Source organism: Cavia porcellus, unplaced genomic scaffold (genome assembly GCF_034190915.1).
Source record: "Cavia porcellus strain 051 isolate PalLab524CR breed Dunkin Hartley unplaced genomic scaffold, mCavPor4.1 scaffold_8, whole genome shotgun sequence".
Lineage (NCBI taxonomy): Eukaryota > Metazoa > Chordata > Mammalia > Rodentia > Caviidae > Cavia > Cavia porcellus.
In genome coordinates, this window is record NW_026947491.1 from 18981559 (window position 1) to 19125737 (window position 144179).

A 144179-nucleotide genomic window follows, 5' to 3' on the forward strand; every position below is an offset into this window, starting at 1 on the left:
TTAACAGGCTACACATTATCTTCCCAGAAACACTTGTCCATATCACTAAATTAAAGCATATAAAATGAACATTCATACAGTGGAATTGGAGACAGTTCCATTCAATGATCAAACAAAAGCTCAGTTATATGGTTTTCCATCCTACACTCTCGAACATACCTGCAGTTATATCCCTTAGTCCACCTTACTTTTCTCTCTTTTTTTACAGTAACAATTATACTTTTAGGGTTTTATTACTCTCGCAGTTCTTATTACTTTTTTGAAGAGAATAAACACAAACATGGCTAAGAGTCAGTTAGAACAGAAGGGTGGGCATAGCACGTGATGCAAAAATAGAATACCAGGTGATCAAAAGTGGTTACCATTGTGCCTCTTGCTATTTTCAAATTGAGTTGTCTATATCATCAGGTATAATAGAATGCATCAAAACAATACAGAACAAAACCAATAAAATCTACACTGAGGACCTTACAGGACTTAAAAAAAAAAAAAAGGATGATAGTCAATCCACATTGTCTATGACCATTTTCTGCAGCTAGGATGGTGCTCTCTGAATTCCTAAAGGAATCAACATTCCAAAGAAAATATCAACTTACCCGGTGCAAACTCAAAATGGGTCAGAAGGGAGGTAATCATTTGTCAAGTGATGTTCTTCATATTATCAGGAACACCATTCCGGGTGAGGTATTTGAAGGCTTGATTTTACAGTCTATGCCATTACCATGGGCACTAACTGATTTATAGAAGAAATCCATGGATCTTAGAAACCTCCCAAGGTCTTGAAATTTTTTTTCTGTTTGAGATAGGGTTTCACTGTGCAGTTTAGGTTGGCCTTGAACTTACTTTTAGCACAGGATGGTCTCGAACTTGCAAGGATCTTCTTTCCACAGTCTCCTAATGCTTGGATTAGACTTGTGCACTGCCACATGTAGCTTATTACAATTTTTAACAGTTGTTCATTTCACTTTGCTTATGTTGTTCATTCCACCTTCATGTACCATTTTTACTGATGGCTCTGGCCACACTAAAAGGTTTCATAGTAACACAATCACTTTGCCAAGGAGGCAATGATTTTCTTACACCAAAGGCATACTTAGGTACTAACATCTCAGTTTTATCAACATGTGATGGTTGAGGAGCTCAATTTAAAACAATTGTTGTGCATTGTAAATTATTAAACTACTGTCTTGAACATTTGTCTGAACTATGCTTGTATTAATCTAAGAGCATTGATTCAAGCTTACTTAAATGTCTGCTACTTAGGTATTACTTAGATGTCTTACTTAGATATTGGCAAGCAGTCAAATAAAAAATGTACTAACCAACTGGGCTTAGCCATGTTTTTCAGAAAAAGTTTATAGTAAGTGTGATGGAGAAAAATATACAAAGAAGGATTTAAGTACAAGACAAAGACTTTTAAGATAAGAGGATTTTCTATGATTAAAAATGTGCACGCTTCAGGTCTAGAAATTTGTTTCATTATAAAAATGTGAGCTTTCAGGGTCATGGATGCAGGAGGAAGGGCAGAATATCTGCATGCCCTGAGGAGTTCCAGAATTTCCAGATAGCAGTAGAGACTACTGATTTTACAAACTCAAGAATTGGCTAAGGTGGTGATTCATGGACTCCCTTAGACTTCCACAGATCAGGATACCATGCAGATCTACAAAACAAGGCCCTGATATTGTCCTTGAAGATCACATACAAGAATGAAACAGTAATTTTTCAAAAGGCAGTCGTGCAGAGAAGCACAGTGTTTCACCAAGAAGAAAATTTATTTTTTGAATCACTTTTCTCCATCTCCAATAAGAACCCTACAGACACACAGTGCTCTGCCCTTGTACAAACCCCCAATGGAAAGGGCAACATTAGTGAATTCAGTTAGCAGGTCAGAAAATGTCCAGGACATAAATATTCTAATGATAAAGATCCTCACATAAACTGCTCACAATCAGCAAATTCTTCCCAGTGTTTAATTTCACTTTGTGTGTAAATGTGAAGGCTACAGAAGACGTGCTGTTGGATTTCAATGTCAGGAGTCATCTCGGACCATCCTGTGAAAATCTCTCTCCCCGGGAAGCACTAAAAGACCCTGCCCTGGGTGCCACTCACAGGGCCTCCCTCATGCAAAGCAGCAGCAGGCTAAGTATGAAAAGCCAGTTCTGGCTGAGAAGCCCCAGTCTCCTCCCACAGGAGCCTTCACTGATCATGGAGTTCTTGGTTCTGCTCTTATGCCTGGTGGTGACTCCCTGCAGTGAGCATCTCTCACGTTCAGGAGAGGGACCTTGGCACAGGGAGCTGGGTGGGCTTGACTGAAAGTTATGCTCCTTGTCCTCAGGTGCCCTGTCCCAGGAGCAGCTGCAGGAGTCAGGACCTGGCCTGTTGAAGCCTTCAGAGACCCTGTCCCTCACCTGCACAGTCTCTGGATTCTCTGTAACCAGCTATGATGTCAGTTGGGTCCCTCAACCTCCCGCGAAGGTGCTGGAGTGGATTGGTGCTCTATGGGCAAATGGAGGCACAAGTTATAACTCAGCCCTTCAATCTCGAGTGGGAATCAGTAGGAACACTTCCAAGAGCCAACTCTCACTCACACCGCGTAGCCTGATCCCCAAGGACACGGCCATGAATTACTGTGCAGGAGACTCAGTGAGGGGACATCAGTGGGAGCTGACAAATTCCTCCCTTCGTGAGCACTAAGGACAGCAGGTGTCGCACAAGACACACTGAGCTCTTTTGAGGCTCCTGACCAGTTGCAAGTTCCTGGGGCTGCTTTGATGTTAGAGTCTGTGGTTTTCCCTTCCTTTCCTGGCTTTGCTAAAGACACTCTACAGTGATAGCTTCTAAATTTTTTAATTTTATTTCTTTTTGTTAGTACATATATGCAGTGCAGGCAGTTTACAATCATTTTGTGAAGTGTGTACAAGTGTGTAACACAGCTTGATTCTCTTCTAAATCCCCTTCCTCTTCTTTTCTGCCTCTCTCCCCTCTGAATCTCCTTTTCCCCATTTTATTGATGTGATGATATTGGTGTTGTCTAACATGTGTGATGCATAAGGCTTACACTCATTTAGGTTATTAGACTGAAGGGAAGTTATATTTGTGTTCTACATCAGTCCTTTCTCTTCTCGTTTTCTCATATAGGTTGTGTCAGACTTCTCCCCATTTGCAAAAGATATGCTCATGTGTCTTCTTCTAGCCTTTCTTTTCCATGCTCTGTTTGCACTTTTTCTTACTCAAATAAAAAGTCCTATATTGTATTTAAGGTTCTGAGTCTGATTTAGTTCTCTCAACATTGTATTTTCAAGTTGCACACATTTTCCTATGAATATCTTAAATTTGTCCTCCTTTGTAAGTGAGTAGAATTCCATTAAGTATAGATAGCATATTTACCATCTGTTTCTGGATACACAGCATTGCAAGCCAGGAGCAAACCTTCCTTCAGAGGCATCCATGACCAGCAGAGGTAGAGGAGGATCCACAGAGCACAGGACAGGTCCCAAGAGCAGGTGCAGAGAAGGAAGCTGGGCAGCAAGTGCTTCCTGTCAGCCTCTGTGCTCCCTCTGTGTCCTAAACCACATTTCCTGAGGGACCCTACAGCACATAAGCTGTGAATGACTGATGAAGTAAACAAGTTACAAGTATACAGTAAACGAGATTGATAAAAATTAATAAAAATAAAAAATAGAAAAATGAAGGTAGAAAAAATGGAACAGAGGAAGATAATGACAGGGGAATTGAGAAACTCATTAGCAGGCTCCTCAAGAAGGCGGGTGCTCTTTCCTTTCAGAAAAGAGCAAAATATATTACAGTCACTCACCGTCTCACCACAGGGAGAGGGGTCTGAACACTGCAACAGGTGAGTCCAGGACGTGGATTTGGAATCAGTCTGCTCACAGATCAGGAGAGCAGGGCCCACGACAATGGGGTGACATTCACATGGCATCATATCCTATGTGGAGAAAACAGCTGCTCACAGCACTCAACATTTCACATGTTTACAAAGCAAGCATCATTAATATAGAAAGCATGACCCGTGTATATGGATAAAAATCAAAGTTGATGAACAGTTGAGAATACAACTGAACACTATTATTCGAATTACCATTTTTTTTGTATTAGGAATCCAGCTCTCAACCTACCACCAGACATCATGCAGGCAAAGTGTCACTGAGCTATATCCCCAGCCCTTTGAATTATCATGTTCTCTTGAAATCATCTTTGCTCCCAAACTCATCCAGTGCAGTCACATCTGGTGTGGACACTGGCTTCTCTGAATGTCCTACCACAGCACATTTTATATAGTAGGAGTCCATGAAAATAGGGTCTCTTTGTGCCGATGAAAAGCAACCCAGCCCTGACCCCACAGCTCTGCATTGGAGCCCAGCCCTGGATGCCCAGTTGTTTCTCACTTGGTGATTAGGACACAACACAGATGTTCACTATTGATTTGGGTTTTCCAGGTTGCACTTATGAGAGGTAAATTATTGATAAAAAAGTATACGGGATGGGGAAGTGGACTTGAATGGAATAAACAGTGGACATATGTGACAGTTTCCTGAGCAGAATGCCCCTTTGTTTGTGGGTGTCCAGGCTGAAGTGCAGCTGGTTGAGGCCTTTGGACGCCTGATTCAGCCTGGGGCCTCCTTGAAACTCTCATGAAGAACTTTAGGATTCACCTTCAGTGACTACTGGAGGAGCAGGATCTGTCAAGCCTCAGGAAAGCAGCTGGAGTGCATCTCTGAAATAAAATCTGAAAGCAGTGAAATACGTTATGCTGACTGTGAGGATCCCATTGACCATATTCTGACAGAATGACAAGAGCACACTGTATCTACAAATGAACAGCATGACACCTAAAGACATGGCCCTGTATTACCATGCCAGACTCACAGAGAGGGGACATCAGTGCGAGCTCAGACACAAACGTCCCTGCTCTGATCCACAGAAAAACACTCAGGTGCAGGAAAGGAAGCTGGCAATCGAGTGCTTCCTGGTAGCCTCTAGGGTTTCCTCTCTGCTTTAAAATCCTGTGATCCGAGGAGACCCCAAAATTCAGAGGCTTCAGATGGCATATAATGTGTCCAAGTCCAAGTAAACATTTTCTGTTAAGTCTAATGGCATAAGTGTATATTTATGTTTCAGCTTTCTTCATCTCCTTTGTATATCACTCGATGGGAAAACAAGACTTGTATCTATCTTGAAAAAACTTATGAATTTGTCAGAATTATGTTTCTTTTTAATGTTAAATCATCATCATCTAAAAATTCATCTAATTTTTCCCAATGACAAGGAGTAGTCTCATGTAGAAATAAATGCTCTGCATTAAGAAATTAAATCCTTCCCATCTCTGTGTAGAGGGTCTGAGAACATACAGCCCTCTCCCCTGCTTGGCCATCACAGGAAGTCTGATCACCAAGATCAGCCCCAGCACTCTGTGAAAGGAAGAGGGACAGCCTGACTGGACTCTGGGCAGTATCCCCAGGTTTCTGTTTTCCCATTCTGTCAAAGGACAGTGAATTGACCTTGGACCATGTTTGTTTTGGATCTTAGAAATTATGGAATCATAAAATATAGCCTAATTCAGTGTAATATCTGTCTGTGTCTCTGTCTCTGTCTGACTCTATCTCTATCTCTCTGTCCATTTCTGTCTCTCTCTGTCTCTGTTTCTCTCTTATCTTTTCTGATTTCAAAGTATGAAATAATTAGAATACGTAAAATCAAAAAATGTAGTTTCATAATACTCACTAATTTTTTTCCTAAATAGGTTTTCATATTTCTTCCTTTACACTTCTTCTTTGCTTTATCTCAGCATTTTACTTCAGTTAGTTCTATAATTGTCAGTCACATATATCTTAGTTGTCCTAACATAATTGAAAGATCTGTATATTTACTATTACTCTTTTAGTTATGGTCTTTTCAATATATTTTTGTTTGGTCATGGTCTTCTTTGAAACAGGAACATACACTATGGAAAGAAAAAATCATTTGAACACTGAACCAACACAGATGCCTGCTTCCTGAAGACAGAGCTGAGGTCAGGTTCTCACACTCAGGCCACTGTCCCTCAGATATGACCATAGACCTCACACTCACACTACTCTTGGGGAGTCAGATGCACCTCCATCTCCTCCCCCTGCTCTGTACCTGTGATCGACCAGCATCAACCCTGAGATATACTGAGGTTAAGGACTAGGGATTTCCTCTTCTTGATGTAATGTCCCATGTCTCTCTGTTGTTTCAAAGATAAAACGAGGATACCTTCCAGAACACATCACCACCTGAGAGGTAGATATATCTCCTCTGTTGGACCTTTTCAATTCTGCCCACCAGAAAACCAGAAATCTCTCAATTCTTTCTTCTCTTTTGTTTAGTGTTCAGTCCTGATTATGGAAATGTGATTTTTCAATTACTGATCATAGAACCCTGACTCATGTAAGAGTTTAAATTTTGCCACTGAAATTGAGTCTCCCTTTCACTTGAAACTGTAAGGCATACAAAAATCATTACCCACACATTCAAATCTACAACATTATGGATAAAATAACCAACATGATTTTCATGAGTCCATGAAATACATAAAATTACAGATTGAATGATCACAAAGAAAGTACAGTAATGGGGCCTTGGTCTAAACCAAAATCTCCTAAAAATAAATGCACCCTGAAGGCTTAAGCAGAGAAAAATAATATGGTTTTAGGGAATCCTAGAAGGTCAGAACTCTCTCAGGGGTAAAGACCAAAGGTTTCCTTGACAACTTGTATTTATTCCAAAGATTCAGGTGTGAGTAAAAAACAGTGAAAGAAGTTTGAATAAAGGCGGTCAATTTTCTGCCTAAGAGAACTCTCTGGTCTCTGTGATTGACAGTGTTGTTACTCAGTAATACTTGGTGTGACATTCAGCCCCCTGGGCAGCTGCAGCATTATCTTTAGAGGCTGTGTCTCTGAGCTTTCCTGGACATCCAGAAAGCACTGTGCTCAGCAATTTAACCCTCACACAGCCTGCTCTCCTACAAGTCAGGACATCCAGAGTCACAGCAGAGCCCTACGTCCTGCTGCACAAGAAGCTGGAGGTACAGAGCACAGAGAACATGTAAGGGGGATGGTGGATGGCTGGAGAACAGCAGTCATCCAGGATGAGGTCACATCATTCTCGTCCAGAGGCCCCTGAAATCTCAAGGGAGAAAAGTAAAAAAAGATCACATAAGGATCTTACAAGCCAAAGGCAGGTCTGGTCACAGAGAAATGGTTACAGGCCCTGGTCCAGACAGAAGAAACTGAGGGGGTCGACATTTTCAGAAACTTATGCTACTTGAAGAAGCCTATTTTAATTATAGAATGACAACCAAACCCTCAAGTATGATGCCAATGAGACACAATAGTTTATAAGAGAAATATGTGAAGGAAATGGGCTGTCTCATACAAAGGAACAGAGGACCAGGAATACATCTCAGTGGCACAGCATCTGCCTGAGTTAGGTACCTGAATTAGGACCTATTCTTGTATCAGGAACAGCACATTATCTCTTTCAGGATGTAGAGACACTGGAGAGCAAGTCAGGAGGAATCTTCCAAAAACTTATATCTGATTATGATGGACTATGACAGTCACTCAGTGCTTCCAGATTTGTAGGTCAAGGTAGAGTCAGAAGCATGACCAAGAGTGTTTCCATGAAGGGACTCTCCAAAAATTAAAATTACACTCATAATATGATGATCTCATAGTAAAGAAAAATTTTCAACATTTTGTTTACATGGTCATAGCCTGCAGCAGCAACCCATGAAGTCAGAGGAACAGAAAACACTCAGCCAGGACTGAAACTCAGAGCAACACTGCCAGACTCAGGATGGCCCAGTGCATAGAGCCAGCTCTCACTCTGGCTCTCCTGTTCTCCATCCCAGTCTCACATACAAACTACTTTGGATGCTGACAGGAGAAATCTGCTCACAGGCCAAGGTAGTGTGCGGGTCTTGACTCTGCAGGCACCATGTAGATGTTGTGGGTCCTTGTGTATCTGATAGCAGCTTCCCTCAGAGACGGTCCTGGTGTTCCTACTTCTTTGCAGTTGCCTGGGTGTGGGATGGGAAAGACTCAGTATTACTTCTTTGTCCCTGAGAATCCTGTGTGATCTGACCCTTTAGTAGTCCATGGAAGGTCACACTAAAGAGAGTTACCCACAGGAAACTGAGAGTTAAGAAACAAGTGAGATTTCTTTGAAAAGCTGAGGTGGCCAGGCAGCTGAGGCCATCTGAGCAGCACAGCCTGAGCACTTCATTTCCTTTGTTCTCCTTCCTTATTTAGCCCTCTATGAGTTCACAAGGCCATGGGCTTACCTGGATATAATCTTTTTGCAGCAATATCATTGATTTGGAATTTTACAAGGTTTCTTACACATTTGGTTAATTGATACAGGAAATGTGGGCACTGAGCAGTATGGTTGGCTTAAGATAAACCTGTTTGCTCCATTTTTTATTGTTTTTATGGCAAAATAAGTGTGGGGAGACTTCCTTTTGTGAATATGCTCAAAATTCACTCATTTAAAATCAAATTGCTAGATAAGAGTCTCAGGTGCTACTCATAAAATAAAGTCTTTGAAGACTCATAAAATAAAGTCTTCAAAACTCATGTTTAGGGGGTCTTAGAAGAAAAAATTTAAAAACCCAAGTGGTGGAGGTTATGAATCCTTCACAACACAGCCTAGCTTGGTGAAGCCCCCCCCCACACTCTTCCTCACCTGCACTCTTACATGGGTTTCATAAGTACCTTGGTCACGACGTGCATTTGGCTGACTCCTGGGAAAGCTCCACAGTGGATGGAGTGCTTGATCGGGAGCACAGGCCAATTCCCAGATTTCCAGGACTGCACCTTCATCCCTGCTGACACAGGCAAGAACTAGTTCTTCCTGCAGCTCAACTCTCTGGCCATTGAGGACATGGCCATGTATTATGTACAAGACACAGTAAGAGGGTATCACTGTATGAAAAAAAAAAAAAAAAACCCTTTCATGCGCAGTGTAATCTTCTATTTACTTGCATTTTTTTTCATTCAGCTCCATGAGTCTGGAATGCATATCTTATACTGGTAAATTAAATGATGAGACTGTCATTTTGGATCAGGGTTTCAGATTAGCTTTTCCTTGCCTGTGCAGGCCTGATACCTCAGAGCTGGGGTCCTTACATCTCCTGTGAAAGCATTTGGTCAGAGACCTAAATTCCTGCCTCTGGACCCCACTCCTGGAGGAGTCACTATGTCTTTGTAGTGCCATAAGTAAGGGACAAAATTTCCAAATAGAACTGTGGGACACTGAAGTCCAGAATCAGAGCACAAATTGAAGTCATACACACAAGTCAGATGCTTGACATAAACATAATAAAAACTATAGTTCTTAAAAATAAATGAATAAATAATTTTAAAAAGGAAAATTTTTAAGAAGACACAACACTAAAACAAAAATGCTGTACGTATCCACAATAAACTATAAAAATAATTTATAAACAGTTCCCAGACTTATTAGAAAACATTAATAACATGCATATGTGAGAGTTGGATTTCTTCAAAATGTACAGAGAATATCATATAGTCTACAAAAGAAAGCTACAAATGCAATGATAAGTGAGTAAAAAATATCAACACAGTCTTCAGAAAATAAAAGATAGGGAAATAAGCATTGAAAATCATGTACTATTATTGTCATTAAGAAAGAAAGCAACTTAAAAGAAGGATGCAAGTCACAGAAAAGTGGGGCAGGGAACAGCTAAGGAGAATAAATGTATTCTCAGTAGGTTTATGCATGTTTAATGATGCAAAATGAGGCTCACTTTCTGTACATATACATCAAACTCTAATAACAAATTAAACATGTTTAACTAACAACTCCCACATGTTACAATGGATGAAACAAACAAACAAACAAACAAACAAACAAAAAACAATTTAAATGTTAGTGAAGATACCAAGCACCACGTGTCTTACTTAGGCATGAGAAAATGTAAGCAGTGTGACAATTCTGAACCTAATTTTGCCTGTTGTTTTACAGTAAAAATGATCCTCAGTGTACACTCCCAGCACAGTTGCAGAGTGAAGGCAGGTGACAGAAGGAAAGTGTCAGGGATAACCTGTGAACTGCTTCCAGTTTAATTTTATAGTGACATATCACAGTGGGACCTCTTTCCTAAGTGGTTTAAGCTCATCTCTGTTTTTAGGACACAGGCTTCCAGCTCTAGAGTTTATATTTTTATTCACTTTTTATAAATTCAGTTGTTTGATGGAGTCAGGAAACAATTAATTTGCAATTAGTTTGGGTTTGCTGTTCCATTCTTCTCTTTGTTTTAAAAAATATAAAAATATGAGATCATGTAGTTACATTTGCAAGATTGCATGCAACATTTCTTGCAGTAATTTGAAACTTACAACATTTAATTACCTATTAACAAATCCCACTGAATAAGTTAAGCTGAAATATATTTTCTTGTGTATTTATTTTATGGCCTCAGGAACCAAAATCAGGGCCACACACAGGATAGGAAAACACTTCTACCAATGAGCTATGGCCCCACTCTTATTTTAATGTATTGGGGTACTGCTGGATGTTCAGCTGTTGTCCCACGTAGAGTCAGGACAGCTTTGCTCATGTGTTCAATCCTGCACAGCAGGTCCATGTGCACTCTTTTAATCTATTTGTCCTTACTAATACTGTAATAAATGTTACCTGCAATCAGGCCACCTCATTATCCTTAGATCTTTGGAGGGCAGGAAACAGGAATAAAACACCAAGGTGTGTTATGCACATATATTAATTACCAATGAGGAAAGCAATTGGTATTTGCAGCAAATATGTGTCAAAAAATAAAAATTTGAAATAAAAATAATAATGTGAACCAAGTGTAATATGTGGGATGATTCTTTATGAGAAGCTATGAAGAAGAGAGTTTCAGGAACATGGATACACAGCAGTCCTTGAAATGCCGAGGACAGAGACCTGTTCTAAACACAGGTGTGGCTCATTAGCACAACAGAACAGGCATCTTGTGGGATCACAGCTGCCAGTTCCAAAGGCCCCTTTTGTTTTCAAGGTAGTGAAACAACACTAATGACCATGAAGATGACATTGGATGCTTGTGCCTCCCTGCTGAAGAGGGAACATACATAGGGAACTTTGCATCCAGCATATGTGCTTCTTCATCCTGGAGGTCAGCATGCACAGTACCCATGTTCTGGGTCTCCCAGTGAGAAGGGATGGAGCTAGTCTCTGCTCTCCATCATGACTCACTCAGGAATTCTCAGCCTTACTTTCCTGACTCAGGGAAGAATTGATAAGGATGTCAGTTAACACAGGAATTCTTTAGGGAGATTTAATGAAAGGCATTGGTAGAGTCAATCTCTCTGTGCTGACCTTAGGAAACTTGTGAAGCACTTGATGTGGGACTCAGTAGCAAGGATTCATGAGGGCCTTTACTGCTTCATTACTGGAACGTCTTTCAATGACCAATAGTAAACAAGAATAGGATACCTGTGACTGAGACAGAGTTACCTGAATACCAGTGCTTTCCCTATCATTGAGATGAGAACCTTACAGTGGCAGGCACCATGCTCAGTTGTGATTGTCATGGGCAGCATTGTTCTCCATCAAGTGGGAACATGACAGCTTCAGGTGTCCTCACAACAATGCACCTTGCTACAGAGAAAGTGCATCACTAAAAACTACAATGTATTTAAACAGGCTGCAAAATACCCTACACTAGTGTAAATGTCTACTGTGAGCCAGAAAAAAAGTGTAAGGAGCTTTGGGGTGAAAATAAATGTATCTTAACATAAACCATTGAATATACATTACTGTGAGTACATGTCACCTGCACAAAGATAAATATAATCAGATGAGTGTAAGACTCTAAAATTTATGAGGTCTTCTGGTTTTTAAGCCCTCAGCTACATTTCAAGGGATGACAGAATTTAGCTGAGCACTTTTAAACCTTGGAATATGGAATTGAGAGTATGAACAAAAACAGAATGGAAAATCACATTGGATATTTCCCAGGACTTGAAAATGAATGTGTATATATGCACACAGAACGTGAATTGATTTTATGTGTTATGCACATGCATCTATACACGAGTTTTGTATGAGCCTCACAGTCCTGTTATCCCTGGGACCTGTGTTCAAGTTTTCATATTCACAAAGCCATCCCTCATCTGTAAGCATACACAGATCTCTGACCAGCTCTTCCATTGCATGCCCTGTATGGTCTAGGAAGATTGGGCCTGGAGCAATGGACACCAGGGACATGAGTGAGTTCTCTGAGGACTCAGTCATCATGTTTCATACCGAGGCAGTCTCAAAAAGGTTCATATCCTCTGTCTCCTTATGACCTTCGTGTACAAGAATGCACCACCCATGCAAATGTTTTGGGAGCTAAAAGATAAACTCATACTGCATGATGGCTTGATTTTTTTTTTGTATCTCAATATTTAACATATTCTCAGAAATGTCTAAACCTGTTCTTCAGGAACCTGGAAAAATGCGGGCTCCCTCTTTTTCTGGTGCTGCCTCCCAGATGTGTGCTCTGGATAATTCAGACAGGATGATTTGGAGACGCTGCATCTGATCTCAGGTCTCACTGTGTTCTCCCACTTTCCTGTCTCTGCTGCTGAAAGAGAGAGAACTGACATGGCCAGGTGAAGCCCTCACAGTCCCTCTCTCCCAGATGCACGTTCTCTGGTTTCTCCAACTCTGGGTCGCTGCCACTGCAGCTGGATGCCTCAGCCACCAGAAAGGAAACCAAGTGAATGTATCAAGATAATTGATAGCAGAAACAGCTTGTGAATCATCCTTGACAAGTCAGGATGTCTAAAGACACAGCCAAGAACTGGTTTTCCGTGCAACTGACCTCAGTATCCATGGAAAATACGACGGTGCAGTGCTGTTAAAGACAGTTTCTGAGGGAGATGAATGGGATTCCAGACACAAAGCTAGGAACAGATTAGTGTGGACCAGTACAGGGCACTCAGGACACACTGCAGGTGCTCAGGGCCAAGAAGAGGGGCCTGCCTGAGGTTTTGGTGGGTGCATTTCCCTGGTGGGAAATCTCTGGAAAAGTTAGGGGATCAGCTGAGAACTGGGAGTGGGTCCAGGAGGAGGTGCAGAGAAGGTAGTTATGACTGCATGCTTCCTTTTAGTGTCTGCATGTCCCCTCTGTGTTAGCATCACATACACTGTAGAGAATGTACAGTGTGTCCCCCACCTCACATAATAATTCCCCAGAGCCCAAGCAGAGAAAGGGGTTTCCTGGTGACAGATTACATTTACACCTGCATTATTTTCATCTCCTTCACATGAATATCTGTGCGCTGGCAATAAGAACTTGAGTAAAATGGAAAGAAAATGAGAATATTAATAATTTAGATATTGTGGCATACAGAATACTCAGGGTCATCGTCTCGGAAAACTGGACTTCTAAGTTTGTCAAGAAGAGAAATAGACAGGGCCATATTGTAATAAAAGTTTCAGCTGATGAAATTCTACGATAAAAGAAGAGACATTATGGAATACAACAGGAGAATTTACGAGTACTGATCCATAGCATATCTTCATAATGGGCATGATTTTGTTAATATTATCAGGTTGTATATTTGTTTCATAATGCAATGCATTTATCCATCATTAATATTAATACATATAGGTGTAATAAGTAATTTACTGTGGAAATTTTAATGTAGACTTATGAAAATGTGTTGCCAGATTCTTGAACAGGTGTTTGCAAAGATAATCCCTATCTAGTCATTTGTGAATATAATGTCATTGAGAAAAATCCTGTCATGTTCTCTGGGAAGAAAAGATCTTGGGCAAACATCATGAAGCTGACCAGTCTGTCTTGGAACTGCTTCATTCCACAATTGAAAACTGTGCTAAGGAGTGTAGGATAAAATGTATGGGAAATTTTATAAAATGTGCCTCACAACTCATAGGTCATTACTCTTATCACACTATTTTCTCAACAGTAAACAAATGAAATTGTCAAATCAATTAATTAGGTATAGAAAAGGGAAAATAGGTGAGGCTATGTGTTTATCATCCCACAGACACAGAGGAAGAAACCAAGTGTTCTATAATGTTAGGGCTCTTCCCAACACCTCTCAAAGCATTCTCATATGCTTTGCACCCTTCACTCTCTGAGTCTTCCTCAATCTAACTGCTGATAGAGCAGGAGGCAATGCAAATAGGACCTGCCAGTGCTGATGACAACCAGCCCATCCCTGACCCTGCATCTCTGCAGAGGAGCCCAACCCTGGAACTCTAGGTGTTTGCACTCGGTGATCAGCCCTGTGAACACCACGGAGTTTGCAATTAGCTACATTTTCCTCCTTTTCATTTTCAAAGGTAATTAAGAAAAACAAGTGATAGTGCGTGTGCTAATAGACATGAGTGTGATAAATAGAGGACATCTGCAATATTTTTCTGAACAAAGTATCCCTGTGTTTGCAGGTGTGCTTTGTAAGGAGCAGCTGGTGGAGTTCGGGGGAGGCTTGGTGCAGCAGGGGGTGCTTTGATACTCTCTTGCGTGACCTCGAGGTTCACCTTCAGTGATTACTACATGCACTGGATCCACCAGGCTCCACGGAAGGGGCTGGAGTGTTTCGCATACATCACTGATGATAGTAGTGACAGAAGATACACAAACTCGTTGACGGGTGGACTCACCATTTCCTGAGAGAACGGCAAGAACACACTGAATCTGCAAGCCAAGAACACTGTGTATTACTATTCCAGAGACACAGTGAGAGAATGTCACACCCCAGTTACAAGACTCCCTGCAGGGGCGCTCACGACCAGCAGAGGGTGATGGAGATCCACTGAGGGAAACCTGGCCAGGACCGCAGGAGCAGGTGCAGCATAATACTGATGGTTTCCTCTAGGCCTCTGGGGTTTCCTCTCTCTCTTCACATCGCAGGAAGAGACGGGAGATACCCAGTCTTCAGATGATTTAGGGGGTATTCAAGATACAAGCACAGTTTTTGTTATTTATAGATATTATTTTCCTGGTCCCTTTCATATGATTTTTCTAAAAAGGATGATAAAACTCAAAATATATTTTGAGAGGTTACGTTCCTTTTGAATGTCACACCATTATTATCTAAAAATGACATTCGTAGTTTTATCCTCATAATGAGCCATTGTCTATTGCAAGAGTGAATGTTTTAGGTTAGAAAATTAAATTATTCCTATCCCTCTGCACAGGGTCTGAGAACTTGCAGCTCTCTCCTCTCCTGTGAACCTCAGGAAACCTGGTCCCCAGATAAGCCCAGCACCATGAGGAGCTCTGGGCTCGGGAGGAGGAAGAGAGGCAGTAGGCTAAACTCAGAGCAGTGTCCAGAGACCTTGCTGAGCTCTTTCGGTTCGTGTCATGTGTCTGGAATTAATTTATGTAGTTTTGAATTAAGAATTTATAAAATAACCTTCACTGTTTGTTTCTTTAGTCTGTCTCTGTCTCTGTCTCTGTATCTCTCTCTCTGTTTCTCTAATACAAAGTGTGTTTCAACCTATATATCAGTATAATAAAGGATAATATTTAAGATAAAAATGTTCCTGTTTCATAATATTCATTTTTCCTAAACTTGTTCTCTGATTCCTGTCTTTATACATTTAAAATTTTATATCTGTTTATTCTGAATTCATTGGTCACATATCTTTTAATAATTTTTATAAAATAGTCAAATATATGTCTATTCTAATTAATATTATTCTTTTTATTATTGCACTCCATGTAGCAAAATTGTTTGAAATATCCAATCTGCACACATGCATGCTACTAGAAGGCAGAGCTGAGGGCAGAACTCTTCAAACACAGAGTTCACACATTTCCCTCAGTCCTTTCCATGGAAATCATGGTCACTGTCTCCAAAATCACCTCTCCCTCCTAACCCAGCTTTGCATCTCACCTGAGCCATCATCATCACTGCTGTTTCCTGGCTTCAGGAATGATGGCTGCATGTGCTCCAGGTGTACCTGTTGTTTTCAGCCCAGGGTGAGGTCACCTTCCAGAACATGCCATCTCATGAGATGTAGCTGGACCCACACTACTGAATGTCCTGAACTCCATTTCCCTGGAGATCATTAAAATATCTAAATTTTGTCTTTAGGTTTTTTGGAGACAATTTGATCAACTGCCCTTGAATGCAGAACAGTTGCTGAAGAATTGATTATATTGAGGCTCTTTCCACATACTGATATGCACAGAGCTGACAATGGTATTTGTTTCTCTCTTCACTTGACACTACCATTGCAAATAAGGCCAATAGAGGTACTAGTATGTAATCTCTAAAGCCATCAAACCATCTCCTGTTTCCTCATACAGTGCTCTCTGTAAAAGATATGAACACAACAGGATGGCAGAGACAGTCAGTTCCAGGAATGCCAACTGGGTATGAGCTTCAAAATAAATAGACTATGAGTCCCCAAGGCACAAAAGTTTACAGATCACAAACTGAAGTAACAGCCTCCAAAAATAATTACATTGCTACCTTAATTGAATTATGTAGACTGATATTTCTTTGTCATTCTCCTTGCAATTTGCAAAGATGCTTTTCTCCCTACCTAGCTAGCTAGCTTAAGTTACTTATTTCCTTCCATCCTCATCTTCATTCATGCTCAAGATACCCCTTCTTTTGTTGTCTTTTTCCTTTTTATTGGTACCAGGGATCGAACTCACGACCGCCTGCTTGCAAGGCAGGCACTTATGCTACTGAGCTAAATCCCCAGCCCCAAGATAACCCCTTGTTAACAAGATAAATTCTCTGACAGACTTAGGATCAAGACCTTTGTTCATACATCCTCAAAAGTATTGGACTTAGGACCCTTTGACTGCCCTTAACTTTGAATATGTCATTATTCTCACTGTGGGCTGCATTGGAGGTGATAGTTTGTAATTAATGTGCTAGGATTCCAATAACATCTTAGTGGGATTACAAATATAACTTTGGATTGTGAGGAAGACTGAAAAAGGGATTGCAATACTTAGATGACAATATTAAATATTTTGGGTTACAATATTTGTAGCTCAATGTGGTGAGAATACACATCCTTCTCATCAAAACTACTGTCCTTCACCCAGGAGGCAAACCACTGGACATTGCATGGTGAATTTCCTTAAAAACAATTTCTAATCTGACCTGTAAACTCTAATGCTCCTGTTTTGCTTATAAAGGCTTTGATTAAACTTGCTTTTTTTGCCTAAAGGAATACAAACCCTAAGATGCCATTCCTATAAACAAAAATAATAATAATGTTAGATTCCTTTTAGTGAGATCGAACAGACCCAGCCTATAGAAAAGGTTATATGATGCATATCAAGCCCTTAACTATATCCAATGAACCTTAAATGACACTGCAGCTGTTCTCTGTCTCCTAAATAAAAAAGCTAAAATTAGTAAAACATGCCATCCTCCAAACTTGAAAGCCGTGAGTCAAGGGGTACTTAGCACAGGAGGTACTCATGTAATTGTAAAATCTTAACTCATACATTCCTGATCATTCTTCTAATGTCTCAGTAGCTGTTCAAGATATTAGAGTAAAAATCCAGGGGCTGAAGATTTAGCTCAGTGAGATAAGCGCCGGTCTTACAAGTGTGGAATCCTGAGCTCTATCCCTGGTACAAAAAATAAATAAATAAATAAATAAATAACGAAAGAAAAATCAGTGACATGTCAGATTCTAAAATTCCCTGGGCTTTGTTCTTATAGGAAGTCATTAGTAGCTCTTTTGATGAAAATCCTTGTTCACTGTACTCATAATTATCATAATAATTGCATTATTTGCCCCATACATACATAATTGTTTCTTTTTTTTTTTTATCTACTCCAGACTTAAAGTAGTACACATAACCAAGATAGAAATGCCTGGTGTCTATCGATGTCATTAGATACAATCTTTGTAGAATATCCCTGGCTGCTGATCAACAACTACAACCCCTTCTGCCTGAATAAGCCAGATCAGTCTTTGCCCATTACTCCCTCCCACATTTTAGGTTACTTCTTCAGAGGGGGGATTGTTACAGGCAGCTGAATTAGATGCAAATATTATAGACAGTCAGACAGGGATAGGTACTCAAAGGAGCTAGTGCAGCAGCCCAGATATCTTGCAACTGCGGGGAAGAGAAACACCTCCCACTGTGAGTCAGGCATAAGACAAAATATCAAACAAATATGCCCGCATCCTAAAGACTGATATTCTACATAGGTGTCTATCACCCTGAGAAAGCCAAAAGTCACTAACCCATCCCCCTACTGGGAGAGTCACTTCTCTGTATGTAACTCTGCTTGCTATGTGACTTGCTTATCCATTTGTTCCCACTTAACCAATTTTACCTGAGCAGTTAATCTTATTGATTGCCCATAGTTCTGTTCCACCTCATGCCCACCTTGTGAGTTCCCGTGTTTTCCCCACATTAAACCTGCCTCACTTTGTTCTTTTGCTTTATAAAATCCCTAGAAAAGACAGAGTGTTTGGCAACCCATTTGGGACCCCTTCTGTCTCTCAGATTGAAGCTTTATTTCTTTCAATAAATATATTCTGCTCTTAACCTCCATTGCTGTTAAAATTCATTCATCAATTTTAGAGAACATGAACTCAAACTGTACTTCTAGTAGGCTGGGAATTTTGTTACCATATATCCAAATGGTGTGGGTAAAATAGTTAAAAGATCATGGATTCACATTTCTCAATCAATTGAGTGAGCACCGAGCTCAAGTGCAAGAAGCTGTCCCAGTCCCAGATAGGAAACAGTAACAGAGCAGAATATCTATCTTGTGTGGTCACATGTAAGGGTTCCCATGGCCTTAATCTGTCTCCAAAGTAGACAAATGTCACTCATGGCAGTGATGATGACATTGATTGCTTGTGCCTCCCTTTTGAAGAGATCACATACGGAGTGACTACTGTATCCACTATTTGCACCTCTTCACACTGGAGCTCAGAATGCACAGTCCCTATGCTCAGAGACTCCCAGTGAGGAGGGATGGGACTGGGCTCTATTGTCCATCATATTCACTCAGGAATCCTCAGCTCCATTTTCCTGACTCAAGATGAAATGATAAGGATGTCAGCTCACACAGGAATTATTTAAGGACATGCAATGAAAAGTATTGGCAGTGTCCATCTCTCTGTGCTGATATTTGTTAACTCGTGAAGCATTTGCCATGGAACTGAGTTAAAAGGAATAATTAGGATTCTTCCTGCATCTTACTGAAAAGCCTGTCAGTACACCAGTAGTAAACAAGAACTGAAACACTCTGGTTGAATGATCATCCTCTAAAACCAATGCGGGCCTCAAAGCTGAAAGCCTTTCAACTGCAGGCTCTGTGCTCTGCTCTGAGTTTCATGTGTAGCATTGCTCTCCACCATGCAGAGTGGATGTGAATATATGCACATGGAATGTGAATTGATGCTGTGTGTTATGCACATGTGCTGTGTGCACCTCACAGTCCTGTTATCTTTGGCAACTGTGTGCTGATTTTCGTATTCCTAAATTTTCTTTCATCTGCAGATACAGCCAGCTCCCTGACCAGCTAGCTCTGCATCTACACATCCGTCCTGAAGTAGGAGGATTGGACATGGAGCAAAGGACTCCAGAAACATCACTGAATTCTTAGAGCACTCATTCAGCATCCTTCACACAGAGGCAAAGACAAAAGTTGGTCCATCCCTGTCTCCTTCTGATCTTCAAGTAGGAGACTGAATCTCAGATGCAAATGTTTTTTTTTGAGCTACCAGATAAGTTTCATATTAGCTTCATTTGTCTTGTATCTCAATATTTAAAATGTTCTCAGAAATTTGTAAATTAAGCTTTCAAGAACATAGAACAATGCTACTTCCTTCTCTTTCTGGTAGTGGCTCCTATATACAAGTGCAGGAAAGTTGAGACAGTATAATACGGAGGTTAGGTCTCTGATCTCAGGACTCGTCCTGTTCTCCCACTGTCCTGTCTCAGCTGCTGCTGCAAGAGACTAGACCTGAGCCCATGAAGCGCTCTCAGTCTGTGACTCTCAGCCTCACATTCTCTGGTTAGCTCAGCTATGGTACATTGACCCTCGATCTGGTTCCCTCATCTACCAGGGAGAAAACTAAGTGAATATGGCACGATGGTAATAGTGGATACACAACTGGTCATTCACCACTGACAAGTCAGCATCTCTGAATACACAACCAAGAACTAGTTCTCTGAGTAACTGTCCTCAGCAACAACTTGAGTACTCTGGAAAAAAGACTGCAAATCTTACTAACAAAGATAATTTGGAATACACAGTTCTCATAATTATCATGCAAAAGTAGTCAGATTTTTGTCACATTGAGAGAGAACTGTCACATACAGTAATAGGTGTTTCAGGTTAGGAAAGAATAGAATGAAATAATTAAAATAAGGGAGTTTTATGGAAAATGACAGGAGAATCTATGAGTACACACATTAGATATCTTGATAATGGGCATGGTTTTGTGGATATTTAAATATGTGTATAATTGTCTCAAAAAGTATATCACTTATTTATCATTAAAACAAACATCTAATGCATTTTGCATAATCTATGTAATAAGTGCATTTTTAAAATAATATATTTCTTCCCCAGTGGTAAGAAGACATGTCAGATCATTCAATATATTCTTGAAAAAGATGCCACGTATCTATTTATCTGTGAATATAATAGAATACACAATAATACTTTCACATTCTCTCATTAGAAGAAGACATGACAGTCATCATAAAGCATGACCAATCTGTCTTGGAACTGCTCAGAAAGCCATTGAGCTCTGTGAGAATATTGTAGGACCTCACAGAGAGCATGATTTTAAAGCCTATGATGTCATATCTCATAGGATATTATGCTTCTCATTCTATGCACATATATGCATTCCAGTGAAGTTACCTGCTGTGACCCAATGCAGCTCCTGAGGTTCTTGGGGTTAAGGACTGGTGAGAGGATGAGAAAAATAAAGAAAAGACAAAATTAGAGGCAGTTGGAGCCCTTTATCCTCCTGATGGGTGGAAAGGAATTGCTCAACCAATGCGGCATGTTTATTTATACTCTCCAAAGACGAATGTCAATTTTAACCTCACTGCCTAGCAACTTGTTTGCCTGGCAGGCCTGGGTCCCTTGTCTTCTTGGTGTGGAAACAGCTTGTTTATATAGGTGTATTGGTCTCTTTATTTTTTCTGGGCTGGCCTTGCATTAGCCTCACACATGTCATGAATCTCCAGCTTTCAGGGCTCCGCTCTTTTTGGTTTTGTGGTTGCCCAAGATGGGTGATCAGTTGAAGCTGGAGGAGCTGTGTTGGAGAGCTCTGTAAATCTTTTTAAGTGCAGTTCAAAGATTTTAAGTCCCTGCATTCTGCAGCTGAAACCCTGTGCAGTCCATTAATCTGTGACAGTAGTCAGACACCTGTGCTGCTGTCAATTGTCAAATTGTATTATTGATTTGAGTTTCTTTTTTTGGTACATGAGATTGAACTCACAACCTTTCACTTGACAGGCAGGAGCTTATGCCACTGAGCCAAATACTCAGCCCTTGAGAATCTTTTATAACATATTGCATTAACATTGGTGTATATACCTCTAGAAGTTGTACATTTTCTCCAGGATGTTCAAGACCAAGTTAAGGTGAGAGTTGTTTTAAAAACAATCAATTTTTGTTATCTATCAAGGTCAGTTAGGTCTCCTCAGGAATACCTAGGAACCAGCTTAGCATCTCTTAGTTCTTTTGTCAGTTTCAGTCATTCAGATGAGTCTGGCCCATTGCTTGACCAAGTTGCTTTCTGTGAAAGCTTGGGAGATTTTTGCTCCTGGTCACTCTCCTTAGGCACACCACACACAGATAATCACTTTCTTCAATGTTTTCAGAGTATTTTTGATCAGAAAACCAGGGACTCACTGAGTATAGGATGATGCAGCAGAGGTTCTCTTATGTCCTGGGTCCTCACTGACCTTGGGGGACTAGGGATAAAATATTGGCTGTCCTCTTAGCCCATCTGTCTCACCAAAGCTTCAGTTTTTGAACACCCAGAAGAAAAGATTAATAGCAGTGCAACATAGTTACAGGCATTATCTTCTTACCTAGATATCAAACATTTTACCATACAAAATAGAAACATTATTTTTCAACAACAATGACTGTTTTAACATTTGAATACCTATAGAATATTAACAAGCAGTTAAATATTTTACACAGAAAATTAGAAATCAAGCCATATAAAACATTGTAGCATAAAACCCATGATGACATTTTGTAACACACTTGAATTTTCATTTTGACATGAAATTCCAACCTTTTGGTTTATCATCCCTATCAAATACATAAAAGGTTTTTAGGGGCTGGGGGTTTAGCTCAGCGGCATAAGCACCTGCCTTGCAAGCAGGCAGTCATGAGTTCGATCCCCGGTACCAATAAAAAGGAAAAAGAAAAAAAAAAAGATTTTTACCTTATTTGTTGATCTTTAGTGAGATGTAAATTTCATAAACATGTGTTCAAGGCAGAGGTCTGAATCTTAACCAAAATTTGTCACCATAAACAATCTGATTTTACATTTTTAAAGGCCTGTACATCTGGCCTCATGAATACAGGAATATACCATGATCATTTGACATAACCATATGAAAACCTCTGTATGGGAATTTTTAAATCAAAAACAATTTGTATTATTTCTTTTAATAATGACCAATGTGAAAATATTACAATAATATTTATATAATTTTAGTTGGAGTGTCTCCCCTAAGCTATGGAGATCACAGGGGCCTCCAGCCAATGAACAAGAGTTGGTAAATGTTACCAGGTGGACACTTTCTTATTCATCAGTTGAAGTCCTGTCTAACAATCTCAATCCCAAGGGATTTTTGTTTAATCATTTTTATAATTTTTTTGAAGCTCCAGTCAAAACTTTAACATATTTCGGAACAATGAGAGACTCTCAAGTTATGATAATCAACAATGTACATTACATTTATACAACTGACTTGAGCATCATTTTGATTAACTGGGAACCCCAGTGGAAATATGATTTGTAATTCTATAACTCAAATAAACCTTGATCAAATGATTTGTAAATGTAAAAAAGCAAAATTGCTGAGCTCAAAATTTGAACAGCTGATCCCAAACAGACAAAAAGACAAAAGGGCAAACATGGACAGATAATCAGTACAGATTCAAACAGACCTAGAAACGAATACAGAGTTGTCAGTGTCCACAAGAGCTCTCCAATTTCCTATGGGCTATTTTATGCCTTTTGCTGAACTACTGCAATTTTACACCCTATGTCCTCAGAGTTGAAAGATCTGTCTCTACCAGCACCCGATGCCCTCAGGGCATTTTCAGACACCTCATGCCGCTTGAACACTCCTGCAGAGCACTTGTGTTATTGGCTCCACATGTATGAGTGGTCACTAGGTCAGCAACTTCCAGCAATAGCTTGACAGATGGACAAACAGAGAAACAGATTCACCGGCAGACTAATGAATATCTTACACAATCAGAGTGCACTCAAATATATTTTAGCGAAATTGAATTACACAAAATTTTTACAATTGTAGAATTTGTCATTTTTAAATAAACTAGTCACATTTTTGTAGATATTTTGTAGATAGTCACATTTTGTAGATACATTTAGCAGATACCTCTTATCAAAGAATTTGAAAAAAAACAAAATCTTATGTATAATTAATATATTTTTGTCATAGGACTTAGTATGTACTTCTATCATCTGTTTATTTTTTAATTTTGGTTCCATTTCCTGGGCATTGTGGGTCAATCAAGGTAGTTTCTAGCTTTATACTTTTTCTTGGGTTGTGGCATGGGATCCAAGGCATCACTGTCACAGGACTGAGCATCAGCTTGTTGAGAGGTAGAATCAACTCCTTTCCTGGGTTTAGGCCCATGATACAGCCAGACAGTATACACTGGCACCCAAATAGGCTATTTAGCTTTTCCTGGAAAAAACATAACCATACCATGAACCCCACATAGTATTGGACTAGGTGCTTCTCTTGTCCAGTATGAAGATCCTTCCAACAGACTCTTTTTAGATTTGATTTATTTGATTACATTATCTATCTGCTGAGACAGTTACACTTTTATTAGAATTTAAATATTTTAAATGGTATATACTTTCAAGTGAAACCTATTATGAGGTGAACTCTCTCTTTCATTTTGTTTTTGAAATGTAAATTGTGAACACATTTAGCTTACTTTTAGACCTGAAGATTATAAAGAATTTTTGTGGTAAGGTATAAAGAAAACAGAAACTGCATTTTGTATTTAGGTACCTTGGGCTCTGTCATGACATGCAAGTGGTGCTCCTGTTCTGGGCACAGGCCCTGCTATTGTTTGGGATCTTAACACCAGTGCTGTGTAAATTTTTGACTCATAAAGCATGTGCACAGGTGATAGGTAAAAGCAGGGTGGCCTGGGCAGGCCAGAGCCATGTCCTACCTCTCTAATATGTATCAGAATATCCAAAATCCTTAGGTGCTCTTTCTTTATTTGTAGATTTTTTTCAATTTTTATCGAGGGAAGAATAACCAATTCAGCAATGCAATGATCTAGGGAGATTTTAACTGTGTTTTGAGTAGATTGAACCATAAACCTGATTTACGCTTGCAGTTGAAAAAAACAATAGTTTCAGTGGAGGCTTTGGTGCACTCCCCTGACTGGAGGCCTGTGAGAAGTAGTAGAGGAGCAACTGCAGTTCCATTAAATACCCCTTTAAAACCTGTAGAGGGCCAGATGATTTGTGTTTGTGTGTTTTTTCCTGAGTCTTGCTCTAAGCTGTTTTTCAGTTTTCTCCCAAGTTTGTAAATTTACAATTTCTTCTTCTTGGAGACAAACTCAATAAATTTTGCAAGCTGTGTAGTTTCAGTCTATTGACAACTAAAATTGACATAAGAAACGACAAGGGACCTAAATAAATAAACGTAGAGTTACATTAATCACGAATTTGAAACAAGTACCTCTGTAGTACAATGGCGTTGAGAATTTATGTTACCAGATATCAAGAGCCACTGCAAAACCATAGTGAGGCAGGGATATGTTGGAATCAGCCTGTTATCATCTAGTGAAAGTCAAATGTTGAATTTTTAGAAGTTTTAAAGGTTAGGGCTGGTCATACTGGCTATTTAAAATTATCATTTGTAAGATTATTTTGTAAACAGGAATCAGCGAACCACAAATCAAGACCATATTGCCCCTCAACCATTAAGAGCCTGCCAGGCCATGGAGGGCCATGCCATATCAGGGAGCCATCACACCTCTACACTTTGGCAGGGCTGCTGGAAATTTTGAATTTACATTGAGTGTCCCAAGGATATAGTCCTCTACACTTTGTACAGACAGATGAAGGTTTTGCTGAATGGATAGTTAGTGGCTCAGTTAAGGTTATCAGGGTGTATGGGGTCATGCTGCCAACATTTTTCTGCTCAGGACCTGATTCTGGAAGAGTGCCTGTAGCCTGTTCCCTTGTAACTGTCTCAAGAAGTTTAAGGTTATTAGGATCCTGTATAATCCACATGCACATAAGAAATGTAAATACTAGAATGAAGTATACAACAAACAGTGTCTTATACAGTTATAATTATTTTGGATAAAGTTTGTCCATATAGTTCGACAGCTGATATGTTCAATATCTTTTTTTTTTTTCTTTTTCTTTTCAGGGGAAAGGGTTACTCTGATGCCTGTTTATTACTGGCCCTGAGAATAAGGGAGTTTCAATGCCCCACTCTTACACACCTGATGAAGCCAATATCAATACACTCCAGTGATGACTATTGACCTATACCATTGCACTTCTCCCCCTAGTTGCCGCACATGAGAAGAGTCCCTTTGCCCTCAATCTCTTACCCTATCCATGTTTGGGCAACATATGCTATGACCCAGTGTTTTGAGGTTCTTAGGGTTAAGGACTTGTGAGAGGATGAGAAAAACAAAGAAAAGACAAAGCCGGGGTCAGGTGGAGCTCTTATTATCCTCCTGATGGAAGAAAAGGAACTGCTCAACCAATACAGCATGTTTATTTAAACTCTTCAAAGAATAACATTAATTTCAATCCCACTGCCTTGCAACTTGTTTGCCTGTCAGGCCTGGGCCTCTTGTCTTCTTGGTGCTGGAAAAGCTTGTTTACATAGCTCTGTTTTTTTCTTGGCTGGCCTTGCTTTAGTCCCACACGTGTGATCAAACTCCAGCTTCTGTGGCCCCAAAGAGTTACCAAATACATTAATTTCATAATGGTAAGTATGAGAAAAATAGACGAGGTTACATATAGGAAGGAACCATGTGTGCTATATGTTACAGATATTACAAAACAAATCTCAAAACTCTCTCATATACTTTGAATCTTTCCTTCTCTGAAGCTTGCAGAATAGAACTGGCCATATATACAGGAGACTATGCAAATAGTGCCTCCCTGTAGTGATGAAAACCAGCCCAACCCTCAACCTGAAGCTCTGCAGAGGGACCCAGCCCTGAATGCCCAGCTGTTCTCATTTGGTAATCAGGATGGGGCACAGATGGCTCACGATGGAGCTTATACTAAGCTGGGTTTTCTTCTTGCTATTTTAAAATTCACAGAAAATAATAAATTCTGAGCGAGTGAGTGCAACGAGTGGAATAAAAATTGGACATGTGTGAGCAGGATATCTCTGTATTTGTTTGCAGGTGTCCTTTGTAAGAAGCTGGTAGAGTCCAGGGGAGGCTAGTTGCAGCCTGGTGGGTCCCTGAGACTGTCCTGTGTAGCTTCGGGATTCACCTTCAATAGCCATCACATGGACTGGATTCCGCAGGCTCCAAAGAAGGGGCTGGAGTGCATCACATGGATTAGCAGGGATGATGGTAGCACAAACTACGCAGACTCAGTTAAGGGCTGATTCACCATCTCCAGAGATAAGTGCAAGAACACACTGTATCTGCTCAGGAGCTGCCTGAAACCCAAAGTAACGGCCGTGTTTACTGTGCCAGCAACGTGGTGAGGGATCATCAGTGTGAGCCCAGACACAAACCTACGTGCAGGGGCTCTTAGGAGCAGCAGGGGGCGCTCGGGACACGTGGAGCACAGAGTCTGTCCCAAGAGCACAGTTGTTGAAGCATTGTATTTTCAGGTGTTTTATATTTAAAATAAAAATAGTACGGGGTAATGGAAAGAGCAAAGAAACAAAAGGTTAAAAATACTATGTAAAATGGCAACTAAACCCCAAAATAATTAATTCATTGTCTAATTGAAAATCCATGGAGAGCAGATACTACAATAAAATATTATAATACAACTAGTAAATGGATCATGGAAACTGTAAATTTTGCGTTTTACTACCCTTGCATAGTGAAGAAAATAATTTAAATGTTTTATAACATATATGATCAATTTAGAAAAATATAGTGTAAAGATGTAAGAAAGTCTTAAAATACAGGTTCTTACATGTGTCTCATAAGCAATCAGTTGGCATTGGTATGTACATAATATGAATCATCTAGAGTAACAAGAAATAAACAAAAACTACCGATCAGTTATATGACAACATGCACGTGACATTACTATCTACCCACAGTGAAAAATTACATCATTTAAGAATTTTAAAACTATGCATTTTAGTGAGAAATTAATTCAATAAATTTGATGATACTGAGTAAGGCATTCAAAGATTTGAAGAGTTGTGAATTTTTGAATTGATCCTAAAAGTTCAAAGTTTGTTCTGGGCCAACATCACTGATAAAATTCACATATTTATTATTTCATACACTTACTTTGTCCATAAAAAATTGTTACTAAGTACCTGAAATATTCAGGTATAATAGGGGTGAGATGACATAGGATTAAATCTTCATGTATTTTTTAACTGTCACCACAAGTGTTTCAATGTGGTAAATTTATTTGAACATACAAATACCATAAAAATTAAAATGGCGCCTTGCGGGGCTGGGGATTTAGCTCAGCGGCATAAGCACCTGCCTTGCAAGCAGGCAGTCGTGAGTTCGATCCCTGGTACCGATAAAAAGGAAAAAGACAAAAAAAAAAAAAAAATGGCGCCTTGCAAGCAAGTGGTCGTGAGTTTGATCCCGGTAATGATTTAAAAAATCAAAATGGCACAGCATGCACTGTAAATAAATCACAAGAACTGTATGCATAAGGGAAAGAGAAAGCAGCAGCCCCTTAAATCAAGGCTGGCTGAGTACACAGAACTGACTGTCCCCTGCACAGCAAATCAACTGACAATGCTTCTGGGTGAGACAAGACAGTGGAAAGGACGCTGTGAGGGCCCCTGAGCTTCATGCTGACCTTCACTAACCTTGACTGTGGGGCTGTGAAACTAGGGGGAGGGAACAAGTTGACTAGTGGGAAGGCCACTGTCCCCTGATTTGCCATGTCTGGCACTGGTGGTTAAATCTGATTTCCTCAGGTGTTAAGTAAGGATTTTACACACACATTGTTTCAAGTACAAGCTGATTGAATTTCATGAGAAACTGGAAGCTTAAACTGAAATATATTTGAGTGTTTACATAATTGGTGATGCTAGATTTTCATACTGTTTTGAAATTAAAATATGGAACGAAAGTTGTGTATGGAAGGAGGGCCAGTTACTAAGGTCTGTAGAGATACAGATCATACAGATATCTGGTATGATATCAAGAAGTTTCATTAAATTTGGTTCATTAAAAATAAGGATTTTCATCATGAAAATCACAAAGATTTACTATGTGGAAAATTTGGCTAGTTGTATTATTATCTCCAAGTCAGCAAACAGCAAAACGCACCCTACTTTTGCAAAGAGACTCAAACTCAAATTTTGTGTAGTATTTATTGCTACATTCAGACCTCACATACCTTTTACTTCAGAATCCTTTGGACTAATGTTAAAGATTGTAATAAACCAAAGTATTCAATTATGGTGTTCAAGCATACGATGTTTTAAAGCCAACCACTTACACATTAGAAAAGCAGTCAAATTTTTCACAATATCAGGAAGAATGTCAGCTCACACAGGAATAATTTAAGGAGATCTATCTATTGTTAGGCACTGGTAGATTGCATCTTTCCATGCTGACATTAGGTAACTCGTGAAGCTTTTGCTATGGATCTCAATAAATCATGAGGGCCCTTGCTGCTTCACACTGGGAAGCCTTTCAATTCACCAGTGATAAGTAAGAAGTGAATCTCTCTCTTAGTGAAAGTCATCTGAGGACCAATACCACCTACATCACTAAGCTGAGAGGCATTCAGTGGCAGGTTCTGTGCTTACTTGTGAGTTTCATGTGCAGCATTGTGCTCCACCAAGTAGCAAGTTGAAAGCCCTAAGTGTCCTAACATCAATGCACTTTGCTATAGAAAAAAACGTATCCCTAAAAAACTAACTTGTGTTCCTCAAGGTCAGAGATTACACTACACAAGAGTAAATATCTACTGTGAGATAGAAAAAAGAGTAAGGAATGAGGCAAAAATAAATATATCTTAGCACAAACCCATAAATATACATTATTATGACAACACTTCACACACACAAAGAGAAATATAATCAGATGAGTGTCTAATAGTCTACAAATTTTATGTCAACTTTTGTGTATGAGACAAAATTTTTTCCAATTCAGTGAGAAGAGTACATGTAGCTGAGCGCCGCAACACCCCAAATATATAAATGATGATATGAGCAAATACAATGGAAAATGGCAGCATATTTCAGCCAGGATACTACACAGATATGTACATATGCACATAGAATGTGCATTGATTTTATGTGTTGTGTGCACACACTCTATACACATGTGCTGTATGTACTTCATAGCCCTGTTATCCCTTGGTCCTGTGTTCTAGTTTTCATATCCAAAAACTCATCCTTCATGTGTGAACATTTCTCCCTGACCAGCTTTCCCATTATATGTCTTGTAGGAGTAGGTGGTTGGAATAGGAGAAATGGACCACAGGACATCGGTGAGTTCTTCAAGAGCTCAGTCAGCATTTTTCACACTGAGGCAATCCTAAAAATTTGAATATCCTATGTCTCCTTGCAACATCATGTACAAGAAGACTCCGCAAATGCAAATACTTTAGGAGCTAACGGATAAACTTATGTAGCATATTCAGTTAATTTGTTTGTATCTAAACATTTTTAAAATGTTCTCAAATATTTGTAAAGAGAGTCTTCAAGAACCCCACAGCACTGGTTTGTTCTCTGTCTGCTGCTGGATCCCAGACTTGTGCTCTGAAAAATTCAGACAGGATGTTGTGGAGATGCTGCATCTGATCTCAGGAGTCACTGTGTTCTCCCACAGTTCTGTCTCAGCTGCTGCTGCAAGAGGCCTGATATGGTCTGGTGAAGTCCTCACAGTCCCCCATCCCAATTGCACCTTCTCTGGTTTCTTCAGCTCTGAGATGCTGCCTTGTAGCTGCATGCTTCAGCCACTAGGAAATAAAGAGAATCAAGGTGTCAAGGTAATTGATAGAGGAAACACAGCTTATAATTCATCCATGAGAACTCAGCATGTCTAAAGACACAAGCAAGAACCAGTTCTCCTTGCAGCTGACCTCAGTATCTCTGGAAAACACCGTGCAGTACTGTGCAAGACCATTTCTGAGGGGAGATAAATGGGATCCCAGACATAAATCTATGTACAGTTTAGCATGGGCCAGTAAGGGGCGCTCAGCACAAATGGCAGGTGCAGAACACCAAGAAAGGAGGCTCTCTGAGTTCCGGAGGGGATGCCTAGGACCAGCTGGGAAAATTCTGGACTAGTGAAAGAACCCTGGGAATCTGTGGAGAAACAGGGGTGGCCCAGGAGGAGGTACAGATCAGGAGGCTAAGGGTAGAAGGCTGCCCTTCTGAGTCTGAACATCCCCTTTCTGTTAACACCATACACATGGCGGAGAACATACAGTGTGTCCTCTCCACCTAACATAAGAATTCTTCAGAGCCCAAGCAATGAAAGGGACATGGTGGAGACAGATTACATTTACACCTGCAATTTTCAAAATCTTCATGTGAATTTCTGTGTCACAGCAATAAGAACTTGGATATACTGAAAAGTAGACTGAGAATGTTAAGACATTAGATTGTTTGGAGTACACAATACTCATGTTTATCATCGTTGAATATTAGAGTGCTAATTTTGTCACCAACGGAAATGGAAAGTCTCTTGCAGTAATAAATGTTTCAGTTGAGGAAAATCTACAATAAATAGGGAGACTTTGTGAAATACAACAGGAGAATTTAGAAGCATTGATCCATTGCATATCTTGACAATGGGCATCATTTGTAAGTATTATCATGTTGGCAGTTTGTGTCAAAATGCATCTCATTTATCCATCATTAAAATTAATAAATGTATTTGTAATTAGTACCTTACAGTGGAAAGCTTTATGCAGAGATAAGAAAATGAGACACCAGATTTTTGCGCACAAGCTTGAAAAAGATACTTCTTGCCTATTCAGTTCTGAGTGTAATGCAATATAGAAAATACTGCCAAGTTCTCTAATTAAAAGATCTTTGCCAAATGTCATGAAGCATGACTATTCTGTCTTGAATCTGCTCCACCAGCAGTTAAGAACTGTGGTATGGCTTGTTGGATTAAATGCATAGAAAGATTTATAAAATACAGTTCACAAATCATAGGCCATTATGCTCCTCAATCTATGCACATATGTGAAAACGTGAAATTACTAAATCCATTAATTATATCTATGTAAGAATAAGTAAAACAGATGAGGTTATATGTATATCACTGCACAGGCATAGGAAGAAATTGTGTGTTCTATAGAATTTAGGCTTTTCTAACCACCACTCAAAACTCTTTCATGTGCTTTGGACCCTTCCCACTATGAGGCTTCCTCTGAACTGACTATATAGCAAGAGGCTATGCAAATAGGGTCCCCCTGTTCTGATGAAAACCAGCCCAGACGTGATCCTGCAGCTCTGCAGAGGAGCACAGACCTGGAAGTCCAGGTGTTTCCACTCAGTGATCAGCACTGAGCACAGACAGCTCACCATGGAGTTTAAAATGTGCTGGATTTTCCTCCTTTTCATTTTAAAGGGTAATTGATGAAAAACAACTAATAATGTATGTGTGAATAGCCACGAGTGTGATAAAAAGAGGATATATGTAATTTTTCCTGAGCAGCATGTCTCTGTTTGCAGGTGTCCAAGCTGAGGTACAGCTCGTGGAATCTGGGGGAGGCTTGGTGCAGCCTGGAGGTTCCCTGAGACTCTCTTGCCTGGCCTCGGGATTCACCTTCAGTAACTCCTGGATGAGCTGGGTCCGCCAGGTTCCAGGGAAGGCCCTGGAGTGGCTCGCAAACATCAATGGTGATAGTAGTAATATAAAGTACGCAGACTCCGTGAAGGGCCGATTCACCATCTCCAGGGACAACGGCAAGAACACGCTGTATCTGCAGATGAGCGGCCTGAGAACTGAGGACACGGCCCTGTATTACTGTGCTGCAGACACAGTGAGAGAATGTCACTGTCAGCCCAGACACAAACCTCCTTGCAGGGGCACTTAAGTCAAGGAGGCGGAGCCGGGGATTTACCAACTGAGACCAGGCCTTGTCTCCTGAAACAGAGCAGAACAGGAAGCAGGGGATTGAGGGCTTCCTGTAGGCCTCTGGGGTTTCCTCTCAGCCTTAACTTCAGAAGGAGAGACTAGAGATACCCAGACTTCAGATGACTTAGGGGTATTCAAGAGACAACTATAATTTTTATTATTTATACATATTATTTTCTTGGTCTGTTTCATATGATTTTTCTAACAAGGGCAATAAAACCCAAAATATATTTTGAGAAGTTAAGTTTGTTTTGAATGTCACATAATGATTATCTAAAAATAAAATGTTTAGTTTTCCCCTCATAAAGAGCCATTGTCTATTGTAGTAGTAAATGTTTCACATTAGAAAATTAAATTATTCCAATATCTCTACACATGGTCTGAGACCTTGCAGGTCTTTCCTCTCTTTGGCACCTAAGGAGACTTGGTTGCCAGGCTCAGCCCAATCATGAGGAGCTCTGAGCTCAAGAGGAGGAAGAGGGGCAGCTGGAGTTTGCCATGAGCAGTGTTCTAAGACCTTGCTGAGCTTTTTCTGTTCATGTAAACTGCTCAGAATTTATTTAGGTTGCTTTGAAATTTGAAATTTTTAGGGCAAATTTCACCATTCTTTTACTTTAGTCTCTGTGTCTCTCTCTCTCTCTCTGCCTTTCTAATACAACTGCACACATTTCAAGCTATATATCAGTATATTAATAAATAATGTGTAAAATAAAATGCTTCTGTTTCATAACATCCATTTCTCTTTCCTTACCAGATTCTCCAGTTTCTACTTTATTCATTTTAAATTTATGTAATTTCATTCTTCATTCATTAGTCACATAACTTTTCATAAATTTTTATATCATAGCCAGATACAGCTCTATACTTAATAATATAATTATTGTTGTGACACTCTGTGAAACAAGTGTACACTGAAGAGAAGGAAGTTATTTGAAATCTGCACACATGCACCATTGTAGAAGGCAGAGCTGAGGTGATATCTGCACACATAGATGCCGCACATGTCCTTTGAACATGTCCATGGAAATCATCGTCGCTGTCACACTGGAAAACTAAATCAACTGCTCCTCCACACCCAGCTCTGCACCTCACCTGAGCAGTCATCATCCCTCCTATGTCCTGGTTTCACAAATGCGAGTTCCTCTCTCCTGTGTTGTCCCACGTGTATCTGTTGTTTTCAGGCCTGTTGAGATCACCTTCCAGAACATTACATATCCTGAGATGTAGCTGGGTCCACACTTTTGAACCTCCTGACTTTCATTTTCCTGGAGATCCCTGAATTCTCTAAAATTTGTGTTGTTTCACTCTGTTTCTTGTACTCTGTGTCACTGAGTCCCACTGTCATTTTCAAGTAAGGACAGTAGGACAGTGACTCAAGGAAGAGGTGAATATGTCCAATGAAGTTGCATCTCTATTTTGTTCCAATAGGGAAAGTCATGGGAAGCCATTCTTTCTATTTGCAAATATACAGAATTTTGTCCTGAAATTTCATTTTCTTATCATGGACCAATGAAAGAAATTAAATTGCAAGTTGAACAGTCACAAAGAAATTTAGTAATACAGTCAGATATGGAATCACTGATTGAGTCTTGTTTCAAGCAGAGGAGTTGGAAGCCCAGAGAAGAGAAATACTGAGGGAGAGATGATGACACTTGGAGAGTAGCAAGGTGAAAATGAGAGTTCCTTGGTGTCACACACCAACATAACACATCAAGAAGCTTCTGAAATATCAAGTTGAGGTACTAATATGATTCCTTAGAGCTGTGCACAAAGGAAAAAGTTATCAGTGATATATAGACATAGAGCCTTTCGTAGTGAGGAACTCAGGAAAGAACTTCTCCAGGAACCTATCTAACTTGTTGGAAATGAATTTCCCTAACTATGAACAACCACTAATTCACCAAGTGTGACTATAAGGAGTCAAAGTAGTCTACATGCGAAATAAACCAGAAGAATGCAAAGATCCCCAGAGAGGAGAACATGTCAGTGGGGAATTAACCACACATCCAGAAATTCCATGTGCAGGTTGTTGGGCCAGGATGATAAAGATCTAACCATGAGCACAGGGAATCTCCATAGTCAGGCACAGCAGTGTGATGAGCACAGATTATGGCTGATGGAGATCCAGGACCAGGTGCACCTGGAGCAGAACTCAGTGAAGCTATAGACAGCAGAGAAATCAGAGAAGAGGAAAGGGGATCCCTGTGCATCTTCTTCCTCCACTGCCTACCAGACTCTGTTCGGGGACCCAGAGCTTCAGGATCATCACCATCTTTATTCTTGGTGTACTTTGCAAATCTGTCTCCTCTTGGGGCTATTGGAACTTCCAGATGAACTTATGAGGGAGAGCAGAGTATACAACCAGGACACCCACATTCCCACACACATGGGAAAGACTGTGCACAGGTGAGACTCAGGTTTGGCTTTGTGTCCATGCCTGATCTCAGTCCTGGAGGCAGAATGGAAAGGGACATGTAGATGAAGACTGCCAGGATGTCACTCAGTTGTTCTTGGTGACAGGGTCCTGAAGAACCCAGGTGTCTATCATGGAGATGAACCAGAGCATCAGGCAGCTGCTTGCTGGAAAACCATATGATCAGACACCCCATCACCAGCATCAGTGGGGAATGCTACTGTCTGCCCATGTGTCCCTTCCAGGAATGCATTATACAGGTGGAGCTTCAGGCAATCATGAGTAGACACACAGCCTCTGGGCTCTGTCCTCTGCTGCATCCATTGCTATCATTCCTAGTAGTATCTGTAGCATGGGTCCTGATTTCTAGGCATGTGAATCTGCTGGACGCTAATCCCTAGGTTCAGGCAGGGTGTGGGGACTTACAGACTCCATCTCTTGCATATGAACTGGAGGCTACACTAAAGAGCCCATCTCCAGTGTATAAAATTAGGGTCCCCCTTGAGGTTCTCAGAACCCATGAAGCCCATGTTAGAACTGGATGACCTGGAGAGCCTTCCATGTAACACACCAAGAATGCTGCAGCTGCACTTCCCTGACCTGGAAGCTCTGTGTCCTGGAACCTTGATAGTGTATATAAGCAGTGGTTATAGCCATGGAGTCCATGCAATGACTCATGTGCTGGGTGTGATGATTCTCTGGGCTGCCTGTCCTCAAAATCTGCAGGTCCACGGTGGTCCAAGGACAAACACCTGAAATGTAGATCCTGCCTGCATCCATTCATTGCATCTGATCTTTACTAAGGGTAAAGTGAGTCTGAGGCCCAGGGTCAGAGAGATGCCTGAGTGCAGTTGAAGGAAAGGGGCAGAGGCATCATCCTCACACTACAGATATCATCTGTGCTACAGCCTTAAGGACAGGGTGATGGGTGGGAACTGAACCACTCTTGTTAGCAACAGCTGTCCCCTGGCTGGGGTCTCACAGATGGATCTAGAAGACCGGCTGCTCCTCACCCAGAGAATCTAGCCTTCCAGACACGGTCGCTGTACAGCCTCTGCAGATCTCTGTCAGGGAAGCTTCTGCTGAGGTTCACCCTCTCTCTTCAGGTATCCCTGCATGTAAGAGTGCTCCAAATGGGATTCCTACTCCAGGGGCATTCTGATGAGTTTTCAAGAGTGAAAAATGTTTAAATACCATTACAGCATTTTTGTAACTCATGCTTATAAAATTGTAGAAATATTTATGTTTTCACTTTGTGTTTGACATCTTCAGAAATCTAAATGCATTTTGTGGCAAAATACTCAATTATGAATTATATAATAATAATTGTTTCTGTATGAAATGACAAATTTGTAAATTCTGTTTATGCAGATAGGCCAGATTTGATGGGAATGTATATGAGGATATAAGCACACTTGAATAAAAACATTTCTTTGTTTAAATTGAGTCATTAAATTTCATATCTAACATACTCAGAAATCACTTTTCTTTGATTACAGTCACATCATGTGTTTTCATTCACTGTAGATAGTAGCTGGGGGTATTAAACTTATTGTAATCTTTTTTTCTTTGTCCTCTCTTCCACTGTCTGGTTCACTCCATGTATAGATCCCAATCTCTTTTGCAAAAGACTCATCTACCTGTTTGGATGATCTGTGTTTTATTTTTTAAATTATTTATATTTCGGTATTCCAGTGTAAGAGAAATTATGTGACATTTAAGTTCTTTTGTGGTTTATTTCCCCTAGTATTATGGTGTCACAGTGCATTCATTTTCCTTGAAATGTATTGATTTTCTCCTTATTAGCACAGTGATACTACATTGTATATAAATACTGTGTTAACTTTACCTACTCATTTTAGTGGTGTCTGGCCACTTCCAGCATGTAGCCAATCCAAATTGTGCTGCTGCACGGGTATGCATGCATCACGGGGGTGTTACCGCTTTCACTATTGGAGGAAAATGAGTAAAAGGGGAATGATTTGATCAAATCTAATGTTTAGTTTCACAATTTTAGGTGTCTTCATACTGATTTGCACAGGAGTTGCACTAGTTACATTTCTCTTGACAATGTAGAAGATGTCTTTTGACCCAAAGCCTCACCACCATTTTTTCTTTAATTCCTGATGTTAACTGTCCCTTCTGCAGAAATATGAAACCTCAGAGTTGTTTGAATTTGAATTTATCTAATGGCATAGATATTGAACATTTTTTTCATGTCCTGATTGGTTATTTGTTTCATTTTGGAAGAGTTAAAGCCAGTATACCGAAATATCATAGTTGGGACTCATGCTAACAACTTTGGTATGTTAATGTTCTCATCTAAGTGAAAAGGTGATTAAAGGAAAAAATAGTAAAACAAACTTTTAGAAGAACATGAATTTCAAGTGTGTTCTATACTCCAAAAGGGTAGAATGTAATAGAATAAGATAATCATGCTACCTTCAACCTAAAAGTTTTTCAGTCTTTTTGAGACAGGGCATCACTCTCCATCACTCTCTGGTTTAGGTGGTCTTGGGCCCACTTTGTAGCCTAGGCTAATCTTGATTTTCCAAGAATCCTTGCACCTCAGCCTTCTGAATGAAGAATCTCTCTTGGAATTGCTCAGTAAGCCATTAAGTTATGTGAGGAGGATTGTAGGGCCTCACAGACAGGCTGATTTTATAGCCTATGATGTCACATCTTATAGGATATTGTTTCTCATTCTATGTACACATCTGAAATCCTGTGAAGTTACCAAATTCACTAATTTCATTTTGTTAAGAATAAAAATACAGATGAGGTTACACATAGGAATGAACCATGTGTTCTGTATATGAGGGATATTACAAATTTCAAAACACTCTCATGTGCTTTGAACCTTTCCTTCTCTTAGGCTTCCAGAATAGAAGTGGCCATATGTACAGTGGGCCAGGCAAATAGGGCCTCCCTGTGCTGATGTAAACCAGCCCAGCCCTTACCGTGCAGCTCTGCAGAGGAGCTCAGCCCTGCATGCCAAGCTGTTCCCACTTGGTTTTTAACACTGAGCTTAGATGGCTCACCATGGAGCTGGCATTCAGTTGGGTTTTGTTTCTTGCTATTTTAAAATTTAATTCATGAAAAATAATAAATACTGAATGAGTGAGTGTCATGAGTGGAATATACAGTGGACAGGTGTGACAGTCTCCTGAGCAGGTTGTCTCTGTGTTTGCAGGTGTCCAGGGTGAGGCGCAGCTGGTAGAGGTGGGGGAGCTTGGTGTGGCCTAGAGGGTCTCTGGGACTCTTGTGCATGGCCCTGGGATTCACTTTCAGTAACTGGATGGACTCGCTCCAGGGAAGGGCTGGATTGGATTTCAAGGATTAGCTATGATGGTTGTAGCACAAGCTACACAGATGCCATGAAGGGGCAATTTACTGTCTCTAGGGACAGTGGCAAGAATATGCTATATCTGCAAAAGAGCAGCCTGAGACCCAAGGCCTCGGTTGTGTATTACTCTGCTCAGTGAGGGAAGCCATGGTGGGAGTCATAAACTTCTCTAGAGGGGCGCTTAGGACCCGCAGGGGGCACGCAAGACACACAGCACAGAATCTACCTCAAGAGGACATTTATTTTACCATTTTACTATTTTAGATTGGCATTATGATATTTTTAAAAATGATACTATGGGATAATAGAAACAGCAAAAAAGCAAATTTTAAAAACCCATGCCACATAAAATGCCAATTAAATCCCAGAATATTTGATTCATTTTCTAACTAAATCCTGGAAAAGACAAGAAATCCAGTTTATCAAAATAGTGTACTACAGTTTGCTATTGTCCATTATTCAAACTCTGTATTTTAAATATAGTATGTTTTCCTCAAAGAGGAGAAAATATTTTTCACTGTTTTGTAATACACCATAAAACAAGATAGTAAAACACAGTATAAACTTGTAAAAATGCCTATAAATACATCATCTTATATGTTTTTCCCAGATAATATGTTGGACAAATGGACAAAAATATTTGCCAGATATATTATGTACAAGATACTTTTCCTCTTACAATGAAAAATCACGTAATGCTGTCTGAAAAGGGTCTTAAAATTACTCTAATAAAAATTTAATTCAATAAAAACCATGATATTAAGTAACACGGCATTAGGAGATTTCAATAATTATCAGTTTTCCAGTTGATCCAAACTTCTGTCAAATAATTGTTCTAAAGAATGTTCTAAATATGATAAATGTCACTCATTAATATTTTATTTTCTTTCCCATAAAATGTCATTTACAAACATCTAAAATGTCTGTGTATAACAAAGTTGAGATTACACTGAATCATATGTTTGTATCATTTTTATCACCTCAAATGTTTCAATTCTGCTGATTTATTCAATGAAACACATAGCATAAAAATCAAAATATTCCTGTGTTTTCAGCTGTCCAGTGTGAGGTGCAGCTGGTTCAGTCAGGAGGGCAGGCTTGGTGTAGCTGGGGGCTACTCTGAGACTCCCATTAGTCTCTGGACTAACCTTCTGTGACTGCTGCAATGAACTTGGCCTCCAAGTTCCAGGGAAGGGGCTACCAGCACTCACTGTGATGGTGACACACACTGTGACACCCTGTAAAGGGCTGATTCACCATCACCAGAGACAGTGCCAAGGGCCCACTGCATCTACAGATGAGCAGCCACAGGTCCCAGAACACAGCCATATGTTACCATGCAAAAGACACAGTGAGCCCGGACACAAATCTTCCTACAGGATACCCGCACCTTTGTCATTTTGAGATAGGGTTTCAGGCTGGTCTTGAACTCACTTGGTAGACCAGGCTGGCCTTAAACTCACAGCAATCCTATCACCTCAGGCTGCTGAGTGCTGACCTTACAAGCTCATGGAAACATTCCAATTTCTTGATCGCTTTTCTAGGGGTACACACCACATACTCAGTTTGATCAAGGATGTGTTTACCACCAGTGTCCCAAATCCATAAAATCCATTCCCATACTTGCTCATCAGGCCTTTGCTTATAAGAAATAGGAAACTAAGATGCTCTTTGGGAGAATAGTAGACCTCTTCATGGCTCACACTGCACCACTGCCCTTTCCAAGTCTTTTGGGATTCGAAACTGGTTATAGGCCTAAATGCCCAAGTGGATGTTGAGTGGGGCACCTGAGGAGTATCATCATTATATTCTTGGTAACAGAGCATTAGTTTCCTCAGATAAAAGAGGGAAGGCCAACATCACACAGCATTTGTGTGGAAATAACTTGGGCCCTGTGAGGAGGGAAATTTCTTCACATGGCCAGAAAATCTCACTAGAGTTCAAGAGTTTAGTATCCTCCACTTCATCAGGGTACTCACAAATATCTCCATCCCAGTATGCAGAATCTCTTTATTTCCCTTTCAGCATCTTCACTTTTACTTGAAATGTTTTTTAAGGCTGAGCATTAGAGTGATAGTTTATGGTACAGTCACAATTTATAAGGAAATAAATTTAATATAGGACACATAATTTATAGGATTACTTTATATTATTCACCCAACGAGTAAAATTCAGAAGTGAGGAGGAGATCTTTCCACACACCAGAGACCCAAGGAATACAGCTGAGGACCAGGAACTCATGGCAATGTCCACCACAACACAGCTGGAGGTTAGGTGCCCATGACAATGTCTCATGCAATTCTGTGTCAAGGACCTGCACCAGGAAGGCCCAACGGTCAGTGGTGGAAGCTAGAAGACTGCACCAGCAGGATGAGGGATCTGAGCTAGCAGGCTGGGGCACCTGGCCTGGATCCAAGAAGCCATGCTCAAAATAACTGTTTGAGCTCCAACCAAGAAGAGCAACAGCCGTCCTCTGTGACCAACAGGACCCAGTCTCTTCTGACAACAGAATAGCTTAGATTCTTTCAGAAAAACCACCATGACAACCTCCTCCAAGAGAATTAGTAACAAACCAGCTTTCCCTCCACTTCAGCTTTTATGCTGCTGGCAACAATCCTCAGGTGGGACTTAACACCCAAGCCATTCCAAGTTCAGCCAGATGTCACAGCTGACAACAGTTAATTCACTGCTATGTATACTAGGGAATAAAATTATCATGACTATTATGGTTTGAAAGGACAAATAAAAGCTATTAGAAGTGCCTTTGGACAAATAGTAAACCCAAACTAGTATTGCATTCCTGTTGGGATTAAGGGATTGACATGCCTCCATCCAACTTTTAAAAGATGCAGCACTGCTGGGTCCCACCACATCTCTATTTCAATCTATTTGGCCTGTGCAGAGGTTTGATTGGTCTTGGGGAATGGCAGTTTTCTTAGTTACTTTATGCTCATTGCTGAGACAAAATACCTGAAGTCCAAAGTTGGGAAAGGAAAGGTTGATTTCTTACCATTTTTGGAGGTTTCAGTCCACACTCAGTTGACTCTAAGGCAGGCAGGCATGGCTGGGCTACATGGTGGCTGCAAATAGCAAACAGGAACTGCAAATAGCAAAGAGCAAGACACACTTTCTTCCTGCCATTACATCACATCCTGGCTCCACCCCTATGTAGGTGGAGCACTGACACCATTAATCTTAGCACTAGACAATGAACTAATCACAAAGGCACAATTCAAACTCATGAGGCCTGGGGAAACAGACATAAACCATGACATTTAACCCCTGGACCCCAGGACTCATGTGCATCCTTTATATAAAAGACATTTAGTCGACCTCCAAGAGTTGCCAAAGTCTTAACAGCTTCAGCATTGCTAAAAAGTCCAAGTCCAAAGTCTCCTCTAAGATCTATGGCAAATTCTTAAATATAACCCCCAGTACAAACGAAACAAGGTAAACATTGCTGAAATGCAAAGGCACAAGATAAAGATTACCATTCCAAAAGTTACAAACAGGCGAATATAAAGTATTGGAAACAAAGCAAGTCCAACATCCAGCAGGGCAAACATTAAGTCCTCCAGTTCTACACTCAGCATCTGAAGCAATCTGGTTGCAAGCTCCAAAAGGCTTGGGTGATTTCACCCTCAGGGCACATCTGGCAATTTCAACTCACACAGTTTTTTTCTTAAATCTGTCTGCTTGCTTTTTGCAGCTTCCCTTGGATCATCCACATTCCTGGGTTTTCTAAACTTCTGGGGTCTCCACTGCACCTTTGCCTTCACACTTACATCTTCACAAATTGCCCACTCAGAGGCAAACTGCTTGGCCTCCCAGGTCCTTTGCAATCGACGTGGAAGCCATATTGCCCTCAGAATTCATGCATTTTCCTTGCACCTAAAATCAGCACCTTGTAGATGCCACCAAGGGTTGCTGCTAGCTGAAGCAGTATCCAGGCTTTTCTCTCTCTTGGCTGTCAGGGTCAGTTGCCTGGATCGCAGGGCTCTGTTTGCCTCATTGTGAGAAAAGCTTCTCTACATTGTCACCATTCTGGAACCTCACATGGCCTCTGTCACCATTCTGGAGCATGGCACTCTGTAGCTATTTTATCTGAGCAAATTATTTTACCTTTGCCCTGAGGCTGAAAAGTGTGGGGACCCACCTCCTGGGATGCCCTGGGGCCATCTTTCTTATCTCTGTGTTTCTCTTCAGGAATCAAAATCTCAACTCTGTCTTTACAATCCACAGCCTTCCTGGAATTTTCCTTCTGGTCAAACTCACAGTGTTGTGAATTATCTTGCTGGGCTCTTTGCTCTTGATTTGAAACATATAGCTGGCTGAAAGTCCCCAACAATAGCCATGCCAAAGCCTCAAAGTTTGATTGCTTTTTAATTTCTTTTTCAAGATTAATCACTTCATTGCCCTTTGTCTCATTCTCAGTCAAAGTCTCTGGGCAGGAGAGAAATGCAGAAAAACTTTCTGCGAAGCCATAACACACATCATGTGGAGTCCAACAACCAATGCAGTCCTTTGCAGCAGAAACCTCCCAAGCCTGGTCTTTACCATTAGGCTCTCTATCATCAGCCTTCTGGTCTCCTGACCTCTGACCAGAATCTCCTCTACAGAACAGCCTAAGCTGCTCCAGCTCAATGCATCCAGGTGACATGTCCGAAATTTTCCAAGTTCTGTCCACAAGCCATTTCCAAAGCCTCTCAAAAAACATGGTCAGATATAGTCACAGCAAATGACTCCACTCCTCGGTACCAAATTTCTGTCTCAGTTACTTTATGCTCATTGCTGAGACAAAATACCTGAAGCCTAAAGTTGGGAAAGGGAAGGTTTATTTCTTACAGTTTTTGGAGATTTCAGTCCTCACTCAGTTGACTCCAAGGCAGGCGGGCATGGCTGGGCTTCATGGCAGCTGCAAACAGCAAACAAGAACTGGCAAAGAGCAAGACACATCTTCTTCCTGCCATTACATCACATCCTGGCTCCACCCTTACGGAGCACTGACACCATTAATCTAAGCACTAGACAATGAACAAATCACAAATGCACAATTAAAATTCATGGGACCTGGGGGACACAGACATAAACCATGACAGTAGTGAATGATCATGAATTCAATCAAGTAGCCACTCCAATTTCACTAGTGAGCTGTCATGGTTTATGTAAGAAATCAACCTTTCCTTTCCCAAGCTGGGCTTCAGGTATTTTGTCTCAGCAATGAGTAAAAAGTAACTAAGGCATGAGCAGATGTGGTTTCTTTGATGATGAGGTTTGTTATGGTTTTTTGATCTCTTCACAAGTGGGATGGAGCCATTGGGGTGACACATGTGTTCCTCACCATAGGCACAGGAAAAATATCAGCTTTCAGATGGCAAGATCAGCAGTCTAAGACCTGCAGTGTCCTGCCTCAGTGCTATATTAAATCACCATTCCTGGATTACAAGTGACTCCCCAGGGATCTTGCTCACCTTTCTCACCCACAAGGTGTCTCTCTGGTCTCTTTCACTGATAATATCATGTCCTTTGCACAAAAGGAGCCAGATTTGGGAACCACTCTGGGCTTGGCAGTAGAGCTTGTGCAAGCCAGATTATGGAACATGAATCCAACTAAAATTCAAGGTCACTGCAACTCATAGCAAAAACAGATACATACCACCGAGTGGGCCTATTTGGACTCTGGCACCAACACAACCTCACTTAATGGTTTTGGTCTAGCAGTTTACTAAATGATTCAGAAATGTGCTGCTTTGAATGCAAAGAGACCTTGGAGGAGAACAAGCTCTGCAAGAGCTCCACACTTCTACGTAAAGTGTCCTGCCACTGGATCATATAATCTGGCAGACGGAATGTAATTTGGGGTGTCAGTGACAGATAGGATGTTGTTTCATTTCTCAGGCAGGGTACCATGAGTAATTACCTGGATGTCACTAATGCACTAAGTCATATACATGGAAATGCACAGAAACAGCTCATCATTGTCATACTGTAACTATAAAGCACCGCCATACTGTTCTGTATGTGCTTTCACCCTGGTAACCTCTTTGCTGTGTTAACCTTTGTTCCCCTTGCAAAGGAGAATGGTCAGTCAACCTTGAGTTATCCATATTCCTTTTGACCTTTGTCCCACTTTTTTGAAAGATAGTTGATCCTAAAATTAGTAGACAAAGGGCTTTAAATTCTTATAAAGAAGAAAATGGCTGACCACCAACTGTGAAACTTCTCTGCCATCAAGCAAAGGGAAACAAGGTTTTCATCATTCCTTATCTGACCAAGGACTGTATATTCCTGCAAAACTTCTCTGTCTTCAAGCAAAGGAAATCAAAGGTCTTCTTCATTGTTCTTTCTATGGAAGTATGTCAAAATTTTAAGCCAGTAACAAAGCTTTGCAAACTCCAGCTGGACTGTGTTGCTGGTGCCAGGATAAATAAAAGCACTCCTTTTACTTTAAAAAGAAGTCTTGCCTCATTTTTTGAACAACATTTTGGGGTCTCATTTCGGGGATACAACAATAATGAAATGGAAGTGGTACACACATGATCAAGATAGGGCAGGACCACTGCGCATATGCAAGGTATGTGAAGAAGCTGCCCAAATCTCCGGGGGTTCCTAGACCTACTATGCAGCCTTTAGTTTAGCACCATGCTCCTATGGCCTCCTGGAAGGTAACTTATGGTCAGCTGCAGAGTAAGAGAAAATTGTGACCTGGCTTATAGGGAATTCTGTGCATATTTCACGAACCACATACACACAGAGACAGCTGCAGAATTTCAGCTCCCTTTCATGATGTCTTTGATGTTCTGTAGTGAAGAGAAAGTATCACAATGGACAGAACTTTGGGCAGTGAACTTGGTTATACATTTGGCCTAGAATAAACATGGCCAGATTTGTGGCCCTATGCTGATTTCTGGGCTGCAGTCAATAGTTTCTATAGTGAGTTCAAGGACATTCTAAACTGCATAGTGATACCCGTCTCACAAATTAAATCAACCTTCTGTCCTCCTCCTCCTTCTCTTCATTATCATCATCATGCGGATAGGATGACTTATTCTTTGGACAGCAGTTAATTTTATTAGTCCCCCCTCTCAGTGCCTGATTGCCTCATGAAAAAAATGTCTATGGTGGCAGGGATGGAGTTCATGAGTATTAGACACATTTTGGAAATACTGCCTTGAAAAAATTTTTCATTTGTTTCATGGTCAGCTTTAATTCAGCTAAATTTTCTGGATGCTGAAAATTCCTGAAGCATTTCTATTGCTTTTGTGAGCAGTTACAGTTTTTGACTGGGTTTTGGTGTTTGTTTTGTTTTGTTTTAGCTTCCTTCTTCAAAGACCTGGGCAGCCTTGATCCCCATAGTCAGGAGTGCTAAGGTCATTGGAAGGGTGGACCAACAGATGTTTTGTGACATTGCTTTTTCTACTGTCTGTGAATAGCAAATAAAGATTTTTAAACCTCTATAATGTGAAATTGTTTCTTACAACTTTTAAACTCTAAACTTCTGTAGTTATTTATTTCCCCTTCTCGTTGGAGTCAAAGACAAAGTATTCACGTTAATTACAGGTATAGCTGGCTGTCTCAAATCTGGTGGCTCAAGTTTTATTTTCTGATTGTAAATATGCAAAGTCTCCTCTGTACAACCTGAAGGTACAGAATGTTCAGAATCTGAACATGAGTGATGGCCACTTCTGCCTGTGAGTCTTCCTCCAACCCATCAGGGTCTCCTGACAATGACCTCCAACAAACTCTGCAAATTTTAGTAGGGTTCTCCTTGCTTGATTCAGCTGGTGTTGGCCGATCAGGGCACACATGGCATCACAGCACAGTTCCTGGGTCCCTTCTGGGAAGCCCAATATCTCTGGAGCCTCTTTTCCCCAACTGTTATTAGGTGAAACAACTACAGAAAGGTTTTTTTCCCCTCCTCACACAGTCTTATTGGGAGCCTCAGAAGAGATTTCTGAACACTGCTGAGCATGCATCATAGCATTCCAAATGTTATAGAATTCCTGTTTTATTTAAACATGGCGAAGTTTCAGATATATCAGAGGAGGGAAATATCTGGAAGGGTTGGCAAAGTAATTGGGCTGAGAGCAAGTCTGGGTCAGGTAAAACTGGATTAAAGATTAAAAATAAAGATACACTCAGGAGAGGAGGAGTCTGGTGTAAAGAGGAGCAATGCCTATTCAAGCTGTTCTTGTTTTAAAGTGTGTTTTAGAACACTTTAATACGGGTTGATGTAGGCTGCACTGAGGAGCAGAGTGTGCCTACTCAAAACAATGAGGCCAAGAGTGGTCTTTTGCAGATGCAATGACAGCACCTGTTACATGAAAATACTTTACAGGTCTGGTTTGATTCTTCCCAAGTCTGTATGTGTCTTTACCCAGGGTGTGCTCCATGGTAATTTGTCTCTGCTAGCCTTGAATCCCGGGCCCAGGAATCCAGTGGTGGAACTTGGAAAGGTACCAATTACAGCTACTGTTAGTGACCTACAAGCAAATTTTCTTCTCTCTGTTCCTACAAATGTGTGTGTAAGAGTTTTGCCCCAGACAGGACACTGTAGCTAGTGAACCCTGGAAGGTGGAACCAAGGAGCTCTTATCTCCCCCATCCCTAAAAATTTACCTGTGACTCCATCTTCCCAGCCCATAGAAATTTATCTATGGCACCAAACAAAGACCAATGGGCTACTCATGCATCCCTAATGCCCCCCTTAGTTTCCACCCAAAACCGAGGCTACTTATATACCCCTCATGACATGTGTTCACGAGAGAAAGCCAGACTCCAGCAGTCTGGGTGGGGGTGTTTTGGTTTTCTCTCACCATCTTTTCATAATAAAGGCCCTTTTGTTTTATACTTCTCATCTTTTGTATATAAACTTATCAGTGTGCACTTCTGGCCTAGATATCTTAGTTTCAAAGGAGTGGGGAGGCTGGTACCATGCAACACAATGATGATTTAACAGGTCCAGAAGCTGGGGATTTGCCTTGGTTGTTTTGAGCCCCTCCTGCCTCATTCCTCTTAAGCTTAAAAGGGACCTGTAGTGGGTCACGGGAGATTGATTTAAGCTATCTAAGGGAAATTGGACTGTTACTCCATAGTGTAGCCAAACAAAAATATATGTGGAGCACAAACATTTCTTAGGACATTTCCTTAACATACCCTTATATTGAGGTCAATGACAAAAGACAATCAGAGGGTGATGGGTCCTACGGAGCACAGACCAGGGCCTAGGAGCAGGTACAGAGCAGCAAGCAGAGGACTGAATGTTTTCTGTTGGCCTCTGGGGTTTCCTCAGTGTGTCAACATCACATAACAGGAAGGGACTTGAAATACGCAGGCTTTAGATGACTTACGAAGTATTCATGATACAAGTACTTAAGAAAAGTCATATGAAAGAGATTAAAAATATATGTGTGTTTGTATACATATTTTTAATGTGTTTCATATGATTTTTCTTAAGTTGCCAGTAAAACACAAAGTACATTTTGAGAATCTAAGTTTTTTTGAATGTCACATGATCGTTAACTAAATCTACACACTAGGGTATAGTGAGGTATCAGGAAGAGGCACAACACACTGTTTACATTGTTCATTTTTTTAGGAAATTGAGAAGAAGTCATTCGAGATAGATATAGGATGCACTCAAGAGTGGAGTGTGGGTACCATAAGAAATGAGGCACTGTAATGGACATTTGAAGATGCACTTTGTAGTGCTTGATTGATTGTGTCAGCTTGAGACATTTAGAAGCTTAACTAAATGGATTTAGAAATTCTCCACCCAAGGCTGTAAAAGAAGACCCATCCTAGGGTATCTGATTGTATCATGTAAAGGTATAAAAGAGAAAGAGGAAGTATGAATGCATTCCATTCTTGGGAGAGGCTCCAGTCTTCACCTTTGGTTTGGATCTCATCTCCTGGCTTCCAGCATAGATTCTTCAGCTTTCCAGCATAGACTCTTCATCCTTTCATCACAGAGCCTCCGGCCTTCTGTCACAGACCCATCAGCCTGCTGGTGTGGACTTGCACAAGACACTAGGGTAAACTCCAGACTTTGGGTTGAATCTTGAGCCTCCAGTGCATAGACACCCTCTGCAGGTTTCCTCATTGGACTCTGTGGCTGACTATCATAAGCCAATCCTGTTGTTTCTGCATATGGTGTGTTATATCTGTTCTCTCTAGTAAAACCTTGGCCAGTATAGATTTTGGTACTGAGACTGGGGTGGTTCTAGAGAAACAGAATTATAACAATGGCATTCTTTAATGGCGTTAGAGGTTCCTGGAGTTGGTGCAATTTGGTTCCTGCAATTTGGTAAGACCTGAAGACACCAAGGTCTCTGCTTCTATTTCTGTGGAATACACTTACAATCCTTTTCATGAATTGTTTAAACTAATACATCTAATAGATCCATTTGATCACCCTAAGTCACCAATTGTGAGATGATAGAAATTGAGTGACTCTATACAAAACAATTTTGAATATCTTTGGCGAAGTAGACAATATAATGATGCTGGAAAGTTGGTCTTAGCCTCTTTGGACAAACTAATGAGGGAAAAATGATATCTCCAAAAACAGATAAGAAATTTAAAAGTTTCTCAGTGTGTCATAAGTGAAAATCTCCTCACTTTTAGCAGCAAGGCTGAGATTGCAGAAACCCAAACAGAGTCCCTCATAATTCAATTGGCTGAACTATAATGTAAATTTAATGCTCAGCATGGAAGAATATCAGAAGCAAAGGTGAGGGCACTGGTTGGAAAAGAATGAGACCCCATGAATTGGGATTGAGAGTTATAGGAGGATTCTGAGGAAACTGAAGATACTGAATTTCTGGATGCTAATGAAGGTATTTTTCCTGAGGGACAGATTTCCCAACCTGAAGGGGCAGAGAACCGGCAGCTGCACTGCCCTGACCTGGAATATCCTTTCTCCTGGAGCCTTGATAATTTACATAAGCAGTGGTTGCAGCCATGGAGTCCATGAAATGATCCATGTGCCAGGTGTGATGACTCTCTGGGCTGCCCGGCCTCAACACCTGCAGGTCCATGGTGTTCCAAGGACAAACACTTGCAGTGTACACCCTGCCTGCATCCTTTCATTGCATTTAATCTGTGCTCAGTATAAAGTGAGTCTCAGGCCCAGAGTCAAGATTTGTGAGTGCAGGTGGAGGGCAGGAGCCGGGGTGTCACCCTCACACTGAAGACATCATCTGCGCTGCAGCCTCAAGGGAAGATTGATGAGTGGGAAACTGAGTCATTCTTATTACCAACAGCTATCCCCTGGTTGGTATCTGAAAAAGGGTCTTAGAATATAGGCTGCTCCTCACCCAGAGAATCTAGACTCCCAGGCAGGGTGGCTATCAATCCTTCTGCAGAACACAGTAAGGGAAGCCTCTCCTGAGTTTCAACCTGTCTGTTCTGGTTTCCTTGAAGAAATCAGAGGATTAAAAAGGGAATTAAGTACATATTAGTATCAATATAAAAACAGATGAGATTCACATAGGAATGAACCATGTTTTCTGTATATTAGGGATGTTACAAAACAAATTCCAAAACACTGTCATGTGCTTTGAATCCTCCTTTAACTGAGCCTTCGAGAATAAAAATGGCCATATATACAGAAGGCCATGCAAATGGGGCTTCCCTGTGCTAATGAAAACCAGCCCAGCCCCTCACACTAGGCTCTGCAGAGGAGCTCAGCCCTGGATGCCCAGCTGTTTCCACTTGGTGATTATCAATGAGCACAGATGGCCCACCATGGAGCTGATGCTGAGCTGGGTTTTGTTTCTTGGTATTTTAAACTGTAATTTATGAAAAAAAAAAAAAACAATAAGTAGCAAAAGAATGAGTGGTACGAGTAAACAATGGACATAAATGACAGTTTCCTGAGAAGAATGTATCTCTGTTTTCAGGTGTCCAGGCAGAGATGCAGCTAGTAGAGTCCGGGGGAGGCTTGGTGCAGCCCTGGGGGTTCCTGAGACTCTCCTAGGTGACCTTAAGATTCACGTTTAGCAACTAAGCCACTCACTGGATCCTCCGGGATTCAGGGAAAGGGCTGGAGTGGATCTCATACATCAGTGGCAGTATTGGTATCAATACTACGCAGCCTCCATGAAGGGCCGATTCACCATGTCCAGGTAAAACGGCAAGAACATGCTGAATATTCAGATGAGCAGCCTGAGAGCTGAGGACATGACCTTATAATTACTGTGCCAGAAACACAGTGAGGGAAACCTCTGTGAACCCAGACAAAAATCTCTGTGAAGGGGTGCTTAGGAGCAGCAGAGGGCGCTCGGGAAACACGGAACACAGAGTCTGTCCCAAGAGCAAAGATACTGAAGCATTTTATTGTTTCAGTTGGGCTTCCTGACATTTAAAAAAAAATTAATAGTATGGGGTAATAGAAAGAGCAAATAAATAAAAGAATTAAAATCCAAACTATATAAAATGTCACATAAAACACAAAATAATTAATTTGTTGTCTAATTAAAAAACCCCAAAAAGTTAGTTTTCCGTACAGTAAAGCACTGTGACAAAACTGGAAAATCCTAGTGTCATTCACAAGCGGCTGCTGGAGTGGGGCCAGCGGACTGGAGCCTGTCCCTGCAATCAGGGCCATCTGCGGGATGTGGGGAAGAGGGCCAGGTCTCACCAGGAAGCCATCCACATTGAAACTTTATCATTTTCATTGTTTTGTTGGATTGGATTTTATTCTCTGTTGTTTTCCTTTGTGTGATTATGTTAAATTTGATGGCAGGAACAGCTATTAAAAGATAGCAAGACATATTATGGTAACCATTTTGGATTTACTATCAGCTTATTTTGGAGTGCTTTATTACTTTCATTGTTTGCTTTTGTCTCTATTCTGTTTTGTTTGATTTTTAGTATGTCTGAAAGTATTTGCAGATATTTTGAAGACAACAAAAGTCAGAAGGTAAGTATTGTTGATATCATAAAGCTCAGAAGTCCTGTATCACTTAAACTGGTTTATTTTGATTGGTTTTATTTTGTTTTATCTACCTCAGTTTTAACCTCTTTAAACAAAATTTTTAAAATTGGAAAATCCGTTATTGTGAGTGTGAATTTTGCATTTTGTATCCTTTACTTAGTGACGAAAACAATATTTTTGAATGTTTTTAACATATGTAACCGATTAAGAGAAACAGTACAAATTGTAAGCAAAGGCTTTAACTACATGACCTTACATGTGTCACATAGGCATTAGGTTGGCTATGGTAGACACATACCATGAGTCTACAAGGTCATAAAGAATAAACAAGAACTACCTGTCAGCATGTGATAACATACAAGTAACTTTCCCATCTACCCATAGTGAAGAATCACATCATGCTGTTTGAAAATGATCTTCTAACTACATATTTTAAAATGAAATCTATTCAATAAAATAATGATGCTGAGAGCCAAGGCATTCAGAAATTTGAATAGTTGTGATTTTTTTCAGTTGATCCCAACATTTTTCAACAAAGTTTTCAAAAGTTCGTTTTGGGCCAACATCCCTGGTAAGGTTCACATATTTATTATTTCACACATTTACTTATTCCCATAAAAGACAACAAACAAATACCTGAAATTTCCAGGTATGATAGGGTTGAGACAACCCTAAATCAAATCCTCCTGTATTTTTAACTGTCACCACAACTGTTTCAATATTGTACAATTATTCAAACAATCAAATTCCATAAAAATCAAGATGGCACAATTCATATTGTACATAAATCACAACAACTGTATGCATAAGGGAAAGAGAAAACAGTGGCCCCTTAAACCCAAGGCTGGCAGACTACACCGCAATGACTGTCACCTGCACAGAAAATCATCTGACAATGTTTCCAGGTGAGAAGAGACACTGGAAACGATGCTGTGAGTCCCCTTGAGCTTCATGTTGACCTTCACTGACCTTGACTGGAAGGCTGTGAAGCTGTGGGAGAGGGAGTGTGTTGACAAGTGGGAAGTCCACTGCCACCTGAGATTTGACACGTCTGGCACTGACGGTTAGATCTGATTTTCTCAGGTGTTAGGAGAAGACTTTACATACACAATGTTTCAAGTACAGAACTGATTGAACTTCATGACAAACTGGAAGCTTCAATTGAAATATGGTTGAGTGTTTACAAGCTCGATGATGCTATTTTCTCATCTCCTTTGAATTTAAAATACAGAAAGAAAATTGTGTACAGAAGGATGGGAAGTTACTAAAGTCTGTAGAGATATGGTCTATATAACCAGTGATGGTGAAAATTTTTTCATACATTTATTTGCCATTTGTATTACTTCATGTGAGAAGAATGTGTATTTTTGTATTGGACCTTTAAATTTTGCAGATCTGATTTTAAAAAAAATATCTTTATATGTTCTATGTAGAATTTATTTTTCTGAGGAACAGTTGCCTAAGATATTTTCCCAATGCATGAGTTTTCTTTTCACTCTGTTGGAGATTTCTTTTGACATGCAAGAACTTTTTAATAAGACAAGATCTCAGTTGTCGGTTCTGAGAAGCATTTCCTGTGCAGTTTGATTTTTGTTCATGAACTCTCTGCTTTCCCATATGTAATCAAGATTTTAACATGTTTTGTCTTCCAGAAGATTTATTTTGCATAACCTATATTTGATATTTCCTAAACTTTACCTGCATCGCCAACAAAGAATCTCCAGCGTGGTGCCGTGTGTCTGTGTTCATCTTCTACACTGTGCCCCACTGGAATCTGAAAAATGGAAACTTGAGGCTCACAAAGCTCCTATGTGTTCATCTCTGCATACCCCTGACCTGAGTGTTAACCAGCAGCACTTCCGGTCCTCTGGGTCACTGATGCATCACATTCTTGACATAACTCTAAGGAAGAACTAATTTCTTTCAAATATGTTCCACAAAATTCACCTTCCACCCTTAGTTCATATTCTCAATGCCTGATGGAGGTCAAGAAGCATCAGCAGAGCCAAGCATGAAACCCAGCACCCTCACAGTCCCTGGTTATCACTTCACCCATCTCCCATATCCTCTAGGCATTTCAGTCAGATTTTATTCCTGTATTACATGTGTCCATGTTTTTAAAGTTTTGGTTATTTCACCCAGAACTGTACCATGACACAGAGCACAGGCAGTTGTTCTTAGTAATAAAACCCACAAGTGAAGTATGCACTTTCCTAAGTCTAGTAACAAATCATTCCTGTTCAAGGATTTATCAGAGCCTGTGATAGTGTTCCCACCACAGAAGTAGTTGCATAAACACTATATTTTGTTATTCTTTCTGTGGGAATACATATCAACACCTAAAAAGCCATGCTATGCAGTTTAGAACAGAGAGCACAATTCTGGATGCAGGAATGGCTCTAAACGTTATCTCAGAGCAGAGAGGTAGAGATGTCCAGTATTAAAGACCAGAACCAGTTACCACACAAAATTAACAGACTGTAACATTTTTGTATGTCAAGGTTCAACTGCTGCTCTACATACATTCAGCACAGTTATTTCCATTTCTCCTCGTTGTCCTCAGGAGATCTATGTGCAACCTATTAATCTCTTTGTCTGTCCTTCCTACTGTTGACTAAACTGTTACCTCCTTTCCATCCAGCTGATTATTACTATTTTTAGGAGGGCAGGAAAATGGGACAAAAGCCTAGGGGTGTTATGGACAAGTGCTGACTCCCCATGATGGATACAATCTGTATACTGCAAATACGGACTGGAGAAAATAAAACGTAAAATGAAATCTAAGAATGGTGAACAGGATGTAACACACTAGATTCAAGTTTCTGTTCCTGAAAAACTGTGGATATAAAGAATTCCTGGAATATGGATACCCAACAGCCCAGGAATTGAGAGGGCACCTTGCTGAAAGGCAAGGACCTGTCCCAATGGAGATGTGGCTCATTAGTATGATGGAGTAAGTGTGTAGTAGTATCCAAAGTCAGAGTTCCCATGGACTTTTTTGTCTCCAAAATAGATGAATTTCACTAACGACAAATGTGATGACATTGGATGCTTGTATCTCCCGGATAAGGAGGGCACCTCCAGAGGGACCCCTGCATCCAGCATTTGTGCCTCTTCACAGTTCACACATAGGAGTCCCTATGGTTAGAGTCTACCAGTGAGGAGGGATGGATCTGGGCTCTGCTCTCTATCATGACTCACTCAGGAATCCTGATTTAGAGACAAATTGATAAGGATGTCAGCTCACACAGGAATAATTTAAGGAGATCTAATAAATGAGACTGTTACACTGCATCTTTACATGCTGACAATAGGTAACCTGTGAAGCGTTTGCTATGGAACTCAGTAGTAAGGAATCATGAGGTCACTTGCTGCTTCATACTGGAAAACCTTTCAAGGCACCAATGGTCAAGGAGAAGTGGACTTCAATCTCTGAGTGAAAGTCCCTGGAAGAACATTACTATCCACAAAATTAAGCTGAGAGCCTTTTAGTGGCAGGTTCAGTGGTCACTTGTGAGTTTCTTATGCAGCATTGTTCCTTACCAAGTGGCAAGTTGACAGCTCTAGATATCCTCACAGTAATACACTTTCCTTCAGAAAAAACATATTCCAAAAAAATAAGCTGTATTTCATCAAGGTCTGAAATTACACTACACAAGTGTAAAAATCTACTGAGCAATTGGAAAAAAAGCGGTAAGGAACTTTGAGGTTAAAATAAATGTATCTTAGCATAAACCCATGAATACATATTATTATGAGTACATTTCTCATGCACAAAGAGAAATACAATCAGATGAATGTCAAATATTTAATAGTCTACACAATTTATGACAACTTTTGTGTCTGAGGCAATTTTTTCCCAAATCAATGAGATGAGAGCATTTATCTAAGGGCCTCAAAACCCTGAAATATGTGAATGATGATATGAGCAAATACAGAATGGGGAATGACAGCTGATTTGAGCCAGGTTCTTAACACACATATGTACATATGCACATCGAGTGTGAATTGATTTATGTCTTGTGCATACAGCCTATATGCTCATACGCTGTATGTTCTGCACAGTCCTGTTATTCATGGGACATGTGTTCTAGTTTTCATATCCACAAGGCCTTCTTTCATCTGGGAACACAGAAAGCTCCCTGACCATCTTTTCTAGCATATGTCCTGTATGCAGTAGAATATTTGTGCCTGGAGCAATGGACTCCAAGGACATGGCTGAGTTTTTTGCGGGCTCAGTTAGCGTCTTTCACATAGAGGCAGTCCCCAAAATTTGCATATTCTCTGTCTCATTGTAAGTTTATGTCCAAGAAAATCCCACATATGCACATACTTCAGGAGCTAACAGATAAATTCACATAGCATATTGAGTTAGTTACTTTATATCTAAATATTAAAGTTATTCTCATCTTTTCTTAGTAATAAAACCCACAAATGAAGTATGCACTTTCATAAGTCTAGTAGCAAATCATTCCTAAATGTTCAAGGATTTATCAGAGCCTGTGATAATATTCCCACCCCAGAAGTAGTTGCAAAAACACAATATTTTGTTCTTCTCTCTGTGGGAATACATACCAACACCTAAAAAGCAGATAATTGTAAAATTAGTTTTCAGAAAGGTGGAAAAATGCAGGTTCCTTCTCTTTCTGGTGCTGGTTCCCAGATGTGTGTTCTTGAAAATTCAGACAGTATTACATGGAGGTTCAGCAACTGATCTCAAAACTCACTGTGTTCTCCCACTGTCCTATCTCAGCTGCTCCTGCAAGAGACCTGATCTGGCCCAGTGAAGCCCTCACAGTCCCTTTCTCCCAGTTGGATGTTCCCTAGTTTCTCCAGCTCTGGGACACTGCCTCTGCAGCTGGATGCTTCAGCTACCAAGAAGGAAACTGAATGAATGTGTCAAGATAATTGATAGTGGACACAGAGCTTGCAATTCATACTTGACAACTCAGCATGTCTAAAGACAAAGGCAACAACCATTGTGCAACTGACCTCAATGTCCATGGAAAACACCAGCATGCAGTATTGTGCAAGAGTTTCTGAGGGGAGATAAGTGGGATACAAGACACAAAGATGTGTACACCATAGTGTGGACCAGCAGGGAGCATGCAGGACTAATGGCATGTGCTCAGTACCAAGAAGAGGGCCTCTGAGGTTGTGAGTGGAGGAATGGACCAGGTGGGAAACTGGGACAGTGAAAGAGCCCTGGAGATCTCCTGGTTCTCTCTTGAGAACCAGGAGGGGTCAAAAATGAGTTGCAGAGAAGCAGGCAAAGGACTTCCTTTCAGTGTCTGAATATCCTCTTTGTGATAGCATCATACATACTGTGGAGAATATACTGTATGTCCTCATCATTTCCTGTATGAATTTTCCCCAGCCCAAGCAATGAAATGAACTTGGTGATGACAGGTTACATTTATGCCTGTATTGTTTTCAGCTCCTTCACCTGAATTTCTGTGTGATGGCAATAACAACTTGCATATGATGAAAAGCAGACCAAGAATGTTAAGATTTAGATGTATACATGATACTTGTATTCATCATCACTGAATATTAGAGTGATAATTTTGTCAACAAGAGAAATGGACAGTCTCATTCTGTAATAAATGTTTTCAATTGAGGAAAATCTACAATAAAGAAGACATTATGGAATACAACAAGAGAATTTAGGAGTAGTGATCTGAGGAATATCTAGACAGTGTGCATTGTTTTGTAAATATTATCATGTTGGTAGTTTGTGTCAAAATTCATCTCATTTATCCATCATTAAAATTAATACATATGTTTGTAATAGGTAACTTACAATGGAAAACTTAATGCAGAGATAACAAACGGAGGCACCAGATTCTTGAACATATGCTTGAGAAAGACACTGCTTGTCTATTCATTTATGAGTCTGATGCAACACAGAAATTCCTGTCAGGTTGTGTGTTTAGATGAAAATCTTTGAAAAATATGAAGCATGAAATGCGATACTTCCATGACAAAGAAGAGCTGAAAAACTTCATGAACACCAAACTAACCCTGCAAAAAATATTGAAAGACAGTTTAGATACACGAAGGAAAAAACCACTAAGCAAAGCAAATAATTAAACAGAACAGAAAGATTAAGATGCAACAGCAGAGAGATAAGACTCCTACAATTAACCAGCATTTAACAGTAATAACAATTAATGTAAATGGTCTCAATGCACCAATCAAAAGAAACAGACTAGCAGAATGGATCAAGAAACAAAATCCAACCATATGCTGTTTACAGGAAACCCATCTAACCCAGAAGGATACTCACAGACTGAAAGTCAAAGGATGGAAAACAATTCTTCATGCAGCAGGAATCCAGAAAAAAAAAAAAAAAAAAAGCGGGAGAACCCATTCATTTGCAGACAATGTGAACTTTAAACCAACAATGACCATAAAGGACAAAGAAGGTCACTACATACTCATAAGGGGAAAACTCCAAGAGGGAGAGATAACTATCTTAAATATATATGCACCAAACTCCAGAGCACCCAATTATATAAAACAATTATTAACAGAAATGAAAACTCAAATTATCAGTAACACAATTGTAACAGGAGACCTTAATACGCCATTGACACCAAGGGACAGATCAACCAGACAGAAAATGAGCAAAGAAATAACAGAACTGAATCATACCTGTGAACAAATGGGTTGGATAGACATATACAGAATGTTCCACCCAACAACATCAGAATACACATTCTTCTCAGCAGTACATGGATCATTTTCTAAAATAGACCATATATTAGCTCACAGAACATATTTAAACAAGTGCAAAAGAGCTGAAATCATCCCTTGCATGTTATCGGATCATAGCGCTATGAAATTAGAAATTAATGATAAAAGATACTGCAAAAACACCGCAAACACATGGAAACTGAATAACACACTCTTGAGTAATCAGTGGGTCACAGAAGAAATTAAAAAATACCTAAAAGAAAATGAAAATGCAGATACAACTTACCGGAATCTGTGGGATGCAATGAAAGCCGTCCTGAGAGGAAAATTTATTGCACTGAGTTCCCATCAGGAAAACAGAACGAATACAAATAAATAACTTGATGCTACACCTCAAACAGCTAGAAAAAGAAGAGCAAGTCAAGCCCAAAGCAAAAAGAAGAGAGGAAATTATAAAAATCAGAGCAGAAATCAATGCAATAGAGACTAAGAAAACAATCCAAAGAATCAACGAATCAAAGAGTTGGTTCTTTGAAAGAATAAATAAAATCGATAAGCCCCTAGCCAAACTTATTTAAAAAAAAGGAAGAAAAAGCTCAAATTCATGCAATAAGAAATGAAAAAGGAGAAATCACTACAGACCCAATAGAAATACAGAAGATCATCAACACCTATTTCGAAAACCTCTACTCTCAAAAGTTTGATAACACAGAAGAAATAGACAGATTCTTAGAAGCATATGAAGTGCCAAAGCTAGATCAAGAGGATGGAAAAATGTTGAATAACCCAATCTCTGTTAATGAAATTGAAAATGTAATTAAGTCCTTACCCACCAAGAAGAGCCCAGGCCCAGATGGATTCACTGCAGAATTCTACAAGAAATACAAAGAAGACCTAATGCCGACACTCCTCAAACTATTCAATGAAGTTGAAAGGGAAGCAATCCTTCCTAAGTCATTCCTGGAAGCAAATATTACTCTAGTACCAAAACCTGACAAAGACCCAACTAAAAAAGAGAACTATAGACCGATCTCCCTAATGAACACACATGCAAAAATCCTCAATAAAATATTGGCAAATAGGATGCAGCAAATCATCAAGAAGGTTATACCCCATGACCAAGTGGGATTCATCCCAGGAATGCAAGGATGGTTCAACATACGCAAATCAATAAATGTAATCCACCATATCAATAAAGCCAAAAATATGAATCACATGATCATCTCTATAGATGCAGAAAAAGCCTTCGATAAGGTCCAACACTTTTCATGATAAGAACTTTACAGAAAATTGGAATAAATGGTCTTTACCTCAATATAATAAAGGCCATTTATCACAAACCAACAGCCAGCATCATACTAAATGGCCAAAAATTGAAAGCCTTTACTTTAGAATCGGGCACAAGACAAGGATGTCCTTTATCACCGCTCCTATTTAATATAGTACTGGAAGTACTAGCCAGAGCAATTAGGCAAGAAAGAGAAATAAAAGGGGTAAAGATAGGAAAAGAAGAAGTTAAGTTATCATTGTTTGCAGATGACATGATACTCTACATAGAAGACCCCTAAACTCCATTGAAAGACTCTTAGATACAATAAATAAATTCAGTAATGTGGCTGGATACAAAATCAATACTCAGAAATCAATAGCATTCCTATACACAAACAAGAAAATCACATAGAGGGAAATAAGAGAAACTGGACTATTCACATTAGCAAGCAAAAAAAAAATGAAATATTTAGGAATTACTCTTACGAAAGAAGTGAAAGACTTATACAGTGAAAATTATAATACACTGAAAAAGGAAATTGAGGATGATCTCAGAAAATGGAAAGACATCCCTTGCTCATGGATAGGAAGAACAAACACTGTGAAGATGGCCATTCTCCCAAAACTGTTATACATATTCAATGCAATGCCAATAGAAATACCATCAACATACCTTATAGACCTAGAGAAATCACTCCTAAATTTCATCTGGAACCAGAAGAGACCTAGAATCACAAAGGAAATTCTAAGCAGCAAAGACAAAGCAGGAGCCATCACAATCCCTGACTTGAAGTTATACTACAAAGCAACAGTAGTAAAATCAACATGGTATTGGAATCAAAACAGAGCTGAAGATCAATGGAATAGATTAGAAGATACAACCACAACTACAAACACACTCAACCACCTTATCTTTGATGAAGGAGCCAAGCAGGTTCACTGGAAGAACGACAGTCTCTTTAATAAATGGTGCTGGAAAAACTGGCTCTCTATTTGCCGAAAACTAAAGCTAGACCCATGTCTATCACCATGTACTAAATTAAAATCTAAATGGGTCAAATATCTGAATATTAAAACAGAAACACTAAATATATTGGAAGACAAATTGGGTAGAAACCTTGGAGACATAGGAGTAGGTAGAGAATTCATGAACAGGACTCAAACCGCACAGGAAATACTTCCCAGAATCAATAACGGGGACCACTTCTTATTAAAAAGTTTCTGCATGTCAAAAGAAATCTCCAGCATAGTGAAAAGAAAACCCACAAACTGGGAAAAGATTTTAGTGAACTCTCTCTCAGACAAGGGACTCTTGTCTAAAACATGTAAAGAATTAAAAAAAAAAAAAACTCAGACCTCCAAAATTCAAAGATCCAATCCAAAAATGGGCATCTGAGATGAATATGCAATTCTCAGATGAAGAAATGCAAATGGCAAATAAATACATGAAAAAAATGCCCATCATCATTAGTCATTAGAGAAATGCAAATTAAAACCAGACTGAGATACCATCTCACTCCTGAAAGAATGGCCAGGATCAAGAAAACCAACTACAAATGCTGGAGAGGCTGTGGGTTAAAAGGAACTCTCCTACACTGTTGGTTGGAGTGTAGACTGGTACAGCCTTTGTGGAGGTCTGTCTGGAGATTTCTCAAAAAGTTGGGATTGGAAATACCATTTATTCCAGCTATTCCACTTCTAGGCATATTCCCAGAAGAACTGAAAGCATCATACCACAGTGATATATGTGCACCTATGTTTATAGCAGCACAATTTGTAATCGCCAGATCTTGGAAACAACCCAAGTGTCCATCAACTGAGGAATGGATAAAAAAGTTGTGGTATTTCTATACAATGGAGTATTATTCAGCTATAAAGAAGTATCACATTGAGATATTTATCATGAAATGGGCGCAGCTTGAGACCATACTCATAAGTGAAATAAATCAATCTCGCATGTATGAATACCGAATAGTTTCCCTAATGTAAGTAATAATTCAAATATATAAAAATATGTGGCAATCATGATTCCCCATTATGTGGCCTTGAAGTCTTATAAAGTTTTCACTTATTAATTGGAAAGGCTTTATTCTGGGCTTCTTGATATGGAAATACTTGAAGCTTTAGTATATGAAGTTTTATTCAAATATTTCAAGGAAAAAGACAGACACTATGGTAACTACTATTATATCGGGTTATTTGGTGGTGAAGCACTAGGTTGCTGAAACTGTCATGCTTTGACCTGCATTGTTATATGGTTATGTCCTGTTTTATCTCAATCTCTCCCTTATTCTTTAAAAAAATTATTTAGTTATTTCTTATGTTTGTTTTAGTTAAGGGGAAAAATTTTAAAAATTAGGATATATAATAGTAACTCTTTTTGATTTCCTATTAACTTGTTTTGAAGTCCTGTAATACTCCCACTGTCTTGTTTTGACTGATTAGACTCTGTTCCATTCTGTGCGATAGTATCAAGTTTGAGGGTATAGGCAACTACTTTGAAGGCAATAAGATTCACTAAGATGCCCATTCTGGTTTGACTATTGTCTCCTTTGGAAGTCCTGTAATGTTTACAATGCCTCAGTTTTATTGGTCTTGTTCTCTACTGTTTTGTCCAACTTTATAATATCTAATGAGATAGACAATTCTTTTTAAAGAAACAAGAGACAACGTTGATAACCATTGTTGATAATCTTGTACTCTGTTCTACATCATGTGCTATGTCTATCCTTGGTTTTGACTGACAGCTTTGTTTTGCCATATTTGACTTTATTCTCTTCCCCCCCAAAAAAGTAATAAGAACTAAGGAGTAATAAAATCCAAAATGTGTAAATTTTGTTGTAAAAAAGAGAGGGGTAAAAAAAAAGAACTCTAATGGATATAACAGCAAGTGTGTTTAGGGGTGTTAAATAGCTCACTATATTAATGTTTTTGGATCATTGAACACAGATGTTTGCAGTCTCTCTGTTTGAATATCCACTTTGTATTCTTTGATACTGTGATTTGAGCAACTATTTCCAAGATGATAACATGTAATCTATTAACAGGTGATTTCTTACTGTTATGTGTTTTTTTTCTTTGTAGTTCTGTATTATGTGTACCCTTACACCGCTTTGTTTTTTTGTGTGTTTTTCTCTTTTTCCTCTTAAATAAAATTTAAAAAAAAGAATGGAATACTACTCAGTTATAAAGCATGATCACATTGAGACATTTATAAATAAATGGACGTCGCTTAAGACCATACTCATAAGGGAAATAAATCAAACTCACATGTATAAATACAGAATAATTTCCCTAGTGTATGAAATTATAAGAGTACATAAATGTATGTGATAATCATGATTCCCAATCATATTGGTTTGAAGTCATATAATGTTTTCACTCATTAACCGCTATAGTTTTAACCTGGGTTGTTTGATTTTAGTATCTATGATAGTACAAATAGATATTTTGAAGAAAACAATACAACATAAAAGCCAGATTTTATCATCTTGCTGATTTAATATCATCTTGTTTTGAAGTCCCATCAAGCTGTGGTACATCTGTTTCCACTGGTTTTAACATTGTGTATCTTACTATATTTCACTACCTTTCACTACCTATTTTGCATCATGTGGTATAGTATAAACAAATTATAGGCAAATAGATAATAAATAAACCATTGTTCATTTTCTATTAGCTGGTTCTAAATACCCTGTAATTCTTGCATTCTCATGAGTCGCTTCACACTGTCCTGATATGCTTGATGTTATAGCATATAAAGTTACACTCAAATACTATGGTGACTACTATTATGTTAGATTATCTGGTGGTGAAACACAATGATGCTTGAATGGTTCGGTTCTGCCCTGCGTTGCTTTGTTACAATGTCCTGTCTTATCTCAATCCCCCCCCTTTTTTTAAATTAATCTATTTTCTCTCATTTTTGTAATTAAGGGAAAACTAAATTAAAAATAATGGGACATATTATAGTAACTTTCTTGGTTTTCCTATTAACCTGATTTGAATCCCAGTATTGCTCACCCCATCTTGTTCTGTCTTATTATTCTATATTCTATTTTGTTTGATAGTATCAACTTTGAGGGTATAAGCAACCACTGTGAAGGCAATAAGATACACTATGATGCCCATTATGGTTTGACTATTATTCTTTTTTTTAAGTCCTACAAGGTCTTCAGTGTAGGTTTTATTGATCTTGTTCTGCATTGTTTTGATCAATTCTTTTATACCTGATGATATAGACAACTCAATTTAAAAATAGCATGAGGCACAATGGTAAACACTTTTGATCACCTGGTATTCTATTTTTGCATCATGTGCTTCTGTTCTGACTCTGTTTTGCTTAGTCACATTTGGTTTTATTCTCTTCAAAAAAGTAATAAGAACAGTGGGAGTAATAAAACACAAATAGTCTAATTGTTATTGTATAAAAGAGAGGAAAGGAAGGTAGACTAAGGGATATAACCACAGGTACGTTTGAGTGTGTAGAATGGAGAACCATATTACTGAGCTTTTGTTGGATTATTGAACAGAACTGTCTCAAATTTCACTGTACGAATGTCCACTTTATATGCTTTAATTTTGTAATTTGGACAACTGTTCCTGGGAAGATATTATGTAACCTATTAACTGGTGATTTCTTACTGTATATTTTTTTCTTAAAATACTGTATTATTTGTACCCTTTTACTGCTTTGTTTTTTATGTCCTTTCTTTTTTTTTCTCTTTAAATAAAAAATATAGATAACCATAATACTGAGTTTTGTTGGATCATTGAACAGAACTGTTTGGAATCTCACTGTTTGAATGTCCACATTATATGTTTTAATTTTGTAACTTGAACACTTATTTCTAAGATGACAATATGTAATCTATTAACTAGTGATTTCCTACTGTTTATTTTTTTCTGAAATTCTGTATAACTTGTACCCTTTTTATGTTTTTTTTTCTTTTTCTCCTTAAATAAAATTAAAAAAAAGACTTACATCTCTGAATAAGGTGGGAATATGGGCTGGAAGGTGAAACTGGTGGGTCTTCTCCTGTGCCTAGTTAGACATAAATGTCATAGGTCACTCAGACGGTCGCGTGCTTTATCAGCTAGAGTTCATTAGAAGGACAGCTTTAAATAGAAGGATGTGCTAAGTAGGCTAATGATGCCTGCCCAAAGAGTCAGGAATGGAAGACTGTAAAATAACCATATGTGAGCATGAGAGTAGAAGGATCCAGTTGAAAACAAATCACTTGGAACTTGTTATGGTGTCCAGTGGGTTTGCATGTTGGAAAATGTAATCGTTTGATCTGTAAGGTTTAGGAATCTGCACAGGTTGCATGAAAGAACAAGGAACATTCAGTGTCAACACTAAAGACTGGATCTCCTCTGAAGACTAAGTGTCATCTTCATTCTTTCCCTTTTTATTTCTTACAATATACAAGCTGATAGGGTGGTGCCACCTGCATTCAGCAGGTATCTTCCCCACTCAGTTTGCGGGATACAATAATTCACAGACACAGTCAGAGCTGTGCTCTACTAATCTCATGGACACTTCCTAGTCTACTTAGGCTGACCTATCACAATTAACAATCACATATGGGGAAGTTAGGAAAGTAGGTGACTGGTGGTTTCTGATTCTTTTTGTTCCTAAGTGTCCAGATCCAGTTTACAAGCGCAGTATTTAGTACCTGGCCCTGAGAAGCTCTCACAGACTATGCCCATCCAGAATGGCCTCCAGTTACTACATCACACCTATTAACTGCTGGAGATGGATTGATCAGAATCTAAGGAAGGCACTGGTATGAATGCAGTATAGAAGACATGATGAAAATTCTAAGTAGAATCTATCTCTCAAGGGCCACATCTCCACCTGCAAAGACATCTTCAGGAGTCTTCATTTGTATGAGATCTGTAACTACTGAGGATACAGACACACACTACTGTCCAAAGACACTGTACAGAGACACTGATGTAAGTGCAGACAGGAACCTCCCTTCAGGAGTGCACAAGACAAGTTTATTAAGTGAAGACTTAAATAATTCAGGGAACCAAATTTATGGTGAATGCAGAGAAAAAACCTGGAGATTTCCTTTCTGGATGACTAACATGCATGAACCAATGATGTTTTCTGTTTTAGATTTGGATCCATCTGTACTCAAAATCTAAATGTACTCAGTCGTGTATACTTTGAGAGGCAAGTGATCATGGCTGTGTGATGCTCCTGACTGAGTTAGTGCAGGGAAGGGCCTTAAAGCTGTCTGCAGTGTCAGAGGTAAAGCCTCTCAGGGTGAGGTGAGGCACTCTGGGGTTGCCTGGAAAGGAATATGTACTTCCTTCTTCCTTGGTCCCATTCACTTCCCATTGTCATACTGTGAGGTAGCCTCCTTTGGCATGTCACTATGGCATGCCACCCTGTCTTGGAACCAATGACCATGGACTTAAAACTCTAAAAGCTGTGCCAAAAATGTGGGTGTGGAGAGTGGGTCCTAAAGAGTGTCAAATTATCATGCTTGGTAACAAAGGATTGGCTTTCTCAGCTAATGCAGGGAAGCCAACATCACAGAAGTGTGTGTAGAAATCCCACTGGCACTGTAAATAGGGAAACGGCTTCATCTGGCAGGATAATCACACAAGACTCCAGGAGCTCTGTGTCCTCAACCCTATTGATATACTGACAAATATCTCCATCCATGACCTGGATGTCACTTATCCACCAAGTCATACATTTGGAAATGCACATCAACAGCTCATCATGAAATGGAAGAGGAGCACATGTGATCAAGGCAGGGCAGCACCAGGAGCACAAGCAAGACACATAAAGAAGCAGAGAAAATGCACACAGGCTCCTCTCTGTACTATGCATCATTTAATTTAGGAGCACATAACTACGTCCTCATGGAATGTACTACATGATCAGATGTAGAGGTAGAGAAAATGAGGACCTGTTTTACAGATAACTCGAAACATTTTGCAGGCACCACACACACATACAAAGCTGCAGAATCACATCCTCCTCCCAGGGTGTCCCTGATGGACAGTGGTGAAGTGAAATATTCACAATGGGCAAAACACTATGAAGTCCGTGAAGGATACTTAGTAGTGCATTTTGTCAGGAAGAAAACACCACCAGTTATATAGATACATACTGATTTTCAGCCTGTAGCCAGTTGTTTCACAGGATCCACACAGATTTTTAAGGAACAATGTTTTCAACCATATCTGTTGCAGAGGTAGGTGAATTGACCTCTCCATACAGGCAAAAGATATAAAGGTATTTGCATTACATGTAAACAATCACCTAGAAGTGACATAAGCAGAAGAAGACTTCAACAATGAAGTGGGCTTGACATCCTGATGCACACCTGTAATCCCAGAACTCAGGAGCCTGAGGCAAGGGGATTACTTCAAGTTCTGAGTTCAAGAACAGCCTGAACTGCATTGCAAGACTTGTTCAGTAACCAAATCCTCCTGCTCTTGCTCTTCATCATCATCATCATCAACATGCAGATAGGATGACTGGTTCTGTGGAAAAAGTCAACCATTTGTTCAACTACCCCATCACTGGCCAGGAGATTCAAGAACAGTGTCCATGGTGGCAGGATTGAACCCATGATGTGACACAGCTCGGGAAATGATATCCTAAGAAATTTTCAGCTGTGCTGAGGTCAGCTTAACCTTGGCTTCACTTTCTGGATGCTGGTCTGAAAACTCCTGATGCATATCTTCTTCCTTTGTGAGATGTTTTCCTGGCAGAGCCAGACAGCTTGGATGAGCACACGGAGGAGAGGCCCAGGATTCTGGAGCAGTAAAGCAGGAAATATTTTGTGGCATTGCTCTGCCTAATTTGTGTACATTGCAAGGAAAGTTTTATTAAATTCTACAGGTTGAAGTGGATCCTTGAAAAGGTTGAGCTCTATTTTGTCTTTGTTGTTTAATTTAACCTTCTTCTTGGACTTCAAGATAGTGTACTAGACAGCTTACCAATGGGACTCACATAATTTGCAATTACAGTTAGTAACACTACCTTTGTGGGCTCTAGTTATATTATCTGATTTTAAAAATGCAAAGTCTTCTCTGTATGACCTGAAGCTACAGAATGTAGAGCATCTGACTGTGAATGATGACCAGTACTACTACCCATGTGTCTTCCTCCATCCATTCAGGGTATTCCTAAAATGATTTCTAACAAAGTTCTGCAGCCTTATATAAGACTATCTTTGCCTGGTTCAGCTGGCCTTGTCCTATCAGGGCGCATGTGACATCACAGCACAGTTTTTGGGTCCCTTCTGGAAGAACTGTTTTCTCTGCATCCACTTTTCCCCAACTGCATGGAAGTGCAACACTGATGATGGGTTTCCTTTACTCAGTCTCCTCATAGTCTTGCTTGGAGATTTGGATGAGATTTATATACACAGCTTAGCATTTATCATAGTGTTCCAAATGGTACAGAATTCCTGCTTATTTATTCAAAGTATTACTTTTCTTACATGGTGGTGGGGACCAGAAGTGGGCGCTCAGGGCCAGCAGCAGGAGCACAAGACCAAGACTAGGGGGCTACAGGAGACCAGGACAGGGTTATCAGGACCAGTTTGGAAAGCTGTGGACCAACACTCGGACCTGGGGATCATCAGGGAACCACGAGAGGCCCCATAGTTGGTGCAGAGAAGGAAGCTCCGGACTTAGGCCTTCACAGCTTTTATTGTCTGAGTTTCCCCTCTGTCTTAGCATCACACACACTGCGGAGAGCGCACAGTGACTTCCTTCCAGTTCACAGGTGAGATGTCCAGAGTGGATAGAATGGGAGGGATTTTTGTGTTGACAGAATATGTTTACTATATTGTTCTTCACCTGACATACAGAAGGAAGGCTGCAGCAATATACATATTCTGGAAAAAAAGTATTCAGGTCTTGGGAACATAGATGCTTTGAGACAAACATTTCTCATGATCACCATGCAAAGGTAGTCTTCTATTTTTGTCACCATGAAGTAACTGTCACATACAGCCATAAATGTTTCAGTTTAGGAAAGAGTAAAATAAAAGTATTTACAGGAAGGGAGTTTTATGGAAAATGACAGGAGAATTTATTAGCATACACACTACGGTTAGCATCTGCAATCCTGTGAAGTTACCAAATTCACTAATTACATATTGGTGAGAGTAAAAAAGACATGAGGTTACACAGAGGAAGAAGTCATGTCTTCTGTATATTAGGGATATTACAAAACAAATCTCAAAACACTCTCATGTGCTTTGACCCCTTCCTTCTCTGAGGCTTACACCACAGAGCTGCCCATATATACAGGAGGCCATGCAATTAGTGTCTCTCGGTGCTAATAAAAACCAGGCAAGCCCTCAGCCTGCAGCTCTGCAGAGGAGCCCAGTCCTGGTGCCAGCTGTTCCCACTCAGTGATCAGGACTGAGCATAGACGGCTCACCATGGAGCTGGCGCTGAGCTGGGTTTTTGTGTTTGCAATTTTCAAAGGAATTTTCAAATCCTTTAGAACAAAAGATGCTAAGGGTACCAGTGAAAATGCATAGGTTACACAGTGGACGTGTTCGACAGTTAAACTAAGCAGGACATCTCTGTGTTTGCAGGTGTCCACGCAGAAGCACAGCTCATAGAGTCTGGAGGAGGCTTGGTGCAGCCTGGGGAGTCCCTTAGACTGTCCTGCGTGGCCTCGGGATTAACCTTAAGCAATTACTGGATAGACTGGGTCCACCAGGCTCCCGGGAAAGGGCTGGAGTGGATCTCAGCTATCAGTAACAGTGGTAGCACATATTTCGCTGACTCCGTGAAGGGCCGATTCACCATCTCTAGGGACAATGTCAAGAATACGCTGTATCTGCAGATGAGCAGCCTGAGACCCCAGGACACGGCCGTGTACTATTGTTCAACTGACACAATGAGAGAAACCTCAGTGGGAGTCAGTCATAAACTTCCGTGCAGGGTCGCTGAGGACCAGCAGGTGTCGCTCTAGAACACAGCACAGACTACAAAAGGAGATGTATTTTACCATTTTATTTTTGGGGGGTTAGCTTTATGACATTTTAAAAAATGATGTTATGGGCCAAAATAAACATCAAAGAAACAAATTTTAAAATCGTAAATACATAAAATATCACTAAACCTCAGACTAAAGATTCATTATAAAGCCCACAAAAGCAAGAAATCTAGTGTAACAAAATTGTGTAATACAGTTTGCTATTATCCATTATTGAAAGTGTGTTTTGCATTTTGTTACCTTTACCCAAAAACATTATTATCTTTTTCTGTGTTTTATGTTGTAAAACAACTTAGTAAAATACATTATAAATTTGTAAGAATGTCTATAAATACGTCATCACACATGTCTCTCACAGATAAAATGCTGGAAAAATGGACAAAAAATATCCATCAGGTGATACAAGTCACATTTCCACATACTCACAATGAAAAATCATATAATACTGTCAGTAAAGGAACTTAAAACTATGCTTTTAGAGTATAATTTAATTCATTAAAAATCATGATACTAAGTACTATGGCATTTAGAGATTTCAATAATTATTGAAAGTTGATCAAAACTTCTGCGAAATATTTTTCTAAAGTATGTTCTACGCCAATGTTACTAGCAAATGTCATGCACTAATATTTATTTTCTTTCCCAAAAAGCTCATGGACAAACATCAAAAATGTCTATGCATAGCAAAGTTGAGATGGCAGTGAATCATATGTTTGTATCATTTTTATCACCTAAAGTGTTTCAATGTTGCAAATTTATTCAATGAAAAAAACAGTATGAAATCAAAATGCTTTTGTGTTTTCAGGTGTCCGGTGCAAGGTGCAGGTGATGCAGTCCAGGAGGGCAGGCTTGGTGTATCTGGGGACATCCCTTAGACTCCCCATGCCGCCCCTGGACTCACCTTCCGTGACTGCTGGATGAACTGGGACTACCAGCTCAATGAAGGGGCTACAGAAACACACTGAAGTGGTGACACACACTGTGCCGACCCTGTGAAGGACTGATTAGCCATCTGCAGAGACAGTGCCAAGGTCCCACTGCATCTAAAGATGAGCAGCCACAGATCTGGGGACACAGCCCTATGTTACAGTGCAAGAGCCACAGTATGGGGACAGCAGTGTGAGCCCAATCACAAAGCTTCCTGCAGGGCACATACTCTCTGTTTGTCATTCTGAGACAGGGTTTCAGGGTGGTATTGAACTCATTTGGTAGCCCAAGCTAGCCTTGAACTCATAGGAATCCTCTCACCTCAGGCTCCTGAGTGCTGGCCTCATGACACTATGCCCATCTCTTGGTCTCTTTTCAAGGGGTGCACATCGACACTCCACACACCCAGCCTGATCCAGGGTATGTTTTTGCCGCCATTGTCCCACATCCAGAAAATCCATTCCCACACTTGCTCATCAGACCTCTGCTGCTAGGAGTTAGGAAAACAAGATGTTCTTTGGAAGAATAGTAGACCTCCTCATGGCTCACACTGTGCCACTGCCCCTTACAAGCCTTGAGGGATTCGAACCTGGTTACAGACCTAAAGGCCTAAGTGAGTGCTGAGTGTGAGACCTGACGAGTGTCAGCATTATCATGCTTGGTATCACAGGCTGGGTTTCCTCAGGTAAGGAAGGAAGGCCAACATCACAGGCATGTGTGTGGGAATACCTTGGGCCCTGTGAGGAGGAAAATTTCTCCAACTGGCAAGATAATCTCACTAGAGTTCAGGAGTTCAGTATGCTCCACCTCATCTGGGTACTCACAGATATCGCCATCCCAATGCACAGAATCTAATTATTTCTCTTTCAGCACCCTCATTTTTTTATTTCAGGTATCTTGTAAGACTGAGCATTAAATTTATACTTTATGGTGTAGTCAGAATTTACAAGGAAATATGTTTAATACAGGACACGTAATTTATAGGATGGTTTTATATTATTTACTGGACACCAGAGACCCAGGGAATCCAGCTAAGAACCGGTACAAATGGCAATGTCCTCCACTAGTCTAGATGGAGGCCTAGAGCTCATGATAATTTCCCATACAAGTCTGTGTCAAGAATCTGCAACGGGAAGGCCCAAAAGGTCAGTGGTGGAAGCTAGAAAGTCTGCATCAGTTGGATGAAGGATCTGAGCTGTAGACTGACGGATCTGCACTGCATCCATGAATCACCTCTCTAAACAAGTGTCTGAGCTCTGCCAAGAAGAGCAGCAGCTGCCTCCATGACAGACAGAACCTGATCTCTTCTGACAAGGAGAGCAGGTGAGTTCTGCCAGGAAAACCACCAAAACAAGCTTCTCCGGGAACATCAGTAACAAACCACCTTTCCCCTCCACTTCTGCTTTTACATGCTGGCAACAATCCTCAGGTGGGAATTCACATCCAGGGCCATGCTAATTTCAGCCAGATGTCACAGCTGACCATGGTTAATTTAGCGCTATTCATATCAGGAAATAAAACTGTCAGGACTGTTATGGTTTGAAAGGACAAATAAAAGCGATTAGAGTTGCCTTTGGAGAAATAGTAAACCAAAACCAGTATAAAATTCCTGGTGGGAATAGGGGATTTCAGTGCCTCTATTCAAGCTTTAAAAGATGCAGGGCTGCTGGATCCAATCACATTTCTATTTCAGTCTATCTGGCCCTTGCAGAAGATTGATTGCCCCTGGAGAATGGTAGTGAATGATCATGAATTCAGTCAAGTAGCAATTCTAATTGTACTTGATAATTAGATGTGGTTTTTTGATGGTAAGCGTGGTTATGTTTTTTTTTTTTTTATCTCTTCACAAGTGGGATGGAGCTATTGATGTGGCACAAGAGTTCTTCTCTGTATCAACCATAGTCACAGGGGAAGAAGCAGCTTTCAGAGAACAGCAGTCTTAGACCTGAAGTGTCATGCCTCAGGGTTATATTAACTCTCCATTCCGGGGTCATGAATTACTCCCCAAGGATCTTGATCACCTTTATCTCCCACACGGTGTTCCTCTGGCCTCTTTCACTGATAATATCATGTCATTTGCAACAATGAGCCCAATTTGGGAAGCACTCTGGACTTGGCAGTAGAGCATGTACTAGCCAGATTATGGAACATAAATCCAGCTAAAATTCAATATCCCTGCACCTCAGTGAAAATTCTAGGAGTCCAGTGGGACATTCATAGCTATCCCTTTTAAGTTAAAAGATAAATTGTCACATATGACCCTTCATAAAACCAGATGCATAAAGTCGAGTGGCTCAATTTGGATTCTGGCATGAATACAACCTCACTAGAGAGTTTTGCTCTAGCAGTTTTCTAAATGATTCCAAAGGGTTCTACTTTAGGTGTGGCCTAGGAGGAGAACAAGCTCTGAAGGTGGTCCACGGTTCTGTGTAGACTCTCCTGCAGCTGAACCATATGATCTGGCACATCGAATAGAATTTGGATGTCAGTGACAGATAGAGATGTTGTTTGGTTTCTCAAGCAGGGTAATTAACAGCGGAGGCCTTTCCAGTTTTGGGGGAAGTGTAGGTCGTCATCTGAAGATACCTACTCTCCATTTGAGAGGCTGCTCTTCCCTTGCTACTGGTCTCAGTGTAAACTGAAAGGTTGAACAAGAGACACCAGGGTACTTGGCAGTCTAATCTGCTCATTATGACCTGGATATTACCGATCCATTAAGTCAGACAGTTGGAAATGCACAGCAACAGCTAATCATGAAATGAAACCGGTGCACATGTGATCAACACAGGGCAGCCATTGGGCAGAAGCAAGGTATGTGAAGAAGCTGCCCACATTCCCAGGGGCTCCTAACCCTACTGCATATCCTTTAGTTTAGCAGCATGCACCTATGGCCTCCTGGAAGTTAGGTCATGACCAGCTGCAGAAGAAGAGGACACTGTGACCTGATTTACAGTGAATTCTGTGCATTTTGCAGGCACTACATATATAGCGGCAGCAGAATTGCAGCCCCATTAAGAGGGGCTCTGATGTTCAGTAGTAAATAGAAATCATCACAATGAAAAGAACTTCGGACAGTGCACATGGTAATACATTTTTCCTGGAAAAAACATGGCTATATTTGTGTCTCTGTGCTGATTTCTAGGCTGTGGTCAATGTTTTCCAAAGTGAGTTCAAGGACAGCCTGAACTGAACAATGATACCCTGACTCACAAACCTAATCAAACTTCTGCTCCTCCTCTTGTCTCTCTTCCTCCTCCTCCTCCTCATTATCATCATCATCATCATCATCATCATCATCATCATCATCATCATCATTATCATTATGTGAATAAAATGGAAAGTCAATAATTTTTATCAGGTACTGTCCCATTGCCCAAATGACTCATGAACAGAGTGTCTATTGTGGCAGTAATGGAGTTCATGAGTTTTAGATACATTTTGGAAACATTGCCTGAAAAACAGTTTTCATTTTTTCCATGGTCAGCTTAAATTTAGCTAAATTTTCTGAATTCTAAAAATTCTTACAGCATTTCTATTGCTTTTGAGAGTTGTTTCAGTATTTTGTCTGGGATTTTGTTTATTTTCTTTTCTTTTTGATTGTTCGCTTGGCAGATCTGGGCAGCTTGGATCCCCAAATAGGCAGGAGTGCTCAGGACATTGGAAGTGTGAACCTGCAGATGTTATGTGGCATTGATCTTTCTACTTTGAATGCACAGCAAGTAAAGATTTTTAAATTTCTATAATATGAAGTTGTTTCTTAGTTTAAGCTCTAACCTTCTGTAGTTGTTAATTTTGCCTTCTTGTGGGAGTCAAAGACAGTGTGGTCCTTACTGATGGTAACTGTGTTAGATAAAGGTATAGCTAACTGTCTCACATCTGTGAGCTTGAGTTTTATTTTCTGACTGTAAAGATGCAAAGTCTCCTTTGTACAACCCTGAAGGTATAGAATGTAGGGTATTTGGCCATTAGTGATACCTGCCCATGGGCCTTTCTTCATCCCATCAGGGTCTTCTGAAAATCATTGTCAAATAAGTTCTGCAGATTTCAGTGGGATTCTATTACCTGATTCAGCTGGCCTTGTCCCATCAAGGGAAAGATGGCACTGCAGCACAGTTTGTGGGTCCCTCTTGGGATGCCCAAGTTCTCTGGAGCCACTTTTCTCTAACTTCTCTGAGATGTCTGCAGAGAGGTGTCTTTTCCTCTCCTTCTCGCAATCATTTGAGAGTCTCAGAAGATATTTATGTACACAGCTAAGCATCTATCACATCACTCCAAATGTTACAGAATTCATACATTTTTAAAAGTGGCAAAGTTTCAGATATATCTCAAGAGGGCAAAATCCAGTAGTGTGTACAAAATAACTGGGCTCAGAGTAACTTTGGGTTAGGTAACAAGGAATTAAATACTAAGATACACTCAGGAATGGAAGGCCCTGGTGTGAAGAGTTTCTCAAGCTGCTCTTGTTTTAAAGTGAGGTGAAGAACACTTTATTAGAGGGTGATGCAGGGTGCAATGAGGAGCAGTTTGCAGCTGTTCAAAGCAGTGAGGCAAAGAATGGCCTTTTGTAGATGCAGTGACAGTGCCTGTTACAAGAAAATATCTTGCAAGGCTGGCGTGATTCTTCCCAAGTTCATATGTGTCTTTTTTAAAGGGACATGAGAAGAAGTTATTAGAGGTAGATGCAGGATGCACTCAAGAGTAGAGTGTGGGTGCCCAAGGATATGAAGCACTGGGATGGCCATTTGAAGATGCAGTTACAGCATCAAGAAAAACAGAGAAAAACATTGTAGGGCTGGTTCAAACCTCTTGGGAAGGCCCTGTGTGCTTTCAACCACAGTGCACTTCATTATAATTTGTATCCCATAGTCACATTATGGGTCCAGAAATCAAGAGACGGTGTTGGGGCACAATTAAATCATTAGCAAAGACAAAGTTATAAAATAACTAGATAAAGCTGGGTGAGATGGCTCAAGCCTGTAATCGCAGTGCTGGCCAGGCTGAGGCAGGAGGATTGCTGCAAGTTGAAGACTAGCCTGGGCTACAAAGTGAGCTCCAGGTAAGGCTGAACTACATAGCAATACTCTGTCTCAAAAAACCACAAAACAAAAACAAAAATCTAACTTACAGACATATTTCAGCAAGTTAAAATCAACCAGTAGCCTCTGCCTAGCTCCTGCTTACTGCCAGGTAAAAACTCTGCTAAGTTCAGGCAGCCTTGAAGTCTGGGTCTAGCTGCTTTTCTTCTGATACTGTGCAGGGCCAATTTGACAGTTGCAGCTGATATTCCCCTTAATGAAGAAAACGTATTGCTCCTAAATGGCTTCAAGGGCTTTGGTTGGGGTGAAGTAACCCAGTCAAAGATACTTTTTCATTCTTCTTGCTCCAGTTGAATCCTCCTGTCATTTCCAGGATGTTCCTTTGTTATGATAAGCAATTCCTTTTAAGCAAATGTGTGCAGAGTTAGCTTATCTGACACTAGGTGACTTAATTCATTCCATGTAACCAAGCATGCAATGCTTTGTATTTCCTGCTTGCAAAGTGTTGTTAAATTGACCCAAAACTGCTTCCTTGCTGATCATTAGGATCTCTCAGCCTGGCAGCACCATAAACATTTGCCTTCTTCATTCGTCAGTGCAAAGAGTTTTCCATTCATTTTGATATCAGTGTTCCTGTAACAGTGGAACTGTGAAAGGTACCAGTCACTGTTATCCTTGGTGAACTACAAATAACATTTGTGCTTCTCATTCCTACAAGCTGGCCTAGCTTGCCTCGTTCGAAGCAAGGGGAAGGCCTGCACCATACACCACAATGATGATTTCACAGAACCCAAAGCTGAAGATTTATCCGCTCATTTTAGGTTCCTCCTGCCTTTGAGGAAACAACCTAAAAGGGATGTGGTAGTGTGGCAGGGGTGACTGATTTAGACTATAACTTGTAAACTGGACTAATACTCCACAGTATAAAAAAGAAGTAAAACCCCTAGGGTGCAGAATGTCCCTTAAGGCATGCAGGTAAGTGCCTTTACTATGCCCTGTGCTTAAGGTCATGCTGTTGCTTAAGCTGTTAGAATATGTCCTGAAACAGTCTATGCTTTCTCATGGACAACACCTTAAACATTAGTCTTTCCAAAGTCAAGATACTTTGGTGATCTAACAAACATGGCCCTGACATTGTCCATGAAGATCACATGCAAGAATGAAATAGTAAGTTTTAAAAAGGCAGTTGTGGAGAAGAGAACAAGGCTTGCACTGAGAAGAAACTTTAGTTATTTTTTGTAAAGAACCCCACAGATACACAGTCATCTGCCTCTCTATAACCTCTCCCATAGAAATGCCAACACTAGTAAATACAGTCAGCAGGTCAGAAATTGTCCATGATAGAAATACTCTAATGTTAAAGATTCCCACATAAACTGCTCACAATCAACAAATCCTTTCCTGTGCTCAATTTCACTTTGTGTGGAGGTGTAAATACTACAGAAGATGTAGAAAAGTATCTCAGTTTCAGGAGTCAGCTGTGACCATCCTGTGAAAATCCCTCCCCCTGGGAAGCACTAAAGCAACCTGTCCTGGGTCCCACTCTCATACATGCAGAGCCTCCCCCATGCAAAGCATCCCCAGGCTCAGGGTGAAAAGCCTGTTCTGGCTGAGCAGCCAAAGTCTCCTCCCACAGACCTCTTTCACTCAGCATGGAGTTCTTGGCTCTGCCCCTCTGTCTCATGGCAGCACCCTGATGTGACAGCCTGTGAGGTGCAGGATAAGGACCTGGCACAATGAGCAGGATGGTCTTGACTGACTATGATGCTTCTTGTCCTCAGGTGTCCTGTCTCAGGTGCAGCTGCAGAAATATGTACTTGGCCTGGTGAAGCCTTCAGAGACTCTGTCCCTCACCTTCTCAGTCTCTAAATTCTCTTTAACCAGTTATAGTGTACAGTGGGTCTATCAGACTCCAAGAAATGAGGTGTATTTGATTGGTAATATGTGGAGTGATGGGGGCACAAATTATAACTCAGCCTTTCAATCTCGAGTGGGCATCAGCAGGGACACTTCCAAGAGCCAACTGACTCACATTGAGCAGCCTGAGCCCCGATTACACAGCCCTGTGAGAGACACAGTGAGGGGTTCATCAGTGTGAGCCCAGACATAAACTTTCTTGCAGGGGGGCTTGGGACGGCAGGGGGCGCTCGAGACATAATGAGCTCTTTTGAGGCTCAGGACCAGGTGCAGGTTTCTGGGGCTGCTGTGATGTTGGAGACTGGTTTTCCCTAACCCTTCCTTGACTTTGTTAAAGACACTCTGCACAGTTGGTTTCTATATATTTGAGTTTATTTCTTTTTAAATACATGTTTGCATTGCAGCCAGTTTACCCTCATCTTGGGGAGAGTGTACAAGTGTGTACCACAGCCTGATTCACTTCTAAGTCCCCTTGCTCTTTTCTTCTGCATCTCTTCCCTCTCTTCTCAATCTCCTTTCCCCAGTTTTATTAACTTTGATAATACTGATCTCGTCTCACATGTGTGAGTCACAATACTTACACTCAGTTAGGGTATTAGACTGAAGGAAAGTTATATCTGGGTTCTACATCACTTCCTTTCCTTCTCCTTTTCTCACATAGATTGTATTGGACTCCTTCCCATCTGCAAGAGATATGCTCATTTATCTCCTTCTAGCCTTCCTTTTGCATTCTGTTCGTTTGCACTTTTCCTTACTCAAAAAAGAAATACTGTATGGTATTTAAGCTTCTGTGTCTGATTTATTTCTTTCAACATTGTATTTTCAAAGTACACACCTTTTCCTACAAATATCTTCAATTTTCTCTTCTTTGTAAGTGAGTGGCATTCGATTAAGTATGGACAGCACATCCATCATCTGTTACTAGCCTTACAGGCTGCTTGAAGCACTTAGCTGTTAGGGACACTGCTGCTGTGGACATTGGTATGCACACATCACTGTAGTGTGATGTGCCTACCTCTTTGGGAAAGATAGCTGGAAGTGTGATAGATGGGTCATGTGGAATTTTGAACTCAGCTCTTTGAAGAATTTCCATACTGTGCTTTTTGTGTGCAAAGTAGTTTACTTTCAGTCAAACAATGGAGGAATGTCCCTGTTTGACTGCTGCCATGTTAGAATTTGTTATGGTTATAGTTCTTGATGGTGCCATTCTTTCTGCTATTAGATAGACTCTTAGCTTTATTTTAATTTGCATTTATCTAAAGTAAAAGAATGGTAAAAGGATTTTTAATATGTTTGGTGACAGCTTTTTTTTTTTTTTTTTTTTTTTTTTTTTTTTTTTTTTTGCTTCTGTGACTCTGTGTTTTGTTTTTTTCTTTGTTTTTGTTTTTTTATACCAGGGGTTGAACTCACGACCTTGCATTTTCCAGGCAGGAACTTATGAGCTAAATCCTTACCCTTGTTTTTTTTCTGAAAAGTGCCTGTGTATATTGCATGCCCATTTTCTATTTTTCAATTAATCTAATATTTTTAGTTCATATATTTATAATATGATTCCTCTCTGTAAGGAATAGCTGATTTTTTTCATTCTGTAAATTCTCTCTTCACACTGCCAACTGATTTCTTCATTACCAATATGCTTTGTGATTTGATGTACTCTCATTTGTTGATTCTTGCATTTATTTTTTGTACAACTATGGTTCTGTTTAGCAAACCTCTCTTACCTCTATGAAGTCAAGAGTTTTACCTTTTTTATCTTCCAACAAGTTCAGAATTTCTCTCTCAATATCTAGTTGAAAATTTTTTTGATTTTAGTTTAGTACATAGTGAGAGATATGGGTCTAGATTTAATCCAACTGTCATCTGTTATTGGACATACAGCATTTCAAGCCACACACAAAACTTCCTTCAGGGGCATCTATGACCTGCAGAGGGTGAGGAGGATCCGCAGAATAAAGAAAAGTTCCCAATAGCAGGTGCAGAGAAGGAAGCTGAGTGACTGCTTCCTGTTAACCTCTGTGGTCGCTCTCTGTCCTATACTGCATGTTCCGAGGGACCCTGCAGCACATAAGCTGTGAGTGACTGATGAAGTAAACAAGTTACAAATAACGATTCTCTCAAATTTAATTGCATAAATATATAGTTACATAATTACTTTTCTACCTATTAACATGCGTTTTATTTATTTATTTTTGTCTTTTTGAGACAGGGTCTCACTCAGAAGTTCAGGCTGGCTTTGGTCTCACTTTGCATCCCAGGCTGGTCCGGAACTCACAATGATCCTTCTGACTCAGCTTCCCAAGTACTGGGATTACAGGTGTGCACCACCGCACAGGACTAACATGAGTCTTATTAGATGAGTAAATGTGACTTGCATGAACTTGGCAGAACCCTGCAGATTTTATGAGTTTTGGTTTCTTTTGAGTGCCAAATCAACACCATCTAAAAACAAATCGGATAATTCCATGACCATGACATGGAGTTGGCTCATGCAGGATTACATGCTTCATATTGGAGAATAAATCCTCCACATCCCTCTCTTCAGGGTCTGAGAGCACACAGCACTTCTCTCAGCCAGGTCATTGCAGGAGACATTGTCCCCAGCATCAGCACCAGGGTTGTGTGTAGCACTGCACTCAGGGGACAAGGGAATAGGGGCATCCTGGCTACACTCAGAATAGGGATCAAGGGACACTGAGATCTTTCTTCTCATGGTGGCTGAGCAAGAGCAGGGGCTGCTCTTTCCTTATGGAAGTTAGAAGTAGAGATTTATAAGACAGAGTAGTGACCTTATATCCTTTGATTATCTATCTATCTATCTATCTATCTATCTATCTATCTATCCATCATTTCTCTTCTGGCTTGCATCCCCATGTCCTTTCAAAGCCTCATGGACTTTAGGTAAGACTTCTTCTTATTTCTCCTCTCAGGCCAGGCATGATTTGCACTGGGTCACCAGAAGGATGAATTTGGCTTATTCTCCTCCCAGGCCTAGCATGGCTTCAAAAGTCTTATTGCCTTTATTAAAATAGATCATTTAATAGATGTGTGGTGACACTGATGTACATGAAACTCTTTCAAGTATAATGTCACACACAAAACTGCAGGAAAATATCTTTATTTGTCTCAGAGTACATTCCAAAGAAATGGCAAATTTTAAAACATTAAAAAAGATAAATTATATAATCAATTAATTTTGTTAACAATTGTTATGTTCATGCATGACTGTGAATTACTCTATGTGTTTGATGCTGCGGTATTAAATTCATTATATTACAGTGATTCGTATTTATAATACCACAGGTCACAATATATAAAATATGGAAGTGACCTACTTATATTCATGAATAATAAATGAAGACAGAAAATATGGTGTATATATACAAAATAGAGATGTATTTGAGGTATTTTAGGAAAATGGGTGTATCTAGAGAAAATAAGAGCAAAATAACTCAGACAATTAAGTTGATATACCGCATGATCTGTCTAACATAAGAAATACACATTAGAAACAATTTAAAGAACAAAATAAACTTGTGAAGGAACTGAAAAATACCCTTTGGGGAAAGTTGAAAAATTCTGGGCCAGAGGGAATGATTGAGGGAAGATGTGACATGTAAACATTACATACCACAAACATATAATAATAAGAAATTTATAAAGAATGTTGGATAAAAATAGATGATAAAAGAAATGTGGGAAACATTTCAGGTGAAAATGATAGACTAGAATGTTGGGAAGAAAAGAAAGAGGCATCTGTAGCACAGAATGGAAAACAAGGGTGTACACACCCCAGAATATGGTAAATGCAGAAAGTTAAGAAGCGCACACCAGGATATATTGTAGAAATATTCCTTAGCATGTTGAAGGTTTGGGACTGCTTTCCTTGATTGCTAATTGTTGAAAATATTTCTTTGACTTACTGACCTTTTCTACTTCTGTCTCAGAAAAGCTGCTTTTCAATTCAATTGCCCATTTCTTAATTTAAGGGGATATAATTTTTTGAATTCTCCATTCAGTTTATTCTTTATAGTAATTAACTGTCAAAGCGATAGCTGGAGAAAATTTTGCACTATGTGAGTGAAATAAATCAGAAAAGCTTAAGTATTTCGTGGTTCATTTTATGTACAAAAAGAAATATTTAAATAAGTTAAAAGGCAAAATAAAGCAGAGATAAAAAGAAACAAAATATTTTTTAAGACTAAATGGACTGAAGAAATGGAGGAATGTTAGAGGGAATCTGATGAAACATGAATTAAAGTGTTTTAAACGCATGTATAAGGGTCCAGAATAAATTCACTGATTATATACTGTAAACACAATTGATAAAAATTAATAAGAAACAAAAAATTAAAAAATGTAAGATAGAAATAATGTGACAGAGGAAGATAATGACAGGTGAAATTGAGAAACTCATCAGCAGGTGCCACAGGAAGGCTGGTGCTGTTTCCTTTTAGAAAAGAGCAGAACAGAGCAGTCACACATGTTCTCCCAGAAGGGGAGAAACACAATAGAAGATTCCAGGAGCTCAATGGGGAACATTGCAGGTGACATTCACATGGCTTCGGATTCTATTTGGAGAGCATGACTGCTCATGGCACTCAACATTTCACATGTTTACAAAGCAGACATAATTAATATAAAATCCATGCACAGGAATACAAACCAAAGCTGATGAAGAGTTTAAAGTACAATAGAACCCTATTACTTGAGTTATCTTTTTTTTTTTTTTTTGTATCTGGGTTCCAATTCCGGACCTAGAACCAGACACCAGGGGCAGGCAGGACCTAGCTATATGCACAGCCCTATGCGTTGTCACATTCTGTTGAATGCATTTTTGTAACAAACTTTTCCAGTTCTCTCACATCTGCTGTGCACACTGCCTCCTCTGAGGGTCCCACCAGATCACTATCTATTTAGCAGGAAGCCATGTGAATAAGGTTTCGCTGTGCTGATGAAATCCAGCCCAGCCCTCACCCTGCACATCTGCAGAAGATCTCAGCCCTGGTGCCCAGCTGTCCCCACTCGGATATCAGGACTGAGCACAGAGGATCAGTATGAATTAGGGGCTGAGCTGTGTTTTCCTATTTGCACTTCTGAGAGGCAAATTATTGAGAACAAAGGATATGGGATGGGGAATCGGACATGTCAGCTATAAAAAGGGGACATGTGTGACAGTTTCTTGAGCAAAATGTCCCTGTGTTTACATGTGTCCAGGCTGAGGTGCAGATGATGAAAGCCCAGGGACTCTTCATGCAGCCTGTGACATCCCTGAAACTCCCCTGTGCAACTTCAGGATTCATTTTCAATGAATTACGGATGAACTGGATCTGCCAGTCTCCAGAGAAGTGGATGGAGTGGATCTCTGACATAAAATCTGATAGTAGTAAAACATATTTCTATGACTCCGTGAAGGACAGATTCACCGTCAACCAGGATAACAGCAAGAACACACTGTATCTGCAGATGAGCAGTCTGAGACCTGAGAACAGGGCCATGTGTTACTGTGTGAGACTCACAATGAGGGGACATCAATGCCAACTCAGACACAAATCTCCTGGCTGAGGAACTGGGAGCCTGAAGGGGGCCCTGTGTCCCACAGAGATACAGTCAGGACCTCAGGAGCAGGTGCAGGAAATGAAGCTGGTGAGGGAGGGCTGCCTGGTGGCCTCTGGGGTTTCCTCTCTGCTTTAAACTCCTGTGACCTGAGGAAGCCCCGAAATTTGGAGACTTCAGATGGCTTATGATGTGTCCCATTTCAAGTAAACATTTTTTGTTAAAACCAATAGCATAAGTGTATATTTAGGTTTTGATTTTCTTCATCTCCTTTGTATGAATTTCACTTGATGGGAAAACAAGACTTCTATCCATCTCTAAAACAGTTATGAATTTGTCAGAATTAGATTTCTTTTAAATGTTATATCATCATCATCTAAAAATTCATCTAATTTTTCCCAATGATAACTAGTTGTCACATGTAGAATTAAATGTACCACATTAGGAAATTTAATCCTTCCCACCTCTGTGTACAGGGCCTGAGAACACACAGCCCTCTCCTCGACTTTGCATCCTCAGGAGACCTGGTCCCCAGGATCAGCCCCAGCACCTTGTGAAAGGAAAAGGAGAAGCCTGACTGGACTCAGGCAGAGTCCCCAGGCTTCTGTGTTCTCATTCTGTCAAAGGGTGATGAGGTGAACTTGGACCTGCATCTTTGTTTTGGATCTTAGAAATTAATGAATCATAAAATACAGCCTAATTCAGTGTAATATATCTGTGGCCCTGTCTCTGACTCTATTGGTCTCTCTCTCTCTCTCTCTCTCTCTCTCTCTCTCTCTCTCTCTCTCTCTCACTCTGTGTTTCTCATTTTCTTTTTTCTGATTTCAAGGTGTTAGATAATGAGAATATGTAAAGTCAAATACTCTAGCTTCTTAATATTCCTTATTTCTTTCCTAAATAAATTCTTATATTTCTGCATTTACACTTCTTTGTTTTATCTCTGTTAATTCTATAATTATGAGACACATATACCTTAGCTGTCCTCACATAATGAAATATGCCTGCACACTTACTATTATTCTTTTAGTTATGGTCTTTTTAATATTTTTATTATAGTTGTCTTTGAAACAGGAACATACCCTCTGGAGAAAAAAAAAAAAAAAAAAACACGGATGCCTGTTTCCTGAAGGCAGAGCTGAAGTGAGGTTCTCACACACAGGCAACTGCCCCTCAGATGAGGTCATGACCTCACAATCACACTCCTCCTGGCAAGCAGATTCACCTCCACCTCCTCCCCCTGCTCTGCACCTGTACTGGACCAGCATCATCACTGAGGTGTCCTGGGGTAAAGGAATTAGAATTCCTCTTCCTGGGGTAATTCCTCTTCCTCGTCCCAGGTGCATCTGTTGTTTCAAAGACAAAATGAGGACACCTCCATAACACATCACCTCCTGAGATGTAGATAGATCTCCTCTGTTGTAACTTTGGAATCCCTCCAACAGGAAATCCCAGAAATCTCTAGTTTCCTTCTGTTTCTTTCTTCTCTTTTGTTTAGTGTTCAGTCCTGATTGTGAAAATGTCATTTTCTGTTACTGATCTTAGAACTCTGACTCATGTAAGAGTTGATATTTGGCCAATGAACCTGGGCCTAGATTTTACTTGAAACTATAAGGAAAAAAAAATCATTACCCACATATTCAGTTCTACAAAATCATGGATAAAATGAACAACATAATTTTTCATGAGTCCAAGAAAGAAATAAAACTTCGTATTGACTGATCACAAGAAACGTTGAGGTAGAGTACTCTTTCCTGTTGGAGGGATTCCAAAGTTACAACAGAGGAGATCTATCTACATCTCAGGAAATGATGTGTTATGGAGGTGTCCTCATTTTGTCTTTGAAACAGCAGATGCACCTGGGACTAACCCCCAATCTCCTAAAAATAGTGTATGCTAAATACTTAAATAGATTAAAAAAATATGTGGTTTGGGGGAATACTAGAAGGTCAGAACTCTCAGTAGTAAAGACCGTGTGTCCTTGTTGGCCACTATTTTTTCACAGATTCAGACTGTATAACACTAGTGAGAGTAGTTTAAATAAAGGCAGTAAATTGTGCTGCTTATGAGAACTGTCTACTTTCTGTGAGTGACAGTTTCATTACATGAGAATCCTTGGCATGAGATTCAGCTCCCTGTGCAGTCACAACTTTATCTCTAGAGGCTGTGATTTTGAGCTTTCCAGTGCATCCAGAGAGCACCATGCTCAGCAACTTAACATTCCCTGTTCTCCTACAAGTCTGGATATCCAGAGTTATAGCAGAGCCCTGCTTCCTGTTGCACAAAGAGCTGGAGGTACAGAGTGCAGATACAGGTAAGGGGAGATGGTGGATGACTGCAGCACCTCAGACAACTAGAATGAGGACACATCATGCTCTTCAAGAGGCTCATGGGATCTCAAGGGGGAAAACTAGAAATGATCACAAAAGGATCTTAGAGGAGAAAGGGAGCAATGGTCACTGAGAAATGGTCACAGACCCTGATCCAAACAGAAGACACTCAGGGTTGGACTTTTCCAGAAAATTATCCTACTCAGAGAAAACTATTCTAACTACAGACCTATTCTAACTACAGAACAACCACACATCCCTCTAGTATGATGCCAAGGAGACAAAATAGTTTAAAGGAGAAATACGTTAGAGGAAATGGACTGCCTCAAACAAAGGAGCAGAAGTCTAGGAATATAGCTCTACAGCACAGCATCTGCCTGAGTTAGATACCTGAGTTAGGACCTATTCAAGTATCAGAAACAGCACACTATCTTTTAGAAGGTGGGCACACTGGAGAGCAAATCAGGAGGAGCCTTCCAAAGACCTATATCTGATTAAGAGAGAATATGACAGTAATGTTTCCATGAAGAGACTCTACAAAACTTAAAATTACAGTTGGAGTATGATGGCCTCATAGTAGTAATGGAAAATTTGAAACATTTTGTTTACATGAACATAAACTGCAGCAGCGACCCATGCAGTCAGAGAAACAGAAAACACTCAGATAGGACTGAATCTCAGATCAACACTGCCAGACTCAGGATGGCCCACTGCATAGAACAGATCTCACCCTGGCTCTCCTCTTCTACATCCCATGATCACATACAAATCACACTGGATGCTGGCAGGAGAAATCAACTCAGAGGCCGGGGCACTGTAAGGATCTTGATTCTGCAGGCACCATGCAGATGCTATAGATCCATTTGTACCTGATGGCAGGCTTCCTCAGTGAGCCTCCTGACATTTCTATTTCTTTACATGTGCCTGGGTGTGGGGTGAAAAAGACTCAGGATGACTTTTTGTCCTTAGGCATCCTGTCTGATCTGACATTTTGGGAGTCAGTATTAGGTCATGCTAAAGAAAGTTATCAATGAAAAACTGAGACTCAATAAACAAGTGAGATTTATTTTAAAAGCTGAAGCAGCCAGCCAGCTGAGGCCATTGGAGCACCACTGCTGGAGGGCTTCAGTTCCTTTGTTCTCTTTCCTTGTATAGGCCTCTGTGAGTTCACAAGGTCAGCGATTACATGGATACAATCTTTTTGCAGCAATATCACTGCTTTGGAATTTACAAGGCTTTTTACACATTTGGCTAACTGACACACAGTATGTGGGCATTGGACTGCTTGGTAACCTTGATATAAAGCTGTTTGCTCCCTTTTTTGTAGTTTGTATGGCAAAATAAGTGAGATGAGGAGGATTTTGGGGGAATTGGCCAAAGTTCTTTCGCTGTTTGAAGTCAAAGTATAGCTAAGCATCTGAGGTGTTATTGATAGGCCATAAAATAAGTAAAATTTTCAAAACTAACTTTTGTGGGTGTAAGAAGAAAAGCACGTGCACATACACACACACACACACACACACACACACACACACACATGCGCGCCAAATAGTGGGGGTTATGAATGTCCTTACACCAAGACCTAGCCTGGTATACCCCCCACACACTGTTCCTTACCTGCCCTCTTATATGGGTTCCATAAGTAGCTCTCTGATGAACTGCATCTGGCTCATTCCTGGGAAAGCAGGGGATGGAGTACTTGATAGGGAGCTTAGGCTAAATCCCAGATTTCTAGGGCTGTACCTTCATCCCTGCTGACACAGACAAGAACCAGTTCGGCCTGCAGCCCACCTCTGTGAGCCCTGAGGACATAGCCATGTATTATGTGCAAAATACAGTGAGAGGATGTCACTGTGAAAAAAATACCTTCATGCACCCTGTAATCTTCTATTTATTTGCACATTGTGTCATTCAGCTCCATGGGTCTGGAATGCATATCTTACATTAGGTAAATTTAAAAGGTGATAGTTTTATTTTGGATCAGTATTTCAGATGATCTTTCCCTTGTCTGCACAGACCTGATACTTCAGAACTGGCATCCTTACATCTCCTATAAAAGCATTTGGTCAGCGACCTAAATTCCTGCCTCTGGACCCCTACTCATTCAGGTGCTATTACATCCTTGTAGTGCCATAAATAGGGGAAAACACTTCAAAATTGAATCGTGGGAAACTTAAGGCTGGAATCAGAGCACAAACTAAAGCCATACACACAATTCAGGTGCTTGGCATAAACATAATATAAACCATGCTTCCTAAAAATAAATAAAATTTAAAAAACACAAAATTTACAAGTAGCAACAATACAACCATGAAACATAACATTGCTGTAGGTATCCATGAAAAATTGTAAACAGATAATATACAGCCAGGTCTCTTGCTTGTACAAAACATTCGTAACGTGAATATGTGAGAGACGAATTTCTTCTAAGTATTCAGAGAATATTATATATTCTACAAAATAAACCTACAAATGCAATGATAAATGAGTAGAAAGTCGCAACACAGTCCTTAGAAAATTAAAGATAGGAAAGGAAAATAGCTATTGAAAATAATGTACAATTAAATCATGTACAATAAAAACATGATTTATCATCAAATCAATTAAACTTAACAAAAAAGTTTTCATCAAAAAATTAAACTTAATATGAAAAAATTACATGAAAGAAGTCAATTTAAAATAAGGATGAAAATCACATGGCATTGGGAAAGTGAACAGCTAAGGAGGATAAATGTAATATCAGTATATTAATGCACGATTAAAGATGCAAAATCAAACTCACTAATCTGTATATATGCATCCAACTCTAATAAGAAATTAAACATGTTTTGCTTACAGCTGCCACATGTTACAATGGGTGAAAGAAAAAAAAAAGCAAAATCAAGTATTAGGGAGAATACCAAGCATCATTGTGTCTCACTTATTCCTGAGAAAATGTAAACAGTGTGACAATTCTGAAACCCATCTCACCAGTTCTTTTACAGTAAAAGTGGTCCTCAGTGTACACTCCCACTGCAGTTCCAGAGTGAAGGCAGGTGGCAGGACGACAGTGTCACAGATAATTGCTTCCAGTTTAATTTCTTAGTGACATGCCACAATGTGACCTCTTTCCTAGGTGTTAGAAACTCATCTCTGTTTTAAGTACACAGGCCTCTAGCTCTAGATTTCATATTTTTATTTGCTTTGTAACTTCAGTTGTTTGATGGAGTCAAGAAACTTAATTAATTTGCAATTGGTTCAATTTTGATGTTCTGTTCTTCACATTGTTTAAAAAATATGAGATCTATTTTCTCTTATTTAGTTACTTTTGCAGATTAGGTGAGCATTTCTTGCAGTAATTTGAAACTTAAAACATTTAATTACCTATTAACAAATCCAATGAGAAAGTTAAATCGAAATGCATTTTTTGTATATTTATTTTTCTGGCTCCAGGGACCAAAGCCCGGCCACACAAAGGAAAGGAAAGCCAGTCTACCACTGAGCTACAGCCCCATCTTTATGTTTATATATTGCAGTACTGCTGGGTAGCAGTGTTCAGCTGTTGTCCCACACAGTCAGGATGCTCTGCCGTTGTGTCCACTACATCATAATTGGTCCCTGTGCACCCTTTTAATCTATTCATCCTTACTAATGTTGAAATAAGTGTTACTTGCATCAGGGCATGTGATTATCATTAGATTTTTGGAGGGGAGGAAAAGGTAAAAAATCACCAAGGTGTGTTATGTACATATGTTAATTACTCGTGATGAAGGCAATCAGTATGTAGAGTAAATATTTGCCAATAAAAATAAAATTTAACTTAAAAAGTGATGTGAATCAACTGCAATATGCAGGATTGAAGTCTCTCTTAGAGAGAACATAGGAATAAAAGTGAGGTTCAGGAAAATGAGTACACAGCAATCCATAAATAGCCCAGGGCATAGACCTGTTCCAGACACAGATGTGGATCATTAGCACAGCAGAACAGGCATCTTGTGGGATCACACTTCTGGGTTCCTGAGGATTGTTTTGTCTCCAAAATAGACAAACAGCACTCATGCAGTGGAGATGACATTAGATACTTGAGCCTCCTTGCTGAAGAGGTCACACCTAGAGTGACCCTTGCATCCAGCATTGGTGCCTTTTTACACTGGAAGTCAGAATGCATAGTCGCCATGTTCAGGGTCTCCTAATGAGGAGGGATGGAGCTGGGCTCTGCTCTCCATCATGACTCACTAAGGAATTCAATTCGCTGACCCAATTTCCTAACTCAGAGATGAACTGATAAGGATATAAACTCACATAGGAATTCTTCAAGGAGATTTAATGAAAGACATTGGTAGAGTGCATCTCTGTGTGCTGACCTTAGGTAACCCATGAAGCATTTGCTGTGGAGCTCAGTAGCTAGGAATCATGAAGGTCCTTGCTGCTTCATTGCTGAAGAGCCTTTCAATGACTAATAGTAAACAAGGACTGGGCCCCTCTGGCTGAGTGAGAGTTATGTAAAGACCAGTGCCATTTCCATCACTTAGCTGAGACTCTTCCAGTGCCAGGCTCTCTGCTCACAGGCAGCACTGTTCTCCACCAAGTGGGAAGTTGACAGCTCCAATGCACCTTGCTACAAAAACATTGCATCACTAAAAAACTACAATTTATTTAAACAGGCTATAAATGACACTACACTAGAGTAAATGTTCTATGGTGAGGACAATTTTTTTTAGAAAAAAACTGTAACTAACAACATAAACACTTGAATATACTTTATTATGAGGACATTTCGCATTCACAAAGAGAAATGAAATCAGATGTGTCTAGTAGTCTATAAAATTTATGAGAACTTTTGTGGCTGAGATATTTTTCCAAATTCCATGAGATGACAGAATTTAGCTGAGGGCTTCGAAAACTTGGAATACAGTAATGATGGTTTATGCAAACACAGAATGGAGAGTGACAATGGATATTAGCCAGGGCTTGAAAACAAATGTGCATATATGCACATAGAATGTGAATTGATTTTATGTATTATGCACATATACCTATGCATGTGGGATATATGAACCTCACAGTCCTGTTATCCTTGGTACCTGTGTTCTAGTTGTCATATCCACAAAGACATCGTTCATCTGTAAGCATAAACAGGTCCCTGACTAGCTCTTCCATGACATGTCCTGTATGGAGTAGGAGGATTGGGCCTGGATCAATGGACCCAAGGGACGTCAATGATTTCTCTGAGGGCTCAGTCAGCATTTTTCACACAGAGGCAGTCCCAAAAAGATGCACGTTCTCTGTGTCCTTGTGACCTTCATGTACAAGAATGCACTACACATGTAAATGCTTCAGGAGGTAAAAGATAAACTCATATTGTACACTGGCTTAAGTACCTTTGTATTTCAATATTTAAAATTCATACAGGATGAAGTGGAGATACTACATCAGATTTTAGGACTTACTGTGTTCTCCCACTGTCCTATCTGAGCTACTGCGCAAGAGACCTGAACTGGCTGGTAAAGCCCTCACAGTGCCCCTCTCCCAGCTGCACATTCTCTGGTTTCTCAGCTCTGGGTCGCTGCCAATCCAGCTGGATGCATCAGCCACTAGGAAGGAAACCTAGTGAATGTGTCAAGATAATTGATAACAGACACACAGCTTGCAATTCATCCTTGACAAGTCACCATGTCTAAATACACAGGCAAGAACCGATTCTCCGTGCAACTGACCTCAGTATCCATGGAAAATGGAACATGGAAAATCCATGGATACACCATGATGCAAGATAGTTTTTGAGGGAGATTCCAGCTCTCTCTAGTCGTAGGAAACTCACGAAGCATTTGCATTGGAACTCAGTTACAGGAAATCTTTAGGACTCTTGCTGAATCTTACTGCAAAGCCTTTCAATGCACCAACAGAAAACAAGAACAGGACCTCTCTCGTTGACTGATAGTCCTCTAAATACCAGTATGGTCCTCATCGCAGCTGAAAGACTTTAACATGCAGGCTGTGTGCTCTGTTGAGAGTTTCATGTGGGCTCTCTACCATGCAGTGAGTGGATAGGTCCAGGTGTCTTCAAAGCAATTCACTTTGCTAGAGATGCTAGCAAAGGCTAGAAATTACACTACACAATGTAAACATCTACTGTGAATCAAATAAAAAGTATAAGGAACTTTGATGTAAAATCAATATATCTTCTCAGAAACCCATGAACATAGATATGTTGAATGCATTTCACATGCACAAAGAGAAATACAATCAGATGAGTGTCTAAAAGTCTACAAAATTTATGATAAAATTTGGACAGTTTTTGTCCACTTCAGTGATACACCAATAATGTGTTAATAGTCTCAAAATCTTGGTTTCTACTTATTACTGAATGAGAAAGTGGAGAATAGAAAATTAAAATTGATTTGAGCAAGGACGCTGAAATGGATATGAATAGATGCACATAGAATGTGAATTGATGCTGTGAGTTATGCACATGCACGTATGCACATGTGCTGTTTGCACCTCAAAGTCCTGTTATCTTTGGCACTTGTGTGATGATTTTTATATTCCTAGAGTTTTCCTTCATCTGTAGGCACAGCCAGTTCCCTGACCAGCTCTTCCCCTACAAATCCTGTCCAGGATTAGAAGGTTTGGGCCTTGAGCAATGGAGTCCAGGAACATCACTGAGTTCTTAGAGGGCTCAGTCAGCATTCTTCACCCAGGGGCAAAGACAAAAGTTTGTCCATCCTCAGTCTTCTTCTGATCTTCATTTGCAAGACTCTATCACAGATGAAAATGGTTTTTTGAGCTACCAGATAAGTTCATGTTGCACATTGCCTTAATTAGTTTTGTATCTAAATGTTTAAGATGCTTTCAGAGATTTGTAAAGTTAGTCTTCAAAAACATAGAATAATGCTGGTTCCTTCTCTTTCTGGTGCTGTCTTCCATTAGTGAGTTCAAGAAAATTCAAACAGGATAATATGGAAGTTATATCTCTGACCTCAGGTCTCGCCCTGTTCTTCAACTGTCCCAACTCAGTTGCTGTTGCAAGAGACCAGATCTGTGCCCATGAAGCTCTCCCAGTCCCTATCTCTCAGCCTCACATTCTCTGGTTAATGCAGCTCTAGGACATTGCCCCTGGAGTTGTTTCCTTCAGCTGTTGGGAAGGAAACTGAGTGTATGTGGCAGGATGATAATAGTAGAAGCACAACTGGTCATTCACCCCTGAAAAGTCAGCATGTCTAAAGACACAGCCAATAACCAGTTCCCTGAGTAAATTTCTTCAGTATCCATGGAAAACACTATCATAAGTACTGTGTAACACATTTTATGAGGGTATCAAAATGTGAGCCCAGGCACAAGGCTATGTACAGTGTGATGAATGGAGCAGGGAACGCAGGATCAACAGCACGTGCACAGGACCAAGAAGTGGGGGTGGCAGGGGTCCAGGACCAGTTGTTCTGGACCTGTACCTCTGGACCAGTAAGCAAAGCTCTAGACCAGCACATGGACCTGGGGATCTCCAGGATATCAGGAGTAACTCTAAGAGGTGGTACAGAGAGGGAGGCTACGGACTGAAGGCTTCACAATGCTTAGTGTCTGAGTTTACCCTCTCTCTTAGCTTCACATACACTGAGGAGAGCATGCAGTGCTTCATCTCCACTTCACAGGTGATGTCTCCAGACTGCACAGCATGGGGGAGATTTTGGTGTTGGCAGAATATATTTATACCTGTATTTTACCATCTTCTTCAAGGGACCTCCTGTGGCAGGGCTGCAACAACTGGCATGTTCTAGAAAAAAGACTGTGGATCTTAGGAAGGTAGATGTTTTGGAATACAAAGTTCTCATTAGAAGCATGCAAAATTAGTCTGCTATTTTTATAGCAGGGAGGGAACTTCACATACTGTAATAAATATTTCAGTTTAGAAATGAATAGAATACATTTATTTATATAAATAGAGTTTTAACGAAAAGGTAAGGAGAATTTATGAGTACATACATTAGGTAAAATGATAATGGGTATGGTTTTGTGGATATTTGACTATTTGTATAAATGTGGCAAATGTATATTATTTATTCATCATTAAAATAAGCATCTAATGTATATATTTTTCATAATCTATATATGTGTATAATTTTTAATGATTTCTTTACCTTTCCTCAGGTGAGAAACACTGTCAAATTTTTGAACATAATTTTCAAAAAGATGCCTCTTGTGTACTCATTTATGAACATAATTGAATGCAGAATAATACTGTCATATTCTCTCATTTGAAGAAGACATGTGACAGTCATTTAGAAGCATAATCACTCTGTCCTGGAATTGCTCAGCAAGCCACTGCGGTCTGTGAGAAGATTGTAGGACCTCACAGACAGGATGAGGTTATAGTCTATGACCTCACATCTCATAGGACATTATGTTTCCTAGTCTATGTACACATCAGCAATCCTGTGAAGTTACCAAACCCACTAATTACATATTGGTAAGAATAAAAAAAGATGAGGTTACACATAGGAAGAAACCATATGTTCTGTATATTAAGGATATTACAAAACAAATCTCAAAACACTCTCATGTGCTTTGAATCTTTCCTTCTCTGAGGCTTCCAACATAGTATTGGCCAGATATATAGGGGGCCATGCAAATGGGGCCTCGCTGTGCTGATGAAAACCAGACCAGCAATCACCATACTGCTCTGCAGACGATCCCAGCCCTGAAGGTCTAGCTGTTTCCACTCTGTGATTGGCACTGAACACAGACAACTCACCATGGAGCTGGCGCTGAGCTAGGTTTGGCTTTTTGCTATTTGAAAAGGTAATTTATAGAAAACAATAAACACTGAATGAGTGAATGGCACGAATGGAATAAACAATGGACACGTGTGATAGCTTCCTGAGCAGAATATTCCTCTGTTTTCAGGTGTCCTGTATGAGGAGCAGCTGATGGAGTCTGAGGGAGACTTGCTGAAGCCGGGGATGGGGTCCCTGAGACTCTCCTGCATGGCCTCGAGAGTCATCTTTAGTAGCTATGAGACAAACTGGATCCACCAGGTTCCAAGGAAGGGGCTGGAGCGGATCTCAGCTATCAGTAACAGTAGTAGCAAATACTATGCAGACTCCATGAAAGGCCGATTCACCATCTCCAGTGCCAATGGCAATATCTACAGATGAGTAGCCTGAGACCAGAAGACATGGCTGTGAATTACTGTGGGAGATGTAATGAGGGAACATCAGTGTGAGCCCAGACAAAAACCTCAGTGCAGGGGCCCTTAGAGCCAGCAGGGGATGCGCAAGATACACAAGAAGTCCACCACAAGAATACATGTGTTTTACCCTTTTATTATTTTAGACTGGCATTATGACATATTCAAAATGATGCTATGGGATAATATAAATAGCAAAGAAACAAAATTTAATATTCATACTATGTAAAATCTCAACTAAAACCCAGAATAATCGATTCATTGCCTAATAAAGTTCACAAATACAAGAAACCTTTTCAATAAAATAGTGTATTACATACAATTTGCTATTTTCTGTTGATGAATTGGTATATTTTGCATTTTGTATTCTTTGCTCAAAAAACCAAAATCTTTTTGAATGTTTTATAATGTAAAATATGATAGACAAATACAGTAGAAATTTGAAGAATATCTAAAAATACATCATCTCACATGATGTCTATCACAGGAAATATTTAGATTATGGCACATGTATAAGCTGAAACTACCATGCTAGTAAAGAAAAGATCAAAAAACCTATCAAATGTATGGTTACATACAAGTCACATTTCCACCTCCTCACAATGAAACATTACAAAATTCTGTCAGAAAAGCTCTTAAAACCACACTGTTTAATAAGAAATTAATTCATTAAAAACAATGATATTAAGAACCGAGGCATTCACAGATTTCAATAATTATGAATTTTTCAGTTGATCATAACATCTGTGAACTAGTTTTTCTAAAATATGTTCTAAACCAACGTTACCAATAAATGTTACACATTTTGAAAATTTTATACTATAAAACAGGATAGACAGTGTGATGTGCAGCTGGTGCAGTCCAGGAGGGCAGGCTTGGTGCACCTGGGAGCATCCTTGGGACTCTCCCGTGCAGCCCCTGGACTCACTTTCCATGACTGCTGGATGAAGATCTACCAGCCCAGGGAATGGGTTACCAGTATTCCCTGTGGTGGTGAGGTACACTATGCCGACCTGTGAAGGGCTGATTCACCATCTCCTGAGACAGGGCCAAGGCCCACTGCATCTACAGATGAGCAGCCACAGATCTGGGGACACAGCCATGTGTTACCATGTAAGAGACACAGTGTGGAAACCTCATTGTGATCCCAGACACAACACTTCCTACAGGAGCACTGAAGAATAGCAGGCAACAGTTAGGTCACAGAGAGAGCACAAGTTTTACATCAAGAGAAGCTTTAGAAGAAGATGAAAGGCGATTTCTTCCAGTATCCAGAACTTCTCTGAATAATACCTAACCCTATGTATTCCAAATTCAGATATCCATTTCACCTCGGAAGTCTCTCAGTTAGACATGATTGCTTGTCAAGGATTTATCCTTCTTTATAGCTGAGTAGTAGTCCATAATGTACAAATACTATATTTTCTTTATCCATTCCTTTGGATATGGTATATTGTCTGCTTCCAGGATTTAGCTATGACTAGTTGTGCTGCTATACACATTGTTATGCTTGCAATACTATAGTTCAATTTTTTAGCTCTTTGATAGAGATGTGCAAAACAGGAATAGCTGTATCATGTGGAATTTTTACCATCAGTTCTTCAAAGAATATCCATATTGATTTAAAGTGTCTAAATTAGTTTCAGTCCCAAGAATAGTAGAGCAGGGTTCATAGGATGCAAAGTTAACATGAAGCAACCTGAAGATGGTCATGAGATGCCTGGTGACTTGATGTGGGAGGGAAGCAGGGAGAAAAGGATTGCAGAGCAGCCTCAGGATACACTGATGACATGTATGCACCCTGCTTCAGGTATGTGTGGTTATGAAAGTATCTGCATGTGTTAATATTTCTCAGAGGCACACTTTACATATGGGCAGTTGATGACATGTCTGGTGAAGCTTTTACAAATAAAAAGTATGTGAAAACAGAAGTAGAGTTGAGAAAGATAACAACAGTCAACAGTGAGACAGGTGCTAAGAGGCACAGTCACAATCACTACTTTTTCCTCTCAGCAAGCAGTGGAATGCAGCAAAGTCACACAGGGAGAGGGGATATGAACCTTGCGAAGTGCATTCCTGTGTCCAGAAGCTAGGTCAGGAAGCAGTCTGTCCACAATATAGGAGAGCATAGGGCCAGATGGTGTGCATAACATTATAAGAGATTGGATCCTATTGAGATAATGCAACAGTTTATGATCCTTTCACCATTATACATGGTCACAAAGTAAGCAACATCAATTAAAAATCCATGATCTGTGTACATGCACAAAAATTAAAGGTCAAGTGATATACACAGAACAAGACTCTATCACACAATGGTTTTTACTGCTACCATTGTTATCCAACTTCCTAAGGCCACTCACAGCTTCTGTGTTTCACGCAATTTCTGAGATATCCATCTCCAGAGCTGTCTATATAGAAGGAGGTCATGCAAATAGGGCCTCCTTGTGCTGATGAAAACCAGCCCAGCCCTCACATGCAGATCTAAAGAGGAGCCAGCCCTGAATGCACAGCTGTTCCCACTTGGTGATCAGGACAGAGCACAGGCTCACCATGGAGTTTACAGTGAGCTGGATTTTCTTTCTAGCTGTATTAAAAGGTAATTCATGAAATACAAAAGAAAATGAGGGTAGGAGAGGCACAAGTCGGATAAACAGTGGACCTGTTTAACAATTTCCTGAGCAGGATGTCTCTGTGTTTCCAGGTGTCCAGGCTGAGGAGCAGCTGGTGGAGTCTGGGGGAGGCTTGGTACAGCCTGGGGGATCCCTGAGACTCTCCTGTGTGGCCTCGGGATTCACCTTCAGTAACTACTGGATGAACTGGATCCGCCAGGCTCCAGGGAAGGGGCTGGAATGGATCTCAGAGATCAATGGTGATAGTAGTACTATAAACTACATAGACTCCGTGAAGGGCCGATTCACCATCTCCAGAGATAACAGCAAGAACACGCTGTATCTTCAGATGAGTAGCCTGAGATCGGAGGACACTGCAGTGTATTACTGTGCTACAACCACAGTGAGAGAGTGTCACTGTGAGCCCAGACAGAAACCTTCCTACAGGAGCCCTCACAACCATCAGGGGGCAAAGGGGATCCACTGAGCAGAGGACAGGGCTCAGGAAGCAGGTGCAGAGCCAGCAGATGGGGATTGAGGGCTTCTTGTTGGCCTCTGGAGTTTCCTCTGAGGATTCACATCACAGGAAGAGACTAGAGATACACAGACTTCAAGTAAATTACCAAGTATTCACGATACAAGTTTAGTTGTACATGTATTTTTTTTCTTTTTTTAATTTCTATCGTATGAATTTTCTTAAAAATCCCATAACCTGAAAGTAACTTGTCCATGTTGAGAAGCGTGTTTCGAATATCTAATCATTATTGTCTACAATGAAGTTTTTATTTTTCTCATCATGAGGACAGGTTATCTATTGCCAGAGTAAATGTTTGAGATTAGGAAGTTAAATCGTTCTCATACCTCCAAACAGGGTCTGAGACCTTGCAGCTCTTTAGTCTCCTTGGCACCTAAGGAGACATGGTCCCCAGGCTCCACCCAGCACCATGAGAAGCCCTGGACCAGGAGAGGTGATTAACGGGCAGCAAGACTGGACTCAGGGCTATGTCCAGGAACCATGTTGAGCTATTTTTTGCAAATATTATCTGCCTGGAATTTTATTTACATAATTTAGAAATTAGGAATTTATAAAATATATGTTACCATTCTTATTTGGTTTCCTTTCCCACCCCCTCTGTTTCTGAGTTTGAGGCTTTTTCTGGAATACACATGCATAGATTTCAATTTACACAACAGCATAATAATATATAATATGAAGATAAAATGCTATTTCATAATATTCATTTTACTTCCTAAACATTCTCAAATCTATGGCTTTATACTTTTTTATGTAAGTTCATTCTGCATTCATTAGTCATATATCATTTCCTAACTATAAATTTGTCAGATCTACCTCTGTACTTAATGACATCATCCTCATTAGTATGGTCTTCTGTCCTGTGAACAGGAGGAAATTACTTGAAACACCCAATCCCTGCACATGCAGTCTTCCTGAAGGCACAGCTGAGCTGCGCTCTTCACACATGGATGTCACACATATTCATCGTGTAGCTGTGGCCTCATGGCCCCTGTCATCGTCAGAAGCTAAGTCCCCTCCTCACAAAGCTCTGCACCTCACCTTGGCCTTCACCATCACTGCTTTGCCTTGGTTTCAGGAATGAGAGTTCCTGTTTCTAATGAAATTCCACGTGCACCTTTTGACTCAAGCCCAGGTTAGAGCACCACCCAGATCATGCCTTAATTGGAATGTAATAGTTATTGCGGGATTCACATCTAACAAAATGCTTATCCCTGAATCCATTACACTAACACTAAAGATGAAAATAAACCAAAGTATGTAATTATGACATTTAAAAGTATGATATTTTAACAGAAAGGATAGATATACATGCAGAGACAATACGTGCATAGAACTTCTCTTAAACAAGTTATGAGAATTGATTATAAGATGCATGATGAAATGAACAGCTACTTTAAAGAAAAAGAAACACTAAGATACCCAGTGCTGAATCCATAGTGTCATGCTGTAAAGTCCAATAATTTTAATACTTTTTTCAGTGTGACTTTAGTCTGTTTTGTATTGTTTAATTTCAACATACATAAAAATATGGATAGCTATTTTGAAGAGGATGAGAGACATTATGGAAGCCATTGTTGACTTCCCTTTTGTCTGGGTTTGAAGACCAAAAATGCCCTCATCATCCTGTTCTGATCAGTCTAACACTATTTTGTTTTGTATGAATCATTGTGTTTGGAGATATGGACAATTATTCAGAAAAAAACACGAAACAATATGATACACAGTGAAGATTTCCTGTTGTCTTGCTTTGAAATCTGTGTCTCTTACATTGTATTCTTCTGATCTGTTTTGTTAGGTTTAATTTTACCCTCTTTAAATAAAATTAAAAATATGATCTTGTAAAACTAACTAGGCACACATTTTAAAAGTCATTAAATTTGTTCCCAGGGTCAGATTTAGCTCATTAGCATCAAGATAACATGGCACAGATAATAAATTTAAGCCATCAGCTTAGTTATCTCCCCTATCTTTGTATACTGCCATGTGACTGACTCACATCCATAGACTTTTATTGAGAGAAATGAGCTGATTTTATTGGACTAAATGACCATGAAAGAAAACTAGGCTTTTTCTGTGCTTTAGACATATTGCAACATTTAAACAATAAAAACAAAAGATAAAATGGCTCTTTTCCCCTTCTGTTTCTTGAGAAGCATCAGAAAATTCATTTAATTAAAGGAATGATTTCTTCTTTTGTTTAATAATCCTTGAAATAATAAAATTTCACTTTTCCAAATGTCTATATATTCTTTTCTGAGCTTGCACCTTTTTTTGGTAAAAATATATACCATTCACCCCTTTATTTCTATACACTCCACTTTATGTACAGTTTCATTTCAGGTATGCAGCCCAAGAGCACACATAAAAGAAGGTGAAAGATTGTTTTCTGTCAGTATGGGGGATTTTTCCATGTAATACTTATCGGTGACACTTCTTTACCTCTGAAGTCTCATATAGAAAAGATGATTTTTTAACAGGAATGCCCATTCCCAAAGGACTCAAATTTTCCTTCCTGTTAAAAAAAGTTTACGCTATGTTCATCTGGCTCAGGTCCAGTGAAGCTCATGGAATCTGGTAATGTTCTGGATGGAACTTGGATCCACAGTGAGGAGCAGTCAGTGTGAGACCAGCCACAACCCTCACCTCTGCAGGGATCAGGACCCACAGACCCTGCTCCTCACAGGCCAAGGGTGTGCAGTCCCTCAGAGGGAGCAGAGAGAACTCTGGGAGATCACTTTGCCCAGAATTCAGCCCTTTCAGCTCTTGCACAGGAGCAGAATAGTTGTAAACTGAATAGTTGTAAACTAAATTGGTTCTTTATGTTTTTCATTATGGCTTCTTTTTTTTATTTTAAAGAGCATAAAACAGAATAAAAACAATTAAAACAAACCAGTGTGAGAGACACGGGACTTCAAACATAAAACAGACAGCAGTTACCATAACGCCTTTCACTGTCTAAGAAATAGCGGCAGATAACTTCAGACATAGTAAAAATCTAACAGAACAGTACAGAAGAGAAAAAATGCAAAGAAAACGATGAATGCAATAAAAGACTTCAAAACAAGCCAAAAGTAAGTCCAAAGCTGCTACCATAATATATCTTGTTGTCTTTGAAATAGCTGTTCATATTGTCGGACTTAACATAATCAAACTAAACAAAAGAGAATAAAACCCATCACTACAAAGCAATGAAAATGATATAGGAGCTTGAAACAAGACCATAGGAAATCAACAATGGCTCTAACCCTCAGAAGTTGATGATCTCCCCTGGATGCAAAACAGTGTGGCCCTGTCCTCCGAACCTATGATCAGAGCATTGGCCCTTGCCCCACAATGTTAGTGAAACACCACAGCAACACAGATGTTCAATTGCATTTCACCTCTGCAGCTATCATCACAACCTGTGTTTCTCTGGATATGTCGGTTGCTGAAGGACTTGGGACCCCTTGTCTGCCAACCCACTCCCTGGAAGGGGCTAGAGTCTGGCCCTTCTCAGTCTGCTGCTGGTTACTACTCATGACACTGGTTCCCAGAATGGGCTTGTTTGACGGTGCAGTCATTGCTCTCTGCCCTCCTCTTTCTTTACATCTTATTTGCACAAATTTAGCTGTATATCATTTTAAACTATAGATGTGTGAATAATTGACAAACTTATTGAAAAATTTAGATATCAACCCTTTCATAAATTAAATTTTTGAGTGTTCGTGTTTTGTGAGTACATGCCATTAGACCTGAAAACACCAATTCAATGTCAGTATAAATCATTTTCCGGAATTCAAAGGGATCTAAACAATTTTGCTGGCCCTTTGTACTTCCCCCACCCTGAGCTGATCACAGTGAGCACAAATATATGACTTCACTGTGGACTTAAGCTTAATCTTAAGCTTAAGCTATTTTCTTAAGCTTCAAATATAAAGAGTGTCTCTATCTACATTCATGGCTTAGCAAAATAATTTTAGATCTTTGAATTTTATTCAAATTGTATGTTTTAGATAAAAATGACAGGCAACAGACATACTGATGAGAATGTGGTAAAATCAGAGCCTTCAAAATGTTGATTATATTGTGCAATTTCTCAGCTACTGTACAAATCAGTTAGTATCCTTTAAGTACAGTAAATTTATTTTAATATGATTTATGTCATTTGGTATTTACTCATGTTGAAACTGCATATTTGTGCAAAATTTTATGAGGTGACATTCCAATAAAATTTCTTCACAGTATATATAATATAGATATTAATTAAAAACTATCAGTTCATGGAGAATTTCATTAAAGATATTGTATCCACACATGGGATACACTTCACTCTTCAAGAAGTGAAACTACTATTATTTTTCTAATTTTATTTAAAGAGAAAAAAACAGTAAAAGGGTACAAGTAATACAGAATTTCAAAAAAATAAACAGTAAGGAATCACTAGTTAATAAAATCTATACTGTCATTTTAGAAATAGTTGTTCAGGTTACAAAATTAAAGCATACAAAGTGGACATTCAAACAGTGAGACTGCAAACTGTTGTGTTCAATGATCCAACAAAAACTTAGTAATATGGTAATCTATCTTACATACCTATACACACTTGCAATTGTATCATTTAGAGCACTTTTTCTTCCTCTCTTTTTTACAATGAAAATTACACATTATGTGTTTTATTACTCCCAGAATTCTTATTACTTTTTTGGAAGAAATTAAAACCAAATGTGACAAAACAAAACAGAGTCATTCAAAACAAAGGATGGACATAATATACGATGTAAAAACAGAATGCAAGGTGATCAACAATGGTTACCATAATACCTCTTGCTACCTTAAAAAGAATTGCCTATATCATCAGGTGTAATAAAATTGAACAAAACAGTACAGAGCAAAACCAATAAAACTGAAACATTGGATACATTACAGAACTTCAAAAGAAGTAATAGTCAAACCAGAATGGGCATCATAGTGAATCTTATTGCCTTCAAAGTAGTTGCCTGTACACTCAAACTTCATACTATCAAAAAAAAAAAAAACAGAATAAAGTAAAATCAGTTTAAACAAGATGGTGAGAAAAATTCAGGGCTTCAATTCAAGTCAATAGCAAATCAAAGAAGATACTATAGTATATCCTGTTAATTATTTTATTTATTTTCTCTTAATTAAAAATAATATACTTCTTGTTATTGTTTGAATATGCATTGAAATTTATTAGTGCATGCACAAACCACTTCTTGTGTGACTCTGGTGACAATATTAGCTACATTTTGCTTATCATTGCACACAGGATATAAAGCTGTGGCTTCCAGGGGCTATGGTGACATCAATTAGTGAATTATTAGCAATAGTCATCAGGGTTTTATGGTGACAAACACGCAATTTTAGTGCTGTATGGTAGAATCACAAATGATTTAATACATAAAGTCCCATTCCGTTCCATATTTCAGCAGAGATCTAACTGCATGAGCATAAAACTCATGCAGAATGCATGAATATTAAAAAAGATAAAACAAAAGATATGATACTATACATTTCTGGAGAAAACAGTGCAAAAACATAATTTAACATTCAAGATGTATTGTAAAATATCAATAATCTACTGATGTAGACTTCATGCAAAGGTGATAAATGTAATATAGCAGTAAAGACATGTTCTGCACAAACAGCCCAACATAGTTCATTTCTGAAAATATAAGGGTTGTGAAGAGCAAGAAGATAGGGTACAATACTAACTCAAAGGAAAAAAAAAACTCAAGAATCTGAAGATTTCTCAGATTGAACAACTGACAAATGGCACCAAGACTTTTTAGAGAGAACACTGAAGTCAAGTGAAGGGAATGCATGGACAAGAGATCAGCAGAGACTGAGAGAAGCCAGATGCTGCTTCACAGGAAATTAGAAAACTGATGCACATGGCACTGAGAGCCTGTCACTCCCGTCACAGGCTCAGGCTGTAGGGACCTGAAAGAAGACAGGCCATTGATTATGGACATGTGACTACAGTTTCATTATTCGAGAATCAGCCCTAAGTTTTGGGGCAACATTCTACACTAACCACAAGGTGGCTCCTGTGTGTTCAATAAAAGTTTGGGCTCAGCTGCTGACACTGCACAGACCACATATGTCTAAGAATCACTGACTTCACAGATGTGCCCATTCCATAAATGTGGGTCATGGATTCTGCCATCTGGTTTTCAAACCAAGCACTGGATCTGTAGGCACACAAGCAGGAACCACTGCAGGAGGGAGGACACTGCAGAGACCCCACAGAAGTAACACCAGTACAAGGATGGAGTGAGAGCCAGCACAGAGAGTGGCCTAAGCACAGTGCCTCACACACCCATGTTGCTATATTTGGCACAAGACTTTGTCCTGCAGAGCCTTCAGCTGGAAAGGTGGTGCTGGAGCCAGCAGGACTTAGCTTTCACCTATATGCAGTCAGGTGACAGCTGCAGCTATAAGGCATGCAGATGAGGCTGTTAAGCCCTTCTCAGCTTGTGACTTAAAGTCACTGTGACACAAAGTCACAGAGCATCCCTGTGGATCATTAAGGCTCATAATGCTCTAGTGGGGTTTTGTTGTTTTGTGGGACTTGTAACTGCTTTCTCTCAGCTCTGTGAATTTGGGGGTGCTAGGCTCACCACTACATTTGGAAAGAAGTTAACATGGCTAATTTTAAAAATACACTAGGACAGTCATACCCTAAATCTGATGCAATGTTTATTTCGATGCTATTTGCATCAGTCTTTTTAATTGACATAAGAAATATTTCAAACTTTGGGGCCTCTGTGAGGGAATAAAATGACTTTATTAAGAGCTAAAAACAAGATGGAGTTAAGGATGAAAAGCTGTGATTTGAGAGCATGGGGCCCTCAGTGTTTCTGGGTTGGAGCTCATGCTCCCCCTGGAAGGTATCATTAACACCAGGTGACTTTTTTGGCATATTTTCTTAGGGGTCCTGGGTTCCTCTATGTGATCAGGACTCTTGAAACATGAACTCATCTCTTGTTTTGTCTCCCAGCTATGGTAGGACACAGTGTGCATCTTTCTGGCCACCTGAGGGTTCAGAAAGTTGAAAATATTTGGAAGCACACAGTAACCTATGCCAGACACCACCTCTGTATTGCCTGTTGTTGAACTCTCAGGGCAGAGAAATACAAGGAGAAAATGTATTTGATATAAGTTTCTCCTTGTGAGGTATTTTTACAGCTTCAGCAATAGGTGTGCACCCCGAAGTTTGCATGTCTTATCCTCACATTCTGATCCTCCAGCAAACTCATCCTGCAATAATCCATGAATTTCACCCAATTTAATCTTCTGATCATGTAGCCTTGGTTAACTTCAACGTCAGGTAATGGGTCTTAGTCCTATTTTATTATGTCAGTCTGGTAGACCCAAATCCCATTGTAATGTAATTCTTTGATGTTTTCTTGAAAATGTATTGATTGCATTTTAATTTACATTTTATTAATAAAAATTACTTTTTTCTTAATTTATACTTATTCCAGGTGATTTTTAATGGTTGCAATGCTTATTGTAAAGAAAAAACAACACATGAAATAAATTCAAATGAAACGAAGTAGTATAAAATCAATCAAAACAAAAGAAGGAAAGCATTATGGGCCTTTGAAACCAGACAATAGGAAATCAACATTGGCTGTCATAATGTTTCTTGTTCTCTTCAAAATTGCTGGCCATACCCTTACATATATTGAAATCATGTGAAAGTGTGGATAACTATCCTGAAGAAAACAAAAGACATTATGGGAGCTTCTACTGATTTCCTGTTGTCTTGTGTAGAATCCCATGTTGTTTGCACTACTCTGTTCTGATTCTCCTTGTTCTGTTTTGATCTGTTTTATTCTATTTAAAATAGAAAAAAGCAACATTTCTACATATCTATATTTTCTAGATGAGTGGCTTCCCTTGTAATCACCAGTTTATAATATTTAACCATTAACAGACCTACTGAAGAATTAAACTACAGTATATTATACATTGTTATTTTTTGATTGTTCATTTTCTGCTTGTTTCTGCTTTCCAGGGCATAAAAAAGCCCAGAGTAAATCAGCAAATAGACTACCACTGAGCTGGGTCCTCAGATCCATTTCATGGGAAGTGGATAAGGATAAATGTCCATGAATGCTGACTCCTACCATCAGGTGTAGATATTTCAAATGCATATTGATAAACCTGACCAAAGTTACAATGTTAAATAGGATTATTAGTGAAGAGTCTGAGGATGGTCATGAGCTGCCTGGGGATGGGATGCAGGAGACAAGCAGGGGAGAAAGGGACTTAAGAGGAGCCTCGGGACACACTGAGGATGACATTGCTATTGTGACTGTGTGTACTATTAGGCAAGTGTCCATGTGTGTTAATACTTCTCAGGTGCAGATTTTACATGTGGGCATTTTAAGTCTTTTATGCGTCACAGATTAGCAACCTGTAATTATAGAAAAGTATGTAGACAGTTAATGATAGTTGAAAACAAGAGGCTCACCATCAGGAATCTCCTTAAATGCTGATTCTGATTTCTTTCAGCAGACAGAAGAATGCAGCAAAGCCATACATTTCTCCCTGAAAAAGTCGAGAATACAATCATGTCCAGGGATGTGCGCTCTGTGCAGGACATGGAACAGGAAGCAGTTTGCTCACAGCTTACAAGAGCATAGGTCCAGACAGTTGGGAGAACCTTCACAACACATCAGCTCTCCTGTGGGAAACGAAACAGTTTATGACACTTTTATAACTTATATGTAGCAGATGAATTGAGTAGAAAAAGGATTTTAAGTGAAAAGGAGAAATGAAAGGACAGGAAGAGAGGGAGAAACGAAGACATTATCCCACAGTGAGTTCTCATATCATCTTGAATGAAATTACTGTTGCCAAACTTCCTCATCACACTCACCTCCAAGGTGGACACAGCCCTGTGTCAGTTTTTCTTGCCCAGAGCTGTCTATATAGGAGGACAACATGCAAATAGAGCCTCCCTGCACTGATGAAAACCAGCCCAGCCCTGACCCTGCAGCTCTCAGAGAAGCCCAGCCCTGAATGCTCAGCTGATCCCACTTCTTGGGCAGAACTGAGTACAGATGGCTCACCATGGAATATTGGTTGAGTTTGGTTTCCCTCTTTGCAATTTTCAAAGGTAAATTATTTAGAACAAAAGACTCTGAGGGCATCAGTGAACAAGAGTGAGTTAAACAGTTGACGTGTGTGACAGATTCCTGAGCAGGATATCTCCCTGTGTTTGCCCTTGTCCTGTGGGAAGAGCAGCTGGTGGAATCCAAGGGAGGCTTGGTGCAGCCTAGGCATGACTGAGACTCTCCTGTCGCACCTCTAGGCTCACTTTCAGTAGCTATGCCATGTACTGTGTTCGCTAGACTCCAGGGAAGGTACTGTAGTGGATCTTATTCATAAGTACCGAAGTTAGCCATACCACACAGACCCCATGAAGAACTGATTTTCTGTCTCCAGAGACAACGACAAGAACATGCTCTATCTGCAAATAAGCAGCCTGAGAACCAAGGACATGGCTGTATATTACTGTGCCAGACACATTGAGGGAAACCTCAGTGTGAGCCAGTCTTAAACCTCCATTGTAGGGGCTCTTTAGCACCAGCAGGGATCGTTTAGACACAAAGCACAGTGCCTACCCCCCAGAAAACAAGAATTTAAATATTTTATTGTTTTGAGTTGAAGTTATGGCATTTTTACAAATGATGCTATGGGTTAATAGAAAGTGCAGAGAAACAAAGAATGAGAATACGAACTATGGAAAATCCCAATTAAAACCCAAAATAATTGTTTCATTGGCTAAGAGTCCATGAAGTACAAGAACTCCTGTATAATAAAGTACTGTAATTCAGTTCACAATTTGCTCTTTCCAAAACTGAATTTTTAAGTTTTTATCCTTTGATGAAAGAGGGAAAACTGTTTTTTTAATATTTTAGAACAATATAAAATAAGATACAAAAATACAACATTCACTTGTAAAAATGGCTGTATTTGCGTGATCTTATGTGTCTCTCATAGGCAATAGATTGGTTCTGGTACATAGATAAAATGAAACTCCTAAGGAAATAAAGGAGAGGAAAAAACCCTATTAGCTCTATGATTACGTGCAACCGACATCCCTTCTTCCCACAGTGAAAAGTCACATAATACTGTCAGGGAAAGATTTTAAAACTGCATGTTTTAGTAAGAAATTAAATCAATAAAAATGATGATACTGAGAACTACATACAGAGATTTCAGTAGTCATGAGTTTTTCCATTTGATACCAATATTTTTCAAGTGTGTATTCAAGCATTTGTTCTCAAAGGACATTCCTGATAAATGTTGCACATTTAGTATTTCAAAGATGTAGTTTCTTTCCTATAAAAGATCATTGATAAACATCTAAAAGTGCCCAGTATAACAACGTTGAGGTGACAATGAATCAAATACTGGTGTCATTTTTAATGATTGCTTCAAGTGTTTGAATGTCACAAATTTATTCAAGCAAATAAACAGCATAAAAATTAAAATATCACAGCGTTTATCTTAAATCAGTCAAGCAATCAATAAATAAATGTGTTTGAAACAGAAAGAAAGAGCATTTGCCCATCAAACCAAAGCTACCTGAGTTCAAACAATGATGGAATGAGAACCAAAGAGGTCATCTAGGACCACGTTGGAGAAAACCCCTGTTCCCTGACATTGTTTTTCAGCATGTACACAGTGCTTCATAGAAACTCCCACAGTCATATTGCTTATGACACATGCATTATTATCTTCTAGGTTAGAAATTAACATATTTTAGTTGCAAATTTTTCGTAATCTATTTTGAGTATTTCCTAAACTTTGCCTACATCATTAACAAAGAATCTCCAGTGTGATGCCATGTGTCTGTGCTCATCTTCTATGCTGTGCCCCACTGGAATCTGGGGAATGGAAACTCACGTCTCACAGAGCTCCTGTGTGTCTATTTCTGCACACCCATGACCTGAGTTTTAACCAGCAGCACTGTTGCTCCTCTGTGTCACTGTCGTATCACATTGTTGATGTAACTGTAACAAAGAGCCCTTTTCTTTTCAAATATGTTCAATAAAATTCACCTTTCACCCTTAGTTCACATTCTCAAAGCAGGTGAAGAAGTATCAAAGGAGCCACCCCTACTTTCTAAGTTTAAACCCAGCACTATCACAGATCTTGGTTATCACTTGACTCATCTTATATTCTCCAGGTATTTGACTCAGATTTTACTCTTCTTCACGTGTCAGTGTTCATTAATGTTTTTTTTCTTCCACCAGGAGAACTACAACATGACACAGAACACAGACAGTTGCTTATAGTAATAAAACGCACAGGTGTGACATGCACTTTCCTAAGCATAGTGGCCAAAAGGTGCCTGAACTTGCAAGATTTTAGGACATTCTAGGACCATCTCAATTCCTCATAAGTGTATGCACTACTATGATAGTTTTCTTATGCCACTGTGAGAATATATATCATTCTTCCTATACCTCCATCAGTGCCATGCAATTAAGAGCAGACATCACACTTCTGGATGCAGGAATAAATTTGACCTCAACAGCAAGGATAATGAGGTGTCCAATAACAAAGACCAAAATCTGTGTCCACCCAGAATGTAAGACTCTCACCTACTTCTGGGTGTCAGCATTCAATGGTCTCTTGGTTGGGCTCAGAACAGCTCCACCCCTTGTCCAGATCCTACCCGGAGGCCCATGGGCAGGCTGCAGAGCTATTTGTTCTTATTCCCACTGCCTCCACTGTTACCTGCATTCAGGCCACATCCTTATTATTAGATTTGCGGAAAGCAGGAAAGGGTTTATAAAACCAAGCTGTGTTACATATGTGTGCTAACTACCCATAATAAGTACAATCAATATTCTTTCAGAATGTACTAATAAAAACTAAAAATCCCAAATGAAAACATTAAAAGGGCAACAGGCTGACATATGCTGGATTCATATTTCCGTTCACGAAGTGATATGCAAAAAATAATTTCAAGAACGTGGACTCACATCTCTTAGTGAATTGAGAGGGTACCATGCTGAAGTTCAGGGACCTGTCCCAGTCAAAAATATGACTCATTAACACAGCCAAATATTTGTCTGGTGTGGTCATAGATTGAGGATCCCAGGGGATTCTGTAGAGTAGACAAACAACGCTCATTACAGTGGTGATGATATTGGACACTTGTGGCTCTCTCCTGAAGAGGTCACATACATACAGAGTAACTCCTGCATCCAGCATTTGCACCTCTTCACACTGGAGGTCAGAATGCACAGTCCCCATCCTCAGGGTCTCCTGGTTAGGAGGGATGGAGCTGGGCTCTGCTCTCCATCATAACTCACTCAGGAATCCTCAGCCCCAAGGTCCTGACTCAGAGACAGATTGATAAGGATGTCAGGTCACAGAAGAATTCTTCAAGAAGATCTAATTTAGGGCACTACTACATTCCAAATTTCATGTGAACTTAGGTAATGCATTTGATGTGTAACTCAGTAGCAAGGAATCATGAGGGTACTTGCTGCATCTTACTGGAAACCCTTTCAGGGTACCAGTAGTAAATAAGAGCTGCACCTCTCTGGTTGAGTGACAGTCCCTTAAAAACCAGTGCCATCTTGGTCATAGCTGAAAGCCTTTCACCTGCAGGCTCTGTGCTCTACTCTGAGTTTCATATGCAGCATTGTTCTCCACCATGCAGGGAGTTCACAGCTCCAGGTGTCCTCAGGGCAATGCACCTTGATACAGAAAAAAAAATGCATCAGAAAAAAAAACTAAGTTGTATTGCAATGAGACTACATATTACACTACACATGTGTAAACTACTGGGAGGCAGAGAAAAGTGTAAGAAACTTTGAGATGAAAAAAGCATGATCACATAATCCATCAACATACATCTCTGAGTGTATTTCACATATGCAAAGAAAAATAAACAATCGAGTGTCTAAAAGAATACAAAACTTAACAGTAGTTTCAGAGGCAATTTTTGTCCATTTCAATAAGATGACAACACTGTGGTACTGGCCTCAAAACTTTGTATTATGCCAGTAAATGAACAAATGGAGAATGGAGAATACAAATTGATTTGAGTAAGGACCCTGTAATAGATGTGTAAATATGAACTTAGAATGTGAATTGATGTGTGCTATTTACTCCCATCTATGCACATGTGCTGTGTGTACCTCACAGTCCTGTATCCCTGAGACCTTTGTGCTGGTATTCATATTCCTACAGTCATCCTTCTTCTGGAAACACAGCCTGTTCCCCGACCAACTCTTCTACTACATGTCCTGGAGTAAGAGTTTTGGGCCTTGAGCAAGGGACTCCAGGGACATCACAGTCCCTGCTTGGCACCCAGAGTCAAACTCAAATCTTGTACATCATCTATCTCCCTTTGTCCTTCACATACAAAGTGCACACCACATGCAAATATTTCATGAACTGTCAGTTAATCTCATATGGTACACTGGCTTAATATTTTTGTATCCCAATATTTAAGATGTTCTCAGAGATTTGTAAAAATTAGTCTTCAAGAACTTGGACCAATGCTGGTTCCTTCTTTTTCTCTTGCTGGCTCACAGTTGTGTACTCTGGAAAATTCAAACATGATGATGTGGAGAATCTGCCTCTGATCTCAGGATTCACCCTGATCTCCCAGTGTCACTTCTCAGCTGCTGTTGCAAGAGACAAGACCTATGACAATGAAGCGCTTTCAGTCTATGTCTCTGAGACTCACATTCTTAGTTAGCACAGCTCTGGAACGTTGCCTCTGGAGCTGGTTCCTTCAGCCCCCAGGCAAGAATGTAGCAAGATGGTAATAATGGAAGGAGAACTTGTAATTCATCCCTGGCAAGTCAGAATCTCTAAACACGCAGCCAAGAACCAGTCATCTGCTTAACTGTCCTCCGTATACATGGATAACACAATGGATTATTACTGTGCAATGCATTTTCTGAGGAGATCTAAGCCTGAGCCCAGGCACAATATACAGGGTGGTGGGGACCAGCAGGAGGCGCTAAGGATCAGCAGTGAGAGCCCATAACCAAGCAGAAGGCACTACAGTCACTACAGGACTGGGTGCTCTGGATCAGTTAGGAAACTCTGGACCAGCACAGGGCTGGAAATCTTCAGAGTACCAGGAGCAGCCCCAACAGGTGGTGCAGAGAAGGAGGCTACAGACTGAGAGCTTCACAACCTTTAGTAACTGAGTTTCTCCTCTGTCTTAGCTTCACACACACAGTGGAGAGCATGTAGTGCGCCCTCTCCAGTTCACGGATGAGGTTTCCAGACTGCAGAGAATGGAAGGGATTTGGGTGTTGAGAGAATATATTTATGCCTATATTTTATCATCCCATTCATGTGATCTCCTGTGGCAGTGCTGCAGCAACTTGCATATTCTGGAAAAAAAGACTGTGAATCTTAGAAACACAGATGCTTTGGAATACACGGCTCTCATGATCATCATGCAAAAGTGGTTTGCTATTCTGCTCCCATGAAAAGGAACTGTCACCATAATAAATATTTTAGTTTAGGAAAGAATAGGATAGAGGAAGTTACAGGAAGGGATTTTATGGAAAATGATAGAAAATTTATGAGCACATAAATTACATATCTTGAGAATGGGCATGATTTTTTCAATATTCAACTAGTTTTATCCTTTTATCAAAAATATATCTCAGTTATCAATCATTAATGTATACACTTAATATATACATATTTATATATGTGGCATAATTTAGAGCAGAAAGCTCTAGAGAGCTCTCTCCTCTCTCCAGAGTGAAAAATGTTATCAGACCCTTGCACATTATTTTGAAAAAGATGCTGTTCATCTATTCATTTATTAATATTATAGAATAGAGAACAATACTGTCATAGTCCCTCATTAGAAAAAGTCATCTCACAATCATCATGAAGCATTACCAGTCTGTCTTGGAATTTCTCAGCAAGCTGTTGAGTTCTATAGAAAATAATGTGTGGGATTGATTTTATATTCTGTGATGTCACATCTCATAGACATTAGGCTTCTCACTCTATGTACACTTTTCTAAACCTGTAAACACAGCAGATCCATGAATTACACATTGATAAGAACAAGAAAAAGAAATGAGTTTATATGTAGGAACAAACCATGTGTTCTTACAGTATTAGGGCTCTTCCAAAACACCTCCAAAGCACAGTCATGTGGCCATATATACAGCAGGCCATGAAAATAGGGCATTTCTCTGCTGATGAAAACCATCCCAGCCCTGACTGTGCTGTGGTTCAGAGGAGCACAGCCCTGGATGCCCGCTGCTCCCACTTGGTGATCAGGACTGAGCACAGATGGTTCACGACGGAGTTCGCCTTTCCTGAGGTGGGTTTTCCTGTTTGCAATTTTCAAAGGTAAATTATTTATGAAAAAAGATGCTGAGGGCATCAGTGTAACTGTGTGGGTTACACAGTGGACATGTGTAACACTTTCCTGAGCAAGATGTCTCTGTGTTTGTAGAATCCAGTGTGAGGTGAAGGTGGTGGAGTCTGCAGGACGCTTGGTACAGGCTGGGGGGTCTCTGAGACTCTCCTGTGTGACTTCAGAATTCACCTTCAGTAGCTATGGCATGAACTGCATCCACCAGGCTCCAGGGAAATGTGCTGGAATTGATTTCAGCTATCAGTAGCAATAGTAAAAGCACATACTACGCAAACTCTGTGAAGGGCCAATTCACCATCTCCAGGGACAATGGCAAGAGCACGTTGTATCTGCAGATGAGCAACCTAAGACCCGAGGACACAGCCATGTACTACTGTGGGAGATACACAGTGAGGGAAACCTCAGCACAAGTCAGTCATAAACCTCCTTGTTGAACACATAGGACCTACATGGGGTGCTCAAGTCGCATGCACAGAATCTACCTCAAGGGGACATGCATTTTACCATTTATTATTTTAGATTAGCATTATGACATTTCAAACTAATGCTATGGGATAAAAGAAATGGTAAAGAAACAACTTTTAAAATGCATACTACATAAAATGCCAAATAAAACACAGAATAATTGATTCATCGTCTACTTAAAGTCCACAAAACACAAGAAATCCGATATAACAAAATAACACATTGCAGTCTGCTATTGTCCGTTATTGAAACTGTGTATTTTGCATTTTTTAGCCATTGTTCAAAATGGAGAAAACCTTTTTGAATGTTTTATAATATAACAGAAAACAACATAGTAATTCATAGTATGAAATTGCCAGAATGTCTATAAATACATCATCTAACATGGCTCACACAGATAATATGCTGAACAAATAGACAAAATATCCATCAGATGTATGACTACATACAAGTCACATTTCTGCCTACTTGCAATGAAACATCACATAATACTGTTAGAAAAGGTTCTTAAAACTACACTCTTTAATAAGAAGTTAATTCAATAAAAACTGTAGTACTAAGTACCACAGCATTCAGAGACTTAAATTTTTTTCAGTTGATCATCACTTCTGTCAAGCAGCTTTTTCAAAGTGTGTTCTAAGCCAACGTAACTGTTAAATGTCACACATTAATATTTACTTTCTTTCCTATAAAAGATCATTTACGAACATCTAAAATGTCTGTGTATAAAAAAGTTGAGATGACACTGAATCATATGTTTGTATCATTTTTATCACTTCAGTGTTTCAAAGCTGCAGATTTATTCAATGAAAAAAGAGCATAAAAATCAAAATATTTCTGTGTTTTCAGGTTCCAGTATGAAGTGCAGGTGGTGCAGTCCAGGAGGACAGGCTTGGTGCAGCTAGGAGCATCCCTGAGACTCACATGCAGCATCTGGACTCACCTCCTGTGACTTCTGGATGAACTGGGCCTACCAACTCCAGGGAAGGGGCTTCCATCATTCACTGTGATGGGGACATTCACTATGCTGACCCTGTGAAGGGCTGATTCACCATCTCCAGAGTCAGTGCCTAGAGCCCATTGCAGCTACAGATGAGCAGCCACAGATCTGGGGACACAGCCCTGTGTTACCATTCAAGAGACACAGTGTGGGGAACTCCGTGTGAGCCCAGACACAAAGCTTCCTGCAGGGCACACACACACTCTCTCTCTCTCTCTCTCTCTCTCTCTCTCTCTCTCTCTCTCTCTCTTTCTTTCTTTCTCTCTCATTTTGAGATAGGGTTTCAGGCTGGTCTTGAAATCACTTGGTATCCCAGGATGGCCTTAAACACACAGAAATCCTCTCTCCTCAGGCTGCTGAGTGCTGGTCTTATAGGCTTATGCCATTTTCAAGGGGTGCACATCCACACACTCAGCCTGATCCAGGGTATTTTTTTGCCACCTTGACCTGCATCCATAAAATCCATTTCCACACTTGCCCTGTAGGCCTCTCCTTATAGGAGGTAGGGTACTAAGGTATTCTTTGGGAGGACTATAGCATTCCAAATGTTATAGAATTCCTGATTTTTTAAGGGTGGCAAATTTTCAGATATATCAATGGTGGGAAAAATCCAGAAGGCTTGGTAAAATAACTGGGCTGAGAGCAAGTATGGGTCAGGTAAAAAGCAATTAAAGAATAAAAATGAAGACTCAGTCAGGAGTGGAGTGACCAGGTGTGAAGAGGAACAGTGGGTCCCAAGCTGCTCTTGTTTTAAAGTGAGGTGAAGAACACTTTATTGGATGGTGGTGTAGGGTGCACTGAGGAGCAGAGTGCGGTTGCTCAAAGCAATGAGGCACAGAGTGGTCTTTTGAAGATTCAATGGTAGTACCTGTTACATGAAAATACCTTGCAGGGCTGGTTTGATTCTTCCCAAGTCCCCGTGTGTCTTTACCCAAGGTGCACTCTGTGGTAATTTGTTTCCCCTGGCCACAGTTCATGGGTTCAGGAATAGAATGGTAGAACTGGGAAATGTGCCAATCACAGCTATACCTAGTGACCTATGAACAAATTTTCTGCATCCTGTTCCCACCAATGTTTGTACTGCTGGCCTAGATGTCTTAGTTTCAAAGGAGGGGGGAGTCTTGCACCATGCAGCGCAATGTTAATTTCACAGATCCAGAAGCAGGGCATTTGCCCTGGTTGTTTTGGGCTGCTCTGGTCTCCTGCCTCTTCATCAGCTAAAAAGGGAGTGAAAGCATAGCAGCACTGTTTGATCCAGACTACCCAACAAAAACTGGAATGTTGCATCACAATGTAGAAAGAAAAAAATACCTGGCATGCAAAAGTTCCCTTAAGGCATTTCCTTATGGTACACTTATATTAAGGTCAATGAGAAACCACCAGAAGGGGGCGAAGGGGATCCAGAGACCACAAGCCAAGTCCCCAGGAGCAGGTGCAGAGCAGGAAACAGATGGCTGATGGCTTCCTGTTGCACTATGGGATTTCCTCTCTGTCTGAACATCACATAACAGAAAGGGACCTGAAATACACAGCTTCAGATGACTTATGAAGTATTCATTATACAAGTACAGATATATATATCAGAAGGTCCTTTAGGGCATCTCCTTACCATGCCCTGTTCTGGAGGTCATGCTGTGGGTTAAGCTTTTAGAAATTGTGCTTGAACACAACCCATGGTTTCCCATCCACAGCACCTTAGAATTAGAAACATGGGGTAATGTTGGGACACATGTGAGAACACAACGAGAAATTAAAAGCTTTCTGCAGCCAGCTCAGTGACATGGGGGCTATTGAAGCCCTGAACAATATGAGTCAGGGTGAGGGGGGAAGAGGTGATACTTTTGCGGAACCTGTGAGTCCTCAGCCTCATGCTCAAACACTTACAGTGAAGGCCTCCTCCCCACCATCTCCACGCCCACTTCCTGCAGCTCAGATTGTGCTATCTGAATTCATAAAGGTTGTGACACTCCAACAAAAATACCAGTTTGCCTAGTGAAAATTCAAAATGGGTCAGAAGAGAGACAATCATTTGACAGGTAATGATCTTCATATTATCAGGACCACTGTTCCTTGTTTCGTACTTGAAAGTTTGCTTTTACAGTCTATGCCATAACCATGGGCACTAGATGATTTACTGGAGAAATTCATAGATCTTGGGCTCCGCACCACCTCTAGCAAGTTTTTGGCTTTTTAGACAGGTTCTCACAATGACCACCAGGCTGGACTTGAGCTCACTTTGTAGCTCATTATGGCCCTGAAATTGTAAGAATCCTCCTGCCACAGCCTCCCAAGTACAGGGATTACAGGTGTGCACCGTCACATCTGTCTTATTTTAACTGTAGCTCATTTCACTTTGCTAAGGTTGTTCAACTTTAATCAATTGCACAATCACCATTTTTACTGATGCCTCTGGCCACAATAAAGGTTTCATATTCAAAGGCTCCCTTCAGCCAAAGAAATAAAGATTTCCTTCCATTAAAATGCAGAATTTGGAACTATCATCCTAGTTTTACAAACTGCACATGATGGAATAGGAGCTCAATTGAAAACAATTATTGTGCATTGTCAATTCTTAAAATACTAACTTGAAATTTTCTCTGCATTCTGTTTGTGTTAATAAAAGAACTCTGATTAAAGCTTATTTGGATGACTATTGGCAGACAGTCAACTATAAAATGGAACATTGTGGGACTATCCAATTGGTCTCAGACATGTGTTTCAGAAAATGGTTATAGCAATTCTTACGGAGTAAAATACACAAAGAAGGCTTAAATATAAGATATATTTTAATATGTGAGGATTTTATGTGATAAAAGATGTGCAGGATTCAGGTCTAGAAACTTGATTCAATATGCAAATATGAGTTTTCAGGATCGTGGATGCAGGAGGAAGGGAGGAAGTCTGTGTCCCATGAGGCATCCCAGCATTTTCAGACAGCACCAGAAAGTCCTCATTTTACAAACTCAAGAATGGGCTGAGAAGGAGATGAATGCGCTCCCTTAGACATCCCCAAATCGGGATTACATGGAGATCCATGAAACAAGGCCCAGATATTGCCCATGAAGCTGACATGCAAAAATGAAACAGGAACTTTCCAAAAGGCAAAAGTCATGGAGAAGTGCATAGGGGTTGCACTAAGAAAAAAGAAAATTTAGTTAGTTTTTGAAATATTTTTCTCCAATTCCAGTAACAGCCCACAAATACAAAGTTCTCTGCCCTGCTTCAAACCTTCCCATGGAAAGGCTGACATCAGTAAAATACAGTCAGCAAGTCAGAAACTGTTCAGGACAGAAATATTCTAATGTTAAACATTCCCACATAAACTGTGTTCATAATCAACAAATCCTTCCCTGTATTCAAATTTCACTTTGTGTGAAAATGTGAAAAGTGTCTCAGTGTCAGGAGTCAGCTCTGATCCTCCTGTGAAAATTCCTCTCCCTGGGAAGCACTAAAGCATCCCGCCCTGGGTTCCACCCTTATACCCATGCAAAGCAGCCCAGGCTTAGGAAGAAAAGCCATCTCTGGCTAAGCAGCCCCAGTCTCCTCCTACAGGACTCTTCACTGAGCATGGAGTTCTTGCCTCTGCTCCTCTGCCTGGTGGCAGCACCCTACTGTGAGTGTCTCTGAGGTTCAGGAGGCTGACTGGGCACAGGGAGCCAGGTGGGCTTGACTGATGGTGATGCTTCCTGTCCTCAGGTGTCCTGTCTGAGGGGCAGCTACAGGAATCAGGATCTGGCCTAGTGAAGCCTTCAGAGATCTTGTCCCTCACCACACAAACTCTAGATTCTCTTTAACCAGATATGGTGTCACCTGGATCTGTCAGGTTTCAGGGAAGGGGCTGGAGTGGAGTAAAGCAAAGCTCAAAAGAAACAAAGGTATTTTGCACGACTAAAGAGACCTAAGAAGTGGAGGGATGTTAAATGGATTCTGATGAAACAAGAATTAAAGAGTTTTAGTCACACATATAAGGGTCTACCATAAATGTATCCATTATATACTGTTAAGGCGAGTGATAAAAATTAATAATAACTAAAAAATGAAAATAAATGTAGTAAATAGTAGGACAGAGGAAGGTAATGATATTTGAAAATGAGAAACTCAGCAGGCTCCACATGAACTCTGGTGCTGTTTCCTTTCAGGAAAGAGCAGAACACCACAGTAACACACTTTTTCACCACAGGGGAAGTGGTCTGTGAATTGCAACAGGAGAGTCCATGAGCTTGGCCGGGAATCAGTCTGCTCACAGATCAGGAGAGCAAAGACCCATAGATCGGGGGTGACATTCACATGCCATTAGATCCTAGATGGAGAGCACAGCTGTTCTTGGCACTAAACATTTCACATGTTTACAGGGTAAGCATCATTAATATAAAATGCATGATCTATGTATATGAATAAAAATCATGAAGAATTGAAAACACAACAGAACACTACTACTCGAGTTATTTTTGTTATCAGGTATCCAGCACACAACTTAGCACCAGTCACCACACAGGCACACTGCTGCGGAGCGAATCCCTGACCTTATGAGTTGTCAAGTTCTCTTGAATGTGTCTTTGTTACCAAACCTGTCCAGCACAGTCACACCTGTTGTGGACACTCCCTGTTCTGATGGTCTCAGCACAGTGCTGTCTATGTAGCAGGAGGAAATGCAAATAAGTCCCCCTTGTGCTCATGAAATTCACCCCAGCCCTCACCCTGCAGCTCTGTAAAGGAACCCAGCCGTAGTGCCCAGCTGTTCCCACTCACCAATCAGGACTGAGCACACACGATCACTACGGAATTGGAGATGAAATGAGTTTTCCTGTTTGCACTTTTGAGAGGTAAATTATTGAGAACAATGGATATGGGATCAAAAGTGCATGACTGGGATAAACAGTGGATTTGTGTGACAGTTTCCTGAGCAAGTCATCCCTGTGTTTGCATGTGTTCAGGCTGAAATGCCAATGATGGAGGCCAGGAGACACATGGTGCAGCCTGGGGCCTCCCTGAAACTCTCCTCTGCAACTTCAGGATTCACCTTCAGTGACTATGTGTTGAGCTAGCTCTGCCAGGCTACAGAAAAGGGGCTGGAGTGGATCTCTGACATAAACTCTAATTATAGTAAAATATACTATGCCGACTCCATGAAAGGCTGATTCACCACCTCCCTAGAGAAGGACAAGAACACTCTGTATCTGCAGATGAGCAGCCTGAGACCCGAGGACAAGGCCATGTATTAATGTACAAGACTTACATTGAGTGACATCAGTGCAAGCCCAGACACAAACTTCCCTGTTGAGGCACTGGGAAGCTGCAGAGGATGCTGTGTCCCACAGCAAAACAGTCAAGGCCCAGGAGCAGCTGCAGGAAATGAAGCTGGCAAGTGAGGGCTTCCTGGTCGCCTCTGGTGTTTCATCTCTGCTTTAGAGTCATGTGACTTGAGGAGATCCCAAAATTCAGAGGTTTCTGATCACATATGATGTGTCCAAGTTCAAGTAAATATTTTCTGTTAAATCTAATGGCATAACTGTATATTCATGTTTTGACTTTCTCCATTTCCTTTGTATTAATTTCACTTGATGGGAAAACAAGACTTGTATGCATCTTGAAAAAACTTATGAATGTGTCAGAATTAGGTTTCTTTTAAGTTTTAAATCATCATCATCTAAAAATTCATCCAATTTTTCCCAATGATGAGTTGTCTCATGTAAAAATAAATGCTCTGCATTTGGAAGTTAAATCCTTCCCGTCTCTGTGTACAGGGTCTGAGAACACATGGCCCTCTTCTGTTTCGTCACTTCAGGATACCTGGTCCACAGCATCGGCCCCGGCACCCTGTGAAAGAAATAGGGGCAGCCTTACTGGACTCAGGGCAGATTCCCCAGGCTTCTGTGTTCTCATTCTGTCAAAGGATGTGAGTTGAATCTGGACCTGCATCTTTGTTTTAGATCTTTGAAATCAGAGTCATAAAATATAGCCTAATTCAGTGTAATCTCCCTGTGCCTTTGCCTCCGTTTGACTCTGTCTCTGTCTCTATCTATCTCTATGTGTGTGTGTCTGTTACTGTCTCTGTCTCTATGTCTCTGTCTCTCTGCCTCTTTCTCCTCCCCTCTGTCATTTTCTGATCTCAAAGTGTTCAATAATGAGACTATGTAAGGTCAAATACTCTAGTTTCATAATATTCACTGTTTCTTTCCTAAATAGATTCTCATATTTCTGCCTTTACACTTATCCTTTGTTTTATCTCAAGATCTTACCTCAGATAATTCTACAAGTATGAGGCACATAGGTATTAGCTGGTATGACATAATTGAATAGACCTGTATACTTATTATTATTCTTTTAGTTATGGTCTTATAAAATATATTTTGGTTTGATTAAAGTCTTCTTTGAAACAGGAACACACACTTGGAGAGAATAAAATTACTTGCACAGATGCCTGTTTCCTGAAGGCAGAGCCTAAAGGTGAGGTTAACATACAAAGGCCACTGTCCCTCACATGTGCCCATTGATCTCACAATTACAGTCCTCTTGAGAAGTCAGATACACCTCCACCTCTTCCCCCTGCTCAGTACCCGAACTGGACCACAGTCATCACTGAGGTGTCCTGAGGTTAAGGACTAAAATGTTCTCTTTTTGAGATGATGTCCCAAGTTCATCTGTTGTTTCAAATACAAAACTAGGATTGCCTTCCAGAGCACCTCACCACCTGAGATGTAGATACTCTTCACTGCTAGAACTTCTGAATTCCCCCCACCAGAAAATCCCAGAGATTCCTAGATTTTCTTTATTTCCTTCTTCTCTTGTATTTAGTGTTCAGTTCTGATTATGAAAATGTCATTTTCAGTGACTGATCATAGAATTCTGACTCATGTAAGAGCTGAAAATTGGCCACCGAAATTTGGCCAAGGTTTCATTTGAAACTGTAAGGCATACAAATTAATTACCCACATATTCAGATCTACAAAAATCTCCACAGTGGATGGGGTACTTGATAAGGAGCACAGGCTAAATCCCATATTTCCAGGGCTGAACCTTCATCCCCTGCTGACACAGGCAAGAACCAGGTCTTCCTGCAGCTCAACTCTCCAGCCACTGAGGACATGGCCATGTATTATGTGCAAGACACAGTGAGAGGGTATCACTGTGAAAAAAAAAACCCCATCGTGTACAGTGTAATCTTCTGTTTATTTGCACACTGTATTATTCAGCTTTATAAGTCTGGAATGCATAACTTAGGTTAGGCAAATTGAAAAGGTTTAAAGTTTCATTTTGGATCAGCTTTTCCTTGCCTGTGCAGCCCTGATACTTCAGAGCTGGAGTCCTTACATCTCCTATGAAAGCATTTGGTTAGCAACCTAAATTCATGCCTCTAGACCCCACTCCTGAAAGTGCCACTATGTCCTTTTAATGCTATAGGTAGGGGACAAAATTTCAACGTACAACTGTGGGATACTGAAGTCTGGAATCAGAGCACAACCTGAAGTCATACACACAGGTCAGGGGCTTGGCATAAACATAATAAAAAGCATACTTCCTAAAAATAAATGAATCAAATATTTTTAGAAAAGGAAAAATTTTTAAAAGCCATAATACAACCCAAAAACATAAAAATGCTGTAGATATCCATAAAAATCTGTGTCAGGATAATATACAGCCATGTCCCGGACTAGTAGAAATCATTCATAACATGCATATGTGAGAGATGAATACTTCAAAGTATACAGAGAATATTATATTCTATAAAATAAAGCTACAAATGCAATGATAAAATGAATGAAAAGTCTCAACACAGTCTTCAAAAAATCAAAGATAGATAAGTGAAATAAGAATTGAAAATCATGTACCATTATTAGTTATCACCAAGAAAATTAAACTTATTCACAAGAGATTACATTAAAGCAGGCAGTTTAAAAGAACGATGAAAATCATAGGGAAGTGGGAAAGTGAACAGCTAAGGAGGATAAATGTAATCTCAGTATGTTTATGCATGTTTAAAGATGCAAAATGAAACTCACTACTCTGTACATATACATCAAACCCTAATAGCAAATTAAATTTGCTTAAATACAAATACAAATTTGCATATCTTACAATGGGTGATAGAAAAAAAGCAAAATTAAGCTTTACTGAGGATACCAAGAATCATTGTGTCTTACTTCTTCCTGAGAAAATGTAAACAGTCAAAATTCTGAAATCCACTTTGGCTGTTCTTTTACAGTGCAAATCAGCCTCAGCATACAATCTCAGCAGTTACAGATTGAAGGCAGGTGACAGAAGTACAGTGTCACAGATAACCTGTGAACTGCTCCCGGTTTAAATTCCTAGTGACATATCACAGTGTGACCACTTTCCTAGGTGGTTGGAGTTCATCTCTGTTTTTAGGACACAGGCTTCCAGCACTTGATTTAATATTTTGTTTTGTTTTGTTTTGTAACTTCAGTTTTTCAATGGAATCAAGAAACTTAAGTAATTTGTAGCAAGTGAAGTTTTGCTGTTTTGTTGTTCTATTTGTAATACAAAAATATGAAATCCACTATTTCTCATGTAATTATATTTGCAAGACAACGTGTAGCATTTCTTGCAGTAAGTTGAAATTTACAAATTTTAATTACCTATTAATAAATCCACTGAGAAATTTACACCGAGATACATTTTCTTGTGTATTTATTTGTATGGCTCCAGGGACAAAAGTCAGGGCCACATATAGGATAGGAAAGGAGTCTACCACTGAGCTATGGCCCCACCCTTATCTTTATATATTGGGGTATTTCTGAATGTCATTGCTCAGCTGCTGTCCCACATAGAGTCAGGACAGCTCTGCTCATGTGTCTAGTCTTACACAGCAGGTCCCTATGCACCCTTTTAATCTATTCATCCTTCCCATTGAAATTAATGTTATGAGGAATCAGGCCACAGGATTATTATTAGATTTTTGGATGGCAGGAAAAAAGCAATAAAACACCAAGTCGTGTTATGCATGTGTATTAATTACCATTATGAAGGCAATCAGTATGTACAGAAAATATGTGCAAGTAAAAATAAAAGTTTAAAATAAAAATTAATGTGAACCAAGTGTAATATGCTGGATTAAAGTCTCTCTGACTGAGAAGCTAGGAACAAAAAACAGTTTCAAGAACATGGATACAGAGCAGTCCACAGACTGCATAAGGGCTGGTACCTGTCCCAGACACAAATGTGGCTCATTAGCACAGTCCTGGATTCCCATGGCTTCTTTTGTTTCCATAGTAGGCAAACAGCACTCATGGCAGTGGAGATGATGTTGGACACTTGTGTCTCCCTGCTAAAGAGGTCCCATCCTGAGTGACCTCTGCATCCAGCATGTTCACCTCTTCACAGTGGAGGTAAGAATGCACAGTCCCCAAGCTCAGGGTCTCCCAGTGAGAAGGGATGGCGCTGGGCTCTGCTCTCCATCATTATTCACTCAGAAATGCTCATCCCCCTTTCCTGAGGCAAAAACAAATTGATAAAAATGTCAGCACATGGAAGAATTCTTCAAGGAATCTAAGTTACGGCACTTAGTAGATTCCATCTTCATGCTACCTTAGGGAATGTGTAAAGCACTGTTAGATTCTAACTTTCTTTTTAAATTTTTATTTAAAGAAAGTGTAAAGAAAACAGAAAATAGGTAGAAATAATACGTATATTCAGAGAAAAAATAAACGTTAAGAAATCACTAGTTGATGTTTACATATTGTCATTTTACAAATAGTTGTTTAAGATAAAAAATGGAACATGTAAAGAGGGAATTCAAATAGGAAGACCGAAAAACAGTTCTGTTTAACTGTCCAGCAAAAATTTAGTAAAATGGTTGTCAATCCTATACACTTAAACAAACCTGCAGTTATCCATATCTTCATTTATGTTTAGATTAAACAAACTAAAGCAGGTTTAAATCATTCTCAACAAAGAAGAATAGTATTCCTGGATTTCACATCATGACACTCCATGATCAGCACTGGGTACTATGGTGTCTTTTTTTTAAAGTTTAATTTAAAGAAAGATGAAACAAAACAGAAAACAGGTAGAAATAATACATAATTTCAAAGAAAAAAATAAACAGTAAGAAATCACTGATTTAATAGTTGATGATTACAGATTGTCTTCTTACAAATAGTTATTCAAGATACTAAAGTGGAGCTTATAAACTGGGATGCAAACCGTGAGACTGAAACCAGTTCTGATCAACTATCCAACAAAAACTTAAAAATATGGTTATCAATCTTATACACTTAAACATACATGCAGTTGTGCATTTCTTCAATTATGTTGAGATTGAATAAACCCAATCAGCCTAATATCACTCTGAACAAAGAATAATACTATTGCTGGGTTTCACATTATGACACTCCAGGATCAGCACTGAGTATTTTAGTGTCTCTTTTTATTCAAAGTATCTGTTCATTTTATCATGTGTCATATGATCAGGTCTCATAAACTGTTTATAGGTTCTACACATGCATGAGTATTAACATATATTTCTATCCTTTCTATATTAAAGGGAGAAACAAAACAAAACATATTCCTATAAATCCATGAAATGAAATAAACATGTAAGACAGTTGTACAAATCATTCCACCATAGTTCTTGTGTTGTCTCTTGTTATCTCCAATGAAATTGGCTATATCATCAGACATAATAGTATAAATTGAATATAACAGTACATAACAGCATTAATGAAAACATAATTTCCGTATAGTATAGAACTTCAAAAAACAGCATTTATCAAACCAGAATGTGTATCGTAGAGTCTTGTCATCTTCAGTGTAGTTGCCTATACTCTCGGACTTGATACTATCAATCATATCAGTTTTGAATAAAATCCTCCCTGTCTCATTTTTATCATGCTCTTTTTTTGCCATCAGTTGTCTGCTTATCTTCTTCATTCTGTTTTCTGCTCCATTCTTAGAGGCCCCTCTGCCACTGTTCCTGGAGTCCTACTACTTCTCTCTCTCTCTAGAATGTCTGGAGTATTCTCTGTAGAGTTGGATTGGTGGTTGCAAATTTCCCAAGTTCCTCTTTGTCTTGGAAGCATCTTCTTTCTCCATCAGTTTCTAGAGACAGGTTAGCAGGGTATATCCATCTGCAATGGAGGTTATTTTCTTTCAGGACTTATAATCTTTCACTCCAGGCTCTTCTTGACTTGATGGTTTGTGTCAAGAAGTCTGCCGTTATTCTGATGGGCCTTCCTCTGTAGGTTATCTGTCTCTTGTCTCTAACAACTTTTAATATTCTGTTCTTATATTGAATTTCTGGGATCTTGATTATTATATACCTGGGTGTAGCTCTGTTTTGGTTGTAGGTGGTTGGAGTTCTGTATGCCTCGTATATCAGAATATCATTTTCTTTTCTTATGTTTGGGAAGTTTCCTTAATTATTTCTGTGAATAACCATTGTAGTTCTTTGTTTGTATCCCAGCTTCTTCATTTAAATTCTTTATTCTCAAGTTATAGATCAGTTTGTCATCTTCTAGCATTTGTATTGTTACTACGTGTTTCCTTGTTATTTTTAAAAAGTTTTTCCTTTCATAATCCGACATTGCAAAACTGTCCTTCAGTTTGGATAATCTATCCTTAGTTTCTTTCAAGCAGATTTGCCATCTCTCCATGGTTTTTAATTTCCTGGTAATCTCTTTGAATCTGCTTCATGTAGTCTATATTTTCTTTATGTTCTTAATCAAATGTTTCTCTCCTATGTTTGAGTTCCTCCCTTCTTCCATCTGTGTCTGCTAAAGGAGTGCTTAGCATCTCTTTTATTAATCTTCTTATATTTTGCTTTCCTTGCCTAAATATTTCACTTTTGAACTTGTCTATGAGGTCCAAAATATATCTCTTTATGTCCACTGGTGCTGTGTCTGATATTGCATGTTTGTTGTCCTCATTCTCCTTTATGTTTAGCTGTCCTGGGTCAATGTTCTCAGGATTGGAGCCTGGGGACTTTTTGTTATTGCTTCCTCTTCCCATTATTTTTGCTTCTTCCAGGAGGCCCCAGTTTATTTCTCCATTGGTTACAATTCTTCTGAAGTGCACTGACTAGATAACCCTTCACCCTGCTGTGTGTTAGTGATTTGCAGACAGGGACAGCATATGCCAGCCCCTCCCGTCCAGATCAGTCAACTTGCTGTAGCCTGCACTACTGTATTACTTTGTGCCACCTCCCCTCCGGACCAGCCAAACCTCCGAGGCTCCACTAAGTCACTGTGGTTAGTGTGCACCACCACTGCAGAGACTTGACCTCAGATAACCTATTGGGTCTCAGTCAGATCATGTGACCCAGGCCTAGCTCACTCCACCAATCCCGTTTGGGGAGGGAAAAATTGAATGAAGTCACTGCTGCCCCTTGTACTTGCCAGTCCTGCCGGGTCCCAGAATGTCCTCTGCCAGAGCCCCCTTATTTAGGAAATGTCTCCACTCTCATCGAACACCACAGGTTAATGTAGGCTCCCTGCCAACTCAGCTCTCCGTTGGGCTTGCTGACCCCCAAACTCAATGTAACTGTGCCTCCAGTGAGTCGAAGCAGCAGGACCTCAGACGGCTCAGCAAGTCAAAGTGGTGGGACCTCAGATGGCTCAGCAAGTTGCCGCGGGACCCCAGCCAATCACAGCAGGACCCCAGTAAGTTGCAGCCAGGCTCCAATAAGTCATGGTACCCTGGCCAGTCATGGTGGGACCTCAGTAATTCGCAGCGGGACCCTGGCAAGTGACGGCATTGGCCAATCATGGCAGGATCTCGGACGTTCGTCAAGTCACCTTAATTTCTTCTTGGGACGAGAGAATTCATCTCCCTCTGTTTGGGGCTGCCTACTCTGTATTATGTTGAATTCTAAGTTGGCTATCTCAGGGAGCTTCTGTAACCAGTTGTTATCTATCTGTTATCTTTGCTCCTCTCAGATTCTAACATTTATGTTGACCCTGGGTAGTCTGAGGAGTGTCTGCTGTAGAACTCAGTAGTAAGTAATCACGAAAGCCCTTGCTGCATGAAGTTAAATTCAGCAATAGTAAATAAGAACTGCACCCCTCTGGTTGAGTGAAGTCCCCTGAAAACTGGTGCCATCACTGTCACAGGTGAAAGCCTTTTATCTGCAGGTTCTGTGCTCTGCTCTGAGTTTCATGTGCAGCATTGTTTACACCATGCAGGGACTTAACAGCTCCAGGCATCTTCATAGCAATGCATCTTGCTACAAGAAATGTCTTTCAGTAAAATTTTAAGCAGTGTTTCAAAAAGCCTAGAGATTACACTACACACATGTAAAAATCTACTTTGTAGCAGATACAAAGTGTAAAGAACTAGAGATGAAACAAATGTATCTTCATATAAACCCATGAACTTACATATGTATGAGTGCATTTCACATGCACAAAGAGAGAAGTAATCAGATTAGTGTCTAAAATTCTACAAAACTTTTGACAACCATTAGAAAGTTTTGGCCCATTTCACTGAGATACCATGTGTTTTTGTTCTCAAAATCCTGGATTACATCAATTGTTGAATGAGCAAATGAAGAATGGAGAATGCAAATTGATTTGAACAAGGACCCTGGAATGGATGTGAATAGATGCACATGGAATTTGAATTGAAGCTGTGTGTTATGCACTTGTGCTGTGTGCACCTCACAGTCCTGTTATCTTTGGTACCAGTGTGCTGATTTTCGTATTCCTAAACTTTTCTTCTATCTGCAGACACAACCAGCTCCCTGACCAGCTAGCTCTGCCCCTACACATCCTGTCCTGGAGTAGGAGGATTGGGCATGGAGCAAAGGACTCCAGAAACATCACTGAATTCTTAGAGGGCTCAGTCAGCATCCTTCACCCAGAGGCAAAGACAAAAATGGGTCCATCCTCTGTCTCCTTCTGATCTTCAAGTAGGAGCTTGAATCTCAGTTAAAAATGTTTTTTCTGAGCTACCAGATAAGTTTCATATTAGCTTCATTTGTCTTGTATCTCAATATTTAATATGTTCTCAGAGATTTGTAAAGTTAGTTTTCAAGAACATAGAATAATGCTACTTCCTTCTCTTTCTGGTAGTGGCTCCTATATACAAGTGCAGGAAAGTTCAGACAGTACAATATGGAGGTTATATCTCTGATCTCAGGACTCACCCTGTTCTCCCACTGTCCTGTCTCAGCTGCTGCTGCAAGAGACTAGACCTGGGCACATAAAGCTCTCTCATTCTGTGTCTCTCAGCCTCACATTCTGATTAGCTCAGCCTTGGTACATTGCCCCTCGAGCTGGGTCCCTCAACTACCAGGGAGGAAAATAAGTGGATATGACAGGATGGTAATAGTGGAGACACAACTGGTCATTCACCACTGGCAAGTCAGCATCTCTGAAGACACAAGCAAGAGCTAGTTCTCTGAGTAACTGACCTCAGCATTTATAGAAACACAACCTTATTATACTGTGCAATGCATTTTCTGAGGGGATCTAGGTGCGAACCCAAGCACAAAGCTATGTACAGGGAGGGGGGTATCAGCAGGGGTCGCTCTGGATCAGCAGGAGGTGCACAGGACCAAGAAGATGGACCTGTTAGAGACCAGGATAGGGTTCTATGGACAAGTGGGGAAAGCTCTTGAACAGCACAGGGACCTCAGGATCTGCAGGGAACCAGGACTGTAAGAGTGGTGTACAGAAGAAGGCTACAAATTGAAGGCTTCGCAATATTTAGTGTCTGAGTATTCTCTCTTAGTTTCACACACACTGCAGAGATCATACAGTATGCCCTGTCCAGTTCACAGGTGTGGTCTCCAGACTGCAGAGAATGGAAGAGATTTTGGTGTTGCAGAATATATTTAAACCTGTAGTTTATCATCTTCTTCACGTCACTTCCTGTGGGAGGGCTGCAACAACTTGAGTACTCTGGAAAAAAGACTGCAAATCTTACTAACATAGATGCTTTGGAGTACAGAGTTCTCATAATTATCATGCAAAAGTAACCTGAGATTTTTGTCACATTGAGAGGGAACTGTCACATACAGTAATTTATGTTTCAGTTTAGGAAAGAATAGAATGAAAGAATTAAAATAAGGGAGTTTTATGGAAAATGACAGGAGAATCTATGAATACACACATTGGATATCTTGATAATGGGCATGGTTTTGTGGATACTTTACTATTTGTATAATTGTCTCAAAAAGTATATCATTTATTCATCATTAAAATAAACATCTAATGTATTTTTCAATAATCTATATAATAAGTGCATTTTTAAAATAATGTATTTCTTCCCCAGTGGTAAGAAAACATGTCAGCTCCTTGAATATATTCTTGGAAAATATGCTACATATCTACTCATTTATGAATATAATAGAATACACAATAGTACTGTCACATTCTCTCATTAGAAGAAGACGTGACAGTCATTGTGTAGCATGACCACTCTGTTTTGGAATTGCTCAGCAAGCCATTGAGTTCTGTGAGAATATTGTAGGACCTCACAGACAGCATGATTTTATAGCCTGTGATGTCATATCTCATAGGATATTATGCTTCTCATTCTATATACATATATGCAATCCAGTGAAGTTACCTGCTGTGACCCAATGTGGCTCCTGATGTTCTTGGGGTTAAGGACTCACAGTGAGAGGATGAGAAAAATAAAGAAAAGACAAAGCTGGGGGAAATTGGAGCCCTTATCCTCCTGATGGGTGGAAAGGAATTGGTCAACCAATGCAGTATGTTTACTTATACTCTCCAAAGAAGAATGTCAGTTTTAACTCCACTGCCTAGCAACTTGTTTGCCTGGCAGGCCTGGGCCCCTTGTCTTCCTGGTGTGGAAACAGTTTGTTTACATAGCTTGTTTTGATCTCTCTATTTTTTCTGGCCTGCCTTGCATTAGCCCCACACATGCCATCAATCTCCAGCTTTCAGGGTTCCCTTCTTTTTGGTTATGTTGTTGCCCAAGAGGAGTGATCAGTTGAAGCTGAAGGAGCTGTATTGGAGAGCTTTGTAGACCTTTTTTAAGTGCAGTACAAAGATTTTAAGCCCCTGCTTTCTGCAACTGAAACCCTGTGCAGTCCTTAATCTGTGACAGTAGTCAGACACCTGTGCTGCTGTCAATTGTCAAAATGTATTATTGATCTGAGTTTCTTTTTTTTTTTTTTTTGGTACATGAGATTGAACTCACAACCTTGCACTTGACAGGCAGGAGCTTATGCCACTGAGCCAAATCCTCAGCCCTTGAGAATCTTTTATAACATATTACATAAGCATTGGTTTATATACCTCTAGAAGTCGTACACTTTCTCCAGGATGTTCAGGACCAAGTTAAGGTGAGAGTTGTTTAAAAACAATCAATTTTTGTTATCTATCAAGGTCAGTTAGGTCTCTCTCCTCAGGAATACCTGGGGACCAGCTTAGCATCTCTTAGTTCTTCTGTCAGTATCAGTCATTCAGATGAGTCAGGCCCATTGCTTGACCAAGTTGCTTTCTGTGAAAGCTTGGGAGATTTTTGCTCCTGGTCACTCTCCTTAGGCACACCACACACAGATGATAACTTTCTTTAGTGGTCTCAGAGTCTTTTTGATCGGAAAACTAGGGACTCACTGAGTATATGATGATGCAGCAGAGGTTCTCTTATGTCCTGGGTCCTCATTGCCTTGGGGGACTAGAGACAAAATATTGGCTATCCTCTTAGCCCATCTGTCTCTCTAAAGCTTCACTTTTTGAACCTCCAGAAGAAACGATTAATAACAGTGCAACATAGTTAGAGGCATTATCTTCTTATCTAGATATCAAACATTTTACAACATAAAATAGAACCATTATTTTTAAACAAAAATGACTGTTTTAACATTTGAATACCTATAGGATATTAACAAAAAGTTACATATTTTACACAGAAAATTAGAAATCAAGCCATGAACAACATTGCAGCATAAAACCCATGATGACATTTTGTAGCACACTTGAATTTTCATTTTGACATAAAATTCCACCCTTTTGGTTTATCATCCCTATCAAATACATAAAAGATTTTACCTTATTTGTTGATGTTTAGTGAGATGTAGATTTCATAACAATTTGTTCAAAGCAGAGGTCTGAATCTGAACCAAAATTTGTCACCATAAACAATCTGCTTTTACATTTTTAAAGGGCTATACATTTGGCCTCATGGATATATGAATACACCATGAGGTTAACAACAATCATTTGACATAGCCATATGAAAACCTCTGTATGGGAATTTTTAAATCAAAACAGTTTGTATTATTTCTTTTAATGAAGACCAATATGAACATATTGCAATAATATTTATATAATTTTAGTTGGAGTGTCTCCCCCAAGCTATGGAGATCACAGGGGCCTCCAATCAATGAACAAGAGCTGGTAAATGTTACCAGGTGGACACTTTCTTATTCATCAACTGAAGTCCTGTCCAACAATCCCAATCCAAAGGGATTTTTGTTTAATCATTTTTATAATTTGTTTTCTTAAGAAAGCTCCAATCAAAACATTTAACATATTTCTGAACAATTATAGACTCTCAAGTTATGATAATCAACAATCTACATTACATTTATACAACTGACTTGAGCATCATTTTGATTAACTGGGAACCCAAGTGGAAATATGGTTTGTAATTCTATAACTCAAATAAACCTTGATCCATGAGCTATAAATGCAAAAAAGGAAAATTGCTGAGCTCAAAATAAGAACAGCTGATCACAAACAGATGAAAAGACAAATGGGCAAACATGGGCAGACAATCTGTACAAATTCACACAGACATAGAAACAAATGCAGAGTTGTCAGTGTCCACAAGAGCTCTCCAAGTTTCTATGGGCTAGTTTATCCCTTTTGCTGAACTACCTCAATTTTATACCCTGTGTCCTCAGAGTTGAAAGACCTGTCTCCACCAGCACCCAAGGCCCTCAGGGCATTTTCTGACACTTCATGCCACTTGAACACTCCTGCAGAGCACTTGTGTTATTGGCTCCACATGTATGAGTGATCACTAGCTCATGAATTTCCAGCAACAGCTTAACAGACTGGAAAAACAGAGAGACAGATTCACCAGCAGACTAATGAACATTTTCCACAGTCAGAGTGCACTCAAATATATTTTAGCGAAATTGAATTACACAAAATTTTTACAATTGTAGAATTTGTCATTTTTAAATAAACTAGTCACATTTGTTGTAGATCAGTTACCAGATACCTCTTATCAAAGAATTTGAAGAAAGACAAAATCTTATGTATAGTTAATATATTTTTGTCATAGGACTTAGCATGAACATCTATCATCCGTTTAGTTATTTGTTTTTTATTTTTGCTTACTATCCCCTGGGCATCTTGAGTCAATCAAGGTAGGTTCTAGCTTTATCCTTTTTCATGGGTTGTGGCATGGTCTCCAAGACATCACTGTAACAGGACTGAGCATCAGCTTGTTGAGAGGTAGAATCAACTCCTTTCCTGGATTTGGGCCCATAATACAGCCAGACAGCAAACACTGGCACCCAAATAGGTTATTTAGCTTTTCCTGGAAAAAAACATAACCGTACCCTCAACCCCACATAGCACTGGACTGGGTGCTCTTCTTGTCCAGTATGTAAGATCCTTCCAACAGACTCTTTTTAGATTTGATTTATTTGATTACATTATCTATCTGCTTAGATAGTTACACTTTTATTAGAATTTAAATATTTTAAATGGTATATACTTTTAAGTGGAATCTATTATGAGGTGAGCTCTCCCTTTTGTTTTGTTTTTGAAATGTAAATTGTGAGCACATTTAGCTTACTTTTAGACCTGAAGATTATAAAGAATTTTTGTGGTAAGGTATAAAGAAAATGGAAACTGCATTTTGTATTTAGGTACCTTGGGCTCTCTCATGACATGCAAGTGGTGCTCCTGTTCTGGGCTGCAGACTCTGCTATGGTTGGGGATCATAGCACCAGTGCTGTGTAAATTTTTGACTCATAAAGCATGTGCACAGGTGATAGTAAAAAGCAGGGTGGCCTGGGCAGGCCAGAGCCATGTCCTACCTCTCTAATATGTATCAGAATATCCAAAATCCTTAGGTACCCTTCCTTTATTTATAGATTTTTTTCAATTTTTGTCAAGGGAAGAATAACCAATTCAGCAATACAATGATCTAGGGAGATTTGAATTGTGTTTTGAGTAGATTGAACCATAACCCTGATTTCCCCTTGCAGTTGAAACAAACAATAGGTCCAATGGAGGCTTTGGTGCACTCCTCTGCCTGAGGGCCTGTGAGAAGTAGTGAGAGGAGCAACCGCAGTTCTATTAAACACCCCTTTAAAATCTGTAGAGGGCCAGATGATTTGTGTTTGTGTGTTTTTTCCTGAGTCTTGTTCTAAGCTGTTTTTCAGTTTCCTCCCAAGTTTGTAAATTTACAATTTTTTCTTCTTGGAGACAAACTCCATAAATTTGGCAAGCTGTGTAGTTTCAGTCTATTGACAACTAAAATTGACTTAAGAAACCAGAAGGGACCTAAATAAATAAACGTAGAGTTACATTAATCACGAATTTGAAACAAGAACCTCTTTAGTAAACAAATTTGAAAAATACAATGCTATTGAGAATTTATGTTACCAGATATGAAGACCCACTACAAAGCCATAGTGAGGCAGGGATATGTTGGAATCAGCCTGTTATCATCTAGTGAAAGTCAAATGTTGAATTTTTAGAAGTTTTAAAGTTTAGGGATGGTCGTACTGGCTATTTAAAATTGTCTTTTGTAAGAGTATTTTGTAAACAGGGATCAGCAAACCACAAATCAAGACCATATTGCCCCCCAACCATTAGGAGCCTGCCAGGCCAAGGAGGGCCATGCCATCTCAGGGAGCCATCACACCCCTACACTTTGGCAGGGCTGCTGCAGATCCTGCTGGAAATTTTGAATTTACATTGAGTGGCCCAAGGATATGGTCCTCTACAATTTGTACAGACAGATGAAGGTTTTTCTGAATGGATAGTTAGTGGCTCAATTAAGATTATCAGGGTGAATGGGGTCATGCTGCCAACATTTTTCTGCTCAGGACCTGATTCTGGAAGAGTGCCTGTAGACAGTTCCCTTGTAACTATCTCAAGAAGTTTAGGGTTATTAGGATCCTGTATAATCCACATCCACAAAAGAAATGTAAATACTAGAATCAAGTATACAACAAACAGTGTCTTATACAGTTGTAATTATTTTGGATAAAGTTTGTCCATATAGTTAGACAACTGAAATGTTCAATCTCTCTCTCTCTTTTTTTTTTCTTTTCAGGGGAAGGGGTTACTCTGAGGCCTGTTTATAACTGGCCCTGAGAATAAGGGAGTTTCAATGCCCCACTCTTACACACCTGATGAAGCCAATATCAATACACTCCAGTGATGACTATTGACGTATACCAATGCACTTCTCCCCCTAGTTGCACGCACATGAGAAGGGTCCCTTCACCCTCAATCTCTTACCCTGTCCATTTTCGGGCAACATATGCTGTGACCCAGAGCAATTTCTTAGTGTTAAGGACTGGTGAGAGGATGAGAAAAACCAAGAAAAGACAAGGCTGGGGTCAGGTGGTGCCCTTATTATCCTCCTGATGGGAGAAAAGGAACTGCTCAACCAATGCAGCATGTTTATTTATACTCTTCAAAGAATAATCTTAATTTCAATCCCACTGCATTGCAACTTGTTTGCCTGGCAGGCCTGGGCCCCTTGTCTTCTTGGTGCTGGAAAAGCTTGTTTACATAGCTTGTTTTGGTATCTGTTTTTTTTTTTTTTTTTTTTTTTTCTGGGCTGGCCTTGCTTTAGTCCCACATGTGTGATCAATCTCCAGCTTCCATTGGCTCCAAACAGTTAACAAATCCATTAATTTCATAACGGTAAGTATGAGAAAATCAGATGAGGTTAAATATAGGAAGGAACCATGTGTGCTATATGTTAGATATATTTCAAAACACTCTCATGTGCTTTGAATCTTTCCTTCTCTGAAGCTTGCAGAATAGAAATGGCCATATATACAGGAGACTATACAAATAGTGCCTCCCTGTACTGATGAAAACCAGCCCAACTCTCACCCTGAAGCTCTGCAGAGGATCCCAGCCCTGGATGCCCAGCTGTTCTCACTTGGTAATCAGGATGGAGCACAGAAGGCTCACGATGGAGCCTATACTAAGCTGAATTTTGCTTCTCACTATTTTAAAATTCACAGAAAGTAAAAATTTCTGAGTGAGTGAGTGCAACGAGTAGAATAAAAAGTGGACATATGTGAGTAGGATGTCTCTGTATTTGTTTGCAGCTGTCCTTTATAAGAAGCTGGTGGAGTCCAGGGGAGGCTTGGTGCAGCCTGGAGGGTCCCTGAGACTGTCCTGCGTAGCCTCAGGATTCACCTTCAATAGCCATCACATGAACTGGATTTGACAGGCTCCAGAGAAGGGGCTGGAGTGAGTCACATGGATTAGCAGGGATGGTGGTAGCACAAACTACGCAGACTCAGTTAAGGGCCGATTCACCATCTCCAGAGACAACTGCAAGAACACACTGTATCTGCTCGGGAGCTGCCTGAAACCCAAAGTCACAGCCCTGTTTACTGTGCCAGAGACATGGTGAGGGAACATCAGTGTGAGCCCAGCACAAACCTCCGTTCAGGGGCTCTTAGGAGCAGCAGGGGGCGCTCGGGACACGTGGCGCACAGAGTCTGCCCCAACAGCACAGACACTGAAGCATTTTATTTTCAGGTGTTTTATATTTTTTAAAAAATCGTACGGGGTAACGGAAAGAGCAAAGAAACAAAAGGTTAAAAGTACTATGTAAAATGGCAACTAAACCCCAAAATAATTAATTCGTTGTCTAATTGAAAATCCATGGACAGCAGATAATACAATAAAATACTATAATACAACTAGTAAATCCATTATGGTAACTGTAAATTTTGCGTTTTACTACCTTTGCATAGTGAAGAAAAAAATTTTTAAATGTTTTATAACATATATAAACAATTTAGAAAAATATCGTGTAAAGATGTAAGAAATCTTAAAATACATGATCTTACACGTGTCTCATAAGCAATCAGTTGGCTATGGTATGTACATAATGTGAATCATCTAGGGTCACAAGAAATACACAAAAATTACCTATCAGTTATATGACAACATGCACGTGACATTACCATCTACCCACAGTGAAAAATTACATCATTTAAGAATTTTAAAACTATGTATTTTAGTGAAAAATTAATTCAATAAATTTGATGATACTGAGTAAGGCATTCAAAGATTTGAAGAGTTGTGAATTTTTCAATTGGTCCTAAAACTTCAAAGTTAGTTCTAGGCCAACATTACTGATAAAATTCACATATTTATTATTTCATATATTTACTTTTTCCATAAAAGATTGTTAATAAGTACCTGAAATATTCAGGTATAATTGGGGTGAGATGACATTGGATTAAATCTTCATGTATTTTTTAACTGTCACCACAAATGTTTCAATGTTGTAAATTTATTTGAACATACAAATACCATAAAAATCAAAATGGTGCCTTGCAAGCAAGTGGTCATGAGTTTGATCCCTGGTACTGATTTTAAAAAAATCAAAATGGCACAGCATGCACTGTAAATAAATCACAAGAACTGTATGCATAAGGGAAAGAGAAAGCAGTGGCCCCTTAAACCAAGGCTGGTTGAGTACACAGCACTTACTGTCTCCTGCACAGCAAATCAACTGACAATGCTTCCGGGTGAGACAAGACAGGGGAAAGGATGCTGTGAGGCCCCCGAGCTTCATGCTGCCTTCACTAACTTTGACTGTGGGGCTGTGAAACTAGGGGAGGGAATGAGTTGACAAGTGGGAAGGCGACTGCCCCGATTTGCCATTTCTGGCACTAGAGGTAAAATCTGATTTCTTCAGGTGTTAAGTGAGGATTTTACACAGACATTGTTTCATGTACAAACTGATTGAATTTCATGAGAAATTGGAAGCTTAAACTGAAATATAGTTGAGTGTTTACATACTTGGTGATGCTAGTTTTTCATACTGTTTTGAAATTAAAATACGGGACAAAAGTTGTGTATGGAAGTAGGGGCAGTTATTAAGGTCTGTAGAGATATGGACCATACAGATATCTGGTATGATATCAAGAAGTTTCATTAAATTTGGTTCATTAAAAATAAGGATTTTCATCATGAAAATCACAAAGATTTACTATGTGGAAAATTTGGCTAGTTGTACTATTATCTCCAATTCAGCAAACAGCAAAATGCACCCTCCTTTTGCAAAGAGAATAAAACTCAAATTTTGTGTAGTATTTATTGCTACATTCAGACCTCACATACCTTTTACTTCAGAACCCTTTGGACTAATGCTAAAGATTGTAATAAACCAAAGTATTCAATTATGGTGTTCAAGCATAGGATGTTTTAAAGTCAACCACTTACACATTAGAAAATCAGTCAAATTTTTCACAATATCAGTAAGAATTTCAGCTCACACAGGCATAATTTAAGGAGATCTATCTATCGTAAGGCACTGGTAGATTGCATCTTTCCATGCTGACATTAGGTAACTTGTGAAGCTTGTGCTGTGGATCTCAATAAATAATGAGGGCACTTGCTGCTTCATACTGGGAAGCCTTTCAATGCACTGGTGGTAAGTAAGAAGTGAATCTATCTCTTAGCGAAAGCCATCTGAGGACCAATATCACCTGCATCACTGAGCTGAGAGGCATTCAGTGGCAGGTTCTGTGCTCACTTGTGAGTTTCATGTGCAGCATTGTGCTCCACCAAGTAGCAAGTTGACAGCCCTAAGTGTCCTAACAGCAATGCACTTTGCTATAGAAAAAAAATGTATCCCTAAAAAACTAAGTTGTGTTCCTCAAGTTCAGAGGTTACACTACTACATAAGAGTAAACATCTACTGTGAGATAGAAAAAAGAGTACAGGACAAGGCAAAAATACATATATCTTAGCACAAACCCATAAATATACATTATTATGATAACATTTCACACACACAAAGAGAAATATAATCAGATGAGTGTCTAATACTCTACAAATTTTATGTCAACTTTTGTGTCTGAGACAAAACTTTTCCAATTCAAAGAGAAGAGTGCATGTAGCTGAGGGCCTCAACACCCCGGAATATATGAATGATGATATGAGCAAACACAGAATGGAAAATTACAGCTTATTTCAGCCAGGATGCTTACACAGATATGCATTGATTTTATGTCTTGTGTGCACACCCTCTATACACATGTGCTGTATATACTTCATAGCCCTGTTATCCCTTGGTCCTGTGTTCTAGTTTTCATATCCACAAACTCATTATTCATCTGTGAACATTGCTCCCTGACTAGCTTTTCCATTATATATCCTGAAGGAGTAGGTGGTTTGGCATAGGAGAAATGGACCCCAGGACATCAGTGAGAGCTTCAAAAGCTCAGTCAGCATTTTTCACACTGAGGCAACCCTAAAAATTTGAATATCCTCTGTATCCTTGCAACATCATGTACAAGAAGACTCCACAAATGCAAATACTTCAGGAGCTAACGGATAAACTCATGTAGCATATTGAGTTAATTTGTTTGTATCTAAACATTTTAAAAAATGTTCTCGGATATTTGTAAAAAGAGTCTTCAAGAACCCCACAGTGCTGGTTCATTCTCTGTCTGGTGCTGGATCCCAGTTTTGTGCTCTGCAAAATTCAGACAGGATGTTGTGGAGATGCTGCATCTGATCTCAGGACTCACTGTGTTCTCCCACAGTTCTGTCTCAGCTATTGCTGCAAGAGGCCTGATATGGTCCGGTGAAGTCCACACAGTCTCCCCTCCCAACTGCATGTTCTCTGGTTTCTCCATCTCTGAGATGCTGCCTTGCACCTGGATGCTTCAGCCACTAGGAAAGAAACAGAATCAATGTGTCAAGGTAATTGATAGAGGAAACACAGCTTATAATTCATACTTGACAACTCAGCATGTCTAAAGACACAAGCGAGAACCAGTTCTGCTTGCAACTGACCTCAGTATCTATGGAAAACACTGTTCAGTACTGTTCAAGACCATTTCTGAGGGGAGATAAATGGGATCCCAGACATAAATCTATGTACAGTTTAGCATGGGCCAGTAAGGAGCACTCAGCACAAATGGCAGGTCCAGAAGACCAAGAAAGGAGGGTCTCTGAGCTCTGGAGGGATGCATAGGACCAGCTGGGAAAATTCTGGACTAGTGAAAGAACCCTGGGAATCTGTGGAGAAACAGGGGTGGCCCAGGAGGAGGTAAAGATCAGAAGGCTAAGGGTTGAAGGCTGCCCTTCTGAATCTGAACATCCCCTTTGTGTTAACATCATACACATGGCGGAGAACATACAGTGTGTCCTCTCCGCCTCACATAAGAATTCTCCAGAGCCCAAGCAATGAAAGGGACTTGGTCGAGACAGATTACACTTACACCTGCACTTTTCAAAATCTTCATGTGAATTTCTGTGTGACGGCAATAAGAACTTGCATATACTGAAAAGTAGACAGAGAATGTTAAGACATTACATTATTTAGAGTACACAATACTCATGTTTATCATCATTGAATATTAGAGTGCTAATTTTGTCATCAAGTGAAATGGACAGTCTCCTGCAGTAATAAATGTTTCAGTTGAGGAAAATCTACAATAAAGAGGGAGACTTTATGAAATACAACAGGAGAGTTTAGGAGTAGTGATCCATTGCATATCTTGACAATGGGCATAATTTGTAAGTATTATCATGTTGGTAGTTTGTGTCAAAATGCATCTCATTTATCCATCATTTAAAATTAATAAATATATTTGTAATTAGTACCTTACAGTGGAAAGCTTTATGCAGAGATAAGAAAATGAGACACCAGGTTTTTGCGCACAAGCTTGAAAAAGATACTTCTTGCATAATCAGTTCTGAGTGCAGTGCAATAGAGAAAATCCTGCCAAGCTCTTTAATTAAAAGAAGATCTTTGACAAATATCATGAAGCATGACTATTATGCCTTGGATGTGTTCCACCAGCAGTTAAGAACTGTGGCAAGGCTTGATGGATTAAATGCATGGAAAGATTTATAAAATACAGTTCACATCTAATAGGTCATTATGCTCCTCAATCTACGCACATATGTGAAAAGGTGAAATTACTAAATCCATTAATTACATCTATGTAAGAATAAGTAAAATAGATGAGGTTATATGTATATCACTGCACAGGCATAGGAAGAAATTGTGTGTTCTATAGAATTTAGGCTTTCCTAACCACCTCTCAAAACTCTCTCATGTGCTTTGGACCCTTCCCACTATGAGGCTTCCTCTGAACTGACTATATAGCAAGAGGCTATGCAAATAGGGCCCCCCTGTTCTGATGAAAACCAGCCCAGACGTGATCCTGCAGCTCTGCAGAGGAGCACAGACCTGGAAGTCCAGGTGTTTCCACTCAGTGATCAGCACTGAGCACAGACAGCTCACCATGGAGTTTAAAATGTGCTGGGTTTTCCTCCTTTTCATTTTAAAGGGTAATTGATGAAAAACAACTAATAATGTATGTGTGAATAGCCACGAGTGTGATAAAAAGAGGATATATGTAATTTTTCCTGAGCAGCATGTCTCTGTTTGCAGGTGTCCAAGCTGAGGTACAGCTCGTGGAATCTGGGGGAGGCTTGGTGCAGCCTGGAGGTTCCCTGAGACTCTCTTGCCTGGCCTCGGGATTCACCTTCAGTAACTCCTGGATGAGCTGGGTCCGCCAGGTTCCAGGGAAGGCCCTGGAGTGGCTCACAAACATCAATGGTGATAGTAGTAATATAAAGTACGCAGACTCCGTGAAGGGCCGATTCACCATCTCCAGGGACAACGGCAAGAACACGCTGTATCTGCAGATGAGCAGCCTGAGAACTGAGGACACGGCCCTGTATTACTGTGCTGCAGACACAGTGAGAGAATGTCACTGTCAGCCCAGACACAAACCTCCTTGCAGGGGCACTTACGTCCAGGAGGGGGAGCCGGGGATTTACCAACTGAGACCAGGCCTTGTCTCCTGAAACAGAGCAGAACAGGAAGCAGGGGACAGAGGGCTTCCTGTAGGCCTCTGGGGTTTCCTCTCAGCCTTAACCTCAGAAGGAGAGACTAGAGATACCCAGGCTTCAGATGACTTAGGGGGTATTCAAGAGACAACTATAATTTTTATTATTTATACATATTATTTTCTTGGTCTGTTTCATATGATTTTTCTAACAAGGGCAATAAAACCCAAAATATATTTTGAGAAGTTAAGTTTGTTTTGAATGTCACATAATGATTATCTAAAAATAAAATGTTTAGTTTTCCCCTCATAAAGAGCCATTGTCTATTGTAGTAGTAAATGTTTCACATTAGAAAATTAAATTATTCCAATATCTCTACACATGGTCTGAGACCTTGCAGGTCTTTCCTCTCTGTGGCACCTCAGGAGACCTGGTTGCCAGGCTCAGCCCAATCATGAGGAGCTCTGAGCTCAAGAGGAGGAAGAGGGGCAGCTGGAGTTTGCCATGAGCAGTGTTCTAAGACCTTGCTGATCTTTTTCTATTCATGTTAACTGGTCAGAATTTATTTAGGTTGCTTTGAAATTTGAAATTTTTAGGGTAAATTTCACCATTCTTTTACTTTAGTCTCTGTGTCTCTCTCTCTCTCTCTGCCTTTCTAATACAACTGCACACATTTCAAGCTATATATCAGTATATTAATAGATAATGTGTAAAATAAAATGCTTCTGTTTCATAACATCCATTTCTCTTTCCTTACCAGATTCTCCAGTTTCTACTTTATTCATTTTAAATTTATGTAATTTCATTCTTCATTCATTAGTCACATAACTTTTCATAAATTTTTATATCATAGCCAGATACAGCTCTATACTTAATAATATAATTATTGTTGTGACACTCTGTGAAACAAGTGTACACTGAAGAGAAGGAAGTTATTTGAAATCTGCACACATGCACCGTTGTAGAAGGCAGAGCTGAGGTGATATCTGCACACATAGATGCCGCACATGTCCTTTGGACATGTCCATGGAAATCATCGTCGCTGTCACACTGGAAAACTAAATCAACTGCTCCTCCACACCCAGCTCTGCACCTCACCTGAGCAGTCATCATCCCTCCTATGTCCTGGTTTCACAAATGCGAGTTCCTGTCTCCTGTGTTGTCCCACGTGTAGCTGTTGTTTTCAGGCCTGTTGAGATCACCTTCCAGAACATTACATATCCTGAGATGTAGCTGGGTCCACACTTTTGAACCTCCTGACTTTCATTTTCCTGGAGATCCCTGAATTCTCTAAAATTTGTGTTGTTTCACTCTGTTTCTTGTACTCTATGTCACTGAGTCCCACTGTCATTTTCAAGTAAGGACAGTAGGACAGTGACTCAAGGAAGAGGTGAATATGTCCAATGAAGTTGCATCTCTATTTTGTTCCAATAGGGAAAGTCATGGGAAGCCATTCTTTCTATTTGCAAATATACAGAATTTTGTCCTGAAATTTCATTTTCTTATCATGGACCAATGAAAGAAATTAAATTGCAAGTTGAACAATCACAAAGAAATTTAGTAATACAGTCAGATATGGAAGCACTGATTGAGTCTTGTTTCAAGCAGAGGAGTTGGAAGCCCAGAGAAGAGAAATACTGAGGGAGAGATGATGACACTTGGAGAGTAGCAAGGTGAAAATGAGAGTTCCTTGGTGTCACACACCAACATAACACATCAAGAAGCTTCTGAAATATCAAGTTGAGGTACTAATATGATTCCTTAGAGCTGTGCACAAAGGAAAAAGTTATCAGTGATATATAGACATAGAGCCTTTCGTAGTGAGGAACTCAGGAAAGAACTTCTCCAGGAACCTATCTAACTTGTTGGAAATGAATTTCCCTAACTATGAACAACCACTAATTCACCAACTGTGACTATAAGGAGTCAAAGTAGTCTACATGCGAAATAAACCAGAAGAATGCAAAGATCCCCAGAGAGGAGAACATGTCAGTGGGGAATTAACCACACATCCAGAAATTCCATGTGCAGGTTGTTGGGCCAGGATGATAAAGATCTAACCATGAGCACAGGGAATCTCCATAGTCAGGCACAGCAGTGTGATGAGCACAGATTATGGCTGATGGAGATCCAGGACCAGGTGCACCTGGAGCAGAACTCAGTGAAGCTATAGACAGCAGAGAAATCAGAGAAGAGGAAAGGGGATCCCTGTGCATCTTCTTCCTCCACTGCCTACCAGACTCTGTTCGGGGACCCAGAGCTTCAGGATCATCACTATCTTTATTCTTGGTGTACTTTGCAAATCTGTCTCCTCTTGGGGCTATTGGAACTTCCAGATGAACCTATGAGGGAGAGCAGAGTATACAACCAGGACACCCACATTCCCACACACATGGGAAAGACTGTGCACAGGTGAGACTCAGGTTTGGCTTTGTGTCCATGCCTGATCTCAGTCCTGGAGGCAGAATGGAAAGGGACATGTAGATGAAGACTGCCAGGATGTCACTCAGTTGTTCTTGGTGACAGGGTCCTGAAGAACCCAGGTGTCTATCATGGAGATGAACCAGAGCATCAGGCAGCTGCTTGCTGGAAAACCATATGATCAGACACCCCATCACCAGCATCAGTGGGGAATGCTACTGTCTGCCCATGTTTCCCTTCCAGGAATGCATTATACAGGTGGAGCTTCAGGCAATCATGAGTAGACACACAGCCTCTGGGCTCTGTCCTCTGCTGCATCCATTGCTACCATTCCTAGTAGTATCTGTAGCATGGGTCCTGATTTCTAGGCATGTGAATCTGCTGGACGTTAATCCCTAGGTTCAGGCAGGGTGTGGGGACTTACAGACTCCATCTCTTGCATATGAACTGGAGGCTACACTAAAGAGCCCATCTCCAGTGTATAAAATTAGGGTCCCCCTTGAGGTTCTCAGAACCCATGAAGCCCATGTTAGAACTGGATGACCTGGAGAGCCTTCCATGTAACACACCAAGAATGCTGCAGCTGCACTTCCCTGACCTGGAAGCTCTGTGTCCTGGAACCTTGATAGTGTATATAAG

General features: G+C 39.9%; 1 protein-coding gene and 3 gene segments (V, D, J or C); all 4 read left to right on the forward strand.

The window, feature by feature from the left end:
- Positions 1–2208: 2208 nt before the first annotated feature.
- LOC134477445 (Ig heavy chain V region PJ14-like) lies at positions 2209–2697 on the forward strand. The segment is given in 2 exon segments: positions 2209–2254; positions 2339–2697. Coding segments are annotated over 2 exon segments (405 nt in total).
- Positions 2698–31893: 29196 nt separating this feature from the next.
- LOC134470306 (immunoglobulin gamma-1 heavy chain-like) lies at positions 31894–69176 on the forward strand. Its single transcript, XM_063255561.1, has 3 exons — positions 31894–32031; positions 32135–32461; positions 68794–69176. Exons 1-3 carry the CDS (start codon positions 31986–31988, stop codon positions 69174–69176), a joined length of 756 nt encoding a protein of 251 aa, XP_063111631.1. The 5' UTR covers positions 31894–31985.
- Positions 69177–96594: 27418 nt separating this feature from the next.
- Positions 96595–97222, forward strand: LOC101788821 (immunoglobulin heavy variable 3-74-like). The segment is given in 2 exon segments: positions 96595–96722; positions 96828–97222. Coding segments are annotated over 2 exon segments (489 nt in total).
- A 43277-nt stretch (positions 97223–140499) lies between these two features.
- Positions 140500–141137, forward strand: LOC106026999 (immunoglobulin heavy variable 3-74-like). The segment is given in 2 exon segments: positions 140500–140615; positions 140719–141137. Coding segments are annotated over 2 exon segments (465 nt in total).
- Positions 141138–144179: the final 3042 nt, after the last annotated feature.

Excerpts from the sequence above, each read along its gene's own strand:
- LOC134470306 (XM_063255561.1), top strand. The coding sequence starts at position 31,986 with ATGGAGTTTAAAATGTGCTGGATTTTCCTCCTTTTCATTTTAAAGG. Across the intron at positions 32,032-32,134 it reads CCTCCTTTTCATTTTAAAGG|GTGTCCAAGCTGAGGTACAG; the intron begins GTAATTGATGAA and ends CTCTGTTTGCAG. Across the intron at positions 32,462-68,793 it reads CACAGTGAGAGAATGTCACT|GTGTCCACGCAGAAGCACAG; the intron begins GTCAGCCCAGAC and ends CTGTGTTTGCAG.